Consider the following 144,179-nt stretch of genomic DNA (forward strand, 5'->3'; position numbering starts at 1 on the left):
ATAGCAGTTGATAGGCTACAGCCCCGCTCCGGGCCGGACCCTGCGCTCAGCGGCTCAGACGCACGAGCACGCTTCGCTCGCATTCCAACGCTAAGTGTGGCCGTGTGGAGCCTCCACTTGCCAGGACTGAGAAGGGCGCAGGCACAGAGAGCCCCAGCGAGCTTCCCAAGCCCACGTGGTGGAGCTGGATGCAGATTCCAGAGTCTGGGTCTCCACCATCGCATGATACCAGTGAGGCCTCCGGGGACGGAGCCAAACCTCAGGCTCCGTCGCATCTTGGGAAAAGCAACAGCCGTCAGTGAGCCTCCCGCCTGGGCTGGACGCTGCCCCCACTCCCCGCAGCGCGTCCTCCTCCGCCCACACCACCGCCGCAGTATCACATTGTCACCTCGCCTACCATCGTGCCCGAGTCCCCGGCAGTCCCTCAGCGGGCGAGTTGAGAGCTCCCTTTGAACCCAGGGCTCGGGGCCTCCCACGTCCACGCATCCCCCGCTGCGTCATCGCTCTGTCCCGGAGGAAGGAAAGCTCAGCTGGTATCTCTGCTAAACATGGCTGATCGCGGGGACCTTAGTGACGGGCCACCATGGGCAAGTGACAACCACCCCACCTCAGGGAAAGCCTCCAAGAGGAGGCTTCGGTGTAATTGCAATGACGATTCTTATAATCCTTGTGTCATGAAGATTTTTGAAACAAATATTTTTCCTTCTTTCTTATTTTTTATTTTTTCATTTACTGACATGGAGTAACCTTCTCCTTTTCAGAGGGAGGTGGCTGAGGCCTCCTTAGACAGAACCCCCAGACTGAGCCGCTAGGCGGGCCTCAGGTCTGTGTGCTCCGATCCTGTGCTCTGATGGACAGGACCTAGCAGCGTGGGGGGACAGGCGAGCTCAGGGCCCAGCTGGACGCAGTGGGGAGACCCCGGGGGTGTGGGACCCACAGGGCCCCGCTCCATGTCCCGCAGAGCTCATGACCCTGGGCCAGGCCAGGCCAGGCAGCAAGGAAGAAATCCACCCTCCCAGAAGCCCCCCTGAAGTCAAAACAAGAAGGACATGTGGAAGCAACTCCTATGTCATTCTCTCACGGTCTCAGGGACCGAGCTGCAGTCCCACAGCCCTGCCCGTGACCAGTCCTGTCTTCTAACCGTGGGATGGCCCGTGTTCACCTTTCTGAAATTTCCACTTTTCCTGACTAGAACTTCCTGTTTCTAGCAACAGCTCAAAACCCCTTGAGGGCAGGCGTGACATCTTTTATTATACTTTCTGTGGTGGGTGGGCTTGAGCTGAGAACCCCTTGAGGGTGGGTGTGACATCTTTTACTTTCTGTGGTGGGTGGGCTTGGGCACACACCCCTTCGGAAAAGGATGCTGAAGTCCTAACCCCCAGCACCTGTGACAGCGTCCTCGTTTGGAAATAGGGTCTTTACGGGGCGTCACCAGGGAAGCTAGGATGAGACCTGACAGAGTGGCATGGAACAGGAGAATGTGGGCTCAGAGACGCAGCCCGTGGGGGAATGCCGTGTGCAGAGCAGAGCTGACACCGGAGCCGCTGGGGGAGAGGCCCGGAGCAGGTCCTACCCTTACCCCTCGGGGGGAGCCCAGCCCTGCGCCCCTGTGACCTCACCTCCCACCTCCGGAGCTGCGAGAGAATCAGTGTCCGCTGTTTAAGCCACCCACCCGGTGGAACTTTTTTACTGTGGCCCAAAAAACCCCGTGTGATAGGTCAGGTCCTTTATCTACATTTTATACCTGAGAGATAGGGTAGCCCAGGCTGGGAGGAGGCAGAATGGGACAGGAATCAGCCCAGCAGACCCCAGGCCACAGTGACCTGCAGTGGGGGACCCACCCAGGCTGGGAGGAGGCAGAATGGGACAGGAATCAGCCCAGCGGACCCCAGGCCACAGTGACCTGCAGTGGGGGACCCGCCCAGGCTGGGAGGAGGCAGAATGGGACAGGAATCAGCCCAGCAGACCCCAGGCCACAGTGACCTGCAGTGGGGGACCCGCCCAGGCTGGGAGGAGGCAGAATGGGACAGGAATCAGCCCAGCAGACCCCAGGCCCCAGCGACCTGCAGTGGGGGGCCCGCCCAGGCTGGGAGGAGGCAGAATGGGACAGGAATCAGCCCAGCAGACCCCAGGCCCCAGCGACCTGCAGTGGGGGACCCACCCAGGCTGGGAGGAGGCAGAATGGGACAGGAATCAGCCCAGCAGACCCCAGGCCACAGTGACCTGCAGTGGGGGACCCACCCAGGCTGGGAGGAGGCAGAATGGGACAGGAATCAGCCCAGCAGACCCCAGGCCCCAGCGACCTGCAGTGGGGGACCTGCCCAGGCTGGGAGGCAGCAGAATGGGACAGGAATCAGCCCAGCGGACCCCAGGCCCCAGCGACCTGCAGTGGGGGGCCCGCCCAGGCTGGGAGGAGGCAGAATGGGACAGGAATCAGCCCAGCGGACCCCAGGCCCCAGCGACCTGCAGTGGGGGACCCACGGATTTCCTTCGTGGTTCCCTGGGCAAGGATTTAGTAAAGGCCTTGCAGGCACGGGCCTCCCTCTGCCTGGTCCGGGGAGCTGCGGCCTGGGAAGCTACTGGCCTGAGTAACGAGCTGGTGATTAACCTCGGATAAAACCCTCCCCTTGTGATGTGGTGCCATTGGTCACGGGCCAGACGTGCCTGCGTTCAAATTCCAGCTCCGCTCCTTAGCAGCTACATGGAGCCTTGGGTATGTTGCTTCAGCTCCCTGTGCCTCAGTTTCCTCCCCTGTAAAATGGGGGAGATAAGAGAAAGTGACTCAAAGGAAGCACCGCGTGGCTCAAACCCACAGGCACACTCGGAACCAGGTCCGAGGCCCTGGGAGTGGCGGCTGGACCTGTCATCGGTGACCGAGCGCGCTCTCCGGCTCCGCCGCTCCAAACTCCGCCTGGTGCGCAACTCTAACGATTTTCCCTCTGGGGACGAGCCCCCTTCTTTATAAATCAAGGGGGTTGCATAAATCAAGGGGACTGCATGAGCCAATCACCAAGCCCTCTTCCACTCCAAATTTTCCATTCCTGTGGAGCATTTTGGACTGCCATGCAGACATAGTCCTCCGCCACCACCACCACCCCCCGCACCCCCCATTCCCACCCCACACGCACACACAGGACCACACCTGAGTCACTTCCATCCCTGGAGGAGGGATCGCCAACATGAAGAGTCAAGTCAGGGAGGCCACCGCGGGACAGCTCCTGCCGGCACAAACATCGCCGCTCAGCTTCAAAGCTCTCCTTAGAAACCTCCCAGGCCGGCCGTTCCCCACACCCGGGTAAGCACGTCACACATGCCCAGAAAGATGAGTGGTGACAATTAGGATGTTAGTTCTGTAACGATGCCCCCTTCGACCAGTTCAGTCCCATCCGCCCAGCTCATTAAGGTGAGACACTTGTTAGTGGCTTTGCAGGCAGGGGACGGAAAATAATCCGGAGCAGGTGGGTGGGCGCACGCTGGCCCCCGGGTCTCGGCTCCATCCGCGAGGGTGGCTGCCTCCTATCCTCCCAAAGCAGCCGCGTGGCCCCCGCCCCGCCACCTGCCTCGAGCCAGGTCCTCTGGGCAGGCAGGGCAACTGCTCATCGTCTGCCTAGTTGTTGGACAGGATAATATGCTGGATTTCAAAATAATTAGGCTGACAGTAATGAGGGTTTGATGGTTTCTTGGCAATTAGACGAATGGACACAAACACTGTTTTTAACCTAGGCTGAGGCTAATGACCTCAGGTGGGAATGCGGCTGTGCTGCATTTTGAAAGGAGAGGTAAAAATATATATATATATATATCTTGGGAACCTCAGAGAACAGGAATCACTGGGTGGGCTCCTTCCCACAGACTCATTGCTCTAGATACCCGACCAGATGGTCCCAGGCACCAGTAATGAGACTGAAAGCCAGAGGAGCGAGCGTCTGAGGGGCCAGCTCGCTTTGGGTCGGAGTCCGCTCCGTGCCAGTTAGCGACTCTGACCCGAGGTGAGTCACTTCCCCTGGCAGCACGCCGATCCCTGCCCACAAAGCGGGGACAGCGATGCCTGCGGTGCAGCGAGGGCTGGTGTGCGCTCCGGGCACACAGGAACTGCGCGCTAAAGATGGGGGTGGGGGCTGGGGGGGGAGCTCCACGTGGAAGGGAGAAGGAGCTGGAACATGGGGACGTCGGAAATGAGCAGGGAGTCCTTTCCAACCAGCAGAGTGAAATCGGTATATCTTCAAAGATATAACGTTCAGACAATGGGGGCTGTTTAGAATTCACCTTAAAACAATGGAGAAAAGAAAAAAAAAAAACAGCTGAGTTGAGACTTAGAAGACCAGCGGCACAGTGCCACCGGGCACAGCCTTCTGCCTCGAACACCGTCCCCTCCAGGCGCCTCCAGTCCCCATGCCAGGCAGAGCAGCTCACCTCAGGGACAGCACGGGGGAGCAGAGGCCTGCAAGGCTGGACAGGTGGCTGGGGCCTACCACCGGAAGAAGGAGCAAGGTGACCAGACAGTGTGGGCCAGCAGGTGGGTACCCACCGGGTGTTCTCTTCAACACAGACAGCGGGGTAGACAGGCAGTAGATGGTCCCCGGACCTGGGCCAGTGGGCAGTGTTGGGGAGGGGTTGGTCCACTTGACACTCGTCTTCTGAGCCTTTGGTCTGCTCGGAGCCCAGTGCTCGTGCTTGGGGAACAGAGATACACAACGTCCAGCTCCTGCCAGGCTGCCAGGCACATTGTCACAGTATAAAGTGATAGAGCAAGTTAAGTGAGATTTCCAAGGAGCGTGGGACAGAATGATCAGCTCTGGCCGGACCCAGAGAGCGCCACCTGGGAAGATCCGAGGGGCTCAGAGGGTGAATCCGTGCGCCTGGACCACGCGGCTCCAACACCAGGCTGGCAATCAAAGACAAACACTCCAGTCTACTAGGTGTAGCGTATGGCTGACTCAAGACCATGCATTTCCCCTTAATTCCTAGAGAGAGGGGGGGGAAAAACTCTCTTGGCAACTGCTAGTATGCAGGAAAGCAGTTTTACCTGCTTTGCAAACCCCTATGGACAGGCTGCTCCAACAACCTCCACCAAGTGCTCTTCCTGTCCTCACCTCTCCTTCACTGTCTTTCCACCAGCCTGGAAATTCCTGGGATAGCTGGGTCGGGCGTCACCAGAGCCAGAAGAGAAGGCTGGAGGTGGATCAGCACCACGGACAGAGACACGGGCTCCTCGGGACTCCCTGAGCAAGGCGCATGCGTGCTTTTCTCAACGCCTCGTGGACTTCAGTGAACTGTGTCTTCCGTATCATGCACAAAGGGTATTCACAGCCACTTTCTAGTCTCACAACATTTTGCATCACTATTAGCAAACCAGGTGCCAAATTTTGCTGCAATCTATTCAAGTTTGTAAAACTGCCCTTGGAGACTTTCCAGGTGCCATTTTGATTCAAACTGGAAGAAGTAAACAACTAAGTGGAACGAGTTGATGCCTCTCTCTCTCTCCCCCCCCCCTTTTCTTCCCCTCTTCCCCCCCCCAATCAATGGAAAATTTTATTTAAAATATTTGGCAGAAGCTCCCCAGATGAAAGGGAGTGTGACATGGTCTTTGAATGCTGGGATGGGAGGTAAAGCCCACTAGAACTCTGATCGTGGGGCCGGGGGGAGAAGAAGAGCAGATGTTCATTGACGGCAAGAGTCCTGGGGCTCCCCTAGGCCTCAAGTCCCAGGCTGATGCTGCCTGTCATGCCCCCATTATAGGACAGAAACCCAAAGGACCTTGCTCGGGTCGGCCCTGATGCCTCTCTCCCTGGGAAGCTACCTCTTGCAAAAGAAGACTGGCTGCAGAGAATGTCCAGAGCAAGGAGTTCAAGTTCACTGCTGTAAACTCAGGGTCAGCCCGAGGAAGTGAGACGACGAGGTTGACACAGTGACACACCAAAGCAGCCTCACCTGAGTCGGGCGCCTGGTTCACGAGTTTCTTTCAGGATAAATCAATAGGAAATGTTGGAGTTCAGCAATGAAACCAAGATTTCATTGGAAACCTTGAGTTTCTGGTTGTAAGCAGGGCTTTCTTCCAGAGTCACCATGCCAGAAAGGCTTATTCGATGTTATAGAAGTCCCCAAACATCTACTGTCGCCTGGACACAGCTCGGGATGGGGAGGGGGGGTTCTGAACTGCTTACACGAGCCCTCCCAGGACAGAGGCTTGTGATCTCATGAAGCAGCCGCTGGCTTAGAAGTCAGAGGTCCTGGTCCTCCCATTCCTGGTAACCCACCATCACCCCATGAGCCACCCTGAGGACTCGGGCATTGGGCTCATGACACCTGCATACCCTGCAGGTGGTCAGTGTTAAACCTTGCTGACCCTACACCAATACTGCCCCCTATTTGTGTCTCTCTAGAAAAAGAGGCCCATCACCTTCTCAAGACATTCTTCATGGACCCACTTACCTTTCATTCGGACACATTGCATCACTTCCAGGAAACAGTATACCAATCAGTCTACCAATCAATACACCTGCTATGTACCGGGCTCCGCACTAGACGGGGCTGTATGGTGAACAAGGGAATCCCATATAGTCATCCATCAGACACCTCTAATTCATCATAAGTATGTGGTGACTCATTTGTCACCCACTGGACGGTGGCTTTTCGATGTTCTAATTCCGAGGCAGGGCCCCGCAGCCAACACGTGAGTGGAGACGATCAGGATTTGTTTGAAAGTGCTCTGAAGTATGAGAGGGATACCCCTGTTGTTACCAACAGAAACAGTACGACACGTCCTAGCCATCCTGCCAGACGTGTGGACCCCAGAAGGAACAGAGAGGAAAGATCGAGGACCTACTTGTGTTTCAGTTCATGCCATGGAGGGGGACCTTGATGGTGATGGACATTTATTCTGCAAGACTTCAAAGGGCTGTGGGAGTTGGTGGTCGGAGCACCTCTCAAGGTGGAGGAGGACTCTGGCTTGGAGTCGGGGCTAAGGAGTCAGTCATGACACGGGAAGGACCCATGGGACAGACAAGGGACAAGGCCTGCCTGGGTGCCACCGAGCAGCAGGTCTGTGGGTCCACCACCCCAGATGACAAGGGTTCTCTCAGAACAAGGGACCTACAAGGGAGGGGCCCATGAACCTATAGGTAACCAATTCCTCCACAGGATTCAGAGGCGGATGCAGAGCGGGACCTCCGGCGGGACCCACAGGTTCACAAAGGGACGCAACGTGGGACGATAAGCTGAGGACAGACCAACGCTGAACATCAAGCCGATGGCACAGGGGAGCCACAGCAGGCTTCAGAGTGAAGCAACGGTGTGATCCAGGCAGTGAGCGTGGGGGTCGATGGACTTGGGGAGGGGAGGAGCTAAAGACAACAACTGGGGGACCGTTGCTGTCCGTCGCCCAGGCGTAAGGAAACAGCGGGACCGTGGCAGCCGGGAATGTCATTGAGAAGTGTTCTGCAGAACTCACAGAACCTGGCAAATCGATTGGACGGGGTGGGGGCTGAGGGAGGGATGAGAGATGAGGGGGAGTCAGAGATGACTTACTCAAAACGCCTTTGGCATTTTTAATATAAAATATAAACACACAAGTGTGCCTTAATACTTATCTGATTTGAAGAAATAGCCCCTTATCTCTCGGCTCCCAGAGGTGCACAGTGGCCTGGGACGGTACAAACAATGATGCATTTTAAAGTCTATGAACTTTGCCATCCGCAGTGCAGGCATCAAAAAGTCAATATGAGTAAATTGACAAGCTTGTCAATGAACGAAATTAATTTTCTCATTCTGCTGCATCACTAAACATCATTCCAGAATGTCGTGGTAATAACACTCCCTGTCCATTATCTGGGCCATGTGACAGGGAGAGAGAGAGAGAGCGAGAGAGAGTGAGAGAGAGCACACCATTAAAATATGAAAAAAACGGCTGCATCATAGCACCCACCGCACGGGAGCACACTTGCCCCTGAAGCTGGCATTTGTTCCGGTGGGCATGCAGCCCCCCGACAGCTTCTCTCAGAATTTGTCACATTTGCAGCCGAGGGACCTCTGCCCTCGGAGCATGAGAAAAATGGATTTTTGCACATTTCCTCGTTTTAACCCAAACCCTGGTGGTGTCGAACAGAGCAGATGGTCGGGCCTAGGAGGAGGCCAGAGATCAGAACTGCAGTCTCCCTGTTCAGAACCAGGGAGAAGAAGGCTTACGGAGGAAGCCACACAGCCAAAGCAAGTCTGGGAGCCGCGATGGTCAGTGGGCCTGGCCACGCACGTGGAGGGGATGGAGGGGGTCCCTGGAGCAGCGGTAGACACGGATCTGGGCGGCGGAGGGGGGCGGTGTTGTGGCCACTGTCCCGTAGGAAGAAAACAGATATGTGTGGTCAGTTGAGAACACACGGTCACTGGACAGCTCATCATTGAGCACTGATCACAGATGGGCAACGGCCATCGTAAGCCCTGGGGACACTGCCGAAGACCAAACGCACGGAGCCCTGTCCTCACAGAGCCTGCAGCCCGGTGCGGAGAAGCCCAAGGGACACCGTGAGCAAGTGACCGAGGAAGGCCAGGCTGTGGTCACGGCTCTGAAGGAGAGGAACGGGCGATGCGGGGAGGCAGCTGGCAATGCCCGGCGTGCGGGCGGGCACCCCGGGAGGAGGGACTCCCCTTACCCGGCCTGCTAAGCCACTCTTGTTCAATCAACAAAGAAGGCGGAATGGCCACTGTTTCCAAGGTGTGTCTGGAGTTCCCTTTGCTGACCATGAGCTGGTTGAGGCCGCACACAACCTGGCGGAGTAGGTCCTGCTGTCCACACTGTGCTCAGAGAGGACATGTGACTGTCCAGGTGGGTCCAGGGTCCACACCCTGTCTGCCGCGCCCGCAGCCTCTGTCCCCCGCCCGGCCTCACTCAGCCAATCTTGCTGCGAAGGTCACGTCTGTTCCGGTTGTGCTTTCCTTTCCTTACAAGCTGAACGTCCAGAGTCAACGTGCGCTGTGAGGGTCACGTGACGTGGCGGTCCAGGCTGAGGGCCAAGGCTTCAGCAGACCAGTGGCCTTACTGGGCTTCACTTCCTTTACCTCTAAAATGGGGATAACTCATCCCACCCATTTCCGCTCTTGGGGACAACAGAATGGATGTCAGAATACCCGTGACCTTCACCACAGCATTCTCCTGGGTATGTGTGTGTGTGTGTGTGTGTGTGTGTGTGTGTGTGTGTGTACTTTAAACATCCATGTCCCTATCCTGAAAATGGGCACCTGGAGACTCAGAACGGTGAACTGACCTGTCTGTACTGGAGGCAAAGCTGAAATTCTTTCCAAAGTCAGAGTCCATGTACGACCTCCCTGCAGAGAAATGTCCCCCTCCTCGGCCCGAGCCAGCACCTGACACTTGTGCCAAGGCTGGCAGGAGGGGTCACGAGCCTTTGCCAGGTGCCATGGGGCGTCTGTAGGCACTTGGGCAGGACAAAGAGCAGGGGCTCTGACGTGCAGATGGGCAGACACCGCACCGTCTCCCCGAACGAGGCTCCCCCAGCCTCACACACTGGACAGGAAGTCACCGCTCCCGAGCCGCACCCAGCTGGCCCTCTTTCCTTGTCGCGCGGAGAAAGTGCCTGTGCAGGCGCCTGGCTGAAGTGGGAGGGGTAGCTCCTAGGGACAGTCTGGATGACAAGGATGGGTTTTCGGAGCACACGTCTGGTTGTCTGTGACTGCTAGTGAGTGCACTGTAGGCGGCCTGGTGATGGGTTCTCTGTCTGTGACTGCTTGTGAGCGCGCTGTAGGCGGCCTGGTGATGGGTTCTCTGTCTGTGACTGCTTGTGAGCGCGCTGTAGGCGGCCCGGTGATGGGTTCTCTGTCTGTGACTGCTTGTGAGCGCGCTGTAGGCGGCCTGGTGATGGGTTGTCTGTGACTGCTTGTGAGCGCACTGTAGGCGGCCTGGTGATGGGTTCTTTGTCTGTGACTGCTTGTGAGCGCGCTGTAGGCGGCCTGGTGATGGGTTGTCTGTGACTGCTTGTGAGTGCGCTGTAGGCGGCCCGGTGATGGGTTCTCTGTCTGTGACTGCTTGTGAGCGCGCTGTAGGCGGCCTGGTGATGGGTTCTTTGTGACTGCTTGTGAGCGCGCTGTAGGCGGCCTGGTGATGGGTTCTCTGTCTGTGACTGCTTGTGAGCGCGCTGTAGGCGGCCTGGTGATGGGTTCTTTGTGACTGCTTGTGAGCACGCTGTAGGCGGCCCGGTGATGGGTTCTCTGTCTGTGACTGCTTGTGAGTGCGCTGTAGGCGGCCCGGTGATGGGTTCTTTGTCTGTGACTGCTTGTGAGCGCGCTGTAGACGGCCTGGTGATGGGTTCTTTGTCTGTGACTGCTTGTGAGCGCGCTGTAGACGGCCTGGTGATGGGTTCTCTGTCTGTGACTGCTTGTGAGCGCGCTATAGGTGATGGGGTTCTTTGGGAGTGGGCTGAGGGCAGGCATGTTTGCACCTTGGTCCTTTCCGGCCATGACACTGATTGAAACTTACTGTCCCATTAATGAGGTCTCTCTCCAGAGACTCGGCTGACCCTTCGCCTCTTACAGTCCCTGCCTAATGGACTATTGAATGCCGGAGAGCCCACAGAGCTCTGTCTCAGAAGCCCCCCGTGAAGTAACGTGACGGTCCCCAATTAACCCCAGGTTTAAAAACAGACTGGCAAAGTGACTCTCGGGCCACTCCTGGGAGGAGGGCTAGATTGATATGATGCAATCGCTCTCCGGCCCTGGAAAAGGCAGGCTTGGCCACCATCTGAGCAGCGGACACTGGGCTCCTCGGTGGCCAAAGGTCAATTTCCATTCTCAGGATGCCACTTGTGCCTTCCGAGCCTCTCAGGCCTTGACACAGCCCCAGGGGGCGAGGCGAACAGGACGGGTCTCCAAACAGTTCCCTGGCTGTCTGCAAAATGGGTCCATGATAAGAGCAGAGGCAAGTGAAAGAGCTCACTCCATGCCCAAGGATGCCAAGGGCAGGTGCAAATAAATGAGCGCCTCCCGGCTGGGTTGGGGTATGGATTCTCCCCCAGACCTCCTGTGTTACCATGAATGCCACCACGGAGGTTATTCATACACTTCAATCTAACTCAAATGCAGATCTGCTCACAGCCCTTCCCAGCTCCCTAGCCCTCACTGGCTCCCTATTGCCTTCCACAGAATACCCAAGCTCCCTAGGGGAGAACGCAAAGCCTCCGTCTCACCTCTGGTCTCACCCCTCCCCCACCACGTGCCCCCTCAAGCCTTATCTCAGGAAATACACCCAGCTTCCTGGGGTTCTCACGCACCGACCACGCCCAGGGTTTCTGCTCAGCAACGACCCCCCTCCCCCGGACGTTTCTGGGTTCGCTCCTCTCCACAGCGCAGGTCTCACTGCAGGTTTATCCCCCTAGGAAAGCTCCTCCCACTGAGCCTCTGCTGCCCCAGCCCAGCCCCAGGCTGAGGGGTGAGCTCCCTTCCTTCCTGTTCCCCCAGCTGCTCTGTCAGCCATGAGCACCCCTTTCACTGACAGCGTCTGCCACGGTGTCCCTCCCCAAGTAGAACAAGGTTTCTCAACCTCAACTCTGTTGACACTTTGGGCACTCAACTACTTGTTGTGAGGGGACTTCCTGTGCATTACAGCAACCAACATGTCCCCTCCCATTGCCAGACGTCCCCCAGGGCTAGACTACCAGCTCCTTGAGGCTGCACCCAGCGAGGGTGGAGGCGCACGGGGTCAGAGATGCTCGGGTAAGACCCTCGCCACCCTCTTCATCAGCTGCTTCCCCTCCCGAGTCTGTTCCTCACCTGAGACGTGGGGGTAAAGACGTGTAGCCTGTACAGCTGCTGAGATCACTGCGGCGGTTGGAGTTGGCAGTCGATACACCGCATGGAAAAGGCAGTATGTCGTCAGGGTCACCTAACGGCCACAGAACCCTGCCGTGCACCTGATTCACGTTCATGCATGCCGGCCCATTCGCCTCTCCCCATCGCTATTGCCGCTGTCCTGTGCGTAAGGAAACCGAGGCCCCAGCGTCAGCTGACTCACCCAGGATCTAAGTGTTACCTGTTGGCTCTCAGATGGGAACTTCATCTTCCAGCTCCATGATGGCTGGGGTCTCTTTCCTCTCAAGAACCTGGCAGGCACTGTCCCCTCTCTGGGCCCACCCCTGTCCTACCCTGTCTGGGGACCACTGTCCACCGTCCGGAAGCTTGTGCCCACAGTTCCCGTATTTCTCACTATGATGCCGCCATATGTCCCCACTGAGACATGCACCAGAGGGCTGAGTTAGTGACTGAGTGTCACCACTTTGTCCAGTGCCTGAGACATGGGCACACATTATAAACCGAGTGAGTTACTGAGTGAATGGATGACTAACAAACGTGGTTAAGACCTGATAGGACTGACCTCCGACCGGGAACATGGAGATCAGCAGGCAAGGGAGAGACTCCTTAGCTCCCGAATCGTCTTTTTCTACACAGACGTCTCCACGGCGTTCCTCTTGATAACAAACATGGTGCACCATATAAACTGGGGGCTGTCACATGGAAGCAATACCAGTGCCTTCGGTCTTTAGAAGTGTGGCTCAAGCCCACTGACACACAAAGTCAAGTAGAGGCGAACGCCCAGCCAGCACGCCCCCCCCCCTCCAAACTCCTCTCACAGCCATCAGGTCAGTGGACGTGTAGGAGCTTCGCCCCAAGGCCTGGCCCCTCCAAATTCCTCCACTTCCTCTACCACCGCTGTGTACTCTGAGCACCAAGCCTTGCCTCCGACTCTTCCAGCTTCCTCCAAACACCTGTGCAGTCCCACCTGTGCTTCAGGTCCTCACCTAGAAGTGCTTCCTGGAAAGGCCGTCCTTCCCTCCGTCTCCCCGCCCCTCCCGGGCATCCGCCCCCTTGGTCTGCACGTTCTCAGGGACCCTCACCCGCTCAGTCCTCAGCCCCGTCCCTGCTGCACCCCTAGCACCCCACACAGCACAGGTGCTCAGTCAATACCGGCAGGATGCACGGATGCGCTCTGCAGAGGCGCACAGGATTGGGCTGCAGTGTCCCGATGTCCTTCCAAGGTTCCGCCACCAGCAAGCGAGCCTCTGATGAGGACTCTGCCTCTCTGGCGAGGTCGGCCCCCCATGGGCGGAGAACGCCTCCGCCACGGTTCAAGGATGCTCACCCACGGGCTGTTTGTCCTTCTCCCTGCCCACTAGCAAAGCGGATCCTGGTTCCATAAGAACAGAACCAAGTACCAGGGGGCTCCCTTGCAGGTTAGTCTGCTCTCGTCCTGGCTCCCAGGGCAGGTGTGGCAAGGACCCCTGCTTTGCCGTCCCCCAACCCCAAGAGAGGAAGGCGAGACGGGAAGGGAGAGAAACCAACGCTCACCGGGCATGGCGCTCCCATCACTTTACAAAAGGAATGCAACATTTAAAAAAAAAAAAAAAAAGGAATGCAACATTTACTGGAAAATATTGTACAAAAGAATCTCTTCCCACAGAGAAAAAAATGTAATCATCGCTTGAGGGGGGGAAAATATATAGTTCCTTAAAACCCCAGCCAGACCCTGCATCCAGTCTGTTTAAATGCGTTTTTATTAAGATTTAGGGCACTTAAGGATGGCTTAAAGAATCACCATATAAATAACACTGTTTTCGTAGTAGGAGGGTTTGGAATATTTCTATTGATTCAAGCCAGTAGAAACTCACTCCTCCGCAGCTTAGGAAACTTGAGTACGTTGACATGGCCTCGTTCAATGAATGTCAGGCCGTATGGGTTTCAATCTGGCTTGAAATTTATTTAAACAAATGAAGGCGGTACAAATGTTGGCTCTTTGACCAGCCAGAGCTGAACGAACCAAAAAAAAAAAAAAAAATCCATTTTCTATCCCATTTATAATAAGAACTAATTTGAATGTAATTTATCTAAAGCACCATGTTCCCTAATTCCTACATGCAACCATTACTTAGAGCTTAAGTAATAGTTATATCCATGGATCTTAGTGCCCTTAATTGAAAGCGCGTGTTATTAAAACACAAGACTTAATCCTTCAAAAATAAAAGGCATTATCCTAAAGAGTAATGGAACACTCAGACGCTGAGCTGGAAAAGACCGGAGGTGGGGGGAGAGAAGCTTTAAAAAAAAAAAGAAGAAGAAAGGAAGGAAGAAAAGAAAGCAAGCCTCCCCTTTCCGGCACAGCACCCCTGTCCTTGTACGGGGTCCTAGGAAGTATGTCAGAGTGAAATTAGCCACTCTCGAGCCGTTATTTCAGTTCAGATTACGACCGCCTCTCATCCAAGTGTCAGGTCCGGCATCGGAGTCAAATCCGTCTGCCGAGGAGTGACATGTCAAGGGTGACAGTGACAAATTGTCACTAAGTGAGGAATAACACATGACAGGGCCCCGGTCCGTAATGAGGCAGACGCACGCCAGGCAGCCTGGGGACGCGCGCGGCCGAGGGAGGGATGCTGGGAGCGCTCCTGCCACCGCGAGTTCTCATTAGGGCTCCGCGCCTCCTCGGAAGGGGGCCTCCGTCATTAAAATAAATAAGTAATAAGCAAGCTCTTAAATGAACAACCCACGGACGGACAAAGCCAGAAAAGGTTTTGTTTTTTTGTTGTTCTTTTTAAATATTTTTTAAATAATCCAAATGTGTGTGAATATCTTTCCCACAGGGTGTAAAATAAAATAAGGGAAGTCTGGGTGTACCTTTCCTGATTTGTTGCTTCGTTTTGTCTTTCGACTTCACCTAGTTCAAGGAAGCCCAGACTCCGGAATGAGATGATCCTCCCTCCTGTGGGTTTGCCCAGATATTTCCGTGGGCACTTTGAGAGGTGGTCCGATTGCCCAAGCAGAGGTCACCACACAGACATTTCACAAAAACACCAAAAGCGTGGCTTTAGTATTGGTCTCCAAGGACCCTTTCTTACCTCAAGCAAAATGAAAACTAAAAGAGAGGGGGTGGTGGGGGAGGGAAAGGTGTGGGTGGAGCGCAGAGCGCATTCCTAGCAGCTGTGGCTGATGCAATGCTGTGAGAATACTCCAGCTCCCAGAAGCCTCCTGGGCACACCCAGGAAAGGAGCTCCCGGCTATAAGGAAGTGACTTAGCGCCAACCCCACAGCTCCCTGATCTTTTCAGCCATTGTCTATGAAGGACTCGATGTAACATCCTATTGGCTGAACCCATGTATATACGCTAGCTTACTTCCTGAATAAAGTGGATCTGCGTCACTGAACCTGCGCCGGGTCTTTGCGTCTCCATCGTCCTCACCCCCGGCAGGACTGGCCCACAAAAGGGAGAGAAAGCAAGAGGTTATCCTTATGAAAAATTAACTCAAGAAGCCACCAAAATAGAAAGCATTAGGAAAAGGAGATAGAATCTTGTTTTGTTTTGTTGTCTTTAATTTCCCAGGTGGGATTTCTAGAAGTGTTGTTTGTCCCAATAACTAGATGTGATTCATACTCGAGACATAGGGATACATAACGATGTGCTGGTGGATGGACAGATGGATAGATGGATGTATGGATGTATGTATGTATGGATGGATGGATGGGGACGAACGAGTGGATGATGAACAGATGGATGGACAGATGGATGGACCGATGGATGTAGATGTGTGGATGGATGGATGGATGGATGGATAGATAGATGGGTGGATGTGGATGGATGGATGGATGGATGGATGTTGGATGGATGGATGATAAATTGATGGATGGATGGATGGATGGATGGATGGGTGGATAGATGGATGGGTGGATGTGGATGGATGGATGGATGGATGGATGTTGGATGGATGGATGATAAATTGATGGATGGATGGATGGATGGATGGATGGATGGATGGATGTTGGATGGATGGATGATGTATGGATGGATGGGTGGATGTGGATGGATGGATGGATGGGTGGATGGATGGATGTGTGGATGAATGTGTGAATGGGTGGATGGATATGTGGATGTGGATGGATGGATGGATGGGCACATAGGTAAGACAGAAGGTGGGGAGTCCACAGGCATGGCTAGGGCAGCCCTTTGGAGAAACCACATGTCATGTGGGAACTTGGACTGTCCACCGTGGTAAATGACTGTTGGAGGTGGGAGTGGCACGGACAGGTGTGCATAGTGGGGACATATGCCGGCTTCCCCGTGTGCAGTTGATGAGGATAGAAGGGCGTGGGAAGAAGAGGGACCAAGGAAGGGGCTGTTGCAATCTTCCAGGTATGAATAGTAACGCCCAAGATCAAGTGCTGAAAGAGATCGAGAGAAGTGGACAGACATGTGGGATGTTAGAGAGAAATAATCAACAGGGATTCCTTCACTGGTTGGGTTTATAAAGTAGAGAGAGCAGTCAGGCTGCGGGATGTTAGAGAGAAATAATCAACAGGGATTCCTTCACTGGTTGGGTTTGTAAAGTAGAGAGAGCAGTCAGGCTGAGTCCCAGGTTTCTGGCAGAACGGCTGGAGCCACGGACCGAGACAGCAGCACAGAGAAAAAGCAAGTGTTAGAAGGGAGTGATAAACTGTTCATTTGGTCCATGTGAATCCTTAGCAAGAAATTAGGATTTGGGAGCCCTCAGCACCTTCATGGGAACTGAAGTTTCAAGAATGAAAGAAATGGCTGTAATCAAAGACTGTATTCGGGCGAAATTACAGGGACCTGAGGGGCAACATTAACACATTCCTAAAGTGCACATTTTCCACATAGAAAGCTATATATTTTTTATGTGGGATCGTACTTGAAACACAGTTTGTAATCTGCTTTATTTTTCTCTTAACAAGAATGCCAGGGACGTTTTCCTTTATTCTTTTTCTCTGACCTCAGTTTTAATGGCTGTTTCAACATATGTCCTAAATTACTCACTATATCCCCTGTTGTTGGGCATTTAGATTATTTCTGGGTTTCCATGAATAGATCCACCCACCTGTGATTTTTTTTTCTCTAACAGACCTGACCTCGCCAGGGCTCCCCAGAGGGCCACTGGGGTCAGAGGGAGAGAGCGGAGATGAGCTGCAGCAAGCCCAGCGGGTCAGGGAGAGTGCCTGGTCACAAGAGGTCTGGGCAGGAGGCATGGGGGCCACACCATCTGGGAGGAGAGGGGTGATAGCGGTACGCAGGGTGGCTCTTCCAAGAAGCTCTTTCTACACCCACAGTAAGCTTCACGGAGCCCATCCAGGAATTTCTTGAGAAACCGTTCCTGTCAAAGTCACTCACTAACTTCAAGGTCCCAGATGTCTGGGTCTTGATTCCCGTCATGAACTGGATAGGCCGGTCAAAGTCAACAAGCTCCACGCCTCGTGGCTGGGCACAACGGAGTCCACCTTCACACGTGCAGAACCTCACGGCGTCCGACGTGGGCTGCAGGAGGCCCAGGAACCCAGGCTGCCGGAGGCTCTGCCATCCTGCCGTTTGGCCATCTGGAATGTTCCGCCTCTCCCGTGGCCGAGGTAGTGTCCCGCTGTCCCTGCCCAGAGGTCACACAGACAGACAGCTTCTGCTCTCGGTCCCTGGGCTGGAATTCATTCCATGACCGCCAGGGAAGACAAATGAAGTATCAGGTGAGCTTTACTGCTTCTGCCATGTCTTACCCAGTGGTGACAAAATAAAGTCACTTCCCTTAAATGCCCTCTGTCTCACTGCGAAAGATCAGAAACAACCTGAAGAGCCTTCCGTGGAAAACCAGGTCCATTCATTTTATGCTTATCGGCGGGATCTATTTTAATCAGAAAGAAAGAAAAAGCAGTGACTCATCAACATGAAATAATCTCAAAATACAGCATGAGTACAGAAGGTTGCGTACAGAGCACTGCCATCAGGTAGAGGGGTGCTGGCAGGCCGACTATACGGGCCCCCGGTGTCATCAGCGCCCATGGTGACGTGGCACCGTTAAGAAGAGGGAGCAGGGCTGAGAAAAAGGAGGACAGGAGCTTTCACAGAGACTCTTCCCTACCTTTTGAACGTTGAACCATTGTAAATGCATGAACTATTCAAAAAAAGTCTAGCCTGATCAGGCGGTGGCGCAGTGGATAGAGCGTTGGACTGGGATGCGGAGGACCCAGGTTCAAGACCCCGAGGTCACCAGCTTGAGCGCGGGCTCATCTGGTTTGAGCAAAGCTCACCAGCTTGGACCCAAGGTCGCTGGCTCGAGCAAGGGGTCAGTCGGTCTGCTATAGCCCCACAGTCAAGGCACATATGAGAAAGCAATCTATGAACAACTAAGGTGTCGCAACAAAAAACTAATGATTGATGTTTCTCATCTCTCTCCGTTCCTGTCTGACTGTCCCTATTTATCCCTTTCTCTGACTCTTGCTCTGTCTCTGTAAAAAAAAAAAAAAAAAAGGCTAAATTACTTTGTAAAAGCTTTCATTAAAATTGACTTTGAGACCCCCGCATAGCCAAGCAGGAACCCTCACACACACGTGTGCGCACGCACACACACACCCCGTGAGCACGCCCCAGCACTATGGAGAAGCTCTGGACTGCTATCTCGTGCCTCTGTGGCCCCATGTAATGTCACCATGTCCCAGCTGTGGCGGCCAGCAGCCCTAAGGAGGCCGTTTCCCCTGGCAGACTCTCCCACGTGGTCACTGCTCTCGTGCCCTCTGGCCTCGGGCAGGGGCTGTGCCTTGACTCCCTCTGACACGCTGACTCCAGGAGTCCAGGTGCCTGGGAAGCCTCGGTCGAATCGAGAACTGCATGTCCATCTGCTGCTCGACAAGGAGCCACGAGCCCTGCGGCTCCTACCCGCAAGCCCAGCCCACTTCCCAGACCGTGGGAGCCCCGTGGCTGCAGCCCCTGGGAGCCCAAAGAGCAGGCACTCCTTACTTCCTCTCCAGGGTGGGCTTCTCCACAGAACGGCAGGCGCCAGAGTAGCTGCTCCTACTGGCCTGGCCTCGCCCTCTGGCCCCCGTTGGACAGAAGCCCCGGAACCATCAACAGCTGTGTTTTGGGCACCTGTGCGAACGCACGAGAACTAGTCCAACAGGCTCGCTCCAGCTCGGCAGGCGTGTGGCGAGGAGCAGGCGGGCCGCGTGCGAAGCCTGGGGACTCTCCCGGTAAACTCGCCAAGCTCAGCCCTGGCAGGGGTGAGATGCCACCCTGCAGAGAGGCTTGCGGAGGCTCCGGTCCACCTAATTAATTTCAAGTGTTTGGGGAAATCAGAGAAAATTCGCTGAAGATAAATCTCAGCGCCCCACCCCCATAGGACAACTGTTCCGCGTGTTGTGAATTCACCTCAAAGTCTAGTTCTCACGCAAATGTGTGCCAGGCATCTCCTCTCCCCCATCAGTGGGCTGTGCAGGACCTGCCCTCCGGGCCCAGCCCTGTCCTGGACCAGGGCTCAGACAGGAGAGCCTGCGGCCCCGGGCTGCCATTGCCCCCAGGGCTGTGCCGGACCTGCCCTCCGGGCCCAGCCCTGTCCTGGACCAGGGCTCAGACAGGAGGAGAGCCTGTGGCCCCGGGGCTGCCATTGCCCCCGCTCCCAGCCCTGTCCTGGACCAGGGCTCAGACAGGAGAGCCTGCGGCCCCGGGCTGCCATTGCCCCCCCTCCCAGGGACAAGCGAGCCTGTGGATTTTAGTTGTGTGACTGGCTGCAGGATAAGGCTCCCTGCCCTGGGGCTGAGACCCCATGTGATTGCAGAGGTCCCACTGAGGGGCTTTCCAGGCCAGGAGGAGGTGCTGACAGCATGCTGGGGCGTGGGGGGGGGGGGGGGCAGGGGGGAGACAGAGCAGCGCCTGCGCTGGAGCCCGAGGAGAAGCACCACGGAAACCAGACAGCGAGGCTGGTCAAGGGAATGGAGACAAACGACGACGCACAGACCCCGGGGCCACGCGAGGGGCTGCAGGAGAGGGTGAAGCCGAGCTGTCGGGCAGCGGGCGTTAGGAGGAGGAATGCCAGCGTGCGTCCCAGAGAGTGGAGCTACCCAGCGAGCCCGGGGCAGAGTGAGCCCCGGGGTGAGGACCCAGCGCCGGGGGAGGCGGGGGCCCACGGGGCGGGGGCCGCTGTGGGAGGAACAGACTCCTGCTGCGCCCGGATTTATAACTTCCGGTCAGCACCAAGTGAGAAGAGAGCCTCTGTCCGGGCGGAGGCATTTGCCCCTCGGATAGCCGGGCGCCCCGGGCGCCGGAGAGGATCGGAACACGTGAAAAGGTCTCCAAATCGGTCAGAAAGAGAGGGGGGCTGAGAGGAAGGCTTTGCCGAAGGAGCCCCAGCAGCCCGCACCGCTGCTGGTCCACGGGTGCCGTGGGAACACCTGCCCCAGCCTCCCCCGGCTTCCGGAAGCCACCAGCGTCCCCTGGCTGCCACCTCCCTGCGTCCACTCACACCATCTTCCTTCTGAAGAGGCCCCTGTGTCCAAATGTCCCCTTTCTATGAGATCACCAGTCACGTTGGATTAGGGGCCACCCAAGTGACCTCATTAGGATGAAGACCCCCTCTCCAAGTAAGGTCACGTTCTCAGGTGCGAGAAAACATATCTTAGTGGGGGGTGGGGGTGGGGGGTGGACACCAGTCAACCCCTAACACTGGCACAGTAGCAAAATGGGTTGATCCAGCTTCTCACATCCAACCGACGAGAGAGCATGGATCCTTCCAGACATCAGTCAACCGTACTGCCTTGTGGTCGTGGCGAGCGGCCAAGCGCACGGCCGTCCTGCCTGGGTTTCTATCCCCAGCCTTGTCCTCTCCTCACTCCGTGAACCTGGTCAGTTCTCTGAGGGCCAGTGAGGCTTGGTGCCTTCTTCTGTGAAAGGAGAATAAAAGCGTAGGCCTGTCTCACAGGGCGGCTGACAGCGTTGGGGGGGGGGGGGGGACACCTCTGAGATGCCCAGTCCCCCGCCAGCACCCAGCAGCCCTCGCTCCATATGTGGTGGCTGCTACTCTGTCCCCACCTCCTCGCACATTGTAGGTGTTTTAATTCTTGTGTGGGGACTAAGCGGGACAACCCGAGTATATCTCGATATAAACCGATCCGCTGCCACAATTTTCACAGGCTTAGCAGTGACTGCGAAGCCTCCTCGCTGCCGGGTCACAAATGTGCCCGGTGGGTGGAAGAGCCGCGCCGTGTCCCTCCGCGTTTCATCCGCGGCATCTTCCACGGGAAGAGGCAGTTTCGCGGCGGCACCCACTGGAGAGGCCGGTAGATGTTTTTATACGTACTGACGCCGCAGAGCAATTATGCGTAATTATTCCTTAATGCAAACACATTAGAAACACGTAGGGCACCGCGTTTCCCCGGCCTCCTAAGGAACCTGGCTGAACTGTGTGTTCAAGATATTTTGTGCCACTGAAATTTGGAAGGACAAGAGGTGTCACCCTCCCGACAGCGGTGAAGGGGGTCGCAGGGAGCTCTCCTGTTAGAATACGAAAGCCGGTCTGGGAAGGGCCGGGGAAGAGCCGTTCTGGGAGAATCCAGAGGAACCCAGACCTGCAGTGAAGGGGTCCCCCACGGACCCGTGCCTCTAACACACCACTGCTCCCCTTCCTTCCCAGAGCTACCCCCTCTGAAAGCATCCCACCTGTTCACTTGGCCACCGCCTACCCCCTTCACTAGAAAGGGACAAGCTTTGGTCCCTGAAACCACAGCACTCGAAGGGGGCCAGGCACACAGCAGGCACTCTAGCACCTGCTGAGTAAGCAAGTGCATGAATGAATGACTCACTCCCCGGCTAGAAGGAGCAAGAGGGAAAGGCAGGATCATCAACTGAGCACTCCCTGTGTGGGACAGTCACGTGACAGCGCTGAACCGTCACGAACAACCCTGGGGTTGGTATTTTATCCGCACTGCACAGAGGAGGGCACTGAGGCTCAGACACATTAAGCAGTGGGCCCAAGGTCACACGGGCACAGCGCGGCGGAGATGAGACCGTGGCTCTGGCCACGGCACTGCAGAGCCGTCTTCTGCATCCACCCCGACACCCCGATAGAAGGCGTATTCTGTATGGGCGACTAGGACCTCGCCAATCACCCAACGGAACAGTACCCCCGTGACAGAAAGGGGGCCATCCGACACAAAAGCCATTTTCAGAAATGGAAAGAGGAAATCCAAGTCGCAGGGCAGGCCATTCACGACAGGAGCTCATTTTCCCGACAGCTGACGGAAACTTGAACCGCCGCCTCTCAAACTGAACTTCGACTTGGCCTAATTCCATATCAAATGACAGCAGCGTGCCATCTGTCCGGGGTCTGGCCCGCAGAGGACCTCGAAGGGCAGATCTAATCTCCCCTCGCTTGGCCTTGACATACAAATCCTCTCTGCTCTTACTCAAGAAACAATAACAGCATTTATCCCTCTGGCCCCTCGCAGATGGCCGGACAGTCGCCTCTCCCTGGCTGCCCCTCCATCTGAGAGTCAGAGGAAGGGACGACCACTTTAGAGTGCCGGGAAGCTGATAAAAGCCCTGGCAGACACAGCGGCTTTTAGTTAGGGCGTGACAGATGAAACTCACACACACCTTTGCCCCAGCGCCCGTTAAAGGTATCACAGGGAGAGAAAACGTGGGCTTCCAAGTCAGGCTGGTGTCTGCAGCCTGGCTCCCTCGCGACCACTAGCTGTGTGACTTTGGGCAGGCCACTCTACCTCTCTGTTCAGCTGTCTTAGCTCTAAAAACAGCTTTGCCCCTGTGGAGTTAGGGTGAAGATTTAGTTGTAAGGTAATGCATGTAAATCACCTCCAATCTGACACAGAATGAGCTTCTCACCCACACAGCAGGTGTTGTTAGAAATGAATGACCTAGATGCTCAGAAGATGTCTCTTGAGCCAAAGACATCTTCTAGGAACATGGCTGTAGACTTCTTTTTTCTCTGCTGCACTGACCACTCCCTAGAACTCATGCCAGAAGTCGTTCGTCGTGGGGCTATGAGAGGCCTCGTGGTCCCCTGGTCTGCCCGTGTGACAGGTGGTGACATCAGGGCTCAGGCAAGGGAAAGAGTGGTCCGATTCCTGACCTGAGTGCTGCCTCTGAGATATCCCTGCTCTACACATCCTGCCCCCTTACTGCTGAGCATAACAGAGACCCCCGATAGGTTGTGGCGGCTTACAGTGACCATCACGCTTTTACCTACAGTCAATCGCTAAGGCCACCGCAACAAAGAAGCCCAGGTGGTGGCTTCAGCAGCAGGATTTAATCTTCTCACAGTTCCGAATGGAAGACATCCAAGATCAAAGTGTCAGCAAGGTGGGTTTCCTCAGAAACCTCGGCTTGCCGACGGCAGCCTCCTCTCTCTGTCCTCACGGGGCCTTCCTCTGAGCGCCCACATCCCTGGGGTCCCCCCCCCTTCTTATAAGAACACCAGACAGGTTTGATGAGGGCCACCACCCTTATGACCTCTCTGAACCCTAATGACCTCCTTAAAGGTCCCATCTCCAAACGCAGCCACCTTCTGAGGTACTGGGGGGTTAGGATGTGAACATATGAACTCGGAGGAGGGGACACAATTCAGCAGGTGCTTGTCACTGTGTCTGCAGGTCAGGGGCTGGGAGGGCTTAGCTGGGCAGCTCTGGCTGAGGGTGTCTCATACCGCCGCGGTCAGATGGTGGTGGGAGGGGGGATGGACAGGGCTGAAGCCAGAGGGCTGGCTGGGCACCTCTTTCCCTTTGCACGGTCTCAGGGCTTCCCCGGTGGTCTCGCCACGTGCGCGGTGTGGGCTCGCTCAGGCAGTGGGCTGTTCACAGGGCAGCGCAGGGCTCCCAACCCTGCAGCCTCGCCAGCGAGCGGCGGACACGCAATCAGACAGCGACATCACTCTGCCTCTTCTGTTGGTTCCAAGTCACGAGCAGTACGGGGTTGAATGGAGTCCCCCAAAATCCACATACACGCAGAACCTCACTCAGCATGTCACTTATTTGGAAACAGGGTTTCTACACATGGAAGTCATTCATGTGAAGTCACCCTGGAATAGGGTGGGCCCTTAACCCAATGTGGCTGGTGTCCTTATAAGGAGAGGGGGGTTCAGACACAGGGACACTGAAGAGACCCCCAGGGAAGGGGGCCCTGCGCCAACGGAAGCAGAGACCAGAATGGTGCAGCTACAAGCCGAGGATCGCTGGCAGCCACCGGAAGCTAGGGAGAGGCGAAGGGGCGTCCCCCCTAGACCCTTCACAGGGAGCAGGGCCCTGCTGACACCTTGATTTTGACGTCTGAACCCCAGAACTGCCAGAGACTGCATTCCCGTTGTCTTATGTCACCTGGTGCGTGGCAGTTTGTTATGGCAGCCACAGGACACACAGACACATGTACCTGACCCAAGGGGACGTGGACGAGACCCCACCTCATGGGAAACGGGCAGATCTTAGCAGAGCACATGGGATATTGCAGGGATGCCTTTGACAAAGAAAACCGGCCAGCAATTCTGAGTTGATTCAAAGAGTGACCTTGAGTCACAGGCCTCCAGACCCCCTTGAGCCAATCCAGGCTCTGAGATTGATCCCCCATCCCCAGCCTGGAGAGCCCCCGAAGGATGTCAGATGGTGGCCGGCCGGGGGCAGGATGCAGGCCAGCGCAGTGGGCGGAGAAGCTGGGAGAAATGGCTCTGGACCCACTGCCAGCAGGCCGACCCCCACGAGAGGAACACTGGTTTTTGTTGCTGTTCCACTTATTCATGCACTCACTGGTTGATTTTTGTTATGTGCCCTGACCGGGGATCAAACCCACAACCTTGGCATGTTGGGATGACACTCTAACCAACTGAGCTGCCCAGCTAGGGCATTCCCCGGACGTCTTAACACCAGACCCTCATAATTCAATCCTTTGGGACGCTAAGAGATTCAATAAAAGCAAAGCTCTACCTTGAGCTGCCTTGATCTCAACAAACAGGCTTTACTTCCTCAAAGTGCAAGACGAGACGCGGGGGAAGGGCCAGGCAGGTCGTAGCACGGACGGGCTCCCTCCCAGCGAGGGGAGCGGTCAGCCGGGACGGGCTCCCTCCCAGCGAGGGGAGCGGTCGCTCAGGGACCACTGGCTCCAAGGCCAGCAGAGGCTTCCTTCCTGCTCAGCTGGAGTCCAGAGCGGAGTTCCGACTGGCAGATGTCTCTTCTCCAAGGAGCGATTCAGGGACCCAGGCTCCATCCGTCCTGTGGCGGCGTCACTACATGGCGTCCAGTGTCTCTGTGCTCGACCAGGCAGAAAGGGGGAGAACACAGATGATAGTGGGGGGGTACTGCCTGTCTCCCCTATAGGAATGCAGGCGTCGTGAGGACCCGAGGTGGAGCCTCGTCTGTTCGCTCATGTATCCCCAGTACCCGGAAGTCCTTGGAACGTGGCAGATCTTCAGTAAGTCTTGTTTGGATGAGTACAGTAACAAGCTATTAGGGCAATCAGGGCTGACTCGTGCCCAGCAGGACAAGGAGACCGAATTTTAAAAAATGTTTCTCTAGCCACTAATAGAATCCCTCATCCTTTGTAAGTTGGCTCTTGTCTCCAGGTTTATCCCTCATGGCTGCAAGATGGCTGCCACAGCCCCAAGCGTTTCAGCTTTCTGCAGCAACCAGAGCAAGCAGAAGAAAGGGAGACTCTAGCAAAAAGAGCTTCCTATGCCCCCCTCTCTCAACTTGCTGGAGAAGAAAATCTTCCCTGCAAGTGTTCTTGTGCATCTCACAATCTGACACCAGAGCACCTGACCATCCCAGGCCACAGGGGAACTGGCGGAGGGAGCACCAGGATTTTCGAGCCTCTAGCATGGAATGTGAGCAACGGTGAGAAGTCAGCAGCCAGTAGGGTTTGCCACTCAGCCTGACTGATCACCATCTCAAAAATGGGCACTGCATGGGCCACAGGGTGAAGATGTCCCGGCCACGTTGAGAGAGGTGCCCGGCAAGGCCAGAACGGCCACGAGCTGCACGGTCTCTGGTCTCCGGTTCTCTGGGACAGAGGCAGGATCTGCACCAGGCCTCCTCTAGCCCAGCCCCGCGGTCCCGCTCCCGGGGAAGCCAGCGGGAAGGTCCTGGAACAGCCCGCGAGGAGGGTCAGAGGCCGTCAGAAGAGTTGCAGGGATGGAGATTAAACACTTGGCTGCAAAGGACAATTGCTCCTCTGACCACAGCCCGACGTCTGAGATGCGCCGTGCCTCTCTCCCCAGTCCCCCGCACACTGGCCAAAGCAGAAACCCTGAGGCCGCCCTCGCCGCCCCCCACTGTCCTCTGTCCTCCTGAAGCTGTCTTCCTCCGGTTGCATTGTCCCTCCTCTGGCCATGTGGCGAAAGGTGGTACAATACACACCCACCCTTCCCCGGAACGGACAGCCGCTTTATCTCTATCACAAAGCCCCTTCCGTTCAACCCAACCTGTAACCACGGCCGAAGACCATTTTGCTTTTAGTCGCATTTTGCGGAATGTTATTCATTACTTCTCTCTCTCTTTTATTTCCAGCAGTATGTTTTCTATCAGTGTGTATCTTTTGTAACTTTTCTTTTTTAAGACGAATGAATTTTTCTCTACTGCACTATTGCACGAGGAGATAACATGCACGCTGAACTCCCGAGTGGCTTTGACTTCTTGGGAAAGAAAAGGCGGAAAGGAATTGAATGCACCCTCTCTTCCTGGGGGGGCCTGTCCTGGTGAGAAGGGGGCTCTGCGGGGCCTCAAGGGCAGGGTCAGTCCTGGTCGTCCCAAGCTTTGGAACGCAGTGGGGCTGCGCATGCTCAGGTCCAGGACGGAGAGGAGTCGAGAGACTCGACACGGCCAAGGGGACGGCTACAGTGGCTACAGTATGACACTCGCGTCAGGGCTGGATGCCGACTGCTATTTTCTGAGGATGTCATTGAGAAATGGCACAGAGCCCAGGGAACCCCAGTGCCAGGCTCTGCAAAGTGAGATGACCCCAGGGCAGTGTGAGGATTGCAGCCTCTCCTGGCCATTGTGCTTGGCCATCTCTGAAGGGCGGGGTTCTCTCCATGAGAATCGTGCTTGGTCTTCAGGAGTGGAACACACCCACACACACACACACACACACACACAGCTGCTGCTGCTCTCAGGACCTTACAGTTTGGGAAAAATAAAAGGCAAAAAAAAAAAAAGCCTCATATCCTCAACACTGCCTCCTCCAGGAAGCCTTCTTGATTCGCTCACCCCAGCTGTGTGCCCTGGGAGCCCTTGGCAAGCAGCTTCCTTCACATTAATTACAGTTTGTGGATCTCTGTGCCTCAGCCACACCTGAGTTTCCTTCCTCTGTCCCTGACCGCCCAGAGCCTAACTCCGGCTGGACACTCAGAAAACACGAGCTGAGCTGACCGAGACGCCCCGGGGCTCAGACACAGGTCACCGGGACACTCAGCAGCCCGGGCCTCGGCAGCCTCAGTGGGGTCTCATGTGCACTGTGTGAGGGCTCCCACATGGCGCGGCCCTTGAAGACGTGACTCAGAGGAAGGCCTGGCGCGCTGATGGGCTGGGGCGTGGGGAGTGGCCCCTAGGAGGCTGTCTTGTCATTTCCACGCCATGTCCCGTGGAGAGCCTGTACGTCCCAATGTGCAAGCACTTCCCACGCTCCTATGGGCCTTGTTTTGCTGATCCCGCTAGCACCTATCACACGGCCAGATGCAAGCAGTAGGGAACAGACTCTGCCTCTTGATGGGAGGGAAGGAATCTGTGACTGTTTTTGCAATCGACTGCTGCCCTTACTTGTTCAGAAAGGCCAAGGCCACCTAATGAGAATTCAGAAGGCCTTTGCCAGTGGCTGGATTTGAGGGCACACTGGAAGCCCCCACCCCAGGGTATGAGGAAGGGAAACTGGCCTGTCCCACCCCTTAGTCTAACTTCCCGCTCTCCATGATAAAAGCCACTAGCAATGCTAGAATCTGATTTCTGATTTGGGTCAAATGGCCCTAAAACTTTTGGCAATGGGAACGGAGTGTAGGCCTGGGGCTGTCTCTTTTGGGGGGCGTCAGAGCTCTCTGACTCATCCTTCTGAGGTGGGGTTCTCCCCCCTCAGCCTCCACAATCCGGGCTGTGAAAGTCTGGCCTCACCCAGCATCTTCTCAAACAACAATTTGAAATCAATCACTTCTGCTCCGACGACTCCTCCCCCATGATTACCGAGTGCTCCAGACACGGGGAAACAGACATGTCTCAGCTGAGCCCCCGATCCGTGATTACCATTATTGCATAATTAGGGACATCAGACACAGCGCCGGGCCCCAGCTCCCGAGCTCCGAGGACACTCTGAGTTCAGCTGCGAGAAGACAGGAAACGCAGCTAGCTCATTGAGACTAAAGACGGCTCCGTGTCGCTTTCTAATTCCCCGCAGTTCCTTCTTTTTATTCTGCAGCGGTGTCCATTTGGTAACTGACTTTCAAACGCTACTTGTGACTTACCACACTTCGGGGGGGGGGGGTAGTTCTGGCCAGGTTGCGTCCCATGATGGATCCTGACATGGATTTCATTGGGGGTACCAGCCCTCCAGATGGCGGCGCACCCCCAGCAATGCCCACTGCACGTGGATGCTCAGAAATACAGGCCTGTGAACTACATCCCCACAGTAATCAGAGCACAGAAGTCCCACCTTTTCTTGCTACAAGACCCTGTGAGTTTAGAGCACGCATGATGAATGAGGCAAGTGAGGCTCACTGAGGTTGGCCCAGCCGCTCACAAGGCAACAAGGCATCTCACCGTACCTCTACTCGAGGCCAACAGTGGAAACACTGACACGAGTGAGGTAACACCTGCCTCCAAGATGCCCACAGTGCGGGGGGACAGGGTGGAGCGTGGTGAAAAGCCCACAGGTGTAATGATGCAAGGGGGGATGTCCCAGAAGAGAGACACACAGGAGCAGGATGGGGCAGAGAGGGCAGGGACTCTGTGAGGACTCGGGAGGTGAACGGCAGGCTGAGTCTTGAAGGATGTCCAGAGTGTGCCAAGGGGAGAGCGGGCTAAGGCATCCCAGGAAGAGCATCGGACAGACACTGCTCATTGCAGAGAAAGGGAGAGACCCTCCAAGCCCCATGCACCGAGGCCGTGGCCGAGTGCAGACTGACCTCAGCTCCCTGGCCGTGACTCGGCATCCCTAGCTTTTGTGGTTGTGTGTTATCCAGCCCTTTGGCAGATATGCCCACGTCCGCGCTGGCATGGAACCTTTCATGATATCCCCTGGGGAGGCCACACACTCATTTCTCTGGGCGGCCACCGTGCCAACCTCATTTGGATTCTTATTTTAAAACTGCCGCTGGAGTCCATTTGCAAGCCATATCGTGGTTTTGTTTTTAGAGCAATACATTGTTTTTGATCCCAAGTGCTCTATTCCTTTGCAGCTCTCCATTTTGTTGCTAGAGTTGATTCCAAAAAGTTTGGAACTACCGTATCTCCAAGCATTAAATCAAGGCTCAAAGGTTGATCCTGGTCTCCTCAGTGAGAATGTCAGTCATATGCTCTTGTAGGAAGGTGTACCTCCAGTCCACCCAGGGGAAGGGAGCACCATCTGACAGTCAGCTGCCAGGACTCTGGTGAGGCTACTCTGGGCAGGAGATCTGATGCCCAAAGGCCAAGAATACTAAAGGTCTCTTAAGTGACATTTGTCCTCCATTTGGGGGGATTAAGCTGACCCTGTCCCGATCTCCACCTTAGGGACTTAGCCAACTTATCCGCTCCTATCTAAATGTGCACATTTTCAAGCCAGAGACGTCTAGGGCTCCAAGATTTGGATTGAGGGTCAAGAGATTCTAAAAGGCTCTGCTTATTTAGAGAGACAACCTACTAATTAAGATACAATCCCTATGGAATGTTTATTTCAAAGAGGGCTGATGATGAACTAAAAGCCACACCCCTACGCAGACCAGGCTGGGGAGGGCAGCAAAGCATTGTCCTCTCAAAGCGTGGCCAAAACTCTCTCCATTGGAGCCCGATTCTGAACCCAGACAGATAATGGGAAGGAACCAAGAGCCTGTTTCTAGACCAGTGTGCCAACTGCCAGGTTCTTCTCCTTCTGTCTCCATGTTTGGGGGGAATGGGGGGTGCCTCTGCCCAGGCTGGTGTGTGAGCCCCCAGTCCAGAACCATCATCTGAAGGGGAACACTGTGGTTCTATGATGTCCCTCTAGGCTCTCAGAATTACATTCTGTGAACTATTGAAAACAACACCCCGGGACCGCTCCGGGCATCCGAGAGAAGGGCTGGCATTTCTGGGCTGGGAATTACAGACTGAGGTGCCTCAGTGGAGTCTGCAGTTCCTGCCCCCAAGAGCGGCCAGGGCGGCCAGCGGCCCCGCTCTCCACGAAGCTGGCGAGCAGTGCGACACTGTCACTCACCAAGAAAAGTTCACTTCCCAAAATACCACGCGCTGCAGGTAAGCGGAAGAAAGGTCAAAATGATGTAGGTGTGCGTGGCATAAGCCAGCTCGTACATAAAAATTGCCTAATTACTGGGAAGATATGGAAGAGCATCTATTACTCTGAGCAGCTGACCCTCGGGCCGTGTGGGAGGCAAGCACAGATCGGAGCAGCTTGGAGCCAGCAGAGCGCAGGCTCCGGCGAGAGAGAAAATACAAAAGTTCTTTATGCCCCCACCCCCAGCACATTACTACATATAGAGCGATCTCTGTAAAAATTGCATAAAATGTCATATATAGTTGAGTCTTTTGGGTTCATTTCATACTTAAATAATGTGACTAATCATTGTTTCTTACTCTTTGCCCTTGAATTTTCGTTATGAAGATTCAAAAGGTATAAATTTCACCCATTAGGTCTGGAGGCATACATAGTACGTCATTTGAATGAATTAAATTTTGTTGACTCCTGTCGATTTCAACCGGATTTTGCAACAAGACGTGTGAGCTGCACGTCCTCCACCACCTCCTTGGATTTTACGTGATATCCAAACTCTCGACCTCTCAAGTTCTAAAAAGTGGGAGCCTTTCCATTCAAGTATCAAATCTCTATTGAAGCAATGCAATTCTTCTTTTAAAATGACTTCATTATTCATCGGCCCGTTTTTTGGTTTATTTCTGAATTTCCAGACAAGGACAGAGAACTGATATACCTGAGGGGAAGGAGAGCAAGATCGGAAATTGTGCGTCGCAGAACCTGCCCTCAGCCGTGGACAGAGCAGCTGATGTCCCCGCCCCCCGGCACTCCCGAGCCAATCCAGAGGGGAGGGGCGGGGCGCACCGGCCTCTTCACTTCCGTTGACCACAGGAGCAGTGCCACGGGCCAATCCAGAGGGGAGGGGCGGGGCGCACCGGCTTCTTCACTTCCGTTGACCACAGGAGCAGTGCCGTGGGCCAATCCAGAGGGGGGGGCGGGGCGCACCGGCTTCTTCACTTCCGTTGACCACAGGACCAGTGCCGCGGAGGCTTAGCTCTCAGCCAGCAGAGCTTCATGCCCAGGGGAGCTGCTGAACGTGAAGGTCCCCACAGTCCGCTGGTAATTATAAAACAAGACTGCCTTCTGTGGACCACAAGGAAGTTCAAGTCTCATTACTTAACATTCTTGCCATTAATTAGGTCAGGACCTGACACCAATAAAAAGGTGTCACTGTTATTTTTACCTTCCTATGCACAGGTGTGACAGCCATTTGTGTTGGTTACCCAATATTTCCAGTTCTGCTTCCCAGTGTAGCCTGGGTCATGGAACACAGGGAAGAAGGAAACCTTGTGATTTTTGAGCCAGCGAGGTAGGATTGTTTGTTACTGTAGCAGGACCCAGACCCCCCTGACTGATAAAAGCAGGGCTGGAAGTCTTTGTGGGGTGGCAGGGCCAGGTCACACTGGCCGAGCATGGCACCGAGTTCCTCACAGAGACCGTGGTCTCCATGCACAGTGGCGACAAGGGGACCTCCGGACCCAGATGAGTCCGGGCTCACCGCCAACTGCGGGGCTTTGTCCAAGGCACCTGACCTAAGCGCTAGGTTCCGGGGAAATCCCAGAACCCTGCCCCCGGCTCACTGGGAGGCTTCAATGAGATACCACTAACATCAGGGCAGGGGCCTGGGACATAGCGGCCCTCAGGAACAGCAAGTCCCGTTAGTCATACATTGTTGTTTATTATTACAGGACAGAGGTTCCAGTGTAAGAACCTCCTGACAATGGAGTTCCCAGGGACAAGGGTGTCACAGCCTCGGCCGCGGCTGGCTCCACGGGACTCACACAGCTGTTGGTCCCTCTCGGTCCTGGGCCGGCTCCCTCTAACGTGCGTCTCGTTAGGGTCAGAGCCCCTTCCCCAGTGACCCAGAGACAGCTATTCTCCTTTTACACGACAGATTTTCAAATATCTGTAGAAACCGACCCTCCCGCCTCCCGCCCACGCTCCCTGGACCACTCCTGTCCTCTCCGCCAGACAAAACGGCCCGGCTGTCCCACTGTGTCTGTATGGCGTTCTTTTTTTTTTTTTTTTTAATATTTTTATAAAGATTTCATTTATTCATTATAGAGAGGGGAGAGAGAGAGAGAAGGGGGGAGGAGCAGAAAGCATCAACTCCCATATGTGCCTTGACCAGGCAAGCCCAGGGTTTTGAACCGGCAACCTCAGCATTTACAGGTTGACACTTTATCCACTGCACCACCACAGGTCAGGCTGTATGGCGTTCTTCACCGTTTTCCCCCCTTCCCCCTCCACTGGTCCAGGGCCATGCAAATGGGCACCACGCTGCAGTTTGCTGGGTGCGAAGTCAAGTGGGCCAAGCAAGCGCCCCCCCCCCCCCACTGTCATCGTCCGCCCGCTAACCTCACCCGGGCCCCGGGGACCAACCCAAACCCCCTGCCCTCCACACCGTCTTCTGGTGAGCCTGCTCTCCGACATCCCTGTCTTGCATAAATGACCACTTTCCCCTTAACATAAACGCTGCACAAAGTCACTGCACTTCCCAGGGTTCCTCGTCTCCCAACACGTCATTCGTCCGTCTGGCAAATATTTATCCTACATCAGCCAGGGGCCAGACACTGCTCAGTACCGAGGCAACAAAGACCACAACAGCAAGGGGCCCACCGGCTGCCGTGGGAGACGGGGCTCAGAACCACCGTCCAGACTCTCCTGACTGGACACTACCCCAAGTATGACTTTCTACTGCTAGTGAATTGTTTCATCTGTAAACACGATCAGCAGATTTGTTTTTATATATAAAAGATGATGAAAATGTGGCCAAGACTGAACAGGACAGCCGAGAGTCCTCAGGTCGGCCAGCTACGCCGGCGTCCACCTGACGAAACAACGCCCGTATTTCTGCACTGGCTCGTTCGCCTACCCACTGGCGAGGTAGGTACACAAGGGAGAAAGCAAGGAAGGAGGGACTAAGGAAGGGAAGGACAAAAAGGAAGGAAATCTCTGAAAATGAAGAGACAAGGTGTCGAATGGGTACTAGGCTTTAGGGGTGATCGCTTCGTAAGTTATGTAAATGTCATATACCTGAAACTAGTACACGTCATCTGTAACTGAAAAAAAAATTTTAAGAAGGAAATAATGAAAAGAAAAAGATTTATGTTCGCGCTGTGTTTGTGTTAACTTAATCCAGAACGTGGTATGGCACAGACACCTGAAGATTTGCCCATTCTTGATCTCGGGCACTTTTCACTTTTTTCACAATTACTCTCCAAAACCACCAACGGCATTCCCGCCGCCGCACCCGGCACATCAGAGCCTACCTGAGTGCGCAGGGGCTGCTCCCACGGGCTCCACTGCAGTGTGGGTGGGACGATTCCTGCTTGACCCCGTACTTCTCTGGAACTCCGAGCTCCCCTTAAAAAAGTACGTTCCTTTATTATGAAAACTGAAACGAATTTACAGGTAAAGAGTTCTGCTTGCCATCTGCCAACGTTAACAGGGCCTGGCAGACAGTGGGTGTGCAATCAACTTATTTGTTAAATAAGTGCATTTTTAAAGAGGAGAGGATAAAAGCAGAAGCAGCCCTGGGGGGCTCCCCTGGGCAGCAGAGGAAGCCCTGGGGGGCTCCCCTGAGCAGCAGAGGCAGCCCCGGGGGCTCCCCTGGGCAGCACAGGACCGCGAGTTCCTTGGGGGTGCTGGGAGGGAGCGGGGCTGCCAAGGGGGCTCGTTTGGACCCTCACCTTCTCCCCCCTCTCAGCATAGCCTCACGGCTCCGAACATTTTATCTCCAAACATGCTGAAGGGTAGAAATGAAAGACCCCTCTCAAAAATGGAATGCAAACATATAGAAAAATAGGAGAGTAATCCAACAAGTAACTGCAAAGAGGCTCAGGAACATAAAACAGAGAAACTGGAGGGGAGGAAGCACTCCCAAGGACACAGGAACACAGCCCCCCACACACACCGGTCTGAAAGGGCCGCAGGGTCCAAGCCCACCCTGTGGACGTGGGGAACAGCCTCCTTGGTGGTCACCTGCTTCCGCTCTTCCTGCGCTCTAGTCTGTCCTCCCAGGGTGGCCAGGGTGGGCTTTGAGGGGTCCAGCCGGAGCCTACCACTCCTCTGCACAGCACTGTCCTAGGGCTTTTCATGGCAATCGGAATAAAACGCAGACTCCTCTCGACAGCCCCGTGTGAAATGGCTTCTGCTGAGCCCTCGACGTCACTCCCTGCCATTCCTCCTGCGTCCAGCACTGTCCAGCTACATTCTACCCCTGCACCTCAAACACACCGAGCCTGGCGCCTTCCTGTGGCTCTGTCCCTCGCGGGGACTGTCTCCCCCAGTTGGCTTCTGCCTTGTCACCCCCCAGGCCTCAGCTCTGACACAGCGCCCTCAGCTCTGACACAGCGCCCTCAGCTCTGACACAGCGTCCTCACAGCTCCCGGTCACCCTAAGGAGTGCAACACCCACTGTCCAATGGACAGTCTTCAAATTCACTTTCCTGTTTGGCATTCCGCACGGTCTTTGTCTCTACTCTATAATTACTGTAGTTATTTTATTATTTATCCCCCCCCCCCCCGCCCACCAGATTATAAGCTCCATCATTACAGAGTGAAAACCTTGTCTTATTCACTGCTGAGTCTCCAGGGCTTACCACAGTGTCTGGGACAAAGTAAATGCTCAACGCTTGACACATAATTGAGTTCCCAGTACAAGTGACAAGAAGCCTTGCCAAGGCATGAAATACGGTAACATCAAGGATTCAGAGAAGATTCTAAGAGCTTCAGAAAGAAAGGGGGAGCCTGACCTGTGGTGGCGCAGTGGATAAAGCGTCAACCTGGAATGCTGAGGTTACCGGTTCGAAACCCTGGGCTTGCCTGGTCAAGGCACATATGGGAGTTGATGCTTCCAGCTCCTCCCCCACTTCTCTCTCTCTGTCTCTCCTCTCTCTTTCTCTCTCTCTGTTTCCCCCTCTCCTCTATAAAATGAATTAAAAAAATTAAAAAAAAAAAAAGAAAGAAAGAAAGGGGGACCAGAATGCATGAGACTTCCCCTCAGCAACATTAAATGCTAGAAGACAGTGTGATGTGACACTTAAATCTGAAGGAAAAGCATTTCCAACCTAGGCTTCAATACCTAGCTACAGTATTGATCAGATAGAAAGGCGGTTAGATATCGTTTCAGACATACAAGGATTTAAAAAACTAATAATAACCTCTGTGTATGTTTTTAAGGAAGATGTACGAGTGCAAAGCAAGAGAATTAATAAAGGGGCTACGGAAACCAGGAACAGGAGACACACTACAGCCGAGGGGAAGACAGAAGGCCAGTACTATAGCAAGGCCAGTATTCCCTATGGGAGGGCGGTGCAGGGACCCAGGGACCAACGCATACTCCATGGAGCAAGAAGAAGGGCTCCCAGAGGGAAGCCTCTAATTTAAAAAAGAGATTTGATAGATTTTCTGGTATGACTGACCATATAAAAGGGGGAAAAAAAAGCTGCAATAATCAAAACGCAGTCCTGGCAGAGGGATGAACATATCCATAAACTAAACAGAACAGAAAACCTAGAAATAGACCCACTTACAAATACGTCCAACTAATTTCTGACAAAGGTGCAAAGCACATCAATGGAGAATAGTCTTCAAAACAGGGCTCTTGACCAGCTGGATACCTGAGTGTATAAAAACCAAACCTTGACGTAAAACTCGGACCTTATACAAAAACTAACTCAAATTCAAACTGGATGACAGACTTAAATGTAAAACACAAAACTAAACTATAAAACTTAAAAAAAAATCTTCAGAGAATCTAGGGTTAGACTGAATTCTTAGACTTGGCACATTCCGTCTAAAGCGAAGTCGATACGCTGGACGGGAGTTACAGATTGAATGTTGGGGAACCCTCCCACATCCATAGGTCGAATCCTGCCCCTCAATGTGATGCTATTAGGAAGCGGGGCCTTTGGGCGGTAATTGGAGCTAGATGAAGTCAGCGGTGGCACCCTCATGTGTAAGTCAGGGGAGAGCCTGCTCCCCCTCTCTGTTCTCCGCTATATTAATATATTTATACAAAAGGCGGCAGTTACACCCCAGAAGGGGCTCTCAGCAGAACCCGGCCACGCTGGGCTCTCTCAGACAGACTTCCACCCTCTGGGGAGGCTGGGAAGTAAATTTCTGTTGTTCGAAGCCACCCAGCCTGTGGTATTTGTCACAGCAGCCCAAGTGAAAACAATCGGGACCTTTTAACAAGTCAATCATCTGGGCAAGAGACAGGAAGCATCTTCCCAAGGGAAACCGACCAAGAGGAAGATAGGTGGGTGGGGGTGGGGGGGGGGGTAAAGGGAAACAAACAAAAAATCCCTTAGGTCAGCCCGTGACTCCCAACATCTGAACAACGAAGCTCCCGAAAGAGAAAAGGACTTCAAGTCTGCTCTGTGGCAACTCTGGAACCTAAACGACACCAGAGTAGCGCCTTCAAAACCCCACAGGAAAGGGGCTCCCCGTCTGTAACTCCACAGGAGTCTAACTACCAGGTAAGAGAAAAGGTAGAACATATTTTGACATGTAGGATTCTAAAAATTGACCGCCTACACACCTTTTCCTCAGACAACCAATGCAAGTGCTCCACCAGATAAAAGGAATAAACCAAGAGAGAGAGGAACACACTGACTGGCCCAGGAATCAGGTGGTCGCACACAGGAGAGATGTAGAGACCCCAGGGTGGGGAGAAGCAGGTTGTGCAGGCAGTGGGGGGTGGGGAGGGGAACGGGACTTTGAAAAATCAGTGCCCAAGGACTGGGCTGGGCTGGAGAGCCAGTCACTTGTCCCCAGTGTGGACAGGCAAAGTAACATCTTTGCTACTGATGGACTCATTAAGAGATCCTCAAAGATAACATAAAACTGAGATTAATTTATGAGACAATACATGCCCTCCCATTGTGAACGGCTATACGGAAATCTGGCATTTGAGCCTATAGCTCGGCTAGACTCTTTATTGTAACAGATGAATCAAAGCTTTCACCTTCTCTCGCACACACACAAGTAAATATGCAGGCTGTGGCTTTCCAAACCTGCGCTGGTTGTCATTTCTGTCGAGGGGACGGTGGAAGGAAGGGTGGCTGGGGAAAGGGAAGGCTCTTCGTTGCTTTTTGTATTTTTTTTTTTTTTTTTTTTTTGCCATGGATTCTTAGTTTTTAACAGAGCAAACAAGCAGGATTGTTTTCTACCCAGATTCCTTGGAGGTCCATAATCTTCAATTTAAGACTTCTCACTATTTACCTTCATTCTTACAGATGTTCATATCATGGGCCATGTGCACGTATTACCTATTCAGAAACACGCACACTTCCTAAATCTCAGCGCAAAATGATGCCAGGCTGGGTGACAGTGAACACATGCTGGGTATTCACTTAAAGTCCACAAAGGCCCCTGAAGGGTCACCCAAGGGCCCCTGAAGAACCCCGGCAGGGTGGCTCCTGCCTCACCTCCCTTGAGAGAGGCCACTGAGCCCTGACCTCTTGGGAAAGTGTATGGCCTAATTTTCAAAACCAGTTCTATTTTTAATCAAAGGGCAACGACAGACATTTTAATAGTCTGTTCATTTTATCATACAGGCACTGGATAAAATGGCCTCTCTTGCGCTTGTCCCTCAGCTTCCGGCAGAAACAAAGACCAGGAGGGGCTCTCCAGCTTTTCAGACCCTCTGCTAAGACAAGTGACGCTCTGCACCCTGTCAAGGAGGCCACACTATCACGGATGGCACCTCAGGCATCTTGCCAAAGGCCAGAGAAGCAAATCGGACAAAAGAACGTGAGTGAACATGGGCCACTAACTGCATTTTAGATGGAACTGGAGTTACACGACCGCTGGGGCTTTTCCCTCGTTTGCCCGGTGGCCTTCGGTTGGGAGGACAGACTACCAAAGCCAGTGCTTGGCAGCCCTGAGGGTGTTAGAGAAGGCTGCTGTCAGAGGATGGCGGCACCCACTCACTGCTGTAAAATTCTGAGAGCAAACGACAATTTCTGGTATCTTCTAAATGGGGAAATAGGAGAAAAAAATCACCATTTGAAGATTTAAAAAATCTGCACATTTTTGAACCAAAAAAAAAACCCTATTAATTTTAAAACAGGAATTTGGCAAAACCGGCCAGGTGGAGGTAAGTGTTGGGGCGCACTCAGCCGAGTGGAGGTGACAGGACTGTTTGCCACCAGCCTCTCTCCACATCTTTGTGCCCAGGGTGCTAATGAGTCAGAAATGAAATGTCAACTCAATGTGCCCTGTACCAGTCTAATTTCTTTGGACAGCCTGCTTCACAAATTATAAAAATATTTGAAATGAAGTATCTTTGAAATGGAAACCAGCCCCGCGGTCCCATTCAGAGGGAGGGGACTCGATGCAAGAAGTAAGATCACGGTACACTAATCTGCAAAGGGCAGGCGAATGCTGGGGTTAGCGGTAGCCTTCCAAATTGAAAAAAATAGTAACAATGGGACTATCAATTAGGCACCGAGCGCTATGAGCCTGCGTGCTGGCTCGTCTACAGTTCTTTTTTTAATGTCTGGCAAAATGTTTTACAAACTAAACCCAGCAAGACTACAATTCTACCAGAAGGTGCCTCAGATGGTTTAGCTAATAATTTTGATCAGGCTGAAATGGAGAAAAACATCATTTCAATTATTCACTTTTCAAAACCCGTCAATTTTCAGTCGGAGTATTAAACGCCCCTCTCTCTCACCCCTCCACCCCTGCTACCTTCAAGTAAAACCCAACCCCCAAAGAACCCTCACTAAAGAGGAAAAAGGGGGGGGAGGCAGCGACATTTCTCAATAAAAAATAAAACTTGTCAACATGCATTGCTGGCCACCGGAGGCGAGTCCAGCTTAGTAACATCAACTTCGCGGGAGGCGAGCGAGTTCCTCCGGAGAACGCGGGGGCGGCTGGCGGGCGGCTGGCTGGCCACCGCCGCCGAGGGGGAGGAGCGAGCCGCCGTGTATTGGCTTTTGTCATAATAGCCTTTTAACCAACTTTTGTTAATGGACTGAACGCAATTTAGATATGGAACTTGGCTAAAACGTAGCTTCAATTGGCTATTAAAATTTAAGAGCCAACTAAGATAGCTAATTACAAAAAAAAAAAAAAAAAAAAAAAGCCCCAGTGATCATGCTAAGCAGAATTAGTAACAGCAAATGACAGTCTGTCTAGTCTTATTCCCAAAGGGAAAGAGTCTTAGCCGAGAAACCAGCCAGGCTCCGCGCAGCAAACCTAATTGCATGGCTGGTGTGATGGCGCACAGATCTGGCAGTGCGCGGGGACAAAACGGGGGGCGGTGGCCTGTCACACTACAGTCCCAAAGTGAGGGACCCTCTTTTGCATTCCTGGCTCTGGCAGGTCCCAGAGACTTTGGCTGGTACTCACAGAGGCTGGGGAGGCGGGGCCGGGGAGTGAGGACGAGGACGGAAGGCTCAGAGCCTCAAAAAAAGCACGGTTCAAAAGAAGCAGAGCCCCCGTCCCCTTACACAGGGCTGGAGCTTCTCCTTAGATACTTAGGTGTGAAGAAGAACGGTTGGGACCTGCTAAAAGTTGTGCCGAGAGGGGGGAGATGGCCCGCTTCATTCCCGATGCTCTCCCGACCGCACTGGCTGAGTGCAGGCCAGCCCGGCCCTGCGGGTTTGCCTGTGTGGGTTTGCGGTGCGTGGCGGCCACTCAGAGTCGGAGGTGCTGTAGTCTTTAGCATTCCCTCGTCAAGTGTCTCCCTGCTGTGCCTGTAAATGTCAGTCCAGTTTTTCACGGCTGCGCGCACAGATTAGAAACAGCGGGAGAGCTGGGAGTGTGACTACAATGCCAGTAAGGACACTTGTCTTCATGGCGCTGCTCAAGTGATTCTTGGAATGCAGGACCCCGCTGTTTTCTAATATTTACACACAACTGGAGTCATCAAGAGCAGTAAATGCAGTCTAAAGGCAGCTTGCTTCTTTTGTTAGGGGCTTTTCATTCAAATGGGGTGATCAACAATACCAGGGGGAAAAGAAAAACCCACCATTTAAAAAAGTTTATTTCCCCCCCCCCCCCCCCCCGTTTTGAGCTAAAGACCGACCAGGTATTATTATGACTGTTCGCTTGGCTTGACCCTCCCTTCCGGACATTCCCGTGCACCCCACACAGTTCATGGGGAACGTTAGGGCTTCGGGGTCTCTGACCTCGAATTGTGCCGCTGCGGGCCGTGGTTTCTCTGACCTCCGCAGCACAGACAGGGCCTCGGGAACCATCTGATGCAATTTCAGCCCCCTCTGCTTCCTGACCGCGTGCCTGACATATCAAAGGCTTATGTGGGGTACGCCGTAGCACCTGGAATACAGACAGCTTCTTCCAAAAGCCCGTAGCACCTGGAATACAGACAGCTTCTTCCAAAAGCCTGCTTAGAAATGGAAAAGGGAAAAAACTCCACTGTGGCTGTATGTGAATCTTTAAAAATGTCTAAATGATTTTCCTTTAAATTATAAATGGTAGGGTAAATTACATGTTTTTGTCATAAGCTTTTAAATACCTGTCAAGGCTTTTTGGAGTAGGAACCTGAGGAACGGTCAACCCCTCTGCGGCCGGCTAGCCAGACCGGGAAGCACAGTCCTGCAGGGGATCACCCTCAGGCCTCGGCACCAAAAGGCTCTGTAAGAGCTCACCAGGTACCTGAAGACAAAGCTTTTATTTGGGGTCGGGGGTGGGGGGAGTCCAAAATGTCGGAATATAAAGGTCTTCTTAAGGATCTTGGAAGGTGTACTTCTCTACTTAGAAAAGTTCCAGGAGTGACTCTCCCTTCCGGAGGCACTGTAATACAATCAACCCGGCCCTCCCCGCTGGCACTTCCCTGCCCAAGAACGCCGCCAGTACAGGTCGGCAGGCCCTTCGCCGCGCACTCTGACTGCTAAGCACCAGCTGAGACTGTGCAGAGGCCTCTCCCACGTCTGAGAATTACACAAGGGCCGTTACAAACTTCTGGACTAAGATTTGTGTGCCAAGGTCAGAAAGAATATTGAATACAGCTATCTTTCAGTTTTTAAACTGCAGTCCAGATGTTTAAGGTATTCATTTACATAAATGTGACCCCTTTTGCCGGCTTCTAGAAGATATCAGAAGCAGAAAGACAACCTACAGAAAAATGGGAACAGATCTCAGAGCTCGGTCCGGCCCCTCCCCCCAAACTCAGGACTCACGGCCCCCAAACCCTCGCGAGATCTGCGCTCCAGGCATGAAGACTAGGACAGATCACCTCCATCACACTTCTGACAATTCACGCTTCTAACAAATGCTCAACTTAACTGAGTCAAAAAGTGGAGTTTTTTTCAAGAGCATCTGTAGTGGTTTATAAATAAAACTAATTTGCTCAATGCAGAAATTTCAAGGCAACTTCATGACAAGCCAAAACTACAAAAATTCAGGAATACTGCTCCTAAGTCAGAAAACGCCACCGCCAAAAAAGGAGCTCCCCACTGGATGCACAGTGGCAGCGGTCAACACTGTGCTTGCAGAAGCCCCCGCGCGGCTGGGCAGCTCACCCCGGAGGGTCAGTGGCACACGGCCCGGAACCGCTACACGCAGGGGGCCGGCTTTCGGGGAAGACCCGTACAATACAGGCACTGCGGGTGCCTTGTGCCGCGGACCCTCACAAAGGACAGGGCTGCGGAGCGACCTGTGAGCCTGAAGGGGAAAAACCCCACAAAACTTTATCTATACAACTGTTTTAACTATGAAAAAAGTAAGCATGAAACAAGACTAAAATATAACGTAGCCCCAGGGTAAGAGTGAATTTTGTACTGGCAATGAGATGGTAAGTGAGGTTTTCTGTCATTTTGATTTGCTAATTTGATTTGGGCAGGCTGACCTGTGGTGGCGCAGTGGATCAAGCGTCGACTTGGAACAGAGGCCACACCAGTTCGAACCCCTGGGCTTGCCCAGTCAAGGCACATATGGGAGTTGATGCTCCTCCCTTCTCTCTCTCTCTCTGTCTCCTCTCTCTAAAATGAATTAAAAAAATCTAAAAATTTGATTTGGGCAATAAATAAGAATGAATAAGTTAAATGACAATTAAACCAGCATTGTGTGGGTATAAGAAAGAGAGATCAATAAAGTCGAACACGGTCCAGAAACAGAGCTTAATATGTAACAAAGCAGACATCACAAACCAGGTGCAGTCAGGTGGGGAAGAGAGTTTATTTAACAAATGAACCCGAAGCTATTGGTTAGCTATTTGAAAAAACTCCATTGTGAGTCTTTCCTCATGGCATACACATACCAAAATAAATTTCACAAGGATTAAAAATTTTTAAGTATTAAAACTAAGAAAACCTAGTAAGAGTCCTGATAAATATTTCTGATTTCAGGATGTGAAATCTTTTAAAACAGTGGCAGAATTTACACAGAAGTAGATCCATAGATTAAAGCCATAAAAATCAAACTTCATAACAATAAAAAAAATCAGTAAGAAATAAACCAGGAATAGTTAGCAACAGACGTGACATAGGATTAAGCCTGTTACTATACAAACAGTGCCGACAGACACAGCAAGGCGAGAGCAGGAGCAGTTTACAGATAGTAACCGCTGTGGTTCACTGGCCATTAGAAGAATTTACATGATCAGATTATAAAAATGAGTGATATTCAAGAATGACAAAAATGTAAGTTGAGCACTCTGATTTACTGGGCCAGTACTAAGTAATGAATTTTTCCAAAGCAATTCGATAATATATACACATCTGTAACCTTCTCCTATTCTTCTAGTCTTTGGCCAAGTGGTTTTGAAAACCTAAAGAAGTATCTGTCCATGTGGACAAAGATTTCTGCCCAATTCTATTCACGAAGATTACATACACTGTAACAGTGAAAACAACACTAATGTCCAACATCAGAAAGATGGTCATGAAAGTGTCATAAACCCACAAGAGAAAATATTATGGAAACATAAAAATTATACTTATCAATTATCTGTAATAACAAGGAAAGTTATTTAATGTTAGCTTTAAAAAGCAGACTCCAAAGCTTTATATAAAGTATGATAATTATTTAAAGATAAAAATACCTAAAAGACTAGAAGAAAATGTGTCAAAACATTAATAGTGCTTACAGAGATAGCAGCATGGCTAGTTTACCTTTTGACAGTTTTTCAAATGTTCTGTTTCCTACAGTGACTATTATTCATACATCTTGATAGCCAGAATAATAAAGGACACTAAAAAATAGAATTTAAAGGATAAACAGCATATAATGCTCAACTGTATACACACACACACACACACTAAATGCATATAATTTATTTATATTTCCACCACTAACTTTCTGCTATGCGACTCCGGCCTCTACAGGCACGTTTAACTCAGAAAATCAGAGAAATAACTGGGGTCTATGGCTCGGCTTAGTCACATTTTATTTGTCCTGGGAGGTGGCTCCTGAGAAACACCTAGAACCTATTTTACTTCGGGGCTTAGCCAGTTAAGAGATCTACCGGCAGCTTTCTAAAAAACGCAGAGCGCACGGGGCCCACTGGGTGACGGGAGGAGGGGCACAGGAGTCGTCCCCAGCAGACCAGGTGGCAGAAGGGGTGAGGCACCTGGCAGATATGGAAGGTGAGCTGTGATGGGTGACCAGAGGGGCAAACTTGCTGGATACGGGGGCTGGAAAGAGGGTAAATACAGCACAGGATGGCAGAGTAAATGTAGAACTGAAAAAAGACAAAAAATAAATAAAACCCCAAACTCTGGAGGACAGGAAAATGATCCAACCATTTTTAAAAAACCAGGGGGTAGGACCCAGAGCAGCTGCAGCCCCAAACCGGCTACTCCGGCGACCGCTCTCCGTTCCGGCAGCCCTGCCAACAGAGTGGCATCGAGAAAATGCCAGCACTTGTTAAAGACAATATGTGAGGGAATAGCTGTTTTCTTAATATTTAACCAACAGGTTTTGCTATGTTTTTGTGTTTTGGAAAATAAAAAAGGCTAAGGCATCTACACAAAAACAAACCACACACATTTTATCCTATTTTAAGCGTCAATGTGTTCGAAACAGAACTTGAGAGTTGACTCAGGTGTTACAAATAAACTTGGGACTGTAACACTGATGAGCACTAAACTGCAACCTTCCTACAGAAAGCAGAAGTCTCTGTGCCAAGCTGAGTTCTCTGCTCGGTGAAGTCACACAGGCCTGGGCCTTCGGGGGTCATTTAAAAGACTAACCGGTTAAGGGAAGCCTGCAGGTGTGCTCAGTACTGGTCAGTGTCTGACCACCACAGGGACAAAAGCTTCAGGGGACAACTGAGTGTCCACATCCGACAGCAAGTTATCGCCTTGGTGTTGGTCCAAAGTTGCTCAAACTCAGTTCAACCTGGATAATTTTTGATGTCTACACCCCACTCCTGTACTATTACTTAATATTTTCTTCAGATCAATTCATTTTAGAAACTGAAATACCTTCATTAGGCTTGTCCTATATTCTGAACACATATTAAAAGAAATGCTTAAACATTTAAATAAAAGTGTGTCTCTACAGCTCTAAAAACACTGCACATGATACAAGTGGTCAGGTGTGGCGCCAGGTAGAGAATCCAGTCTGACCCCAGGTTCTGCAACAAACCTAATCCTGAAATTGTTCACAAATGTTTAAATGCCAAGCATTTGTTCCCAGGGCAACTATAAAAAGTCCACACCTTAAAATATATAATAACCAAAACTCTCAAGTGCTTGGTTTACGGCATAAATATAAGTTCTGTCCGTTTTTAGAATAAAACAAAATACAAATTTTTCTTACCATCAATAAACTTTATTAAATAATATATTTCCACACCAATCCTATCTTCCGAATATGGTCCAAAATGGTTTGCTGAGCTGAATTAAGCCTTTGCGATCTCCGATGTTGTCAGAAAAGGATCTTGCTCCAACATGGTCTTAACAACATCGTCATCGATCAAAGATGGTCGCCCAAAACGTGGCTTATCAGAAAAGTCGAAATCGCCCGTTTCGAATTTTTCGAACCATCTTCTGCATGTCCTATCAGAAACTGTACCCTCACCAAACACTTTCAATAAATTTCTACATGCTTCTGTAGCACTTCTTCCTTGTTGAAATTCGTATACAATACAGTGGCGTAACTGAACTTTATCAGTAGCCATGAGTACACTATCGCTTCACACATAAGACTAACGTGAATCAACTTTGTTTTAATTAATTTGCTACGTCAGTATGTATACATTAAGTGATAAAAATAGAGAGGCACACATGCACCAAATAAACATGTGCTTACGTGTCAAAACTTATTGTGATAGAAACAGACAGAACTTTCCGGTAGACCTTATCTTACATGCTATTAAAAAAAATTAAATTTGTAAGAAAAATAATATGTGAGTGAACAATAAGATGTCAAGATGGGAGGGAGGGAGGGAGATAGACATATTTCACAGGATTTCCTTAAGGAAAGCCAGTGCATAAAGCCTGTGACCGGGCCACCACTTGTAACTGTCCTGTCTCACCACAGCCTGCACGCTCACATGCTGACGTCACCTAACTTGCAAGCAGGTGTCCTCAATCTCTGACAGGTGCACTTATTAGCCCCCTTTTCTTCTGCACCCTTTCCCGTCTCTGCACCTCCCATTTCACGCAGCTGGTGCTTAAGAAATGCTTGGGGAGCTGAACAAACCAAACAAATGGCCACAACAAATTATGTATTTGTATCAAGCAAAAAGATCCCTTTATTTTAAGTTTCATACTTCCCTAAAAGGAAGGATCTGGTCAAACATTTTACATGCTCTGGGAAGTACACAACTGAAAAGTGCCCGTCACAGTCACGTCCCACGGCGTGGGACGGCTTACAGAACATGTATAGCCTTAAGATTTTGAAATGTTGTAAGTTAGCCTTTAAACAATTGTATAAAGTATTTATTTTAATAAAAAAATTTATTTTTCAAAGACATAGGTGTTTCTCTGTTACCCCCCACCCACAAGACTCACATGAAAACACTTAAAGTAGAAAACAAAGAAAAAGTCAAATAACAGGAAGAAAAGAGAAACTGGTTCACAGCGTATGATTTACTTCTGGACTCTCTTTCTCTTTTTTGAACCTTGAAGAGAAAATAAAGAAATTTAAAACATTAATCATTCATTTACAAAGGCAAAAGAATAGAAATATAAGTGTTTCCATAGTTATTAACATTTTAAAATTTATTAACCATGATGAGTTGTAATAAAATTCACACAAAAAGGTATAACTGGTTAATACCCCAAAGATCTTAGAAAATTATGTCAATTTTTTAATATATCAAAACATATACTAGCAAAGTCTACCTTCTAAGTTCCATCAGAACTCCTCCACTGGTAAAACACACCCAATTTACATAGTCCCTGAAACATTTCTCCCCAAAACTTTTATTGTATAATTTAAAGCATTAAATTTAATGTAGACTAGAGCGATAAGGTAAGTATTCATTTCCTTGGAGAACTGATGAGGTTACACATATTATGAAAAGCAAGAAATTGTATTCCAAATGTGTTGTTGCTTTTAAAAACCTGTCACCTAGAGTCTTTAGGCAGGAAGGCACTGGACTATCCACAACAGTGTTTTCCACCAGTAATTACGTAGCTCCTGACCGAGGGGCCTTCTAGAGGAGCACCCCACAGGACATGGTCTTAGTAACTCACGACAGCTCCTACCCAGCTGCTCCTGGGCTGGAATAAAACCATGATTCTCTACCGGGGCCGGGGAGAGCTGCGCCCTCAGGAAGCCCCCGACCCCCACCCCACCTCCCACTAGAGCGAGCGCAGAGGCAGAAGGCCATGTTTAAGGAAAGAGCACGCCAGTGTGAGGGCAGCGCATGCTCGTGATCAGTCAATGAGTGCACCCACAGACATCAATACCTCCTCTCTGATGCACAAAGCAGTCTCTGAATCAAGGACAAGACATCTGCCACACAGCTCTAACCATAAATGGTGTCTAAAGCTTTCCTGATCACAGATTAATTTAGTCACCTGACTAGAAGATCAGTTTAAAAATTAGTGGTCTTTTATTTTTCCAAGTTCTGGTTTCTATTCAACTGCCATACACTAAATCAGCAATTTTCAGCCGGTGTGCCGCAAGAATGTTTAAAACGCACTACCTATTTGGTCAGGAGCACTGCCCCTCTTCTCCTTAGATTATCAAATGAAAAAAATGACAATAGCCTTCCGTGTAAATGAATTCAAATTATACCTATTTTTTTCAGATCTGCAAAACATAGTTTTTGGTGAATTTTAGTAATCAGTTTGTATATGCCATGAGATGAAAAGGGCAGAAAATCGCTGTACTAAATTAAAGCAAATTTCACAGATGAGTATCTTTTTTTTTTCTGTCAACTGCATAGCCTATAAATACGGTGGTTTAAACCTGAGTTTTTTCTTCAACATCTGTGATATAGCTTTCTTTTAAAAGTATCCCACGGTAGATTTTTAGGGTTTTATTTCAAGAATTTTGAAATTAAGTTGCCATAGAAAACCAAGAAGGTTCTGATCTGCTGAGATTGGCAAAATGGGGCAGGGCAAGATCAAGGTCAGTTCAGTGCGACAGCCCATCTCCTCCCTTCAGTAAATTTTCCACCTAGAGTCCACACTCAAGAGACTCGAGTTAACAACGATTGCAGCTACTTTCAAGTAGTATTGTCTCACTAACGTCCTAATTTGACATTTCACTCTTAAATTAAATACCACTGCTGCTCATCCTTTCAACTAGATTTAAAGTTCAATGCCATCACCACCTGGAATTGATTCCATAACCAGTATTATGCAACTAAGACACCTCTCTGCATGTATCAATTCAATATTTTCCTAATAATCCATTTTGATTGCTGCAGAAAAAAAATCTATTCCTCTTCCCATCTCTTTAAAGTATTTACTCATTTTAATACTATGCTACTACTGGTAAAAAGTCCCAATCACAAAACCAATGTATGTACAATTTAATATTTGAAAAATAAAATATACGAGTTTGGGGATCCTCTCCTCTGAGTTTATAATGCAGGAGGGAAAAAACAAGTGGGAAGTGTCTACGTAAGGTGCCCTCAACAATCTCTCTCTCTTGAGTAGAGCACAGATAATCAAGAGGTGAATATAAATCAAGCTTTCCTCAAAGAATCCTCAAGAAAGCCCTAAAATCCAAGGAACTTCGAAAATCAAGATAAGAACCGCCAGGACCGCTGCCGTGCACTGCGCAGTCTCCGAGCAGCGGGCGAACTACAGTCGCCATACAGATCATGACTACAGCAACTGACTCTTGGTCCAATTCTGGGATATTGGCATAGTTCTGAAATGCCAGAATACAGATTTTTTAAGGCTTGTCATTTTGAGGGGGAAAGAAATTACTTGCAGCAAATAACCAAATTTTCTCAATTGGTAAAAATTATGCCTTGCATAAAAATAAAAGGATTAGAGGCCTCTGTTCTTCTGAAAACCAAACCATCACCCCCTCTCTTTCTCTGAGGAAACCCACACAATACACATTTTGAAAGCTTTCAGAATGCATTCTTACACAATAGACCCCCAACTCGTCGAAATGAGTTTAGGTGTATCAAGAAAATTATACATGTTTTTAAAACGGTCTAAATAGATATTAAAGGAAAGCTGCTCCCATTTTGCTAGGCACAGCATTCTGAAAGATCACATGGTGAGAAAAGTCTCTTACCATATTGTAAACCATAAATTGTGTTTGGAAATAAAATTGTTAATGAAGAAACTGACATTTCTAAAGCTTCTGTTAGAGGTAACCATTCTTCAAACACGTTTATGACAAAACCTTAAAGCTCTGAAACACAGAATTCACCGAAATAGATTGTATTTTTTTTAATTCAAATGTAATAATGTGCCTTCTTTAAGTTACTTTAAAACTGACGACCACAAACACATCCATTTTCCTGACCCCTTGGCATTTTTTTCTCCTAGAAGTAATACTATTTTACCATCTCAGGTGACGTTTCTCTCAGTTTTCAATATTTAGATAGTAAAATACCTTAACTAGCATTATACTTTAGGGAACTACTGAATCACAATGTTAAAATAGACTGCATTTATGTAAAGCAATTCAGAATGTATTTTTTTTTTTAATTCAGTGAAAGGAGAGGAGGCAGAGACAGACAGTAGCCTGCACCCTGACCAGGATCCACCCAGCAAACCCACTAGGGGGAGATGCTCTGCTCATCTGGGGCATTGCTCTGTTGCTCAGCAACCAAGCTCTTCTCAGCGCCTGAGACAGAGGCCATGGAGTCATCCTCATTGCTTGGGGCAACTACTTCTAATAGAGCCATGGCTGCAGTAGGAGGAGAGAGAGAGAGAGAGAGAGAGAGAGAGAGAGAAGCAAGAGGGGATAGAGAAGCAGATGGGCACTCTGTGTGCCCTGACCTGGAATCAAACCCAGATATTCACAAGGCGGGCCAATGCTCTACCACTGAGCCAACCAGCCAGGGCCGCAATTCAGAGTTTATGTGAATAAGGGAGAATCTGTTTATTCTTTATCTTCCTTTTATATATATATAAAAAATCTGGACTGCTCTCCTTAAATTAGCAATGGGATCTACTGTTTTCATTAGTAAATAAAACAGAAACACTAATATAGTTTCTCACAATAAAAACTATCAGTATGAGGACCTGCAATTATATTTGTAGGTATAAAAACATTTTTCATAATTATAGACAAATTTGAAATCATTTATGCATCAAAACAAATTCCTCAGATGCCCAGAAAGCCAAGCTCATAACAACGGTCTCCATGCATTCAGGAGCAGCCGGAGTCTTCATGAACCACTGTGAGTTCAGTTTGATCTTAAATGGAGGTCAGCCTTACTAGAACAATGCAGGGCCTGTCCTCAACAAACACTGCCAGTTTCAGGACTTAAGGGGGTTTTTAACGTGAGACTATGACTCTATCTTCATTTTGCTCCCCTCATTGTCACAGCTGCTACTGCTAGCCTCTGGCTGAGATGCCTCGATGTACTACTGCTCAGCACTGCTCACTTCCCAATGACAAAGTGAGCCAGATGGGCAGAGAGGGCCAGACAGTAGGCAGTGGAAGACGCAACAGAACAGCGACAGGGACTACGTCAGAAGCTGGGGCCTCCAGAGTGAACCTACATGCATGCTCTGCAGAGAGCCCAAGTGTTCTCTTGGGTAGACTCAGAGAAACAAGGATGTTCTTCTATCGGTAATACAGTGTGTCCGGAAAGTCATGGTGCACTTTTGACCGGTCACAGGAAAGCAACAAAAGACGATAGAAATGTGAAATCTGCACCAAATAAAAGGAAAACTCTCTCAGTTTCATACCTATTCAGTGCAGTTCGATGTGGACTCACGCACAGATTTTTTAGGGCTCCTTAGGTAGCTATCCCGTATAGCCTCTACAGACTCGTCACTCACTGATGGCCTACCAGAATGGGGTTTCTCCACCAAACTGTCAGTTTCCTTCAACTGCTTATCCCACTGAGTAATGTTATTCCTATGTGGTGGCGCTTTGTTATAAACGCGCTGATATTCACATTGCACTTTGGTCACGGATTCGAATTTAGCGAGCCACAGAACACACTGAACTTTCCTCTGTACCGTCCACATCTCGACTGGCATGCCGTGGGCTGCTCTGCTGTATACACGGTGTTACGTCATCATCTGTGCATGCGCACATGCTGCCACATCATCCTACAGAAACTGGGAGGGTTTTCCTTTTATTTGGTACAGATTTCACATTTCTATCGTCTTTTGTTGCTTTCCTGTGACTAGTCAAAAGTGTACCATGACTTTACGGACACACCGTATATAACGAAAAAAATGTTGATATAATCAGAGTGAAGAGGATTCTCTTTGAAAGTCGCATTCCTGCCTGCTGCCAGCGGGCACTGGGGCCACTGTCACAGGGGAGGTCCAGCTCACCACTGACCGGTCTCAGTAGGGCACTCATGCTTTCGTGAAATCCTTTATGTAAAATAGGCCTTTCCCAGTAGAAACCAAAAGTCAAGGACTAAAAATCAAATAAACAAAAGGAAGACAGGAGAGAAACAACACTGTAGCCAGCACCGAATCTCTCTTCATAGATCATCTCTTAGATCCCCGGGATCTGCCTACACCACAGGGCTGGCCATGTGTCAACCAGGCCGAAGTCCCACCCACCGGGCCCAGTGCAGAGGCTGCTGCTTTCGTTAAGGGAGCTCTGATTCTGGGCTATCCACACCGGAAGTGCCATCAGCACCAGTGTGCAAGCACCCACTGACTTTAGACCTTGGCCTTCTGCTTCAAGAGCTTTGAAAATGATGGTTTGATGCTTTAACTCCTTGCATCCCAACTTGCTGAGAGAAACAAGGGCCGGCGTTCTGGGGTCAAGACCGCAGGACAGGCGAGTGGGCTGGCCAATGGTGGGAAGCTATGAACCGAGGGCCCGGCCAACGCTTGCCCACGCTCCCCAGCCACGTGGGCGGGTACAGGAAGGCGGGCCTAGAGTCGGGGTCCTGTCTACATCTAACCCCTTCTCTGTGGCTCTGCCATGTCAACGCCCAGGGCACTGGGCTCTACGTCTGCAAAACGAGAGAGGCTCCCGGTCCCAATTTCATGACTTCTGTGAACAGTAAATAACACAACGTGTGTGCAGAAGGCACTGTCATACTCACGGTACAAAAACAAGGTCTTCTCCTATGATATTTTATTATAAAATCTAAACGAGATGACTTCAATGGTTAACCCCTTACTTGAAAGGAGATGAGTTTACACATGGAAGGTAACAGGCAAGACCGTTCAACTTACGGGTGTGCATGCCTCCTTCTGTCTGCGCATCTGAGCACTCCATGTCTTCCACACTGGACGCCCCGCTCTTCTCAGCTTCCCTCTTTCGCTTCTTCTGTACAAAAGTTTAGAGAGAGAGCAAGAGATGGGGTTCGATGGTCAGACGAGTAAATACACAAACTTACTGCAATCAGTATACATGTGTGACCCTATTCAGGTATGCCAAAGAGAGGCCACCACGTGCTCCCTTTATGTGGAAAGGTGTCGTGCGCACGACACCTTTCCCTGCGCGCGACACCTTTCCCTGCACACGACCCCTTTCCCTACGCGCGCACCTTTTCCTGCGCGCGACACCTTTCCACATAATGGGAGCACGTGGCGGCCTCTCTTTGGCACATCCGAATGCCCAGCCTCACTACTCTTGCACTTTGGGGACACAGTTAAAATAAGGGTGACCTGAACATAAGCACCGTGATACTGCAACAGTCCATCCAGTCACCCAGACATCTGCTAAGTGACTGACGGGTGGTGGAAACACCGGACAACAGGATGATTCAGTGCCAGGAAGGGTGACGAGAGACTCCATCCCGCTACTCAGAGCGGTGCGCAACTTAAAACTTACTGTTTGTTTCTGAAACTTCCCATTTAATATTTTCAGACCACGGCTGAGTGCAGGTAACTGACACTGAGGAAAGAGAAATGTGGAGCGGGGGGGGGGGGGGGGGGGGGGGGGGGACCACTGTACACAACTTCAGGGCAGCGGGCACCTGAGGAAGGGAGGCTGGGAGACAATGGGATGAAGAGAACTTCAGGGATTCAGCTGGTCTCAGCAGTGGATGTGGCTGTACCTCTTCATGCCACTCGGTCCTGAAAGCCACGTGCTAGCTTCCAGGACTGAGCATGGGAAACTGGCCAGGAAAGCCTGGTGCTTTACGCACTCTGGTATTACCGCTGAGGACAATGGCACTCCTCCTCCCATTTTACAGTGTGTGTCTGTGGGCTGCGGGTGCATTTTCTTTTGGCCTATTTTTGTTAAAAGTTTAAGAGGGCCATAAACCTTACAGTAAAGGAAGGGTCTTAAAAGCACACAGCTCTCCCCAGATCTCAGAGACAGGTGGGAGTTTCTGCCAGCCTCTCCGCCTTCCCTATTTTCTATTTACTCTTCCAGATGCGTGTCACTTAGGAGTTCATGCAGTATTCTGTCGCCATCCATTCTTCCCAACTGTTCAGCTTCCTTTTATTATTTTCCATCATGACACATTTTCTAGCTACTTCATACCTGTGTGAAGTTTTTAAATCACTTAACTGCTCTATACATAGGTATTAACTATAGAAGGACCTTAGCAATAATTTAAAACTTCGCGTTTTCCATGTAACTTTATCCTATGTAGTCTCTCAAATTTAAATGTGTTAAAATGCAAATTATAACTCAATTTCTCTAGGTTGCCTAAAATAAGTCTGTTATCATTTAGAAAATCATCTGATACTTGGCAAATTTCACAGCTTCACAATGCGTCAGAGCGTCCTCATTTGTACTCTCTAACAATCAACATGAGGTTCAACCTCATCTGAGAACCCCCTCGCTCCAGGACAGCCCCGTTCTTCCCGACAGCAGCGTGGGTTCTGTTCCAAAGACATGCTCAGAGAGCCCGCTCCCCTCAAGCCACAGTACCTTCAATCCCCCGTGGTCAGAACTGAGGCTACCTATTACTACAACCAAGCCAACTGTTTCAAAATATTCTTAAGGTGGGCAGAAAGACTGAAACTCAGAGACACCCACCCTGTTTCTACAGAAAAGTTCCACAAATACAGAAGTAAGGACTTGACTAAAGCTTAGGGAGCTTGAAAAGCTTCACTTTGCAGATCTGTACGTGGAGACAGCCCTTCTCAGAAATAGCCGTGAGAGTGGATGCAACTTCACGTAACTGATGAGAGGAGGGGAGGGAAGCGCCTTCCATCTTCCTTCTCCAAAGTGTTGCTTCGTGATTACCATCTCAACCCTGCTGGGCTGAACAGATTGGTTCGATAATTACACACACTAACGGCAGTGGGCAGGTAACCCTCAGCTGGCACAGGGCAGCTCCCCCGTGAGAACCTCCATATGCAAACCGCACTGGCGGCGTGCATTAGGCACACCCTTCCCGCCCGCCGGCGCGCAGGCCTGATTAACGCCGGCCAGGACTCCAAGGTTAGCGTGTCAGCAGATCTGTGATGCATTAGGCAGGAATAAACACAGACACTTTTGTTTGTTCGGACCGAAATTAAGGAGGAATATTTCAATACTGCATTGCTGTCTGGATGGGAGAAAATGCATTTTACAGTTTTTAGGAGGGCAGACTTCTGAATGCTCATTATAAAGGGAGCCATCCAATACATCCTACCCACGAACCCAATGCATTCATCTTGTTTTCAAGCTTAGCCAATAAAAAGCTTGCTTCATCTCCTGCAGGTAAATGACATGGGGATGAAAACCAGACAGTATTCACCCAGCCAAAGAAACACCGTGTTTGTGTTTGAAGTAGTGTACCTTAGGGCAAGCACTGAATTTCGCCCACACGTCAGCTGGGGATCTCCTGCCCAGCTTTCCCGATAATGTATGTTGTCTGCATAGAAAGAACCAATGGTCTACAGACTATGACCAATTTTTTTAAAACAAGCCAAAAAACTTCCCATTTAACAGTATCTAAGTACAAACTGCCAGTTATAAAAACAGCCACAAGGATGAAAAGTACAGCACCAGGAATACAGTCAATAACATTGCAATAACTCTGTATGGTGTCAGACAGCCACAGGAGTTCCCGGGCAAACACTGCATAAGGTATATAAATGTCCAGCAACTGGGACACGCCCCTGAAACATAATGCTGTATGTCAACTGTGATCAAAAAGTAATTTTTTTTTTTTTTAAAAGGAAGGGAATCCTGACCCATGCACAACACGGATGGACCTCAAGGACATTATGTTGAGGGAAATAAGCCCAACAGCATGTGAGTCCACTTATCTGAGGCCCCAGAGCAGCCAGGCTCAGAGACAGAAGGCTGAATGGGCCGCCAGGAGCGGGGTGGGGATGGGGGTGTAGAACAGGCACAGAGCTCTGCTCTGCAAGATGAAAAGCGTCTGGAGACGATGGCGGTGACGGTGCACAACGTGACGGGACTGGAAATACCACTGACTGTGTACTTCAAAATGGCGAAGACGAAAAATTTTGTTATGTGCATTTTACCACCAAAAAAAAATTTTTTTTTAAAGTCTCTGCTATTCATCTGATAAGGCAATGAGTAAAATTCCTAACAATCTGCTGCCAGCTTGTCTCCTGATTTTCTCCAAATGCTCTGCTTTGTTATCTGTCAGCACCCTGGGCGTCGGTGGGGCCACACTTGTCCCGTGGGCTGTGGGGGCTGTGGGGAAAGGGTCCAGGACCGCGCCCCTGGTGCCGGGTCAGAGGGTGCTCCGGTCCCGTATGTAAACGGCGTGGTATCTGCATGGAACCTGTCTTCAGACACAGGCTACGCAGGGTGTGTCCGCACATCTCTGCATTCACGTGGATTCAGCGTAGTGCTCGGCATGTGGCAAATTCAAGTTTTGCTTTTTAGAACTTCCTGGGGGGTTTTTCCCCAAGCACTTTCAATCTCAGTTTGGTTACATCCACAGGTGCAACGCCTGCAGATACAAAGAGCTGGCTATATTTTGGTTCTCTTCGGTTGTCAAGAAAACAGCTTGACAACGTGCCTGTGCTGGTCCCTGATTCCATCATATTGCATACCAGGCACAGGTGCCTTGCCTAGCATTTCTAAACAACACCAAAATATTGTATGACACACAAAAATAACTCAAAACTTTAGAGTTTTCTTTTAATTCAGAACAGCTAACTATCTTCAAAAAATTAGCTTTCTTTCAAAGGGCATTAGTGTACATGTTACACATTGTATTTTTGAAGCGTTTAGATATGATAGGCTAAAATTTACTTAATTAGCAGCTTCTCATTTCCAATTTAGAAATAGGAGGAGAAATCAGCTAGATGCATTTGGACTGACAATTTACTAATAGTCTAAACACTGATTGGAGAGGAGTTAACAACTTAAAGCTGTTTTAATGGAAAAGATTCAAATCCAGAGGCAAAAATCCAAAGGCCAATTCTTTGCTTCCCAAGTCAAATTTGAAAAGCTCACATCTAGATGCTTCCATCAGCCCCTGAGAAAACCCAGATGGCTAGAGCAAAGGCTGGCTACTCACAGGCTCTTGTTGGGCTTTTCCCCTTGATACAAAAGTCATAAATGTTTACCATAAAAATGTAGAATATACAGCCTAAAGCTGGTAAATGTTTGCTACTACACCTGTGTCAAAGAACAAGGAACTCTGCACTAACCAGCTAACTTACTCACTGATGACCGTTGCCTCGAGTCACCATGCAGAGTATGTACTTCATAAATTACTATTACATTCCTGAACAGTAACCAAAAATAGGATTTTTTGTTCAACAGTAACTTAAAAACAACAACACTAGGACATTCTTCCATGGAGGTAAACCAACCACAGGTGTTACACCACAATATTTACAAAAACAGTGGGTTTTAGTTAAAATTCATTATAGAGACAGAAAAAAACAAGGTGGAGACAGAAGGAAGCTAAGAGTCTGCTCAGGGATTCTCCACTGGTGATGGTGACAAGACCAGAGCTCTCTGTCAGCATTAGAATCCCCGGGCTGAGCTACGTGGCCTCCTGATGTGACTTGTCACTTGAAGCAGCAGCTTCTCGTGGTGCTTGCTTGCACTCCGCTGTACCCTTTCCTACAGAGTCACAGCCCACGTCCGCGTGGTGTGCGCGGCCCACTTCCAGGGTCCTCTCAGTCCTCTCCCCCAGGGTGCCCCGGAGGGCAAGGACATGGTCCCACTGAGCACTTCCTCCACAATGTCACTGCCTTTGTCCGCAGAGGGAGGGGCCACCACGTGTCTACTGAGTAGCCACTGCGCCTGCCATTGCTACAGGCGTCTCTCTGAAGCTGAAGAATAGCTGCTAACAAAAAGATTAAGGAGGACGTAATTTTAACTTTCATAAAAACATGAAACACACACAAGTTATATCAAAAACTATACTGATGCAAGAAATCATTTCAGAGTTCCCAAATGACCCTCCTTAAATAAGTATCCCACATAATTCCACATACACAGGGTCCCATTCTATGAAGTTTCAAACTCTACGCATCACAGGCACGACCTCATCGGCACTTGATTTCATTTGTCTTGTTATTTTTGTTTAATTTTTCTGTCATAACTGAGTTATCCACTCTGGAGGTGGGAAGAGGACGTCAAACTCAAGTGATTTTGCTAACTATTAACAAGTCTGGGGAAAGGGTTCAGCAAAAGAAAATGCTTAAATACACGTCTAACAATGTCTTGAATATCTTGTTCTCCAGTAGTTCAAGCTATCTCACTCTTGTAATACCATGAAGAATGAAGAATTTACTGTCATTTGAAAATGCAGCAAAAATTACTGCTAATTCGTGAGTGTGCCAAAAAATACCGATGCGTGTATAAGCTGTCAGAATACACACACACACTTCATCTGGTTGGCAGTGAGAATTGATTGTTTGCACATGGGCAACACTTTTTTTAGCAAAAGCAATGTGTCTACTTGCTTATCTGGGCAAGTGTGTTTGTGTCCCTCCTGAGGCTGGGCCTCGGGACCGACAGCCGCTGCGGAGCCCCAGTGCCGCTCGCTTCCAGACAAGGCAGTCAGTGCTGAGCAGAGCCTGGCACAAGCTGAGCTCGGGTCACGTGCTCTCCAGGGGCAGCCCGTGCGCGAGAGCTGACGCTCATCGCTTTCCTGTAGTAACGGAAACCAGTCTGGAAAGAGCCCCCAACATTTCTGAAACCAATGCATCCAATTTCCAACTTGTTGGCAACAGTGGCCTTTCACAGCTCTAATATCATTCATATCACAAGGACCGTGACACTTCAAACCTGATCAAACCTTCAGTCACTTAACAACTGAAAGAAGTTTCCACAGATTCAGTAAACTGAAGGCTAGAGCAGTATGTCACTGTATTCTGTTCTAAGTTGGAATTAATGACACCTCTTCACTCAGTACCATTAATGTTAAAAACTTTTAGCAGTTAAGGTGTTTTAAGGGCAGTTTATGAAGAGAAGCAAATGGGTGCCTAGTTATGCTTTCATTGTCTTTCTTTATGCCTCATATGACAAGAAGATTTCTAAGTGCCTTGAGCACCACTGAGAAAGAAAGCTACCGTATTTTTCGCTCCATAAGACGCACCTGACCATAAGACACATCTAGGGTTTTAAGGAGGAAAATAAGAAAAAAAATATTCTGAACCAAATGGTCTGTTAAAATATTTAATAAAATGCCATATCTTTCACTCCGTAAGATGCACGGGCATTTTCCTCTCCATTTTTGGGGGAAAAAAAGTATGTCTTAAGGAGCAAAAAATAAGGTATGTAAATGCATAACAAATTCATGGCTGCGTGGTCCTGGACAAGTCACCTACCCTCTTGAATTTTTAGTTTCATCATTTGTAAGCAGATGTATCTCACATCAAGGCTGTCAAGTATACAAAAAATAATTTAAAGCACTTACAGAATACAAAGCACTACATAAATGTTTAATGACAGCCTAAAATTTAACAGTCGATATCCTATTACTATTGAGACCCCTGGAGAATTCTGAAAATAAAGCATAAGACTCATAAGCTGGAACCCTGCAAACTGAAAAGGCCAGTATTTATATAAAGATAAATATTTCAGTGAAAACTAAACTCCACGTATATGCTGGGGAGGAATTCAAGGATCCCAAGCCATACATGAATCAGTTTCTTACAAAACAAATCAGGCTTGAGTTCTATTAAACACAGGCTAGCTGACCTCCCCCAAGTAAGGCTATGTCCACGTGACACCTACTTCCCAGACTCTCAGGCACAGGATGGCAGACGAAACTTCCAGCACTCCCAGGCCTGTGCTTCCTGCCCTCTACTTGTAATACTGCAGCCTATATCAGTGGTCCCCAACCCCCGGGCCGCGGACCGATACTGGTCCGTGGACCATTTGGTACCAGTCTGCAGAGACATAAATAACTTACATTATTTCCACTTTATATTTAAGTCTGAACTATGTTTTATTTTTAAAAAATGACCAGATTCCCTGTTACATCCATCTAAGACTCACTCTTGATGCTTGTCTCAGTCACGTGATACATTTATTCATCCCACCATAAAGGCTGGTCCGTGAAAATATTTTCTGACATTAAACTGGTCCGTGGCCCAAAAAAGATTGGGGACCACTGGCCTATATCACTCAACAGCTCCAGGAAAAACGTTAACTTCAAATTCACTAATTTGGTTTATATGATATATTTTAATTATGAATAAGGTATAGAACTGCATTTTGGAGTCTTTATTTCACAGTAACTACCATCTTTGTTGCAAAATCAACTTCTACCAATTCCCAGTCATTTCCTATTCAAAGCAAGCCAGCCTTCATTCCCATCTGCCTAATATACCCTATTTCATAAACTGAACTTTTAAGTTTCTAAGAGCATAGCTCAAAAAGTGTTAACAGATCCAGACGAAAAGTTCTGTGTTATTTTCTTGACATCAAGAAACCAGAAAGACTTGAGAAAAAGTCAGAGAAACAACATGAACAAGAATCATGCATTAATATTTACTGATCTCATTATGTGTCCAGCACTATTCTAAGCACTTTATATATTTCATTTAACCCACGCAACAATTTTACAAGCAAGACAGATAACATTACTTCCACAAAAAGGGAGTTTTTAAAAAATTCATATCTTATTTAAAAAAATCAACTTCAACAATCTAAATTTATACAATTAAAACAAACAGCTTCTATTACTCTGTGATACTAAAAAAGTTACACATATTTTCACCAAATTTAGAGGGTATATTTGGAGTAATCTTACTTAAACTACAGGCGACAGGATACAAATGAAACAGTGCATGAGGCCTTCTCAGTCCTGAAGAGCTGGGAAGCCAGCTCCATCAGAGCGGCGGCGGCCACCCAGCTGCACTGAAGGCTTTGCTCTTGTTCAACTCTGCTCTGGGCTGAGTGCCCGCGGGGACTTACCCAACAACAGTTAGTGATTTTTCAGAGGACCTCTAGGGAAGCCAACTAGCGTTAACAGAACTTTAAAAAAACAAAACCTTTAGACATGGAAAGAACGGCTATGTACTCCATTCATTAGGAGCAACAGTCTCTACTGTCTGAAAATGGACAAATAAAATATAATCTGCAGTGCCACCCCCAGACCTACTCAATGACTCTCTAGGGTCCACACCTAAGACAGTCTAAGGCAGTGGTCCCCAACCCCCAGACCGGTCCGTGGGCCATTTGGTACCGGTTCGCAGAGAAAGAATAAGTAACTTACATTATTTCCGTTTTACTTATATTTAAGTCTGAACGATGTTTTATTTTTAAAAAATGACCAGACTCCCTCTGTTACATCCATCTAAGACTCACTCTTGATGCTTGTCTCGGTCACGTGATACATTTAATCGTCCCACCCTAAAGGCCGGTCCGTGAAAATATTTTCTGACATTAAACTGATCCGTGGCCCATAAAAGGTTGGGGACCACTGGTCTAAGGGACAGTCCGTTTTTTGTTGGCTTGAGCAAGCAATGTAATCAAAACCCCACTGTAAACAGCTAACAGCAGTATTCATGTCCTTAGAACTTGCTGAGGTCGTTCCAGTAAATTACGCTGTTCTTGCCCCAGACGGGATAGGAAGGAATTCTTTAAGGATGACACTATACCTTATTGATCTTCATAGCCCGGAGACCCAGCTTGGACCATGTACTTAAATCAGAGTTATACACAATTGTTGAATGTTGATTTAAGAGTGCACTCTAAATCCAGTAACTGTTGAAACTCTATTGCCAGATTCTAACGAAAGTGTTTAGTTTAATCAACAATGAAAATCTCTGGCTGTGCTTTCTAAGGGCAGATTGATCCTTAGACTCTTTCTTCTTCAGCTTTCTGTCATCCCAAAATACTGAGCTTTAAATAAAACTCTTAGGCATTGAGACTAAAAACTCTTCCAAGAGAGAAAATTCATATTTCACTCTAGTTTCCAAATACACTGTATCTCAATCCAGCATGGTTATAAAAAAATGCATAGAAACCTTGCTTCATTCCATTGGTGCTCAAACCTTACAGGTTTTCCCATAATGTATATGCGAGGAACATAAAGAGAAACATATACTGAATAGATTACACCTGCTCCCTTTCCAAAAGAGATTTGAGTCTGATACATACAAAGAACACATAGTTTTTTCTTATTTTTTCCCTAAGCTTACTGTGGTAAACACTTTATGATATATTTAAGTCAAAGAGATTATGCTGTGTTATGCTGTACACCTTAAACTCATACAGTTCTGGACGTCAACTATATAGCAATGAAACCGGAAACACTAAAGATAGAAAATAAGGCGTGTGCAAAGATTTGTTATCAATGTAAATGCTGTCAGACAAAATCAGCTCTTGAGCTGGAGGAAGCACTGTATAATGAAGAGTCAAGACACTTCAAGTTCCAAAGCTTGACTTTGTTTTGCATAAATCACATTATAATCTCTAAAGTCCTTTGCAAACCTAAAAATGAATTTTTGAGAAATAAATAGGTTCAAAAACAAAACTGGTTTAAATATGGACTATCTGAATAATAAATCTTAAAAAAACTTTAAAAATCATGACAAAGAAAACAGAGGAGTGAGCAAATATGCTAATTTTAAGGATTACTACTATAGTTTCTATAATCATAGAATCGTACTTAATGCTGAGCTTCCTGGTAACCAAAGCAATTTAAAATAAATAAATAAAAGATATCCTGTTTATGTAAACTTTGCTAAAAAAGAAACAGAATACTAATCTCTCAACAGAGAAAGATTTTCCTTGTCGAGAGCCCCCTCTGCTTTTATGTGTCTTAAACATGCGGTATTTACAATTAAATTGGAAAAATTGTTCTAGGGTTTAAACAACAAGAAAAAAAGAAGATAATTTTAAAATATTGGTCTGGCCCAACTCTTTCACTTTTACAAAAAAAAAAACAACAACAACAACAAAAGGCCAACAAATCTACTAACTCGCCTCCAGCTAGAGAGGCTTCATGATCTTACCTCACCCTTTCGTTCATTTCTCTTCCCTACTAAGAACAGTCCTGTGTTAGCCACGAAGACAAAGAAAGTCAAATAAAGCAGTAAACTCATAAAGGAAGCCTCCAAATATTTCCCCTTGGTATTCCCAGTCCCCTCCAAATGAAGCCGTACAGAAACAGGGGTGATCAACAGGAAATTTCCAGCCTTCTGAACTGCTCCCGGGCACAGAGAATCAATCGTAAGGGCACAGATGTTAGCTCCGCAGCAGGCTGACCCACTCAGCTGGAGGGCCGGCCAACCCGCAGAAACCACATTCCCTCCAGCGCACCGGTCCAAACGGCGGTTTGTAAAGGAAGGGGGAACGGCACTGGGCAAGTTCCTGCTGCAGCAGACCGTTACTTCTCAGTCAGCAGAATTTCAGAGAACACCACCCTACGAGTGGGCTGGAAATGTCAGGTAAGGCAGTCTGCTCTGAGCGCCAAGCCGCCCGCTGCCCGCCGCCCGCCGCTCCACACACGCTGCCGCCGCGGACACTGCCTCCCTGAGACACTCAGGCTACCACCTCACTCCCTCGTTTCAACGCTGACCGTAGCTTTTAGCACACTATTGACCACGAAATTGAGCAGATACAATTAACACAAAACTTACAGAAAAAACAATGTATGCAAATATTAATTAAATGAGTGTAATTTCCAATTCTGTGATGAAATTACAGATCTACTATTTGCCAAAAAGTCAAATTCATGATCCAATTTCAAAATTCCAATCTCCTCCTTTGTAAGTCAGAATGATTAAAATATTTTAATTTGCCTGACCTGTGGTGGCACAGTGGATAAAGCGTCGACCTGGAAATGCTGAGGTCGCCGGTTCGAAACCCTGGGCTTGCCTGGTCAAGGCACATATGGGAGTTGATGCTTCCAGCTCCTCCCCCCTGTCTCTCTCTTCTCTCTCTCTCTCTCTCTCTCTCTCCCTCTCTCTCTCCTCTCTAAAATGAATAAATAAAATAAAAAAATAAAAAAATAAAAATTTAAAAAAAAAAAAATTTTAATTTGCTACTACTTACTGTAAAGAGAAAACTTGTTTTTAACCCTTTCCTCCTAGTTTGGAATATGAAATTTCCAAAGGAAACTCCTACAGCTTAGAGTTAACAACAGTAACACTGGTCAATCATGTAAACATCATTCTTCCAGAAGTAGTTTGCCCTGTCAATATAAAAGCACCTAACACATTTTATTCATTATAGATTAGAAAGAAAATCAATGTCAATAATTATTAGAAATAACCAATAATAATCCAAAAAGTTAACGCATACCTGTAAAATCTCAAGAGTAAGGTGCTACCAAGAGTTATTTATTGGTCACACAATACTTCTACCATAAAGTTCATTTACTTCTTAACATTTCTCTCTAAACAATCAATTGCCTTATATGCATACACAGCACTTTACATAATGACATTTCAGTAAAGGCAAAATCATGTCCCAACGGTAAAAACACCAACAAATAAGAAAACTTTCAAATGGTAATTTTTCAATACCAATTTTCAGGTAATAAATACGTGGACCACACCGACAAACAAGAAAAAACTGAGACCCGGTCAACCCCAGGGGCTAACTTGGAAGAAGAGATGCACAAACTATGAATGAGTGCCTCATCAGAACCCTCTGCCAGACAGGACTGTCCCAAGTTAGAATATTAAAAAAATAACTTGCTACTGTACATGATATGTTTATAAATATTTTCCTACAACCTTCTATATATTTTTCTGTATCATAAAGAGCTTGCCTTTAGATAATGGTGATATTTAATTGCCAAGCAATCTGTTATTTTCCTCACTGAGCTACTGATTCACCCTACTAAAATGAAAAGCAGTACTTGTTGCAGAGGCTAACTCAAGAACAAGACTCACCTTGGGTGCAGCCTTCGCCTTCAAACCGCCATTCTCCACGACGCTGAGCTCCAGTCTGCCGTCGTCCTTGCTTCCGATGGACCTCAGTCCTTGTAAAAGAATCTCGTGTAGATTTTGATACAGAGGTTTCTCTGCATACTCCAGTAACTTCACTGTCTCCATGTATTTAGCAATTTCATCTAAAAGAATAGCATACTTACTTTGTAATTTTTAAATCATAAATATAACGTATTTATCCCTCCTAAGAAAACAATCTATGGTTATAGCTAAATTAGAACTAAAATGTATAGCTCGTTAAATGATGTTTTTTCGATCATATTTTCAATGAAAAGTTTGGTTTTGAACTCAGGCACTGTCAGATAATAGTCAAAATAAAAAATGTTTTGAGATACAATGTAAAAAAAACCACATTTTTGCAATTGTGAGTCAATAAGAAGACATACTTAAAATTTAAACATGCATAAAAATAACTGCTTCATTTTTAAAGCTATCAAAACTACTTAAGGACCTAGAACATAGATTATGAAAATGTGCTTACGTACAAAGAACATCATAGCCACTGTTTTTTTCCCTTGGCTTCTTTGTGTAAATGAGATATAAAACATACCGAAAACAGGCTGAAGAAAGAAGTACGGTCTGGTTTTCCCGTGAAGAGAAAGACCTCCTCCTGAATGATCAAAGGCTCCTGTACGGTGAGGCAGAACCACACCCACAGGAAGAAGCCGTACCAGGCAAGGCCAGCACTTCTCAGCACCGGGTTCTGAGGACCGAAGCGACACACAGGTCGCTAAGAGTAGATAAGTGTTCTCACCCTAAAACAAGCTAACTGTGTGAGGTAACAGATGTGTGCATTATCTTGATTTTCATAGTCATTCTACAATGTATATGTATATCAAAACATCATGCGATACACTTTAATATATACATTTATGTTGTCAATGACTCCTCAATAAATTAAAAAATAAAAACATGCAGAACACCCAGGCAACAACACGAACAAACTTCACAAACACAACTCCGAGTGAAAGACGGACACTCAAACGGAACTAGACTGGCAATTCCATAAGGGCAGGATTTTATGTCTTATTCATGCTATAATTTCATTTCCATGTAGTTTGGAAACCAGTCTGGCATTGGAAGCTGGGTAGTGATTCATTAGGCTAGAGGGACAGGCTGGGACCAAGGGCGAGTTTCTTGACACCTATAACGTTCCATTTCTTGATGTAGCTGGTAGGTCGCAACTTGAAATAGCATGAGATCCGGGTGGACCTCCATCAGAGAGAGACAAGTAGGTGAAGCCTTGAAAAGACCTCTAACTACATCCAAACTGACCACGTCACGCCACCTCCATGCCACCTCGGGCTTGGGCTGGGTTGTGACAGGAGCCTCCCAACCTGCTCCTGCCCGTACCTGTCCCCGCTCCCTGGGCAGTCCCCCCCTCCAAACAGAGCTGGGCAGATGGCCCTTAAAGACAGACAGTTCAGGTCGCTTTTCCGCTCCGAGCTTCACACTCTCGCTCCAAGGCAAGCCAAAGCCCCTGCGATGGCCTCAAAGGACGCCCTGCTCAGAGACGCGGGCGTTCTGCCCTTCCGCCTGGACCGCTCTTCCCAGGCCCCCGCGGGCGCACCCTCTCTCCTCCCCCACCGGCCCCGGGGCCCCCACCTCAGCAAGGCGCGCTGCCCACCCAGTGCCCAGCTCCAGCCCTCCTCCCTGCCTCACTCCTTAATCCCACCCCTGTTCTTGTTCCCTAGTGCTAACCACATACGGCACTGTAAAATTCACTCATTTGTTTACTATCTACCCCTTCCAACTATTGCATTAGCGTCAGAAAAACAGAAATCTTTACTTTCTGTTCACTAGTGTATCTCTAGTGCCTAGAATGATCCCTGGCACATAATGAAACATCAATAAGAAAACAGCTGAACGAATGAATGAAATCTGGCCCCCTTCCTGAAAGCAATGAATAATTGAATGAAACCCAAGCATTCCTGCAGCCTCCTTCGGAAAGGGGAAGTGCTCTTCTGATGAGAGCAGGCCCCAGCACAACTCCACCTCAACTCGTACATCAAGAGACATTCCACAGACACCTTTTCTCTCGGAAAACAAAATCTCTACGAATATGTAAAAAGTCTTTTCCTACCTGGCTTATTTTTCTCAGGAAAACATTTGTCCATCAAACCTGCAATATTGTCTCTGTACCTGTTAAAAATTAAAGAATAAGTCATTCTTTGAAGCTTGATGCCACAGAAAGTTACTGATACTGAATAATAGTAAACGGCACATTAAGCAAGCACTGTGCTACAGCCTAAATATGCTTGTAGACATTCTTCTAAAATCACCTGAACAGGCCTGGCCGGTTGGCTTGGTGGTAGAGCGTCGGCCTGGCGTGCAGAAGTCCCGGGTTCGATTCCTGGCCAGGGCACACAGGAGAAGCGCCCATCTGCTTCTCCACCCCTCCCCCTCTCCTTCCACTCTGTCTCTCTCTTCCCCTCCCGCAGCCGAGGCTCCATTGGAGCAAAGATGGCCCGGGCGCTAGAGTGGCTCTGGTCGCAACAGAGCGTCGCCCCCTGGTGGGCGTGCCGGGTGGATCCTGGTCGGGCACATGCGGGAATCTGTCTGACTGTCTCTCCCCGTTTCCGGCTTCAGAAAAATACAGAAAAATAAAATAAAATAAAATAAAATCACCTGAACAAAAGACAAAAAAATCTTACTATTTAACAGGTCCTTTGCTACTTCTCCATTAGGATCAGTTTAAGCTACAGCCCCAGTTACGACGTTCTGACTGGAGAACATTTGCCCTCTCTAGAGCTGGCCCAAGGTAACCCAGAAGTGCCCTTTACCTAATTTTGGAATCGCGGACATAGCTGGGGTCCCTCAGGTTGTCCTCCCACGGCAGGTGGCCGCTGAGCCACTGGATCATGCAGTAGCCCAGGATTTCCAAGTCCCCGCGTCTCGATGGGGCTACGGGCACGGGAGCAGATTAGGCACGCGGAAATAACTTCAAGCACGCACAGAGCGAGAGGGAGCGGTCTGCTCTGCAGTCCTGTTTCTCACCAGCAAACTTTGGCTACATTTAGTAAAAGTATTGAATACTGGGTAGTATCAAAAAAATAGTTTACCTATAACTAACAATTTATTTGAAAACCCAAACAGGCAAAATCTAGAGTTTTAAACTGAGACCACTAATCTGGGAAATAAAATATAAAACAATGACACACTTAATATTGCCCTTGGAAAACCTGAAGGTCTTAAAAATGCTGTGAGCTATTAAGAGGGCTGGAGACCTGGGGGTCTCAGACCTCCGTGTCCCCGTGTCCCCCTCCCCCCCCTCCAGTGTTGGGCACAGAAGAAAGAAACGGCTGCTGAATGGACTAACCTGACAGGTTTACCGATTACAAAGGTGTGGCTGCATGAGAAACTCAAACTGTTACCGGGAGAGACAACAACTTCCCAACTAAGGTAAATGGAACCGGAAAGAAGTCCTCACTGCGGCTCTCTGAGCCACCTTCACTGCCAAACCTGCCTGTCTCTGCAGCCTGGGAGGACACGGGAGGACACGGGAGAACTCACCCGCCCCTCGTCCCCGCCCCGCCCCGCCCCGCCCCTTTGCTCTTCCCCGCTGGGTTACTTGTGCAGAACTCAGAACCGCCAGGCTGTGTAGCTCTTGTTCTACCGCCGCTGACATACCCACGCCATTGTGCGCGTCGATGCTGGTGAACTCAAGAGTGCCATCGTGACATCTTTTGGGGTCTTCCTTGTATTCTTTATGAATTCCTTCTGGGCAGTACCGATACGCAAGGCCATAATCTACCAGGTACACCTACAAATTCCCAAGCACCCAGACAAATGAAAGCCGGAATGGTTGCATAGTCTTATAAAAGCTAAAAACAAAATACTGTCACTTAAGCACTACAGCAGCCCAAACAAGTTAGATTCTATATGCAAACGAAAGCAAAGACTCATTCTGACTTTATTTAAAGGAAAACGTTAGATGGCCATGTAGCTATTGTCCAGAGAGTATTACCTGACTTTGTATTCTTTTTGGATTAATATGTGTTACACTTGGAATTAATCTTGTCTCCTCTATTTGACAAGGATTGTACCTCACACTTCTTACAGTCTGAAAGACTGAGCCCAGCGTAAAAGCAGCAGGACCTGTCGCGATACACATGCCCCACGAGACACCTGCACCATGCGCCTGCCACCCTGACTTAGAGGGCACGGGACACATCAGTTGTCTTCTATTCCTCTGCCTCTTCCCTTGTAAAATCTCAAACATCAATTCACTTCATAACAGTATTTCAGATTATAAACATCTCAAGAACTTTTGGATGAGGCCCTTATCTACATTAAAATATTATATATTAAAGTCAAGTCTTCAAAATTAAACCTCAATTTTAATGAGATACACACACACATCTGTGGGCATGCGCGTGTGAGCTGATCAGCACAGCAATCTAATAACTTTGTCTTTCTTCTACACCGCAGCCTCGTGTTACACTTCCAGTTCTGGGAACTGTCTCCCAAACGTATGCAGTTGGTCACAAGAGAGAAGTGTAGTAAAATTAGAGGGATGAGTCGAGCACATACATCTAATACGAGAAAAATAATCCCACCCAAAGCACATGCCCAAAGACTAACAGAGCTGCAAACATATTTCCATAGAAACAAAAGGCAGCAGGTTTTAGTCAGCTGTAGACTGAAACGGGTGGTGCTGTTATTTATTATGTCCAGTCTATTTCAACTCACAGAAACCGTATCACTCAGCTTCTTAGCGATGTTTTATTTTTAATCCAAAGCAAGGAGGCTGGAAATGCTGTGACTGCCCTAAGGCTTCTCCATGAGCAAGCTTTAGTTGAGAACCTTCTCCTGTACCTGCACACAGACCCCCTTTGGCCACCACAGCGGCGATGGAGGCGGGAAGCCAACACGTGAGGGCAGAAAGAGAAGAGGAGACAGAGGGCAAAGGGGAATCTAAGGCCGAAGTTAGAGAAGGCGTTGAGGAAAAGATAAGTGTGGACTACTGACAAAAACACACTTAGAATGTTTAAATCATCTTTTCTCAGACAAGATGGAGTAAGAAGAGAGAACACTCAGAATGGAGTCAGTGCAGCGGCTCAACAATGAAATGTCACCTAAACCTCACCACAATCACAATCAGTCACAATTCAATTGTCTAGATCCCTCTACTGCAAGTAAAGTAGCTCAAATAAAGGTAAAATAACATTAGCTTTTTTCCTCTCCTTAAAAAGTAAAAATTACAAAGGGAATGTAATAAACTAAAAGAAAATGCAAATCTGAATTCCAAACACTAAGGGCATACAAATTTCGACAGCTAAGATATTTCTGTAAACCAACTGATTTGAATAATCAACATGTTAAAGACCAAATTTCCCAAGAAACAGAACACTTACACTTGATGGATTTCTTGAACAAAGGAAACAGAAAACTGACAAAGCAGACAGGCAGACATAATTCATTGGTACACTATGTAATTTTAAGCTCCCACCCCCAAATCGCTGTTTGAAATTCACTCTGTATCACAAGCACTTCTTCTGAATATTATTTAGGGCAAACTAGCCAACTTGATAAAGTGCCAACAAATTGCATCAAAAATGTAGAATGTTAACTAGAGAAAAGTGTCAAGAAGAAATATTATTATTACCATATCTACTTCAAAAAGTAAAACTTCTGCATGGGTTCAGAAGTTCAAAGCAAGTCTATTTGTTTTGAGACAGCAGGTTTTAAATAGTAGAAATTAAAGCCAGAAGCTCACCTGGTCAGGATTCTTGCAGCTCAGGAGAAGGTTGGAGGCCTTGATGTCCCCGTGGACGTACTCGTGCTCATGGATGTACTCCAGGATGTCCAGCTAGGAGAGCAGCAGAGGGAGTTAGTGCAGTACCAGCGCCAGCCAGCAGAGGACCGAGCCTCAACGCAAGAGCTTCCCTGGCTGAAACGCAACAAACACAGAGCTCACGCACAATTCTTAAGCTCAGCTGCAAGACAGTTTTCCGAGAAAACCTTTTGGCATTTGCTTCATATATCTTCTGAAGATCACTCCCAAAACGATCCATTACCATAAACCTGTAACTGAAGACAAATAAAGTCAATAAACAAAATAGAATTCTGAAAAACTACCTTTGAATAATCTCCTTGTCAAAGTAGTTTTTCAAGGCAATGTTTAGGACAGGAGTCCCCAAACTAAGGCCAGTGGGCCGCATGCGGCCCCCTGAGGCCATTTATCCAGCCCCGTCGCACTTCCGGAAGGGGCACCTCTTTCATTGGTGGTCAGTGAGAGGAGCATAGTTCCCATTGAAATACTGGTCAGTTTGTTGATTTAAATTTACTTGTTCTTTATTTTAAATATTGTATTTGTTCCCATTTTGTTTCTTTACTTTAAAATAAGATATGTACAGTGAGCATAGGGATTTGTTCATAGTTTTTTTTATAGTCTGGCCCTCCAACGGTCTGAGGGACAGTGAACTGGTCCCCTGTGTAAAAAGTTTGGGGACCCCTGGTTTTGGAAGAAAGAAGAAGGAAAAGAAAGACAAACACTTGAAACAGTTCCTTCTAAGGAGAATTCTCAAGAGCTCAAGTGCTTTCCTGCACCTTCACCCTGAGGCCTCCTCTTGGTCTCAGCTAGAGACAATAGTCATTGTCAGATATGCCCATGGAGAAGCCAACAGATTGATGCACAGTGAACACAAAGCAGTCAGAGCCGAATGACATCACTGCTCTTTCTCATAGTTAATGCATGTCTCTGGGTATCAGCTTCCTTCCTCTGACCACTGCTCTGTTTGTAAGGCACATTTTAGCAGTACTGCTACCATTCTGCTAAAATCAAGACTGTCAAGAGATGCTGTAACAATAGTGGAATGGAAAATATTGCTAAAAAGGTGCCAAAGGACTGTATATTAAATACTCAGCAGACAAGATTTGGGGAAGACAAAATATTCTGAGAAAAGGTGAAGACCCAGGGTTTTGCCACAAACCAGCTGTCACCTTAGTCAAGCCACATTACTTCTTGGGCCCCAGATTCCACAGGGTTCAATCGAGAAAGCAGGGCTCGTGCTTTCACGGTCCTTCTGGCACTCACACTCCAAGACGCAACAACCACGTGATACTTTCAGTGTGATCAGGTTGCAAAAGTACAGTTCACCTTTGCTCTGAGGGTCACTTTTGCCTTTATTAAGATTTCCAGAGTCTGACTTCCTTAAATTACTCAGTAAGTCAATAAACACCAAGACCACACTAAAAATGTACCAAGACCTCTTCCCATGAGGACGAGATGAACAAGCCCCATAATAACACAGCAGCGTTCACTGAAGCCTTGGTGTGAGCAGGGACTACTCTAAGCGCTCGGTTGCACACGGGTACCCACCGCACGTCACCCACGAGGCAGGTGCTATCAGCCTCATTTGACAGCATAAGAAAACTGAGGGAATAGTTTGTCCTCCAGTAAGTAGTGGGGCCGTGCTTTCGACCACCACGCTAAACATAGGGAAACAAACGTCAGCAGGACACAAAAATCCCACATACGTGTTGTCGGCTTCTAAGATAAACAGACGGCATGACGAGTTCAACGGGGAAGGAAGAGCTAACATCAAATGACAACAAGCCAAATAACAAGTTCAGAATTCTACCCATTTTTGAACTGGAAGAGAATTAGAGATCATCTCACGTGAACATCTTTAATAAATAACTAATGTCTTTGGAGGTAAAACGATTTGCCCGATGTCACGCAGTCAGTGGCAAATGTATCCACTCATGGAAGTTTTCAGTACGGTGACCTCTAAGACAATAAAGAGGGAACAATAATTTTAACAACCTGACTTCCTTTGTACAACAGGTTTTCAAAGGTGGAGGAATGAGACTAAGGACAGATCATGTGTTTGTTTTTCTACAAATAAGTGATATGTGTATAATTAAGATAAAATAATGAGTAACAAAAACACAACCTCTATTGACAGTCTGAAAGAGAGCTGAACCACAATGCCTAATTCAACCTGAGAATATTCACACATCACATTAAACAGTTCTCTGTTTATAGCCATACATCACTCCACACTAACTCTATGAACAACCCCTTAATCACCTCACTATTTCTAAATTATCCACATCAACTGAAGCACGATTCTGTACACTGCATAGAAATTAGCACCATACTCTTCTGGGAAGACATTTCCACCACTGGGCAGTACAGTGGAAGTTAGTTACAAGTAACTCTCTAAAGAAAAACCATCAATGTGTACTCTCCTGGAAACTTGATAAAACAAGGCAAATAACGAGAAAATAGAAATCAGCGCAATTTAATAATGACTTCAGATAACTTTTTTTATGATCCTGATATTGTTCTAAGCACTATACACCTATTAATTCAAATCAATTATAGGGAATAAGAATTTCTGGCAAAATAAATAAATAATAAGGATTCCTATATCTTTACTTTTATAAAAGCGAAAATGATAGTTCTTAAGAGTGTCAACCTAAAAAGTAAATCACTACCATAGAGGTAATGATGCTCCATTGTAGGGGACACTTCCAGCAACCTCATGTCACAGAAAGAGCAGGCTAAGAGGGAAGGTGGCCGCGATAAAGGTGCACTAAGAAGTGGCCCGAGGGTCTGGTCCCCGAGTCCCTGCATTCCACAGCGCCTCCAGTCCACGAGGGGCAGAGCTCTCCTGCAGCGTCCTGTCGGCTACCTGAGTCACCTTCCATCCCCACTATGGCCCCAGGCCCTGATCACGTCACAGGGCCACACTCACACTCCACAGTGTGACGGGTCACTGCTTTACCAGAAAATATGTGGTAAAACTATGGAAGGTAAAATAGGCTATGACGACGTAGGCAACTTTAACAAAAGGCACCATGCCCAAAGCAAAACCAGGGGAAGAGGAAGGCAAGTTCAGGGGGAATGATGATGCAACTAATGGTTACTGAGCACATACTACTTCCTCTTCACAGTGACTCCTTAACGAAAGGGCCACTGCCCCGTGTTACAGATGAGGGAATGAGAAACTGAAAGGAACGAGCCCGGCACAACACGGATGGAACCAAGTGTAATCCAGTTCAGGGGTGGGTAGGTTTGGATGTGACACACTGTTTGTTGTGAAAAAGAATTCTGGAAGGAGGGCAAACGTTGTTATTCTGAAATGCTCTCACCCCAGCCACTTCCCTCCCAGTCAGCTCTGTGAAGCGTGGTCTTGACAGTGTGCTGAGTGCTAGCAAAAGTCTCTGCTTTCGCGCAATAACCGCAGGGGGGTCTTGCTGCCCACATCCCCTCCAGAGGCTCCAAAGCACCATGTACACTATGCAAAGCAATTCTCAAACACTCCTTCTTTCACCAGCTTGTCACTGTCCCTTGTTTAAGAGCTTCTGCCTACTACACATAGGTTCTAGCTATGTGTGCTCGCTCCTCTGTGTCTTATCTGCCACCGTCTCTGTCTCCTTCTCTCCCACAAGTGTGCCCTGTTCCTTGTTAAAGAAAGATGGCGATCAGCCACACAGCGGGCCAGAGCCCACTTGAGCCCTCATGCATGGTCCTGTCCCATTAGAAGCCATCCCTCCTGCTCAGCGCTTTGCTAGACCAGTAGTTCTTAGCCCTGACGGGATAAAAGGCACATCTGAGAGTGAGAGCTGACACACACCTTCCATGGAGACTAAGAGCTTCACCTTTAACCCCCTAAGTGTGTAGCTGGTCCCTCCTTCCCCAGACGAGAACACTGAAGTCAGAAAGGAGTATCTTACCCACTCACATACATTTTAAGGAGCCAAACAGACTTAAAACCAGTCAGTCTAGCTCTAGAATCCTTGCTCTTAACTTGCGAATAAAACCTCAATCTATACTATTTCTCCAGGAATTTTCTTAAAAATACAGAATCTTGTCTCAGCAAAACCATATGTAACAAAATGTTGTCTATCATTTCAAGGAGTCTCACCTTCCCTAAGAGATGCACGGACTCCAGAATCAGAGCTTCCAAACAAACGACAGCGGCCGCCCACCCTTCTACGAGCTCTCCGCTCCATCTCTCCCTCCAGCGCACCCACAGGCGCATGCGCAGGCACAGGCGAGCCGTCCTCTTCCACGCGGCCAGGGCTCGACCACGCTGACCCACCGGCGCGCCGGCCCGTGCCACCACTGCTTTACGAAGGAGCGCTGAGGGCGCTCCGGCCAAGGACACACGACAGGAAATCTGTCCCCTGCGGCAGGGCTTCCCTGCCAGGAAAGGGAATCTCACAACAAGCAGTACCATTCTGGGCGGTGGGGGACTGTCCGCGTAGGAAGCCTGGAAATGGCTCGCGTAGGAAGCACACCCCGAGACCCCACGGCACGGACTTAACAGAGCACAAAGCTGGGATGAGAAGAGCAGCAGGGCCGGTAAAGGCAGCGGGCCCGATAACGCCCCGAAAGCCGGGCCAGTCTCCTTCCCCGGCAGGGGAAGCATCCCACCCTTCCTAACTAAATGCCCCCGCCCACCGCGGCCCCAGCCCTCCTCCAGGAGATGCCGTCCCGTCCCGTGTGGACAGAGCACCACCAAGCTAGCGGAGGCTCTCTCCAGCTCAGCTCTGCCAGTCAGTCTCTCCGTTCTCAGAGCTAAGACCCAGAAGTCACGGTCCCACACTGTGCCACTCCACTGTCCTGCTTCATGCATGTCACACAGCAGTGTTTTCTCTCCAGCCAGGGGCTGAAACCTCATAAAAGGCAAAATGCTACAGTGGGCAGGTATATGCCAACATGAAATACCAAATGAAAGGGCTGCCTTTTACACCAAGGACATGGAGTTTTTGTTTGCTTGCTTGTTTTTAAAGAAAAAAATACCACAAGGCGCATTTGGGTTTGTTCCTACTTGTCACCTGGGTTCCAGGCAGCTGCTACCGTGTGAACCCGTCCTGCAGACAGAGGCGCCCGCTCCCACGAGGCACCGCCATCTGCTGTAGGAAAAGCCGAGGGGCCAGGGCATCCTGGACCTGTGCACACACACACCCGACACCCAGAGGGCCGCCCAGCCGCACGGGGGCGCTCGGCCGAGTCTCACTAACCAACTAGACAGGGAACGCTCAAAACGGGGAAGCAAGAAACGAAACGTACACATTTTTACCTTTTTCCGTTTTTATCATGTAGACCAGACCCCCAATACTTAGGAACACCCAGGTACTTCAGTTTACGGGTACGAATCCATTTCTGAACTAAAAATTAAAACAGAGGCTTGTGATTTCAATTGCTGGTCATCGTCTTTTAAATCACTAACAGTAAAATGTACTTACATCCATAATAAGATTTCACTTTGATTTAGTCATTTAAAAAAGGAAGTAAAACAGTACTTTATAATCAATAAATAAAAAGTAATTCAAAGCATTTTTATTAGCCCACAATATTTTGTTACCCTGCCCTAAACATTGTCTTTACAATGAAAAATCTGCAAAAACACTCTTTAAAAAAAAAATCAAACCACAGTACTGTGGTTGCTATTAATATCCCTAATTATGTAAATATTTGGTTGCTTCCACAGAAAGGCTGTTTTTACCACAATCAAAAAGTTTTTTACCTCATTCTGAAAGTCCTCACCCAGGAGGGCTTCCCTAGCCTGCCAGGCCTGTACCACCCCACCGGGAGACCCCTGTGGCCCTGGGGTGGGGCAGCCGTGGGCAGCCGTGGGCAGCGGTGGGGAGGCGGGGGGGAGGGGGGGGGACTGGGGGTCCAGAGTGGCCGGAAGAGGCCCCGCTCTTCACCTCGGGAGACCCCTGTGGCCCTGGGGTGGGGCAGCCGTGGGCAGCGGTGGGGAGGCGGGGGGGGGGGGGGGCCTGGGGGTCCAGAGTGGCCGGAAGAGGCCCCGCTCTTCACCTCGGGAGACCCCTGTGGCCCTGGGGTGGGGCAGCCGTGGGCAGCGGTGGGGAGGCGGGGACTGGGGGTCCAGAGTGGCCGGAAGAGGCCCCGCTCTTCACCTCGGGAGACCCCTGTGGCCCTGGGGTGGGGCAGCCGTGGGCAGCGGTGGGGAGGCGGGGGGGGGGGGGGACTGGGGGTCCAGAGTGGCCAGAAGAGGCCCTGCTCTTCACCTCGGGAGACCCCTGTGGCCCTGGGGTGGGCAGCGGTGGGGAGGCGGGGGGGGGGGGGGGACTGGGGGTCCAGAGTGGCCAGAAGAGGCCCCGCTCTTCACCTCGGGAGACCCCTGTGGCCCTGGGGTGGGGCAGCCGTGGGCAGCAGTGGGGAGGCGGGGACTGGGGGTCCAGAGTGGCCAGAAGAGGCCCTGCTCTTCACCTCGGGAGACCCCTGTGGCCCTGGGGTGGGGCAGCCGTGGGCAGCAGTGGGGAGGCGGGGGCCTGGGGGTCCAGAGTGGCCAGAAGAGGCCCTGCTCTTCACCTCGGGAGACCCCTGTGGCCCTGGGGTGGGGCAGCCGTGGGCAGCGGTGGGGAGGCGGGGGCTGGGGGTCCAGAGTGGCCAGAAGAGGCCCCGCTCTTCACCTCGATAGTGTGCTCCACTTTACCAGTGATGATACCCCAAACCCCACCCAGGTTACATTCTCCAGAACTTAAAAAATAATTCAAAAAGATTTGGAGATCCTTGAGCCATACTCATGGATGAGGGTGATTTTTCTATTTTTAACATCTCCTATTATATATCCTTACTAACAGTAGTCTATATATCAATACAGGTAAAATCTTCTAACAAGCTCATGATGAAATCCGAGTTCTCTCACACAATTCTCATTTAACTAGAACGTGTTTATCAAGTAAAAGATAATCATGACGTAAGACCCGACGCTCTAGCGCCGGCTGACACAGAACAAGTGGCAGCAGAGACGCGCACTGACACACGCGGACTGCGGTTCTTACTCTGCTCGGGCTTGGCGGCTCGCTGGTAGAACTTCAGTTCAGTGAAAAGAGGTCCGTTGTCGCTGGGTTCCTTGAAACACAGGAGTCAGTTAGTACCAGCAGTGGTGACAACGACTGAGTTATTTTCAGAGAACCTTCAAAAATAACTAACAAATCCATTTCTCTTACCAAACAATGTAGTTTTGATGCTTAAGTTTATAACTATGTGTAAGAAAAAGTCAAACTCTTTAGAAATGTTTCAGATATTCTCAAAATATCCATAAATCTTATATTTCTCTCCAGTTCCAATTCTGTAAGTGATAAATTATACAAAATTAGAAGTGTGGTTCAGCCTTAGCAAAAGTTAAGAAAAATCTTAAACTTATTTTACCTTCATTAGGCTTTTTTTTTTTTTAAGCAAAGATGAGGGACAAGGTTAACTGTTTCACCAAGGGACTACAAGATATTTCTAAGATTTACTAAAACATCAATACTTATTTTAACCAATTAGTGTCAAATCCTACTCTTGTTGTGTTTCTGATGACAATTACACAGTCTGAAACGGCTGGCAAAGCCGACCTTACCACGAAGAATATTCTGGAACTCCAGAGCAAGCAAGCACGGGCCACGGGCCTGCAGCCTCTCCTTTCTGACAGCGACTCCCACATGTCAAACTGAGGGGCCCTACCACTCACCTCCCATATGGTAAGTTAAAATCAAGAGGAAGAAGGGGCGCAGTGACAACTGTTGCCCACCAGTGTCACTGGACTACATCCATTTCACATTCTATGGGGCATTAGTAGTTAAATTTACAGAGGTATTTACTAACAAAAAGGTATTTTATAAACAAAATATATCAGGCCCGTTGGGAGTTTTGTCTTGTTAAGTAACTATGGAAGGGTGGGAAATAGCTTATAATTTTGTGAACTTTTTAAATAATAAATTGACTGATTAAAATTGGTTGGTTTTTTTTTATCTTTCCATTGATTTGGGGGGGGGGGGGGAGAGGGAGAAGAACGAAGCATGGACTCCTTGTTCCACTTTGTCCTTCCAGCTAGTATCTAGCTGCACAGTCATCATCGCTTCTCGTACATGCCGACTGGGGATCGAACTCGCGACCTCGGTGTGCCGAGACGTCGCTCTAGCCATCGAGGCACCTGGCCAGGGCCAGACAGTGTTTGTTTAATGTTTGATATCCTGTGCTGGTATTATCCTGTTTATTGAGAATCTAAGAAAAATTTTGAAAAGGAGTAAAAATTTCAAATGAGGAAGCTAAGATTTCCAAACTAGTTTCAGAATTGCTTTTTGTTTAGGAAGTCTGGGGTAAAGTTACTTGGACAGACTTTCTATGTAGCTTAGCTAGTTCAAGGGTCAGCAGAGCAGTAGAAGTGATAAATGAGGCCCATTACCTTAACTGAGAGAATATTTGTGAAAATACATAGTTTTCAGCTACTATTCTGCAAATACTTAAAATAGGGGGTTTTTTTCATTCAAGATACCCTGTCACAGATGTTAATTTTACTCCTTGAGGTTTAAACAAAGTCACTTTATACACACAGTTCTAATAATATCTCAGAATTCTTGTAATTAGAAATGCAGGAATCTGAAATGCTTTGAGGAAAAGTAATAAGCGATCTGAGTCAGGCAGGGCCTAGGTTAAGAGACAGCATGTGACAGTAAATAGGTAACATACATGACACTGATCAGAACCCAAAAACTAGCTTGCCTCCTGAGTTCTACCTTTCCAGGTATGCCTCTTCCGCCCGCCATGGAAGAGAACAGTACATAAGATCTTGCATGTCATCACCTCTTAAGTAGCAGAATCTAACAACACGTGAGGGTGTGAGTGCCAATCCCCTACTCTGCAGACTCCGCTCGTCAAGTGTCACAGGAACCTGTGGCCCCTTTCCTAGCAGCACAGGAAGCTGGACAGACATGTGCATGTTTGGAGCTCACGGCTGAGAACAGGCCTTCGGCGAGAGGAAGAGACTTAGTGTAAGAAATGAAAAGCCCTGGCCAGATAGCTCGGTTGATTAGAGAGCACTGTCTCAATATGCAAAGGTTGCAGGTTCAACCCCCGGTGGGGGCACATACAGGAACAGATTGGTATTTCTGCCTCTCTCTCGCCCTTAATCTCTCTCTAAAATCAGTAATTAAATTTTAAAAATAAAATAAAATATAAAAGACTTTAAGAAACAAAAAAATTGAAATTTAAGAGGAGGAATTTTGGTAAAGCTACTGTCCAAATGCTAACTTTTAGAATAGTTCATTACTATAACTCAGATTTGAAAGGGGTTTTCCTAAGACAAATCCTGGATTACCCATCAGTATAAAATTCTGATTTATTCCATTTCAACCCATGCTATATCAACTTTAATTTTCAGGTTTTCCTTCAGGCAGTAATTTATTAAACTTGTAATAATGAGAATCAACCTATATAAATCAGGGTATTATGATGAAAGCCTCCTACAAGGAGGGGTCTCAGCGCACGCATACTTTTCTAATCCGGTAAGATTCCATTGTAACAAAATAAAGAAGCACCTCGTTGGCATTGCACTCGAGCCAAAGCCAGCTATTTCTGCTGAAGAAACTACCTTAACTCATAACTAAAATTTTATTAACATATCTCAAATCTAAAATACTTTGCCAACTCTGTAATAGCCAAGATTTAGAAAAGAAATTGGGACTGACATTTTAACTAGAATATCACTAAACGTTTCTTTAAGACTTTTAAGTGTCAAAATGAAGATGACAACAGCAAAAAAATTAAAATGTGATATATTTCAATGGCACCATCTAAAAGCAACTGGCTGCCATTTAAAAATGAAGCTGTATAAAGTTTCTCCCTTCTACCAAAAATTTATGATCTATGAATTAAAAATTTGGGTCACTTCTTATAACATCAGTGAGGGGACTGAAACATCAGTCTGCAAACTTCTTCCCATGGAACCTGGAAGCCAGGCTTCTATCAGTTCATGCTGGGAAGGGCCCAGGACACAGAGAACTGTTCGGCTCCAAGATGCAAAAGCCCGCCCTCCACCTCCAGCTCTCTGTCAGCTCACTGACGCAACAGCAGAGGGGGAATGTATAATACTCATTAGTACAGTCTGTTAAAAAGAAGTCACAAAAGAGAATGTTTTTCTCCTTGCATTATCCAACTTCTTATTAATTCACCATTTCTCTGGGCACATTTACTTTCCTAAAATAAAATACAGATGGTGGTTCTTGGTTATCTAGAGTCAGAGATACAAATTTACCATCTCTGGTGACCGTCATAAATAAATAGGGATTAAGTCCATACGGATTAAGACTCTAACAAAACCAGACACTCATTTGGTAGAAGGGAGAATATATCTAGCATTTACCTAAACATCTACCTTGAACATGAATGTCTTAACCTCATTTCAAAGCCAACTGTAAAAAATCTGTGGGTTAACTATTTGGAGCTCTTTCATGAGCAGATAGGCATGTTAGCAGAAACCAAATTTCTTGGACAAGTCTCCCACATGAAGGTAGAAGCCCTAGAGAAGCACAGGGTACCTGCATGCCCCTATGAATTAAAGGGCCCCAAACCAGATGAACGTGAGCATGCGTGCATGGCTCCACCAGACATAATTAAGGAGCTCTGCGCGCCAGACTCGGCCGGCGGTGCCCAAACTCGATGCACAGAGCACCCTCTGGGGGCTGCCCTCACCAGGCCGTGCACCGAGACCCTGATCACACTGCACAGGCGGAGCGGAGAGCCATTGCTCAATATGCTGCTACATGATTAAATCTAATGTCACATTAAAAAGCAATTTGCCTTTGATTATTTCTTAATATTTGCTGAGATTCTTTTTTCTCTAAAGATAAAATACACTCTAAAGTTATAAGAGAAAATATTCATTTTTGAAAATCTGAAAATATTTTGGTTTATTTTCTTCATGTACATAGCTATTCTGTAAAACATCCTCTGTACTAGTTTTGTGTCTTGCCTTTTATTTAATAATCATCATGAAATTTCCCCAAAGAGTAGTATAGTATTTATTCTTTGAAAACATGATTACTAATAGCCCTTAATATTTTATATGGCAAATGTTCATAAGAAGTTCAGATTTTAATACTGAAAAAATCTGATACTCATTTTATATGTTTCTACTTGATGAACCATTTCAACTTAACTGTCCTAATGCGCAGAGGACAGAATGAGGGTGGCAGCCATGGGCAGAGCTGCGGTGGGATGCCCAGCGAAGGCCAGCTGAGCACGGGCTGCTCTGGAGGCAGGGGCCGGCTGGAGGGGAGGCAGGGACCGGCTGGAGGGGAGGCAGGGACCCGCTGGAGGGGAGGCAGGGGCCGGCTGGAGGGGAGGCAGGGGCCGGCTGGAGGGGAGGCAGGGACCCGCTGGAGGGGAGGCAGGGACCCGCTGGAGGGGAGGCAGGGGCCGGCTGGAGGGGAGGCAGGGGCCGGCTGGAGGGGAGGCAGGGACCCGCTGGAGGGGAGGCAGGGACCCGCTGGAGGGGAGGCAGGGGCCGGCTGGAGGGGAGGCAGGGGCCGGCTGGAGGGGAGGCAGGGACCCGCTGGAGGGGAGGCAGGGACCGGCTGGAGGGGAGGCAGGGGCTGGCTGGAGGGGAGGCAGGGAGTGCTCAAAGGTGCTAGAAATCAGGGCTAGAAAGTTTCAAAAGAACAAAGTAGGCATTTGAGGGCAGCCTAACGAAAACAAAGTTCTTAACATGAGACAACTTAAACCTAGTTAGGGACATAAAATAAACAAATTAAAAACTTTAAAAAAAATAGGTATGAGCCTGACCTGTGGTGGCGCAGTGGATAAAGCGTCGACCTGGAAATGCTGAGGTCGCCGGTTCAAAACCCTGGGCTTGCCTGGTCAAGGCACATATGGGAGTTGATGCTTCCAGCTCCTCCCCCCCCTTCTCTCTCTCTGTCTCTCTTTCTCTCTCTCTCTCCCTCTCCTCTCTAAAATGAATAAATAAAAATTTTAAAAAAAAAATAGGTATGAGAAGGATATTAGCACATGAGATGGAAAGAGAGCTCAGAGAAGGCAGCTCTCAGGGAAGGAACAGCGAACAGCACTACTAAACTCTGCCCGTGACAGAGAAGAGAAAGTCAATAATATTACTTTGTGTACGACATTCTCCCAGGATCACAGATAAACTACAACACGGAAACCGTTAATGAAATATTAAATGCAAAAGAGAAATCAACTGAGTATTTATCACTGTCCTAATAACACGGAGGAGTGATGCAGGCGAAAGGAAACAGAACTAAGGAAGGGGACAGGAGAGGCAGAGCACTGCACAGGGTCTGAGAGGGAGAAGAGGAAGGAAGGCGATCTGCTACCTTAAGCAGTTAGGAAGGACTTGTTACTACTACACTGCTTTCCTAACTCTGTAAGTAAAAAAGGTAGTAAAAGTCAAGTTACATTGAATCACAACAATAGAATTACCCATAATACAGAAGACTATCTTAATTCTAGAATAAATCCCAGTTTAAAGAAGCTCAGGTTATAGAGAAGGAGACAGGGCCCCACACCAGCCCGCCCCCAGGCGTTGGCCGGCACGCTTCCCTTCCCAGACCTGGAGAGGATCAGGCTAACCAGCTCAAAGCAGTCACAAGTAACCTAGTTTTTGAGCTTCAAGATTATGAAAACTCATATGAGGACTTACTTTCTTCTCACAATGGAAACATTTTTAAGATCCTAAGAAGAAACTAATCTTATCCATAGATTTTAATAGTTTAATTAGTTGTATCAATGACAAATGCAGATAATATTCTGCAGTTCCATGCAAATGACCCAATTTAACAGTAAGAACTTCCATTGTTCTGATACAGTAGCAAACTGATTGTTTCAAAAGGCTTATTATTCCACACATGAGAAAGAAGAAAAATCAAAGGAAAAAGGCATGAGGAAAAGTGACTCTGGGGGAAAACATACCAGTGACACACTTTAAAGTTGTCAACTTCATTTCCACTTACAATCAGGACAAGGTAACGGGGACCCAATGAGCCCTCCCACTGTGAACAAATACAAAAATTGGACAGATACAGGAAATTACTATTTCAGACATTAGGCAAAGCAGGCCGTACAGAACAGCTGGTTACCTGTACCAGCTAGAAAACAAAGTGAGCCCACAGAGCCCAGCCTTCTTCACAGAGGAAGCGGGAGTAAAAAGGCAGAGATGGGGGACGAAGACAGAGCAGGAAGAAAATGGGGAGCCCAAACAGTGCCCCACAACCCTGCACCCAAGCCAGTCGAGGAGATTAAAATTTTAATTTAGAAAAATCAAAATAAAATTAAAGACCAGTAACCCTCATGAACAAAGGCATAAAAATCCTTAGCAAACTATTAGCAAGTCAATTCCAGCACTATGTAAAAAGCACAATACACCATAACTAAATGGAGTTTATGCTACGAATACCAAGTTAGTTCAACACTCAAATATCAATCATGTAATTCTCACATTAACAGAATAAAGGAGGAAAGTCTTATGACCCATCTCAAAAGATGCAGAAAAAGTATAAAAGATAATACGCCAAACTACAGACTAGACAAAATACTACTTCCACCTTTTCACACTTGAGGACCTGTGACCTAGCCGGCCAGAACAGAAACACAGAATGAATACAGTTTTATCTCACTGTGCAGAACAGGGCAACAGGGTACAAGCTGGTGCTTGAGTTCCGCACTCCACACGTACAATGCACTGACTACGTAAGTTTGTCCGAATGCTTTGTCTACTGCGCATGACTCCTAAATGCTCTGCACAGTGCAAAAGTTTGTCTGAATGAGGCTGCAAGTTCCAAAGATGTCTAAGACAACTTCAATGGTATTTTCATCGACGATGTAAGCTGATAAGTGGCAATCACCCTGAGTGTAAGCGAGTTCAACTAAGATCACTGGGTCTACGATCTTCATACAACATCAAGGTGGTTAACATTCATGGGCCAGCACAAAATCTCTGGTGGACCAGCACCAGGACCAACGGTTGAAAAACATCAATTTACAACATGTATGTATATCTTAAAAAGGACTTATATCCAGAACACCTCCCTTACTGCTCAATTTTAAGAAGCAAAACAGCCTTGTTATTTAAAGATAAGAAGGGGCTGGGTAGAGGCTATCAGAAGGCTGAGGAGAGGCTCTACGAGGAAAATGAATGGCTGACACGCACAGTGAAAATGTGCTCAACATCAGTCATCAAGTAAACATAAACTAAAAGTACGAGACACAGCAACATTTCCAATACCCTGACTAACGAACAAACCAACCAATCGGCAGACTCCACGTGCTGAAGGGGACGTGGGTGCCCAGAACTCACACGCATTACTGTGGATATGTACCGTGACACACCCACTCTGCAATTCTTATAAAATTAACTATATACCTTCCCTATAAACCAGTAACTACTTCTAGATATTTACCCAAAAGAAATAAAAACCTTTATCCATAAAAATTCTTGGACAAGAATGTTTACAGAAGCAATATTTATTCATAAGAGACAAACATGAAAACAACCACATTGTCTATCAACAGAAACAGGAAGCAAACTGGAATGTCTCCAAGACAGATCACCACTGAGCAGTCAGACTGAACAAGCAACTGATACTCCAGCCACACTGATGAGCCTTTAAAACACTGTGCTGAGCAGAAGCAGTCAGACAGAAACGTCCACGCTGCAGAATAAATACCACTTATACAGTGCTCTCCACAGGAGCCGCTCATCCACAGCGGGAAAAGCTCAAGACGAGTGGGGTTCAACCAGAGAAAGACACAAGGAATCTTTTGGGGGTAAGGGAAGTATTCTATATTTTAATAGGGTGGGAATTACAGTTATATGTACTTGTCAAAAGTATTCAAATTGTTTACTTAATATCTATGTATTTCCTTAGAAAAAAACAAACTATGCCTGAAATTTAAAATGTTAAAAACAATCACTAAAGCAATTCAGATCCAAAAAAGTTAACTCCTAGGAATCAAATATGGTCCTTTTTTAAAAAAGAGTAAAATAAAACAAAACAAAACAAACAAAAAACACATGTGGTAATTCTAAATAATTCCAGAGTTCTGTAGCCTTTAGGAAAAAAAGGAGGCGTGGAGGACTTATGTGGTAATTTGTTTAAATAGCAGATCCTGTATCTCCTCTATGTAACAAAAATGTGTCTTAGACATGAATGAAAGAACTTTGAGAGAGGTGAATTACAAATGTTAATAAGCAAAAAAATGCATAATATACCGATAACAAAAAATAGTAATAATAGTGAAAATGTCTTCTAGTGCACAGTATGTAAACTGACCTGGCTATGCAAATACACTTGCGGTAGACGGAATGCTGACAACCCCTGCTCCTTACAAACTAATCTCAACGTCAGTAAGCTAACAGAGTTCAAAGCGATCACACTTCAATAATTTAATTTACTAATGAAAGGAGAAGGGAAGAAAATTGGAAATACACAGAACTAACTGACCAAGTAGTTCAGAAGCAAGTGCAAGATAAAATACAACAAAGTATCATGACGGCAGTCCAGTTCCATAAAAATACACATAAGAGGCATCTCACCTACTGCAAATACAACTACTATCAAAGGCCTGCTCTGAGTCCTTTAACTCCACACCTGCAGACCTCTACGCTCTCATTCATTTCCCCCAAAATTCTAGTGCCATTCTAATTCAAACAACTGAAGAGAGACTTTTTGAACTCAAATTATTTAAAACTATAAAGCTACTTTTGTCTCATTAAATATTTATGAAACATTATTAAAAATGTAATACCTTATGGTTTAATTAATTCTGGTTATCAAAAAGGATGTTTTACCAAATAAATACAGTACCACACTAAAGCAACATTAAAAGAAAAAAATTTTTCCTTACCACTTTTACAACAAAGGATGCATCGCTGCCCACCGATTTTGAAGAATTCTTATCAGCTGTTTGAAAAAAGACATGTAATATCAGAACAAGAAGTAGCATCATTATAAATAGCCTGTTATTAACCCTTTATTAACACTTAAGTCTGTATATCCATAGCCCCTTGATAGAATAAATTTCAGTTCCCAAATATGTTTCAGAATATCATTACAATATATTTCATCAATTTTAAGACTTTTTTTTTCATGTGTTAACATGTCTAAAACTGGAATGTATCTACAGTGACTGGTATCTTTAACATGATCACCAATTAAGTATGAAAAACTCTAAGTCAAACCTTCAATTCAAATGTATGTGTGATCTTTGGTAAGCTAACGTACGCTGTGAATTCCCAAAAGAACGATAACTGATGCAATTTCTTAAACTTAGGAAGCTAGAGAGTCCTTCTAAGTAGCAGTGAGGAAAGAGGAGGCTAGAGTTCCAAACACCCCCACTCTGGGGGGAAACTCGTCCAGACCCAGGATGTGGCACTGGACTGCCTGCCAGCCTGAGTAATCCCAGTGTGGCCGTCACGGCGTGGCATGCAAACAGAGAGGACATCGCCCCAGAACACGGAGGCAGGAACAGAAGACTGCCCGGACTCATTCAATATTTTTACAAGTACCCACTACTGCATGCGAGTTTCAAAGGCACTGATTTATCAGTGACCAAGAAAACATAATCCCTATTCTAATGAAACTAACATTTCAGTGGCAGGACACAATTAAAATCTGAACAATGTATTCTGGTGGTTAAGTGCTATAGGGAAAAATTAAGCAGAAAAGGAAGGCAGACAGTGTTGCAAGACAGTAAGAGAAACCTCACCGACATGTCCCTGGAGCAGTGGTCTGAAGGCAGAGAGGGAATGGGCCATGAAGATCATTCCAGGCCCAGCAGCTCCGTGTCCTGACGCGGGAGCCTCGGACATGTCTCAGGAAAGGTTCTAACAGGCCAAAGTAGCTGGAGAAGAGTAAGTGAGTGGGAAGCAACAGGCTGGACCAGAGAGCAGAACGGAACTCACAATGAGCTGGAGGGTGACAGACAGCTGTCACTCTGAGAGGAGAAGGAGAGCCACTGGAACGTTCTGCAGAGGGCTGGCGAGGTCAGACTGCCTTTTAGAGATTCTTCGGGCTGCGGAACGGAGGATGGAGCAGAGGGCAGCAGGGACATCCATCCGCACTCTGCGTGACATGGGCGCGGCCCGACCCACAGTGGCAGCAGTCAAGGTGGTGAGAAATGGTCTGAGTGGGGACGTACTTTCAAAGAGCCAGCAGGATTTGCTAGTGAGCTGGACGTGGAGGTCAAGGTGGGGAAAGAGGCCAGGAAGGCTTGAGGTTTTCGGCCTGAGCAACTAGAAAGACGAAGCTGCTACTTCTGAATATGGAGCAAACCACAGGAGGGCCTGGGGCTTTGGGGTGTCTAACATTCGAGATGCTGGTTATTAGCCAAGTTCAGATGAAAATAGGCAGTGGACGCACAGGGTGAGGCAAAAGCAGGTTTACAGTTATTGGTATGGAAATATAATGCAATTAATAAATAATAATACAAGGAATGATTCACTTAAAGCCCAGGAAACTGGAAGAGATCCCCTAGGAAATGAGGGCGGCCAGAAAAGAAGACAGTCCGGGACTGCGCCCGAGGCCTTCTCACATTAGAGGTGGAGAGAGGAGAAGGGACAGGCAAAGGAGCCAAGAAACCACCAACCAGCTGGGAAGCGGCTAGAATACCTCAGTCTAAAGAAAAACACCCAAGAAATAGGCTAGTGGGCAGAAGGAAGAGTCAGGGAACGTCACTGAGATACTAAATTAGTAATAAAGCACGGTCAGATATTTTTAAATAAGCATGTAGTGTATAAAATATTAAAATAAGGGTAGTATACTCATAATACTGTACAATGCATAGGAGGAGAGGGGAAAGCAGCTCAGGAATTCATTTCAACAATGTGTGCTGCAAAATATGCCAGGCACTAGGAACACCGAGAGAAGAGCTGCCCCTTGTCATGAAGCACATGTTGAGGCCCTGGCTGGTTGGCTCAGTGGTAGAGCGTCGGCCTGGCGTGTGGAAGTCCCGGGTTCGATTCCTGGTCAGGGCACACAGGAGAAGCACCCATCTGCTTATCCACTCTTCCCCCTCTCCTTTCGCTCTCTCTCTCTCTTCCCCTCCCGCAGCCAAGGCTCCATTGGAGCAAAGTTGCCCAGGTGCTGAGGACGGCTCCATGGCCTCCACCTCAGGCATTAGAATGGCTCTGGATGCAACGGAGCAATGCCCCAGATGGGCAGAGCATCGCCCCCTGGTGGGCGTGCCGGGTGGATCCCGGTTGAGCGCATGTGGGAATCTGTCTGACTGCCTCCGCACTTCTAACTTCAGAAAAGTAAAAAAAATAAGATAAAAAAGAAGCGCAGGTTTGTTCTGGAAGGAGGAAAAGTCATTCCGGTGCAGCGTGGGAAGGAAGGATTAGCACTATGGGAACCGTGAACAAATAGTGCCTGCCCTAAACTCAGCTTTGGAAAACTGAAGCAAAAGAAGCATCACAGAGATCAAGAGGCAGCACGAGAGACAAAGCGAGGTCGTGAGCAGATACAAGGGAAGATACAGCTACACCGGAGCCAGACTACAGGAAGGGTCTTGTATGCCATGCTCAAAACTGTGGCACTGTACCCCAAGGGCACCGGGGACACCTTAAAGATGTTTAAATGGAGGTCATATGATCTGATAAGCAGATTAGGTCACTCAAGCCATGATGTTGAACAACGGGACGCAAGAGAACAAGACTGAGCGGAGAAGATCCCTGCGGCAGGGAGGGTGCAGAGCGGACATGGAAACGGCCCACACTGAAGGCAGGGCAGCAACGGTGGGCGGGCATGAACGGACCCGAGGAGTCACTCAGCGACACTGACAGGCTAGGAGAGGCACCAGGGCTGCTACTGAAGGAACACCTGGAGGCCGTCAGTGTCTGCCTTGAGGGTGTCACTCACTCAGATAACCCCGCCTGACCACGAGAGGATCAGGACAGTGTAAGCTGTGGACATGCCTGGAGGACACAGCGTAGACATCCCTGGGGGCCCCTGGCCACGGGCCTGTGCTGTGGAGATCAAGTCCTAGGCTATCGACAGAAGTTCTGAGAAGAGGACTGGCAAGATCTGCCTCAGACTTGCACACCGACGGTAAAGAGACCCCCAGAGAAGCCGTGAGTCTGGATGAGGTCACTCAGAAAGAGCAGACAGCATGAAAAGTGAGCCCAAGAGAACACACACAGCGCAGCCATGGGGACGGCCAGGCAGGTCCAGAGGCAGGAGGGAAAACGGGAGCTGAAGGAATGACGTCATGAAGACAATGGATGCGACAGTCATGAGTGTGATACAAACAGTATCAAATGCTGCAGAAAATAGTCAAAGAAAATTCAAAAGAATGTGTTTAGTTCATGAGCAGAAACTGATGATCTTGAGTTGCTGAGAATTGAAGGCAGTGTTAAAGCAAACCCCTTCTCCAGACTGACCAACCCAGTTTTACAGAAGTGAAGTTTTATCACAGAACTCTTTCAAACCATTAAATATTAAAAACACTTACCCTCAGATAACACTTTCTGATGATAAATACAAATATCAATAAAATAGGTAGCACACATGCAAAAAGCAAGTTCCAAATTTGCCATTGGTTACAAAAGCAAAGTAACTAATGCAAAATTAAGGACCTGTTTGTTTAAACACAAGTTCCCCTTCCCCCTATGGGATACCCCAATCCACATTCTACAAAGGGACAACCATCTCTAAATTACAAGGTCAAAAAGAATACACTTGGCTAATAAAAAGCTACGAACCTTTCAGTTTGTGAGGATTTTCACCGTAAGTCAGAGACAGCCTAGTTCACTGAAATGGGTTTGGTGCTGAACAAAACCACAGAACCGACACCTATTTCCCATGACCCAGAAGAAGCGTACTTATGAAAACAGTAAAGCTGTGGTTTGTAAGCTATGCTTCATGAACACACCTCCAGAGAGCAGCTAACCAGCTGCAGCCCTCTGGTCCTGAGGAAGGCTGAGGAAGAGCAGCTGCTCGCTATTTATGTTGGGGGTCTCAAACGGGAGCGTGCATGGGCCCACTACACTACAGCTTCTGATCGTCAGATCTGGGGCGGGACTGGAGAATGTGCAGTTCAAACGGGTTCCCACATGTCTACACTCAGTATCAGTATTCTTTTTTCTTCTTTTTTTTTTTTGTATTTTTCTGAAGTTGGAAACAGGGAGGCAGTCAGACAGTCTCCCACACGCGCCCAACCAGGATACACCCGGCATGCCCACCAGGGGGTGATGCTCTGCCCATCTGGGGCATTGCCCTGTTGCAACCAGGGCCTAAGGCAGAGGCCATGGAGCCATCCTCAGCGCCCAGGCCAACCCTGCTCCAATGGAGCCTTGGCTGCAGGAGGGGAAGAGAGACAGAGAGGAAGGAGAGGGGGAGGGGTGGAGAAGCAGATGGGCGCTTCTCCTGTGTGCCCTGGCCGGGAATCGAACCCAGGACTCCGGCACGCCAGGCTGATGCTCTACCACTGAGCCAACTGGCCAGGGCTAGTATCAGTATTCTGAGAAAGATACTGCTTCATGGAGAAAAGGGGTTCCACTATTGAAAACAAACTTTTATAAACCTCCAAGCAGAAATTCAATAAGTAGACGAATTGAGATTGGAGGCAGAATAAGAACACAGAAAATTTAGAAATATGAAAAGCAAACATGAAATGCGTTATATCACTTGTAATGTTCTTGGTGAAGGGGACAGCTTTAGAAGTAATCAGGTAGTTAACATACGGAATCTCAGGTTCCACAATAGGTCCCCCAAAATGTCAAGGTTACTATGCTAATAGTACATTAAATCAGGCCTAATATGCAGTTTCGAAAGCATTGTCCTAATTCTATGATGATGACTATTAGGGTTATATAGGAATAAAAAAAAAAATCTACAACAGTTAAGATCTAAAAATTGCCAAATTAAACCAAAACAGAGGGGTAAATCCTAATTAGGTAGAAGTGAGGAAAAAATTCTACATAGAATTCTTTGGGTCTCAAAAAATACTAAGCTCATATGGAATACCTTAAAAATCTACAGGCACTGGGCTCATGAATGACAATATTATAGGCATTTCATCCTCTTTTTCTACTGTGACTAAAACGTCTTCTTTCCCACTCCAGTGTCAGAGATGCACTTCCGCCTGATCGTATAAGGTTAGGTTGATGGTGTGTAGATTATTAGGAACACCCCGGAAAAGCTCATTAAATGAGAAACTATTTGATACAAAAGCATATACACTTCTGCTTGACAATCCACTGGAAGCAGTCATGTACTTACCAAGATATATGCAACCAAAGCCGCCCTGGCCAATGGGTGGGCCTAGTTTCCAATCCTTTTTTGCCAGGTCGGTGATGATCTCCCCAGCTGCAAACTGTTCTGCCAGCCGTCTCTTCGCAGGGCCCTGCCTTCCAGCCTGAGCTGCTTTAACACGGGGCATCGTCACTAAAGTATAAAACAAGGCGACACTCAGAATTCCAATCCTAGAAGTGCTTAAAACACTTTTCACTAGAACTTCTGTGCGATACGGATGCTGTTTAAATCCAACTCTAAAACTAAGGACATCTGTTCTAACGCATAATCCTATTTAATTATCTCTTAATTTTTGTAGGGGGGAAAACAATAAATAAAATAAAACCTATGCAATTACTTTCAAGAAAATACTCAGTTTTAAGGTCCAAGATCTTAATATCATCTATGACTGAAAATGCTATTTAGCCACAAAAATATTGGTCTATCAAGGCGAGGGGGAAAGGTGCACCCAATTAGAATGCACACTGGGGCCGGGCCAGGTCCCTCAGTGGCTAAAGCATCATCCCAGCACACCAAGGTCATGGGGTCATCCCAGGCAGGATACATATATGTGAAGCAATTAGATAGTGCACAACTAAATGGAACAACTAAGTGTAACGAGTTGATGCTTCCCTCTCTCAAATTAGTGGGAAAATTTTTTTAAAAAAAGAATGCACACTTTATCATAACGCAGTAAGTTTATAAAAGTCAATACCGATGTGATAAAAGTATAGTATAGACCGAAACACAAGACAACTAACATGAGGGAAAGGAGACAATTTTTCTGAACTTAAAAAAAAAATGTGTTGCCTGACCTGTGGTGGCGCAGTGGATAAAGCGTTGACCTGGAATGCTGAGGTTGCCGGTTCAAAACCCTGGGCTTGCCCGATCAAGGCACATATGGGAGTTGAAGCTTCCTGCTCCTCCCCACTTCTCTCTCTCTCTCTCTCTCTCTCTCTCTCTATCTCTCTCTCTCTCTCCTCTAAAATGAATAAATAAATAAAAATTTAAAAAAAAATGTGAAGATCAAAATGAAAGGTCATACCACATACATAAGAAAAATTGACCCAGAATGACCAACACTAAGGCATAACTTAATAAAATTACTGAACTTAATAGTAAAATATTTTAATATTCTTTAAGTACCCCAGCCCCCCCCCAAAAAAAGGTATAAAATGAGACTGTCATCACTTTGACAGCAACACTTTTATGCCAGAAAAAAAAGTAACGTATTTAAGACTCGAGGATCATGAACATAAACAGAAGATATTATACTCAGTTAAATCTCAAGTATAAAGACGTCAAAGTGTGCTCAACTTGGAAAAAGGGAGTGAGAATCTACTAGAAAACAAGCCTCAGATACCCAAAATGACTAAGGGAAGAGCTGACAGTGAGCAGTAAATAGATATTTAGTTGCAGAACCCCAGTCTCAGCAAAGGCAATAAAGGAAAGACTGAAATATACATAATGGGTCTATGTTCTGACTGACAGTGCAGATATAGTGCAACCAGGCAACCTAAGAGAACACATGCAAAGAAGTAATTATACAATAATCACGTTGTGATAATACTTAATACTTCGTTTTGTTAACTAAGGCTACTGTTTGCACAAATGTGAAATAATGCAGATGAGTTAATTATGTGATATTTTAATTGTATCATCCCCTTGCATCGTTAAAAATCAGGATTCAAATATGGAAGAAAGAATACAGATGAAAGACAGAAGTTAAAAATGCTGTATATTTGGAAATATTTTTAATTAAGAAGGTATTTTTACAAAACACACACACACCCCTCTCTTTGTATTGCCTAAACCCATTACAAAAAAGCTTAAAAACAATGACCAACCCAGCAGCGATAAGCATGCCTAGTAAACAAATTGTATTCTTGAAATATCATTTCTTGTTAAAACAAACCAGGTTGAAGAAATGACTGATTACAGGTCTAGAGCTGCAAATGCACAAGATAGACTTGAAATACCTGTAGTTTCTAGATGTCAAGACAGCTATCAAAAATTACTTAGAGTTATGTCAAATATGTCTAAGGAACCAGCTTGAAGGATGTTCCCCCTGACCAAAGATGAGCCAATTTGTGTCAACAAAGGTAACAACCACAATGGGTTAAAATATATAAAATGGGTAAATCTAATAGCTTATAACAATAAGACATTGTAAGTAGTTACCTCTAGAGGATAACAGAAAACCACACACTTTTGAAAACTGGTAAATAAAGGGCAAGAATCAAGCATATACCCCTCCTTGCTAATATAAATTATACCACGGGGTAACCGATAAAAGGTGAAGAGAAATGTCTCCATATATAAAAACTTCAGCTAATACATGACTAAGAATACCATTTCTCAGCCCTGGCCGGTTGGCTCAGCGGTAGAGCATTGGCCTAGCATGCAGAGGACCCGGGTTCGATTCCCGGCCAGGGCACACAGGAGAAGCGCCCATTTGCTTCTCCACCCCTCCGCCGCACTTTCCTCTCTGTCTCTCTCTTCCCCTCCTGCAGCCAAGGCTCCATTGGAGCAAAGATGGCCCGGGCGCTGGGGATGGCTCTGTGGCCTCTGCCTCAGGCGCTAGAGTGGCTCTGGTAGCAACATGGCGACGCCCAGGATGGGCAGAGCATCGCCCCCTGGTGGGCAGAGCGTCGCCCCTGGTGGGCGTGCCGGGTGGATCCCGGTCGGGCGCATGCGGGAGTCTGTCTGACTCTCTCCCTGTTTCCAGCTTCAGAAAAATGAAAAAAAAAAAAAAGAATACCATTTCTCCCTCCTAATGAATAAATCCAGACACTGAGCCTTGACGGCTACTAACACCAAAATGTAAGCAACATCCAGGCATTGCCCACTTTCTGATAAAAGAACACACTGCTACCCATGGAGCAAACTTGCCAAAACTTAAATAAAAAAATAAATAGCCCCTGAATCTGATCAAGCTTATCAATTCTCAGGCTCTAAGAAGAATAAAGAACACATTAAACTGTAACACAGGAAAGCAATCCGCATGACCCTGACTGTGGGAACCCTACAGTACAGGAAGCCCATCTCTTCAATAAAGGAAAGAGAGAGGGGTGGAACTTTACTTAAAAATGACACACATAAAACAAAACTAAATCAGGCAAATCTAAACTATAGGGTTTAGGGATATACATTTGAGTGATAAAACTATAAAGGATACCACAAAATATAGAAGTTACACTGGAAAAGTATAAGAAAGTTGTAATTGGGATGGAGCCCACGCTGGCAAAGTTCTATTTCTTGATGCTGGCAAAGTTCTATTTCTTGATGCTGGCAAAGTTCTATTTCTTGAGGCCCTGGCCGGTTGGCTCAGCGGTAGAGCGTCAGCCTGGCGTGCGGGGGACCCGGGTTCGATTCCCGGCCAGGGCACATAGGAGAAGCGCCCATTTGCTTCTCCACCCCCCCCCCTTCCTCTCTGTCTCTCTCTTCCCCTCCCGCAGCCAAGGCTCCATTGGAGCAAAGATGGCCCGGGCGCTGGGGATGGCTCCTTGGCCTCTGCCCCAGGCGCTAGAGTGGCTCTGGTCTCGGCAGAGCGACGCCCCGGAGGGGCAGAGCATCGCCCCCTGGTGGGCAGAGCGTCGCCCCTGGTGGGCGTGCCGGGTGGATCCCGGTCGGGCGCATGCGGGAGTCTGTCTGACTGTCTCTCCCCATTTCCAGCTTCAAAAAAATACAAGAAAAAAAAAAAGAAATTAAAAAAAAAAAAGTTCTATTTCTTCAAGTACCTTATACAGTGGTACCTTGAGATACGAACAGACCAACATACAAGTTTTTTAAGATACGAGCTGCAACTCGGTCCGTATTTTTGTTCAAGATCTGAGCAAAGGTTACAGAACAAATTAAATTCGTATCTCAAGGTACCACAGTAAGTCTATTTGCTTAATAAGGTTTTCTGTATTGGTAAATAGTTTATTGTTTTAAATATTAAAATATTACTGTTCTTGGCCCTGGCAGTGGCTCAGTGGACAGAAAATCACCCAGAGTATGGACATCCCAGGTTCAATTCCTGGTCAGGGCACACAAGAGAAGCGACCATCTGCTTCTTTCCCCTATCTCTCCACCTATTCTCCCTATTTCCCTCCCATAGCCAATGGCTTGATTGGCTCAAGTACTGGCCCCAAGCACTGAGGATAGCTCTGTTGATCCGAGCAGTCAGCCTCAGGTGCTAAAAATAGTTTGATACTCGTGCATTGGCCCTAAATGGAGTTGCCAGGTAGATCCCGGTTGGGATGCATGCAGAACTCTGTGTGTCTCCTCTTACCTAAAAACAAGTTACTATTTCTATAATTAACAATCACCACGTGATCAAAACTAGAAATCGTTTCATATTCTATGAGCTTGTCCAATCACACAAACCATCAAAAAGGAAGATTCCAAGATACGAGTAGTGATTTGATTTTTTTTTTTTTTTTTTTTTTGTATTTTTCTGAAGCTGGAAACGGGGATAGACAGTCAGACAGACTCCCGCATGCGCCCGACCGGGATCCACCCGGCACACCCACCAGGGGGCGACGCTCTACCCACCAGGGGGCGATGCTCTGCCCCTCCGGGGCGTCGCTCTGTCGCGACCAGAGCCACTCTAGCGCCTCGGGCAGAGGCCAAGGAGCCATCCCCAGCGCCCGGGCCATCTTTGCTCCAAAGGAGCCTCGCTGCAGGAGGAGAAGAGAGAGACAGAGAGGAAGGAGGGGGAGGGGGAGAGAAGCAGATGGGCACTTCTCCTGTGTGCCCTGGCCGGGAATCGAACCCGGGACTTCTGCACGCCAGGCCGACGCTCTACCACTGAGCCAACCGGCCAGGGCCACGAGTCGTGATTTGGAAAGCTACCGCAAGTTGCCGCGTTGACACACGGGTCCAGTATCGGCAGTTTGATATACGAGTTAACTGATTTACAAGCTCAGTTACTGAACGAATTAAATTCGTATCTCAAGGTACCACTGTAGTCTTCCCAATTTGTCTGTTACTATTTTTTATATTGAACTTTTGGTTTTTACACTATCTTTAGATCTCACCCAGTCAAATTACCTTTTTCAAGTGTCTCCGTGTTTTCTTTTAGTTGTTCTTTGGTTTCATAATTTGCTGGTACATTTTTTACCTATTTATACTTATAACGGTATAAGATATAAGACAGGAAAACCTTCACACTTCAGTCCACGCCACATGCATGTGAAGAAGTCACTGAAACATACTCTGTTGCTCTAATAGAAAGAGGCCACTGCAACACCAAACATTTCCTTAAAATGTCCCTAAATGAGACATCCTTCCTCCTGGGGCTTTCACGGAAGAGGCTGCAGAAGCCTCCCAGCCCTGGCACTCTTAAGGCTCAGGCCACAGCCACACAGTGCCCACGGGCTGGCTTCTGCTGGGTGCAGAGGGGACGATGGCAGTAGATTAATAAACACTTTGTCCAAATAACAAACCTTTCAAAATATTGAGAGACATAAAGACCAAAGCAAATGCAGCTACTGCAGCTGGTAGACCACTTACTTATACAGGGCAATTAACATGACAACCAGTCCTAAAAAATCAAAAAGTCATACCTAATAACAGTTATGATTCTCAGAGTGTGCTGCTGGATTCTATCTGCTATTATTTTACTTGGGAACAAAACTGATATTCCTAAGTAACACTGGTCTGCAGTATTTCTACTATATTTACCTGTTTTGATATCAATATGATGCTCACTTCATAAACACTTCAGAAGTTTTGCTTCTTTGACCACAATACAGAGTGTAAACAGCACTTAAATAAGAAGCTCCCATCTGCTTCTCCAACCCCCCTCTCCTTCCTCTCTGTCTCTCTCTTCCCCTCCCGCAGCCAAGGCTCCATTGGAGCAAAGTTGGCCCGGGCGCTGAGGATGGCTCTGTGCCTCTGCCTCAGGCGCTAGAATGGCTCTGGATGCAACAGAGCAACGTCCCAGATGAGCAGAGCATCGCCCCCTAGTGGGCATGCCAGGGGGATCCTGGTGGGGCACATGCGGGAGTCTGTCTGACTGCCTCCCCATTTCCAACTTCAGAAAAATACAAATAAAAAAAAAAAATGACCTTGTCCTGAAAGTTTCTGAACCCTGGACAGGGAAGCCTGACACACAGCAGGGCTGGAGAGGGTGTGACCGAGTCGAGTTCCCAGACGCTGCACTGTGTCAGCCGCCGTGACATCAGACTGGCAGTGGTCGCTCACTTACCCAACAGTCCCTCTGCTGTGCCTCTAGCTAGGAGAAAGGAAACGTGTCCCCGAGTCATGTACACCAATGATAATAGCAGCTTTATTCAAAGCAGCCACACACACCAGAAACTCACGTGTCCATCAACCGAAAAATATATGTAATAAAATGGATGAACCCCTGAACCTCCTGAACACTATGTTTAGAAAAAGAAGTCGGACACAAGACAACATACTGTATGATTCCACTTACGTGAAGTGTAACAACAGACCACACTAACCCACAACGACAGAAGTCAAGCAGGGACAGCACGTGGGGAGGAAGTGACTCAAGTGGGTAGAGGGAGGTTAATGCTCTGTGTCCCAATCTCGGTGATATTTAAACCGTGTGGACACTTCATAAAAATTAATCAAGTTATGAGTTATTTCATTCTGGGTTTTTTTTAATTTATGTAATATTAACATTAATGTGCACAGATCAGAAGTGTTGAAACAGTCAGGGTCCCGTCAGGAGATAAAAAATTCACACGTAACTTAAAAACAGAAAAATTTAATATAAAAATTATTCATTTATCAAAGGTGGTGAATGACTAAAAGGGGTAAAGAGAACTCTGAGCAAACGCAGACAGCAGTTCCTACCGACAGGCCTCAGGGAGAGCACACAGAAAGGGACTGTTCATGGGACAGGCTGCGAGTGGCAGGGTTCTCGGGAGCACCAGCGGGCTGGAGCCGGTCCACGGGGACCTGTTCGCTGGGGTCCTGCGGGGGCCGGAAGCAGCCCACTAGCACACTAAAGAACGTCACACCACGGAGAGTGAGCCAGGCTGGCAGCCACACCTTAAAGAGGGAGGGAGGAAACCCAGCCTACTGCCACACGAGAGAAGCCCCTTCCCCACTGTGTCTTGCAGGGTCCCTCCCTCTCCCTCTAGTGACAAAATCAACATTGTGCCTAAAGGAAAAAATGTTTACAGGCTCTAACTCAGGTCATCACACCAGCAGAGGAAGGTGAATCTGCAGCTGAGGCACTAGCTGGTTCTCTGCACAAGGCTGTAAGATTAAAGCTGCATCTACACCGAGCGACCGCCACCCGATCAGGACCCTGGAACACGGTCAGCACAGCACAGAGCTGCGGAGCCCCTTTCCTGCCAGCACCGTTCCCTCCTCCTGTCCCAGCGCACTGGGGGGGCGGCACCTCAGGGCGTGCCCTCACTCCAGCACTCCAGAGGGCACCAAGCTGCCGGCTCCTGTCCCAGCGCACTGGGGGGGGGGGGGAACCCTCAGGGCGTGCCCTCACTCCAGAGGGCACCAAGCTGCCGGCTCCTGTCCCAGCGCACTGGGGGGGGGGGACCCTCAGGGCGTGCCCTCACTCCAGAGGGCACCAAGCTGCCGGCTCCTGTCCCAGCGCACTGGGGGGGGGGACCCTCAGGGCGTGCCCTCACTCCAGAGGGCACCAAGCTGCCGGCTCCTGTCCCAGCGCACTGGGGGGGGGGGGCCCTCAGGGCGTGCCCTCACTCCAGAGGGCACCAAGCTGCCGGCTCCTGTCCGAGCGCACTGGGGGGGGGGGACCCTCAGGGCGTGCCCTCACTCCAGAGGGCACCAAGCTGCCGGCTCCTGTCCCAGCGCACTGGGGGGGGGGCCCTCAGGGCGTGCCCTCACTCCAGAGGGCACCAAGCTGCCGGCTCCTGTCCCAGCGCACTGGGGGGGGGGGACCCTCAGGGCGTGCCCTCACTCCAGAGGGCACCAAGCTGCCGGCTCCTGTCCGAGCGCACTGGGGGGGGGGGGGACCCTCAGGGCGTGCCCTCACTCCAGAGGGTACCAAGCTGCGGCTCCGGCTGAGGCTGTTCTCAGACCCAGTGTCCCTTTCCACATCCTCCCATGCCCCTCTCTGAGCCACACTGCCTCTGGCAGCCCCTTATTTTCCGGCTCAGGGTCACAAGGCTCCTAGTTTGAGAAAACGGGAAATTTGTGTCTCCCAATCTTGTTCCTTTTCATGTGATCTCTGAAAGGAAGAAAAGTAGAATTATTTAAAACCAGAAGTCCCTGTTCAAAAACTGTGATAACACAACCATAGCATTTGCTTCAGTAAGTTAGTGAATTCTCTAAAGCAGTTAAAATCCCAATTTAAACAACTGCATTAGTACACTATAGGTTTCTTCTAATAATGAACCAATATCTAATTAAGATTTACATTAATGTAGATAATTCCTGTATGTGAGGTTGATTGGCAATGGGAGAAGGTCATGTGAGGAACCAGGCCTGGAACTTTGGCAGAAACCGCCCACACCCATGCACGCCAAAAGAAACTTCCAGGAGTCCTTTGAAAAAGAACAACTGTCAGCCAATGAAATTTCGCCACGTCATATCAACCCGACCACCCTAACGACGACGCTATAAATTGCCCCCAAACAGGGGAGGCAGCGCGACTTCTCTGGCCCATTTTGCAGACCAGAGAACCTCGTCCGGGATGTGCTCTACTAAATAAAGCTTTTGCTATTCCACGCTTGGTAAATACGCCCTTCTTTCTTCCTCGACAGGGAAAATACCTTACACTATACACCAGAGGACACAAACCTTGACCAAATTAAATCTTTGTGTAATTTTTGACCACTCAGAATAAAGAAAATCCACTATTATGATAGCCAATCCAACAGAGATGTTTCAAAGAAAAAGTTTAGCATCACATATAATCCACCACAAAATCCAACTCCTTTTCCCACTGACACTAAGTGAAACGCAGATGCAGGGAAAGCACATCAAAATGCAAATCGGCGCTGCCCTCCTCTGAAATCACTGGCTGCTATCGTCCTTATTCGCATATTCACCAAAATTTAATTGTAAACAGAGTAATTATGGTACTAAAGTTATTAAATACACAAAGCAAGCTTGGAACTATACATATTCAAATAGAATCTCAGTGGCAGATCAACTTTTATATCTGAAACAATACCCTAATTAATAGTCAGCTCTGATAATAAAACGGTCCTGTTTTTCAGATAACATTCCAAAAAAGTTCTGCTATGAATATTAAAATAAAGTTTTGTGAAAAGGTATTTAAATTTCAATAGCTATATTTATCACAATACGGTACTGTATTTAGACAACTGGCATTTTCCAAGTCCTGGATTCAAATTTGGAATAATTTCTTCTTTTTAATCTTCTGTGGAAGAGAGAAAAGAAAAAGCTTGACTGATTCCGCTTACACTTAATGAGCTCTATGAATTCATCACACCCAAACTGGAAAATGGCAGTGCTGTAGAAAGCTGGTCACAGTAGGCGCTAGACATAAATTCTCCCTAAAATAGGCAGACACATTAGCCCCTCTGAGAGGGTCCTATATTTTCACGAAGCGTTCTTTAAGCTCGTAGCTTCTCTGACGCTGCTGAATAGCCTGGTGACTCAAGGCTGCTTAGGCACACTGGACTATTCGCCACTCCGTTAACGTGGCACCAACCTGGTCTACCTCCACTCTTCACAGTAAAAGTTGTTTCTTGCCCCTGCCCCCGCCACGATCTACATTTACTGAAATCTTCCCCACCCAAATGTCTCTCCTCCTCTGTCAGATGTGACCTCCAGTTTCAGCACTGTTCCTACCTCTTACTGCGTTTGACAAATGTTACTGGTAAGTTTATAAGCTCCCAGAAAAGAGAACTGTTTTACAATATACTGCACTTGGCAGGAATTCAAAAAATGTGCAAAATTAAACAGCAAAAGGTTAAGTTTTCTTTTGCCCTGTGAGTACCTGACGTCTAACTTACACTTCATTAACAGCCCACAACTGCAGGGGATGTGTCACTCCTGTTAAAAGCCCAGCACAAAAATCTCTTCCCACTCTCTACACTGACTATGCCAAACCCTGTTCATCCTTCTCAAAACCAGAATGCGCCTTCCTAAGTCACCCTTCTCAGTAGACTTTGCAAAAGGGTAAGCATACTTCCCTTTTGTAACCGCCCTGCTTTGTGTTGCATGCCTCGGTCCCGACCTCAAGACTTCAACTAGTAACTCACCGCTGTCCGACATTCAACTTCTCCCTCAACTAGAGCCTTCTCATCAGCCTTAAATACACTCATGGCTACCCATTTTTTTTAAAAGTGTGTTGTAATGCCCCTCCATGGTCACCCTACCTTTCCTCTCCCTTCCCATGCCCGACGCCGTGACCCTGACTGTGCTGCTGGCACAGGATCTGCCCGAACAGCGCTGGGGCGGGCACGGAGCCCGGTCACACGGCGGGCCTCGCGTGGGCCTGCTCCACGGCACTCATCGGTGCTCACCACTCCTTCCCTGAAACCCCCCTCCTCTGCTGTCACCACACAGCACTGGGGGTGTCCGGTGTCCGGCCCACTGTCTAGCGCTGGCACTCAGACACCTGGGGCGGTGCAATGAGGAAGGCCGCTCTCCCCAGGTGGGAGCTCCAATCCCTGATGACCAGCTTCACAGCAATAAGCGAAGGTTAGCTGTGAACTGACGGAGAGAAGGCGCGGTTGTGCATCCATTCACGCCCGCAGCAAATACCTGCCCATAACCCACCACGTACCGACCACTGTTCTAGGCACCTGCTATACTCAAGGAACAAAACAAAGGTCTTGCCGTTGACACTGAGATTCTAGCAGAAAGAGACGTAATAAAAATAAACATAATGGATATATGATCTAGTATGTTGGAAAATGCAGGTGCTATGTTCAAACATTAAGAAAGTAAAGCAGGACAAGGGGTATAGAAGACAGAGTGCACAGGGCAGCTTGCAGTATTAACGGGGGGGGGGGGGGGCTCATGGTTGGCCTCATGGAGAAGGTAAGACGTGACTCAAGACTGGAAGGAGGTGGGGAAGCCACCCGGGCGAGTATCTAGGGCAGATCTTCTCAGCAGAGGGATAAGGAGCGCAAAGCCTACGGCGGGAGCATGCCAGGCAACAGAAGAGTAAGGGTGCCAGTCTGGAGTGAGCAGGCAGAGGAGGAAGGGGAGGAGGAGGGGGAGGAGGAGGGGGAGGAGGAGAGCTAGCAGAGGACAACTGGTCACGTGAGCCCTGAAGGCCACATGACTTTGCAAAAGGGTAAACATATTCAAACTTCTTTTGGAAGGTACTATACTTGCATTTTAATTCACAATATTTCAATCAAAATTAAACTCACACTCTAAACATTTGAGTCAAGGACAATTTTCTCACTTGACCAATTTCTCACCAAAGTTTTTACATTTTTTTATAGTTCTTGCTAACATGTATGATTCCATTCTCAAAATCCATTCCATCTATAGACGGAACTATATAAATTTATACAAATCCCAAATGTCAAATGCCTTTCTCACTAAAGTCACCTCGAAGTAGGAAAGGGTTTGTAATGGATGAAATTCCATTCCAGAAAGTAGACAGGAGTAAGCCCTATTCCACTGTAACTTACATATATGTTTAATTTGGTAGCGCTCTACTAGAGTGAGTGGTTTACAACTTTTTAACAGAAACATAGAAACTTTCACCATGCTATACCCCTTTTTAATTTAAACTAAAAAATAATACTGACTCCCATGGAATTCTACATATGACAATGTGGACTGCCTGCTTCATTAATTCATTTGCTCAGCAAATATTTCCTGAGCACATACTCTATGCCAGACTGTTCTAGAAAATGCGAACAGAGCAGTGAACAATCAGACAAGAAACCCTGCCCTCACTGACCTTGTATCTTTATTTAAGATAAATTTTAAAAAATTAAAACATGTCCACTGCTAAGGAAAAATAATAGTAAAGTAGGGACACGGAGTTGGGGGAAGTGCAGAATTTAAAAGGTGATCTGGTAAAGCCTCATAAGAAAGTGACATTTAAAGCAAGACCTAAGACTAAAGTGAGGGAATCTAGCCAGGCAGTTGTCTGGAGGAAGAGCATCCTACACGGAGGGAGTGGCAAGTGCAAAGGCCCTGAGGCAGGAACATGCCCAGCTTGTTCTAGAAACAGCAAGGAGGCTGGCAGAGCTGGCAGGGAATTAGCCAGGGCAGAAAACTGGCTCCCAGCAGAGATGTAAAAGGGCACAGCACGGTGACACACCCAACACACAGGCCGCTGCAGACACACCGAGACGGGGGATCATGGGAGGTTCTGAGCAGAGGAGCAGTGGCTCTGACTTACATGTTAAAACACCGCTCTGGTTACTGCATCAAACAGACTGGAAGGGGGCAAGGCAGAAGCAGCTACTACCGGTTACCACAATGGAGTTACTATTGAAATAATGCATCAGTCCTCACTGAATAGTAAGAATGTCAAGTTTTTAAAACAGTACTTTTAGCCCCTAAACAGAGGGTTAGAGAGTAACCTAAGAGGTTTTCTTTAATTTTTTTGGCTTTACATAAACTACCCTACTCCCCAAAAACAAGTCTTCAGTGCCAAGTAGAAATAATTGATATTAGTGACAGATGGTCTAAGTAAGTAACATGCTAATCGTCTCTTATTCTAGATTTCCTCAGCTCTATCTTTATGGCAAGTTAGTTCACCAGGAAATTAAACACTTGAACTCATTTATTCCAAAGGCATTTATAAAACACCTCCAAAATACGTGCTGGAAACTGTGTGAGGGGCTGGAAATACAAACATGAATGAAAAGCAACCTTTGGGCTCAGGACACTGCACTAGCTTCATGCAGAACAGCATCAACAGTTACAATTTAATACTATACCAGCAGCCTCCAACAAGAATCAATACAAAGACTTCCAGGTAAACAATGTTTCTGAATCCATGATAAACCTATTTATTAAAAAGAGTGAGCAGTTGTAGACATCTACAAAACCAAACTCTGTCAGTTTCATGGTGAGAAAAAAGTACCTTGTTTCCAGTGATGTAAGTTTTTAAGATATTGAAGAGCTATGAAACTGTTTCCTCTGTTTCAATCAGAGCCAGAAAGTGCAGCGCAAAAGCATAAACTCTATTACATAACGCACCATCCTGAGGCAGTACTTCTCCATCCTGGCTATCCACCAAAATCACCAGTGGAACTTCAACAATAAAAGCCCTACTCCAAGAGCCGCCGCCTCTGAATGTTTAAGGCTGACAGGGTTGTGATACAGAGATCTGGACGGAGGCGTTCCGGTACATCTGCCTTTCTTCACTGACTCACTCGCTTCCATGTAACAGCTCCGTTACATACCACTCTACTGGCTTACGCCATTGGGATAAAAATCCCCTCTGGTTCATTTAGAAGTTGAGTAAAATGTATAAATAAGTGAATGAATGACACATAAGGAGCCAAAAAAAAATTGTCCTTTTCCCATCCCATTGTATCCCAAGCCAAAACCACACATTTTTACTTCAAACTTATTTGGGATTAAGAAGTAATTACCTATTTTGGTGTGAATGGCTTCCTGCCAAACTACACTGGGTTCAAGTGCAAAATCAAACAAGAGGTAATCGGTCAACAAAGAATTCGTCACCTCTTTTGCTAAATTACATCAGGAACAATTTGAAAGCAATACATCTAAAGATAATTCTCTCACAAATGAGCCAGCTGATCAGAATTTGATTAATGCGTTTGATTAGTGCTAAGAAATCATCTGAAAAATAAAACACTGACTCTTGAGTTTATAGCCACTTGCCAATACAAAGGGTCTTGCCCACAGTTTCCACAGGTGAGAACAGAGCTGTAAGAAAATCCTCAGGAATAAAAATACACTTATTACCAACACCATTTAACATGAAACCTGAGACACAGAAAGGTGATGAACTGTGAGTTCCTGTTAGAGACAGCCGGTCAGAGCCCTTGTGTCACTCAGCGAACATGCATGTGAATAAAAGTATGAAAAGCATTCATGCTATATGGCACCCTTAGTAGCATTAACAAATAAGAGTCAAATGTAACACAACAACTATAAGAATACAGAAGTGAACCTCGAGAAATAATGATCCTATAAATTCATAGGTTTATTCCTGATGAACACTGAGCTAAACTCAAACTCTGATCCAATCTTTGGAGCAATTGTCACCCTAGTCATGGTTTCACACCCACACTGGAAAGAACTAGGTGAGGACTCGCGCTTCTAACTCTGAGAAAGGAAGGATCTTCAGAGAAGAAAAATTTCTTCCTTATCATAATTATTTTTACATGTACAGTATTAGGAAAGTGATTAATGTTCATTATAAAAATGTTTGGCATAGTGAATGGATTTTTTTAAAATACAGTATCAAATAAACCTCCTCAACTGTCACTTCCTTTAAATGATTTCTAAAAGTTCTAAAGGAGTCAACACTAACTGCAGAATTAATTTTTAACTGAGGGGCCAGGTAGGAGAGGGTAAAGGGGGATAGATGGTGATGGAAGGAGACCTGACTTGGGGTGGTGACCACACAATACAGTGTACAGTATACAGTATACAGGTGATGCGTTGTGGAATATTGTGCAACTGAAACCTATATAATGCTTCTGACCAATGCCACCCCAATAACTCAATAAAAAATAACTTTTTAACTGAGAACACACAGTATGGCACGATTTCAAACACAAGCCCAGCATACCACACTGTCACCACATCCCCCCAACACAGAAGGATTCCGTGAAGTCTCTGCCGCTCGCTTCTCATTCTGCGTCCTGACAGAGCAGGCGGCAGGTCCAGCCCTGGAGCCCTCACCGGTTAGGGACCAACCAGGAAGCAGACACTGCAGTCCAGTCACTCACCTCCGCTCCGGTTCCAGGAGCTAGGAACGGCCTGCCCTGCCTGAGCAAAGGCATCACGCCTGAGAGGGCAGGCAAGTCCACAGGGGACATTGGGAAGCAAACCACGCGGTGCCTAAGCCACCGGCCTTGTCACCCTGATCTGACAGACCTCATTATAGTCCACTTTCCCCATTCTCTGTGAACACTGAAACTCTGCGCCCCACCCCCCGGTTCAGGAGACAGCCTACCTGCATCTGGAAGCATTATCTTAGCTAGGTGAGGTCATCCCAGTATCCTTTGACTTGAGTCTGGTAACTAGTAAGTATGTTCAAATCTCAATTGTCTCATAGAATGCCTTCCTATAGTTAATTTTTTTAGTCACTGCATCTGGCTGATGTTCCTGAATCTTTTTAATCAACAAAGGTCATCATCCTCTTTATTTTTTTCCTCCCCCTTGTCATTCATTCTGTAAAATTTCCTACATTTTGAGTTTTGATGACTGTGTTCCTTTATTGTAACTTAACCTGTTCCCCTGCAATATGTTACGGCCGTTCAGATCGTCCTATCTCTGGTGTCAAAGCCCTTCAACCAAAAACTACCAAGAACATACCTGTAAGTTAAACAAGCTGAGATAACACACACCATGGGGACAGTGGGACAATCAGTAATGGAATGTTCTAGAGGATCTATTACAGGGCTCGGGCTTTGGTTGGCTGAGTTGGAGGAGGATTGAGGGAGCAGGGCCCTCTCTGAATTGGATGCTGGGAGAAAGTGGGGTCGTCCTATGTTTGAGTATGGCAAGAGACCTCTCCTAAGGGAGGGGAGACTAGAAGGAAGATGAACCCGTGACTGGTAAGGAGGCAGCAGTCACTCTCTGGCCAAGAGTTTAAGGGTGGCATAGCGCCCCTGGTTTTAGTCACGCCTGTCTCCCTCTATCACACACTCGGAGAAACCGTGTCGGAAGCATGCTGTGGGACGGGTGACATTTAACCAGGGAGCAGCAGTCCACCTGGGAAGGGGGGGGGCGCAGCGCGGCCCCAGAGCTGTTCTTCCCTCCTCCTCGGCACCGGGGCAGCGACTTGCAACCTCTGCACCTCAAGGCACAGGCAAACTAATCACTAAAATTCTGCTGCACAAACACCAAAAGAATATATTTCTTTGCCAACCTGCCAAAAATAAATAAATAAATAAATAGGTATAAATTTAATGCATTCACATCGGACGGCTACTGATATGTTGGCTGTTGTCATTTTTTTAGTGGACAATCTCAGGGACAAGAGGTCTCAGTGCCCCTATGCATCTTTCAAAAGTTCTTGTGGCACACGGGTTGAAAATCGCTGTGCTAGGCAGCACAAGAAGTGGGCCACTGTGTCCTGGCACGGCCCCAACAGTCTCAGGAATTTTCCTTGCTTTCTAGTATGAGATATTCCAGTTTCCTCTTATACTTATGGGACGGTCGCTGAGATACCATTAAGTAAAAAATGCAAGGGGCCTGACCTGTGGTGGCGCATTGGATAAAGCGTCAACCTGGAAATGCTGAGGTCGCCGGTTCAAAACCCTGAGCTTGCCTGGTTAAGTTACATATGGGAGTTGATGCTTCCAGCTCCTCCCTCCTTTTCTCTCTCTCGGTCTCTCTCTTCTCTCTCTCCCTCTCTCTCCCCTCTCTAAAAATGAATAAAAAAAAAATTTTTTTTTTAAATGCAAGGGGGCCCTGGCCAGTTGGCTCAGTGGTAGAGCGTCAGCCTGGCGTGCAGAGGTCCCAGGTTCGATTCCCGGCCAGGGCACACAGGAGAAGCGCCCATCTGCTTCTCCACCCCTCCCCCCCTCCTTCCTCTCTGTCTCTCTCTTCCCCTCCCGCAGCCGAGGCTCCATTGGAGCAAAGATGGCCAGGGCGCTGGAGATGGCTCCTTGGCCTCTGCCCCAGGCGCGAGTGGCTCTGGTTGCGACAGAGTGACGCCCCGGAGGGACAGAGCATCGCCCCCTGGTGGGCAGAGCATCGCCCTTGGTGGGCGTGCCAGGTGGATCCCGGTCGGGCGCATGCGGGAGTCTGTCTGACTGTCTCTCCCCGTTTCCAGCTTCAGAAAAATACAAAAAAAAAAAAAAAAAATGCAAGGGAAGAACTGTGTATAAAACATTTCTATCCATATAAAATAAAGAGACCTATTATATGCATGCTAGCTATGTATAAAACCCCCAACATTTCAATAAGTTAAAAGAGAGCTAACCCAGTTTGATAAAAAAAAAATGGGCAAAGACAACAGGCACCTCACTACACAGGACACCCAAATGGATAACAAATATATGAAAAGGTGCTCAAATCACTCACTGGTCGTCAGGGAAATGCCAATTAAAGCCACACCGAGATCTTCCACACAACCACAGAACGATTTAGAAAATTTCTTTTACTGTTTACCAGGAGTACCACGTGGAGGCAAGGCTGCCGAGGACCTGGGATGTACACTTTGCTGGTAGGAGTAAAAATTAGTACAACCACTTTGGAAACCTGTTTGGCAGTATCCATCTATTAAAGCCGAAGGTACTCATACATTATGCCCACAATTCTACTCTTAAGATAGGTACCCAACTAAAATGAATACATGTGAACCAAAAGATACCAACAAGAATGGTTACAGCAGCATTATTCACAACTGCTAGAAATTAAAAACTATTCAAATGCCCATCTACAGCAAAATGGATAAATACTATGTTGTATATAATCTGTGGTGGTTTTAACAAATGGCCAGAAATTTTCTGACACACCTCCTATAAGGAGGTAAAGTCTATGTTCCCTAACCTTGAATTCAGGCAGGTTTGTGTCTATTTCCACCAAGAGAGTCTAGCGGAACTGATGTTGCGTGACTTCCGAGGAGAAGTCCCTCTCGGGAAGCTTCCTCTGGGAACCCAGCCAAGGCCGCTTGGAGAATCTGCAGCCAGGGCACAGACCCCTTTAAAGCAACAACAGGGCTAGTTGTAAGGCATAACTTATTCCCAAACCAGAAGAGGAAGGACATGCACTGAAGAAACACAACACCAACTAATGCGCCCACACGTGCAATGTCCAGGTTAAGCTTGGTGTCTCGTTACAAGGGCCCAGAATGAGAATGCAGGAGCTCATCTCCAAAACAGTTGTGATTTTATCCACTACCAGAGACTGCACTCACCTGGCATTTCTTAAAAACCTCCTCTCTGTCACAAGGAAGTGCTGCTGCTGGACGCTGACACTAACACGTACATGATGACCACTACGGTCAGCCGTCCCTCTGGAACCTTCCAGCAGTGAGAACTGAACACTATCTACAGTCCACCAGGGACTCAAAAGTGACAAAGAAGCAAAGCAAGTTTCAAGTGGAAGTTTCTGTCTCTGTTGACACTGTGTTTTACATAACCACTGGAAAAATAAAATAGATCCACTTAAAAAAAGATGCAGGCCCTGGCTGTGGACAAAGCGGCATTCCGGCACACCGAGGCTGCAGGTCCGCCCCTAGTCAGGGCCCAGACAAGAAGCAACCAATGAGTGCACAGCTAAATAGAACGAGTAGGTGGAACAAGATGATGTGCCTCTCCCCCACCCCGCCCTCATCAATGAAAACAGGATTTTTGTTAATGTAGGTGCTGACTAATCCCAGATGACCCTGGTGTTCAAGACATCCCAGCCATACATGTGCGTGAAGGAGCAACGGAATGATTCTAGACTCTCACCATCCTAGAGGGACAAGCTGTCCCCACCAAACTCCTGCTCTTACCCCACCCTGTATTTGAAAGAACAGTGGACAGGGATTCAGCTTGTTCTTCATGTCTCCAAAAGACAGGACTGGGTGGGAAAATAAGAAAGCAGACTTCCTCTCAATACAAGAACTTACTAACAGTCGAAATTTTGTAAAAAAAAAAACAAGATAGGCTGTCTCTAGAGCAGCAGTTCCCAACTGGAGATGACCTTGTCCCCCGCCAGCGATGATGCTGAACATCCTAAAATTCAAAGAACCCCCCAGAACAGAGAATAATCGGCCTGAAATGTCACTAGTCTCATGGCTAAAACACTACAGGTAGAGCTCCCTGTCACTGGAAGCATTCCGTTATAGACCAGATAACGTAACAATAACCAGGACATACATGACTTTCAAACCTGATGGGAAACAAATTTTAAAAAGATTATCTGTTTCAGATAACTCTCCAGAGAAAAACAGGGATGTTAAAGTGATGATGATTATGATGATGGTGATGATGATAAACATTTACTGAACACTGACCATGGGCCAGACATTGTATCAAGTGATGAATGGACGTATTTCACACTTAATTCTCACAACTACCCTAATGAAGTAGCACTCTTCCCTGGTTTGAAGGTGAAGTTAGGTTCCCTAGGTCACACAGCAGCAGTCAGTCAGTACCTGAGCTCAGATCCACCTCGCTCCAATTGTACACACCCCGGTCTGGGCCATAAATATGAAATGACTTTCACAGCTTCTGCATTCTAGAGAAAGGAAGCTGCCCACATTCTAGAAATGCGGAACAACGTCTGAATATCTCTGTACTCGCTGCTAACCTGGCTGGCTAGGAGAAAGGGGAAAGGATTATTTGAAGAAGTCCTGTGATGAAGGAGAGAACAATTATCCTGATTGTCCCCAATTGACTACTTCTGTAAGAGCCAAGAAGCTCTTATAGACCCAGGGACTCTCAGTCAGAAACTGAGATTAATGATGACATCCCTTTATCCACAGGCGTGAAAGTCAGGATGGACAGACGTTTGAACAGCCCCGACTGGGAATCCTGCCCTTAACAAATACACTAGACGCAGATACATGGTTTCTTGGCTGCCGACACTCACGCCCATCTGTCAGGATGGCACCGTGCCTGCTCACATGTTGGTCAAACTGTCACTAGGGCATAGGTGCCAAGCAATGATAGTTTTAAATGGGCAGCTTGCATAGCGCTGTAAGAGCTTGCTCTTCTGCGGAAAAATAAATTCTCTGCGCTAATACCGAAGGGCTGCGATTGCATATGAAACAGTCTTGGTCAGTGTCAACACTGCGGTGGAAAAAAAGATCTAGGATGGAAGAAAAGACTACGACTAAGGAAGCGAAATCAGACAGAAAAGGTACTTGGAACGCAAACACGCGGCTGCCCGACATCTTCTCACACTTCCCATCTCCCCTCAGTTCCTGTCGTGCTGATCTCTTCTGCAGTAAAACCCTCTGCTCACAGCCCTTGATTTCTTTTTCACAGCACAATACACTTTTCCATGCTTTCAATTAAAAAGTAGAAATGCACTGATATTTAGTAGTCTGACATGAAATAAGTTCTCTTTATTGAGTGGTTATTTTTTAATGACAGAAGTCTGATCTATAGCCAAAAAAAATCATTTAAATATACAAAAGAGAGCTGAAACCAAATGGGACTGTCATAGATAAATTTTTAAAAAGTATAATTTGTTCGAGGAAAAATATAAAGAAATGCAATGAGTGCTGAGAAAAAAATATTGAGTATTTCCGTCACAATAAATTAGGACTTGAGGCTGTCACCTGTCATACCCCCTACCTATAATTTTCCTACACTGTGTCTGGTTCCCATCCTACCTTTAAAGAACTTTGGATCAACAGTGCAGTATCTAATGCCCTTACTTCCCAGAAATGCTTCCCTAAGACTTAAAACCCCAGTGCTGCCGTTAGAGCCATTTGTCCTCATGCAGTCCTTGGTGGTTCTGAGGAACAGCTGGTCATCATCATTCTCTGTATAGTTCTCCAGAAGCAAGTATCAGGACACACTGATTAACCCCCGTCTCCTCTGCCATAATAAACAAAAGTGTTTCCATTAACTTTTCCTCTTTGGACCAACTTCCAACCCTGTTTTTATCCTTTCAGCTGTCAACTCTTAGGCCCTTATTAGGCCTGATAAGAAATGTCATTCATCCACATCAACAACGAGCCCAAACCGCCCCCCAAAAAGAGAAAAAAACCCAAACTACTCTTTACCCACATGTACAACTTACTAAAAGTAGCATTAGTATGGAGTTTGAAAGTCCAGCAGATTCTCAGCATCCATCACTGAAGACAGCTGCAAAGCCTAAAATCTACCTTTATTCTTCTATGAAATACTAGGAACTTAATATTCTGAAGTGACACCAGTTTCATAGCTTTCTGAAAAACATACATTACACAAGGTGGTAAACCAAGTTAAGGGTCATGAGTATATACTGTTCTTTCAACCAACTTTTATTTCCTTTCCCCCATGGCCCTAAACAACTTGTCTTAAATATCATTTATCCACTATCAATTTCCTCCTGCTCGAGAACCGACAGTACCTTCCTAGCAGCCAACGGAACTGATTATAATCTCTACAGTCTAACCAGCAGTCTTCTACACACATGAACCAACTTCTCTTCCTTTACTTCCCTCTCCCCCCTTCACCTGATGACTCCCCAAACAGCCAGGTCTTCTCACCTTTTGCTCTAGGACCTACCTTTGCTCATGTTAGTCTCTAAATGGTTCCCCACTCCCTATCAAAACTAGACTTACTTTCACCAAGACTCAAGCCATGTCATACCTTCATGAATCTGTATTAACTGTCATACTTAATTGCTCACTCATTTCTGGTCTTCATTCTGGTATGCAGTTTACAGTGTATGCCCAACTGATTGTTTTATAAAGGTAAGTAAAATAATTTTTTACTTTTTGGAGAAAGGGTAAGCTTTCCAACAAGCGATTCTGGAATAGCTCGACATCCACAGGCAAAAGGAAAAGAAAGAACCAAAACCTAACCCCCACATCCTATATAGAAATTAACCCAGAATGACCCTAGACCTACACGTAAGACATAAAACTGTGAAGCACTTAGAAGAAAACAGGAGCATCTTCCTGATCCAGGGCTAGGCAGAGTTCTCAGACATGCATGATATCAAAAACACAATCCCTGTGTCAGTAAGTTAGTCTTCATCAAAAGTAAAAACCCTTACGCTGCAAGACACTGTGAGAAAACAAAAAGAGAAGCCACAAACGGAGAGAACATATTTACAAATCATATATCTGGCAAAGGACTTGTATTCAGGACACATAAAGGACACTCTAAACTTAGTAAGAAAACAAACAATCCAGCTACAAAATGGGCAAAAGCAGTGAATACAAAGTCACTGAACTAAGACATTAATGGCAAAAGCACATGAAAAAACGTTCAACATCATTAGCCATTAGGGAAATAAAAATTAAAGCCATAATGAGATAACACTACATCCCTATTGTAACAGGTAACAAATATATCGCCAACACCCAATGCTGACAAAGATTCGGAGAAACTGGATGTCTCGTGTTGTGATGACAGGACTGTAAGATGGTACAGCTACTCTGGGGAAGTCTGGCAGTTTCTTAATAAGTTAAACACCTACCCTATGTCCCAACAGCTGGACTACTAAGCATTTATCGTAGAAAAATGAAGACATGCCCACATGAAAATCTGTGCGTGCATGTTAGCAGCTTTATTTGTAATAGTCAAAAATTAGAAATAGCTCACATGTCCTTCAAAGGGTGAATGGTTAAGTATAATGTGCAAAAGACATCAATGGACAAGAATAGCACAATTATCAAAACTAGGAAATTGCATTGATACAGCTTTAGTAATTAAACTAATTTGATTTTCAGTTTTTACACTCTTTTTGTTTGTATTGTATCTAGTTCTAAGGCATTTTATCATGTGTAAAAATTCATGTAACCATCACAACAATCAGGATACAGAACTGCTCTATGACCCCGAAGAAATTCCCTCATGCTACCCCTTTATAGTGATGTCCTCACGCCGGCAAAACCTAATCTGTTCTCCATCTCTGTAATTCTGTCATTTCGAGAATGTTGTATACATGGAATCATACAATCATACAACTTTTTGAAATTGGCTTTTTTCACTCAATACAATGCCCTTGAGCTCCATCCAAATTGGTGCATGTGTCATGTGTCAGTGATTTGTTTCTTTTTGTTAGCAGTACTGTTTCATTATGTGGCTATTCCCCATTTTATTTAACCATTCACCCACTGGAGGATGTGTGCAGTTGTTTCTGGTTTCTGGCTACTATAAACAAAGCCCCTGTGAACATCATGCACAGGTCTTAGGGTCAACAAAAGTTTTTACTCCTCTAAGCCCTGGTCGTTTGGCCCAACGTGTGGAAGTCCTATGTTCGACTCCCAGTCGGGGCACACAGGAGAAACGACCATCTGCTTCTCCACCCCTCCCCTCCTCTCTCTCTCTCTCTCTCTCTCATTCTTCTCCTTCTGCAACCATGGCTTAATCAGGCGTCCCCAAACTACGGACCGTGGGGCCGCATGCGGTCCTCTGAGGCCATTTATCCAGCCTCCCGCTGCACTTCTGGAAGGGGCACCTCTTTCAGTGGTGGTCAGTGAGAGGAGCACTGTATGTGGTGGCCCTCCAACGGTCTGTGGGACAGTGAACTGGCCCCTGTGTAAAAAGTTTGGGGAAGCCTTAAATGGTTCAAGCAAATTGACCCAGGTGCTGAGGACAGCTCCATGGCCTGCCTTCTGCGCTAAAATAGCTTGGTTGCCAAGCAATGGAGCACTGGGTGGATCCCTGTGGGAGCACCTGCAGGAGTTTGTGTCTCTGCCTCTAGTTTTTACTGCTCTTCCAAAATGTCCAGGGGAACGACTTCTGGGTAATGTGTGAGGCATATGGTTTAACTTTTTAAGAAACTGCCTATCTAATTTCCCAAGTGGCTATACCATTTTACATTCCTACCAGCAACATGAGGTGTATAATAATTTCAAACTCTCAATTTCCAAAGTATTTCCTGAAAGCCTGAAAAAGCAGAAAGATTAAGCCTGACCTTAGTTTTTAAAAAATAAATTTTTTTAATGTTTTTCCTAACTTCTTTTTTATCCCCTCTAACAAAGAATTATGAGATATAATCTGTATGTTGATGGCTCTGTTGCCATAAAGTAAACTGTAAACTGCAACAAGAGGTGAAGAAAGCCACACTGCCAGAAGAAACAGGAAAGGTTTATGCTTCTAAGTCCTCCCAATACTGTAGGAAGACTAAAAGTTTAACAGCAGTTTCCAACACTCAGCCTTGTGAAATCTGATCACAACGCATTTATACACAGTACCATCAAATAACGACATTTGTTCAGCTGTTACTTGGAAAAACAATTTGAGAAAAGTAACTAACCTGAAATAAAGCTACAGTTATCTTGGATTTCTAATCTTTTTTTTTATTTTAAGCATAATCGACAATTAGATAAGCGTCTCTCGGGGGTTCTTGACAGGAGGAGCTATGTCCACAGCAAACCTATCTGCCCCACTTGCAAACAGCAGCAAGACCTCTCGTGTGTAAAGAGAAAATGCGATAAAGGCACAGGAGGAAACTATAAAGCCCCCAACAGGGTGGGATGGGGTGGCCCTTGTTCCTAATGACTTGCCAGTTCTCTAATTTAGTCCCTTGTGGGACCAACCATCTTGTTCCAGATACTGAGCTCCACAAGACAAATGTGGCCTCTTCCAATAAAGTATGCATTTGCTTAAAAGGTAGATGACAGAACACTCCCAAATCTTAAAGCAATAACCTTGCAATTTAATTATCTAACTTCCATCTATTATATCTTCTCACTTAATGTATATGGCTTTTGATAAACATTTAAGTGCATGTTTAATATTCATCCCAAATATCTGCCAATGTGAGCAGTGTCTAATCTTAACTTCCAAATCCTAGTGTATCGGTTCCGTTCCTATGGGCCAGAGGCTCATGAACAGATAGAAGTTACTGCAAAGAATCAGCAAGAGTCACATACCTACATGAAGACTAAGTAATATGATTGACAATGTATTTTTCCCAGCTGACAAAGTTGATGCGGCCAATAAAATTCTTAGTAAGTTTACTGAAGAGTATTACTAAAAGTAGTTACTCGTCATTAGTATTTACTGGTAAATGCTAAAAATCTAACCCTTTGGGGGGGGAAGGGCACACCTCATCTCTCTCTAGGCTCTCGAGAACTTTCCTTTTAAAGTGTTGCCAACACAGCACTCAGAACGAGAACCTTAGAACATGCTTGCGTTTGAATGCAAACATTTACGACAACATTGGGAGAGATGGAGAAGTAACTGGGAAAGTGCATGAAATTACTTCAAAACCCCAACCTCAGAATGCTAGATACTTGAGTATAATACAGGAGCTGGGGAAGGGGGCACAGCTCACTTTGCATCTTTATGATGTCAAGTACATATTAATGGTAGTTTGGTCAAAAGAGCCAAATATATCCTAGAGTACAAACACATCCTGGCTAGCTATACCACCTACTAAATGCTTTGTAAAGATTCTACCACCTATCTAAATTACTCTTACGCCCTTGTTCAAAATTCTCTATTTGCTAAATTTTAATAATAATGTAGTTTTTCAAACGTGTCCTATACATTTATTGACTTCTTGTGTGCTGGATGTTATATACCTGAGATTAAAAAGAATGACTTCTATTAATTTAAAACAAGGAAAACTGCCTGACCAGGTGGTGGCACAGTAGATAGAGCATCAGACTGGAATGCAAAGGACCCAGGTTCAAAACCCTAAGGTTGCTGGTTTGAGTGAGGGCTCTTCCAGCTTGAGCATGGGGTCGCCAGCTTGAGCATGGGATTATAGACATGACCCCATGGTCGCTGGCTTGAGCCCAAAGGTTGCTGGCTTGAAGCCCAAGGTCACTGGCTTGAACCCAAGATTGCAGGCTTGAGCAAGGTGTCAGTCACTCTGCTGTAGTAGCCCACGGGTCAAGGCACATTGAGAAAGCAATCAATGAACAGCTAAGCTGCCAAAACGAATAACTGATGCTTCTTATCTCTCTCCTTTTCCTGCCTGTCTGTCCCTGTCAGTCCCTCTCTCTGTCTCTGTCACACACACAAAAAAAGAAAACTTACTTCAACTAAACACTGCAGCAGCAAGAAAAGACTGTACCCTAGTAGTTCCTGGCACACAGTAGGCACAGTATATCTAAAGAGTCCACTTCCACTCAGTTTGAAAATTAACCTCAGCAAGCAAGTAAAACATCCTACCGGTCTTTAAAACATTCTCCAGTCCTACTCAGTTATCAATCCATTCTCTGGACCCATTAAAAGCAATTTTCCTGAAAGCCTCACCCATACAAAGAGGCAGAATTGAATGCCCATTAAGTTCACTGCCTGATATATGAAGACATCAGCACTAGCACATTTGTACCAATTCAGGAGTAATCCTTCATTTGATATAAGGTAAAATGTAAAGCTTTGCTTCATTTTCAGTTAAGTTTTATTTTAGTCTCCGAATCAAAATTCTATACATAGTAAATTATCTTAGTAGGGATGGCTTTAAGGAAAAAATATAGTTGTCAAAATAAAAATCTTGTTTTTCCTTTTCTAGACATGTGGGATATTCACTTATTTATTATTTCACATTAGTTCCTTTAAAAAAAATGCTGGCCTATTCAAGAAATTTAATTTTAGGGGCTGTCAACATTTTGAATTCATTACTGTTATTTTTAAAATATACACTTGCATCCTGGAATAAAACTTAGCCTAAGCTTTTCATATAGCCATTTCCTGGGCACTAACTAACTTACTACATGCCAGGTTCTATCCTTGACACATGACTACTCCATTATCTCATTTGTTTAACAAATATCCTCTCATAATCTTTGCAGCACTGAATATAAGCCATTAATCTATAAACTTGATACAATTTGTACTAGATACTAGTATTAAATTGATAGTAATGCTTAACACAAGCTTATTGTTATTAAATGCAAGCTGTTTTACTGTATTAACACAGACTGTGACCAGCAATGCTGAGATGCAGAGACCACCACCTGTGGTAGCTGCCGCAGAGAAAGCTGTTCTTGCCTTAAGTTACAGCCCCTTCTCTAGGTGGCAGATAAACATAACCTTATCTACCCAGACATTTAACTCCTATTACTCCATGCCATTTTGAACAGCACAAGCATAATCTGAATAAAATAATTATATAAAGAAGTCTTGCTTCCCTCCAAAATTGCTTTAAAACTGAAGACTACATTCTCCCCCAAAAGTATCATGCTCAGCATATCTTGAAAAAGTAAGTGTCTTCATTCTGAACTCTGAAAAATAAATACTGCTGCATAATGCCTTTTCACTTGCGAATTTCAGACTCAACAGACGGGCAATTCCAGTTTTTTGTTTCTTTTTTTAAGGGGGAGAAAGGAAAATAAAGACGCTCTTCAACAGTTCCCGAAAAGCACCGCCCTCCCAATAGCAAAACTATTTCCAAGCTGTTCCCACAAAGGGAGATGGGGAGGGAAAGGAAGAGTCCATACAGAGAAAGATAAAAATGGTTGGCTTGATAGAGAAATTAAAAGAAGAGTGGGTTCAACAGAAACCTCCCCAACCCCACCCCCCCATCAGCGACTCGGGTGCTGTTCGTCGAAATTAACTAATCAGCTAAGAGTTTTGAAACCAGGGCCAAAACCTATTTTGATGGTAGGAAACCTATCTGCTGCCCTTGAATACAGCTGCGTCAGTACGGGGTGGCACCCCGCCCGCGAGTGGGGAGAGATCAGAAGAGGACCTGTCAGTGGGTCACGAAACCCCTTCCTTGTAAAACTCCCACGGGGCTCCACCCCACTGACATCAGACCCCCAAGCGCAAGCTCCCTCACCCGGACCCGGACAGGTAAGCCCAGGGGCGGTCCCGGACGCTGTGCCCGACGGGACAGGCTCCTTCGCCCCCTCTCAGGGCTCAAGTCAAACGTCACCTCCTCTGAAATGCCCTCTCCCACCCCCATCACCCGGGCCCACCATCGCCGGTCCTCACTGCAAAGAACTTTCTCAGCATGTGCAAATGACCGTACTTGCTTCTCCTCCGTGTTGACCCTCCGGAACGCCAGCTCCGTGACAGCAGAGGGGGCTCATCGGTCCAGCCCGGCACAGACCCCATCTCTCAGGCCGGGCTCCGAGCGCGCACCACGCCGTCCCGAACGTGCAGCTAAGCCTGGAGGCCAGCCTGGGCGGGGCCGGCCCGGCCGGTGCGGGCAGCCCCGGGCCGCCGCGGGGCCTACGGGACACCGAGCTGGAGGGGATGCCCGCACTGCGCACAGCACCCCGGGGCCGCCCCAGCCCGCGGCAGCCCCCTGCGTGGCCCCCGTCGGCGCCCGCAGCCCCCCTACCTGAAACCGCACAGCTGTCGCCGTCTTCCCAGTACGAACTTCCCGCCGCTTTCGCCGACTCGCAATTCCGTGGTGGCGCTGACCCCGTCACACTCGGCAGTATGGGGCCTTCCCATTGGCTCGGCGGCGAACGAGAGAGGCGGGGCGAGTGGGAACGTCGCGGAGCGGGGCGGAGCCTGTGCCAGCCCCTCTGCCGCATTTGAAATGCCGGGAACTGGGAGCCCGCGCTCCCACTGCATGCTGGGAAGTGGAGTCTTTCACAGTCGCAGTAGGATTCCCCCGCCTTCTACCCCCGTGGGCTTCTGGGAAATGTGGTCTACAGGCTCCAAGTCAGTCCTGCTCAGAGGCTGTACCCCTCGGTGCATAGCAACCGAAGTAATTATTGCCAGTGTTCGCAGTGGCTTGATTTATTAAATAAGTGTTGACAGCAGGTTGGATGTAAAAGTTCCCACTGGCTGTCTCCTCTGCCTGTGTGAACTTGCGTTTCCCACCTCTGGTGCACCTGCACCGCACTGGAATGCTTGCGCCCCAGCAGCTGCTTCAGTGCACGAGGGCCTGGCTCCGGAATTAAATAGCCCAGCCACTAGTTCAAATCCTAGCTCTCCTACTTTATAGCTTTGTGACCTAAATTACTTAATCCCTAGGAGTCTAAGTTTCCTGTTTCTGCCAGGACTGAATACATCTATAGACAGCGCTTTGTACATAGTAAGTAACCAATAGTAGAGAGGATTATGTTATTCCGCCCCACTCCCATTGCCAAGTATCTAAAGCAGGGGTAAACCTTTTTATACCTACTTCCCACTTTTGTATCTTCTCTGTTAGTAGTAAAATTTTCTAACCGCCCACCGGTTCCACAGTAATGGTGATTTATAAAGTAGAGAAGTAACTTGATAAAATTTATAAAGCAGAGTTACAGCAAGTTAAGGCATATAATAATAATTACTTACCAAGTACTTTATGTCGGATTTTCCCTAAGTTTGGCAGAATAAATCTTTATAAAACAACTTACTATAGTTAAATCTATCTTTTTATTTATATCAATACTTTGGTTGCTCTGCTACCGCCCACCCTGAAAGCTGGAACACCCACTAGTGGGCGGTAGGGACCAGGTTGACTACCACTGCTCTAAAGCCTGCCTGTCTTTCAAAGCCTCTTTCAATATCCTCCTAACCTTCGCTAGTATTTTATCCGTGATTTTCTTAGGCCACAGTTTGCTTTGTACTTACAATCAGTTGTCTAAGCCTCCATCACCCATAAGACTGGAAGCGTATTGTGGACTGGGACACTATTCTAGGTCAAAATCACCAAAGCCATAGAGATTTGCAATAAAGCTTATGAAACATAAGCTTCAGAGCCTCACTGGAACAGGTCCTTTCTAAAGCCCTGGGAAGAGCCTTAACAATGGGGTTACATCATTGTGTGATTTTGGTTTTGGTTTTTGTATTTGCCATGTAAAATATTTTTGTATGACTTTCCTAAAGAAGGCCTCCAAACCTGTGTGAACTTTAGTCCCCACGAAACCTAAATCTGTCAGTTGGATAGTGCAGCATTGTGCATGATGACTGACCTTTGCCCCTTCCAGATCCCATCACCTGCTCCCGCCTGCCCTCCAGCCCAGGAGGCTGAGCTGGAAAAACCACCACTTGAAGGCTCCTATGACCCCTGGCTTCTTTTGAAGTTGGCCAATGGGGAACACTCCCCAGAGGACTGGACAGAAAGACAAAGGTTGCTGAGGGTAGGTGTTCCCTGGGATCCTCGTTGGTAAGATCACCTTCAGTTGGCTGTGTCCCTTAGCTGAAGGTGACTGCTCCATGGCTCTCCCTTCAGCACACAGTGACATCTCCCCTCCCCCTTCATGCCTTAGATCTTCAGATGAAAAATCACCGGCTGCTGTTGCAACTCAAGTTCCTGTTCCTTTCCTGTGGTTTCCACCCCCACATCTCCTTTGCTAGTTGGCTCATTGCAAATAAACCTTCCTCAAATTATCCTCTTTCAAATGTGTCGTCTGCTTCCTGTTGAAATCCTGATGGAAACCTGCACACAAGGTGAGCACTTGATGAACATTTGTCAGCAAAGAGAGCTCAAAGATTCACACCTCTTATGTGTGTGGGATTCTCCAGCAAGACTCAGTGGACAGAATCCATTGAAAGAAAGCATCTTACACACATGTACACAGCACACCTACAGACACATGCTAAGAAGCCTTGGAACTTATCTGTCATGTTGCGGCCATGTTCCCTTAAACTCACCATACAAGTGCTGAAAACTGTCCCTGCTTCCACACTGGGTTGACAATGGGCTGGCCTTAAAACACAATTAAATCAGCAACACTACATGACATATTCCAAGGTAAGAATGGAATGGATCTGTCCTGGGGCTCATGGCTGCCTCGCCCTCAGCTGGGTGGCTTACTGTTAAACGCTGCTTCGGTGCAGCTATGTTCCAGGGCAGTTGCCAACTCCTCCAGTACCACCCACACGTGCTGAAATGTCTTACCAGCGCGGAGTGTGGCAGGACACCAGGGCCAGCCACCGTCACAGAGACGGCATGTCTGAAGTGCTGTATGTAGGTGAGGATCTGAACAAAGGAGATCTTCAGTGAATTTTGATGAGTTGACAGCTTGGTATCAAGATCAGTGTCGTGCAGAAGGTTGACCTCTGAGGACTTGCTGTGGCTGGACTTCAGAAGTTAAGAATTGAACTGGGAGGACAGGTTTGTGAATATAGTCCTGCCATGTATGTAAATTATCTCTATAGTCCAAACAAATGTTTACTGAGTACCTATTGTGAGTCAGGGATTGGGCTCACCACTGTGGACTCCGGGATCATCTCATGTTTAAGGAGGTCCTACCATGCGTTAGGTACTGTGCTTTTTTTTACATAGAATAGCTCAATTCTTAAAGAGAAAGAAAAACTTTAAAGAGATAAAGGCTCCCTGAATACGCTTCTAAATATTGTTTTTACTGCCCCTTTATGCATAACTTCAATACATGAGGAGACTTCTTATAAAAAAGCAATTCCAGTCTGTGATAGAGATTTGTAAAGTACTGTCATAGTCAGGTAATGGGTTTCCTGGCTGACAGATCATCGTGGATAAAACTGGGTGACCCATCAGTGGGTTTAACCCAAGAAACAAAAGTTTCCAACCACCTAGCAAGGGCAGACCAGCTAAAAATCTATACATGGGATCTGTATTGATCGGTCCTTTTTTCTTTCCAGAAGCCCCTCCACCCCTGGAAACCCTACCACAAAGGCATAGAAAGGTCACGATAGTACAGGGAGGTTTGGGAAAGGGTGAGGAGGTTGGTATAGGCTGGACTATAGCAGAAACTCAGTCTGAAGTTCAAACAAACATGAGCGTCGCTAGCAAACAACAAAGCCCTGGCAGGCTGTGCAGTGGACGCGGGCTCCACCCATGAGTCATTCTACAAGTCCTTGGCCTTATTGCTTTCATCTGTAGAATGGGAACAATCATCCTGACCCAACCCGCTCTCTGTCTCCCCAGGCTATTGGGAGGTAGATGAGGTAATATATGAGAAGAGCTTTGATCTACCTGGAAGGCTGCTAGGGTGTCATTACTCAGAGTCATCAACCTAACAACAACCCTAGGAAATGTTACCTCCTGGGAGGAAGGGAAAGGGAGAGGGACGAGAAGCAGAATGCATTCAGGGGTCTTCTGAGGACCCTGCCCCTGGTTCTGCTCCTCCATCCCCTTGTGATGCCTCATTACATCCCAGGCACCCAGAGCCCTTACTTCCATTCCAGGAAGGACTTTTGAGCACTTACTATATGCCAGTCACAGTGTCCTTAACAGATTTATAATCCAGTGGGAGACCAAGACGTGCCAATCCTACGGCTGTGTGTTTTGTGAGCACTTATGTGTTGGAAAAAAAACCATCTCGTGTAACCTGGGGACCTCGGTGTCCAGAAGAGGAGACAGAGCCCCAGAGAAATGATCTGATTTGCTCAAGTTCACACTGCAGTGACCGATAGAATGTCTGACTCTCTGTCACCCTGATGTCAATCGCAGTTGCTGATGTTGGAAAAAGTAATGAGACAAGAGCTAGCTGTAGGCACAGACTCTGTGGCAGGAGGATGCAGGAAAAAGAGCAAGCTGTTCTGCCGGGCTTCACAGACAAAGTAACACCGACCAACAACTCTGCTGCACTAATCTAGAGGCTCCAACAGCTGCAGCAGTAGGTCCTTTTAGATTTCATGACATAATAGTTGATGATTATCGATTATTCTGAGGTCAGGGATTTAAAGTTTCAGAAAAGTGTTCCTTGCTTCTCCTTTTCTTCATCCTGATGATGATATCAATGAGGATGATGGTGGTGATGATGATGGTGATGATGGTGATGATGATGATGGCAACTTCTATTTTTTTTAAGTTTTATTAAGCATTTTCCAGGAACTGTGCTAAGAGTTTACAAACAACATTTCAAGAAACCTTCACAATAATATGATATTTGAAGGTTGCTATTCTCTCCTCCCCACTGCAGAGATAAGGAAACTTAAAGCTCAGAGAAGGTAAGTATCTAGCTCGAGGTCACACAGCTAGTAAGAGATACAGTTTGGGTTATAAGCCAATGGTTCAGCTGACTCAGAAGAACAAACGCTTAGCCATTCTCCATGCAGTGCACACTGTTCGTTCACCATTTCATGTTGAGCTGGTTTTCGAGATGCCATCCTTAGAAATTTTAATGTGTGCCCCTCCAAGAATGAATTGTTGCACAGTGCACCAGCGGATCGCTGGGAGCCCAAGGTGGTGGCAGCTGTCTGGGGATGGGCTGCTTTCTGCCACTTGTCAGGAGGATCGGCAGGTATGGTCTCCTGACACTCAGCACGGGTTTCTGCCCCTGCTACTCTCCCTTCCTACTGCAGGGGCTGCAAAGCTAAAACTTGCATGTCCAGGCACCCTAGTGCTTAAGGCTCTGGATGCAAATTAGGTTCCATCAGTTAGACTCCTCCAGGAAGCTCTGAAGGGCAGAAGAGGTGTCCTTACAGTCACAGAGCTGTGGGACATCTCTGCAGCAGTGCTCTAGTGCCACATGTCTCACTTCATGAGCGTCAGAAAGCAGTTGTGCTGGTGGCAGTAGCCGCTTCCTGATCCCGGGGTGCAGGCACAGTTGGGAGTTTGTCTAGTAAAGAATTTAACCCTGCTCCAAAAAAAAGGCTCTGGCCTTTGTCCTCAGCTTCTGGGAGATGATCACTAAGACCTTGGAACCTCCTGCCTGAAAGGATTATCTTTGTTTGCTGAGGAGCCTGGGGGCACCGATATGATTTAGGGCAGGGGGCTGGTCGTGCCGGACGGACCGATGCCACTTGTGGTGGGTGCCTTGCGTCATGCTGTGTCAGTCAACCTGCGGAGGACTAGAGCCTGAGATCAGCCCACTGCCAATCAACAGACCCTTGTGATGAAGCCCTAACAAAAACTCAGGACACTGAGGCTTCGGTGCCTGGTGGGCAACACACCATGCACGCTGTCCCACGTTAATACTCGAAGAGTGAGGTTGTTGTAACCCCACGGGGAAGAGGACAAATAAAGCTCCCCATCTGGAACCCATCAGGCTTCTGCTCTTGGCCAGTTCCAGCCTGTCTTCTTTCCCCGCAATAAGCCATACCCACGAGTATAACAGCTTCCGGTGAATTCTGTGAGTCCGTCTCACGAACATTGAAACTAAGGGTGTTTTGCAGTTGGTGTCAGAGTAAGGGTGGTGGACTGTGTTCCCTCTGTCTGTACGGGTAACTGGAACTATGACAGTCTTCTGAAAGGCTCCAGCTCAAAGGCAGCCTTTCTCCCCCTCTTCACTGTGGCAGAGCTGGAGGATTCCCTGGCAAGGCAGGGGTGTGAGCTCCAGCGGGTGGGTTCCTGCCAGCCCAGCCCGGCCGCAGCTTGTAAGTCCTCCACTCTCTGTGTTAAATCCCTTTGCACTTGGAACACCTAGACTGGTCACTGTGCCCCGTGGTCAACTACTACAGAAGAGGAGCTGTCCCTGATAAATGACATCTCTCATCAATTCTAGCACACAAGCTTTTCACCTTGTAATGTCTCTAAAATTCAGATGTGTCTTGCAATCAGTGCCTGGTGATAATTATCAGCGATTTTATTTCTTCCTTATCAGTAACACATAAAACACTGGGGCATCTCACCCCGATGGGCTCCTGGATCTGATGAAATTCTGGGATGCCTGGCGTTTGTTTCGTTAGAACTTCACTCCAGCTCACCCCTCTTCTTCTGCCTTCCGCGCCCCAGGACGCATACTGGGTCTGACTCCCAAACTCCCGAGCGACAGACCCTTTCCTCCTTCCTCCCACTCCACACGTTGTTGAAAGCGAAAACGAACGTTCTCAGGGAGAAGAGACAAACGAAGTGGTGATGTAAGCAGTGCTTGGGTTTTATGGGTGAGACAGGACCTTCGCCTGGAGCCTCCTGCCGCCACTGACCTGCTGTGCGACTTTGTAGAAATGGGTAGCCTCGCTGAGCCTCCTCGTCATGTGCACGTGTTTGGTAGCGTTTGGGATTAAATGAGACAGCATGTGCAAAGTTTGGGGCCCCTAGCAGGCTCTCGGGAAGGTGGTTTCCTCCTGCTGCTGCCCGTCCCTCTCCCGTTCTCCTCCCTCTGAGCACCACGAGGTCCCCTCTCGTGTCAGTCCGTCTCCTGGAGCCAAGCTGCGGGCAGCTGTCATCATTCATTGTCAGAGCTCTGCCGCAGACTCGGGTCACATATACGTACATGTTCACACGCAGCTGCCAAGTTGCAAATGAGGAAAGGAAGGCAGGCTCTTCCAAAAACAAAAGCAAATTGTTGCTTTTATTTTTGCCACCATCCAGCTCCTGTTGTGTTTTGATTTCAGGGCTGCTCCAAGATTCTGGGACAAAAGGCACTATATATAAGCATTATTATGAGACTCAAAGGGGTTCTGAGCAAAACAAAATCCTTTTATCGCAAGAGAATTGGAGAGACTTGTTGCCAAATATAGTCACTGCGTGGAAAATGCATTTCCCCCTTTTTTTCTTCACGCATCATCACCATCACCACCACCTGGCTTTAACTAAACCCGTAGCCTATCAATCTATAGGAAAATACTTTTAAATAATAACCATCGACATATTTTAGCAGTTCTCACATGCCAGGCATGGTCCTAAGCACTTTATATTGAGCATCACAGCCAGTCTTCCCAGCAATTCAGCAAGGTACACACTATTATTAACCCATGTTACAGGTGAGGAAATCGAGTCTTGGAGAACGTTGGCAACTTGCCCAAAGTCATAAGCTAATAAGCGGGGGAGCCAGGATTTGAACTCGGCTGTCCTATGCCAGTGCTATGCTCTGCCTTGACGTTAAAAAAATATATGGGATTTAGGCCCTGGCTGGTTGGCTCAGTGGTGGAGCGTCAGCCTGGCGTGCAGCAGTCCCGGGTTCGATTCCTACCCAGGGCACACAGGAAAAGCGCCCATCTGCTTCTCCACCCCTCCCCCTCTCCTTCCTCTCTGTCTCTCTCTTCCCCTCCCGCAGTCAAGGCTCCACGGGAGCAAATTTGGAACGGGCGCTGAGGATGGCTCTGTGGCTTCTGCCTCAGGCACTAGAATGGCTCTGGTTGCAGCAGAGCAAAGCCCCAGATGGGCAGAGCATCGCCCCCTGGTGGGCGTGCCAGGTGGATCCCGGTCGGGTGCATGTAGGAGTCTGTCTGACTGCCTCCCTGTTTCCAGCTTCAGAAAAATACAAAAAAAAAAAAAAAAAATTATATATATATATATGGGATTTAAACAACGAATAATAGCACACTGCCCCCAATCTTCAGAAACCTGGGATCTGATGGTTGAGACCAGAGCCGAGCTCAGGAGTAGTGAGACAGGGTCTGAGAAGATGGAGTGCAGGGATCTCTATTTTGTCAGTAAGCCCGCATACCCCTCTGCTTCCCCCACCAGTTTCTCTGTGGCCGGCGGCTTCTCCCCAGTCCGGGCCACAAGGATGTGCTTCCGGCTCCCTGCCTCCGAGGAGGGAGGCCACAAGGACGTGACCCCGGGAACAAAGATGGCACATCTCAGTGTGCAAATTGTAAAGTGCGCTTTGGAAACTCACAGCAGAAGCAATATATTTCAGGGAAGATTTGTGAGTCAAAAGCCTGGGCTTTTGAGAATCGAAAGTCAAGATCTTGAAGGCAAAGGGCCAAGCCCCGCAGAAGTGTCAGCAGACTGCCCTCCCGGCCAAGACGGGGCGGGGGAAGGCGAGAAGAAAGAGGGAGGCGAAAGGGTGAGTGGGCCAAGGCATCTCTGACAAAAGCCCCGTGTGTACCCTGCCCCCGCCCCAGCCCAAGGCCAATCCCGGACAGTGGCCCTGACAGAACCCCACGTGGGACACGTCTGATGCGACAGACTTGGGGTCTCACCCCTTCTCCCAGGCTCTGGGCTGCTTGCTCTGCTCCCATGTGTGATGGGCGGAACCGTGCTCCCACAAGTTCAAAGTTGGTATGTTGAAGTCCTGACCCCAGGGCCTCGGAATGTGACTGTACTGCCGACAAGTCATTACGGAGGGGATTAGGCTGAAATGAAGCTATTTGGGTGGACCTTAATCCACTCCGGTGTCCTCACAAGAAGAAACGAGGACACGGATGCCCATGGAGGGAGGACCGTGTGAAGACACAGGCCGAAGGCCTCAGGAGAAACCAGACTTGCCAACTCCATGGCCTTGGACTCTCAGAGAAAATGAATTTCTGCTGTTGGAGTCGCCCAGCCTGTGGCATTTAGTTATGGCAGCCCAGCAAGCAAATATACATGGCGGCCACACCTGGAGCCACAGAGCCATGTGGTTCTCGTGTAAGCCAACCCCTACACCTCCGAGTGTCCCCGTGCCCGCTGCCTGAGAGCCTTGGGGTTTTCTCCACCCGTCCATCCTGCGCACCAGCTCTTTGCTGCCACCTGGCCAGGAGCCCCCCTCTGTCACTCAGTCCAGGGGGCACCTCTTATGAGGCCAGACGTCTGATGCAACTGTACCTCAAAGTGGTACCTAGATGGACAGAATTCCTAGAAAATAGCAAAGGGACAGGCAGGCAGACATGTTGCCCTTCTGGCAGAGGAGGTCTCAGGAGGGTGCTGACTCATGTAATCCTCATTCCCACCCCTGAAACGCAGGTGTGACTATGGTCACCCAACAGTGAGAAACGGGACCTTTCACCGGGACAGAATGGGGCTTCACACCCGGCCGGTCTGACTCCAAAGCCGTGACAACTCCACACTGCCTATTAAAACCAGAGGGGTGGCCTGACCAGGCGGTGGCACAGTGGATAGAGCGTTGGACTGGGATGCGAAGGACCCAGGTTCGAGACCCCGGGGTTGCTAGCTTGAGCGTGGGCTCATCTGGCTTGAGCAAAAAGCTCACCAGCTTGGACCCAAGGCCACTGGCTCAAGCAAGGGGTTACTCGGTCTGCTGAAGGCCCGCGGTCATGGCACATGTGAGAAAGCAATCAATGAGCAACTAAGGTATCTCAACAAAAAACTGATGATTGATGCTTCTCATCTCTCTCCGTTCCTGTCTGTCCCTATCTATCCCTCTATCTGACTCTCTCTGTCCCTGTAAAAAAATAAAATAAAAATAAATAAATAAATAAAACCAGAGGAGTGGACATTTTTTCCCCTCTTTTTCTACATAGATGTCTTTGTCTAACACCTTGAGAGAGAATGAATAATCAGCAGGTTGGTAAATTATGTTCAATTCAAGCAAACGAGCCAAACAGGTGTGGCTTGATGGCAGACCATTAGTGACCATTAATAAAAATGATTCACCGGGACATGTGAGCTTCTCAGGATTTGCCTTTCACACTGGGGAGCTGGGTTTAGCCAATATTTTCATAAGCTAACACCTGCGATAGTGGCGTGAAGCATGATTTAACTGGTGTTACATTTATCTTTGGGAATCAAAATATAAACCAAAGGCTAATGTGTGGACCTGATCATTCTTTCTCCTGACTGCCATTGGTCTTAGAGATCAGGCCCCAGGTGCTTTAACATCTGTCAAGCAACTTTAAAAGGATCTAGGACACATTGCACAGTCCTTCGATGCATCCACTATTTTATCTTGAAGTTTCTTCGCTTACTGTTGAACAGTGGTATACTGAGCACCTACTTTGTCCCAGGCCTGGTGCTGGGTTCTCAGGATGGGATGAGCCAGACAAGAATGCGGTGTCTCGGAGGCCACGCTCGACTGGGGCAGACAGACACAAAGCGACCTTTATAGGATGGGGATTGTTGCATAATGGGAAGGGATTGCATCTCCACCCTCAAGTTCCCATTGGATAATTCCTTTCCACACCCCAGGGGAGTATTAGAAATTAACATCAGCCTTTCTCCCACTCACTCCTCTCAAATAAGAAGTACCGTGTCTGATTGGAAGGCTGGGAGAAGGAACTCAGAATGGGGCCAAGTGCCTTTCTCTCCCCACCCCCATCTGACTGCCTGCTCCTGCTCCCACGGGTGGGAACACCAGGATCAGGAACAGCCTGCCTTCCCGACACACCTCTGGGACCCCAGCCACTCTGCTGAGGCTCACGTCACATCTGGCTGTATACTACTCGCTCAGGGGAGTCAAGTTTCCATCTGGGACCAAAGTCTAAGGAGCCCCTTGGGCCGTAGGTCAAGCTGGCTTTATCGATGATAAAGTTGACATTCAGATATTCATCTGTTTGATTCTATGTCTGTATTTCAATTTACTTCAAAAATCAAAGGGAAGGAGACAAAGGTGTTCATTGCTTGGGTTCCTAAGCCCCAACAGTTGTGACAGAGGAGGAAATAAAAGAGAAAAAAATTAAAAAAGAAGAGAGAGGCCTAACCCAGCAGGCCAGCGGGCTGGTGGGTAAGGCGGGGCCCTGAGTGGAGTACTGAAGGGCAAGTGCAGGTGACTCCAGCAGACAGGACGGGGGCGCATCCCCGGCAGGGGGCAAGGCACATGCGCAGACCTGGGGCCCGAAAGCAGTTTCTGAGAAACCGCAAAAGGCCACCATCTCGTGGACAACAGCCCCTCTAGCAGCGGCCCCTCGTCCGCACCCTCACCTCCGTCTATATCTTTGCTTCTTCCTCTCCTCCTCGGCCCTCTCCTCAACCTCTCCAAGGGGCCACCTGCCTTCTTCGTACCACCAAAAGCCTGCTTGCTCTGGTCCCCAGTGAGCCTGTGTTACCGGTGACAATGACCCCTGTTCTAATCCTGCCAGCCTCTCTGACCCCGGTGCCCATTCTCTTCCCCTCAAAGCGTGTCCCCTCTCGGCCCCTGGGACCGCCCTACCCTCGCTTCCGTCTCTTTGCTGAAAGCTCGGCTGCAGGACCTTCCACCCGGCGTCTCCTCTGCAGTTCCCACCTCTGAGTCTTCGAGGCCCTGTTCTCCATCCTCACGCTCAAATCTGCAGATTTTAGAGGGCGGAGGTGAAAACTTGGGACTCATCAGCATGCAGTGGGCTCGTTAGAAACGAGAACGGATTATCCGTGAGAACAGTGAAAAGAAGTCAGAGCGTTCCGGTCGTGATGGCGGCAGAGCTTCCATCATACGAAACTGCCCCCCGACCAGAGCCACACTCCAGGGGAGCCATGTCCATCTGACTCTCCAGCGAGGACACTCCCCGCATGGCTGTTCGAACTCGAGAACACTGCAATCTTATTCGCCTGAGGAGCAGAAGGATGGGATGTGAACAGCCAGAGCCATTGGAATTTGGGGAGGAGGGGGTCCCAGAGAGAAGGGAGTGACAGGGGCAGCCCTGAGCCCTCCTTCTAACCACCCCTGACACCGTGGCTGATTAGTGGATTGTGTTCTCCTGAGCAAGACTTCGGGCGGCCCCAGACCAAAACCACTGGAAGGCCGGCAGGGGCAGGCGAAGACGACCGCCGCTGCCCACCGTGGGGGAGGCTGGGTGGGAGCTTGCGCCCTACCAACTTAGCGGAGCTCAATCCACATCTCGGGCTGACCACTGAAACCCAAAGAGAGGACCAAGACTAAAAGGAAAGGCTATGTCCAAGAACCAGGGAACCAGGACACAGAGGCCCGACAGTGTCAGCAGCTGGTCTCAGGTGCACAGCTAACAATGCGTGTCAGGGCTGGGACTCAACCACTGCATTCAAGCGCCTCTCTCAGGACCCTGCCTTTTTCCTTTGAAAGCACTCACCACTAAATTCAACCAAATTCAACATCCGACCTCGTTGCCCATGCAGCTGTTGGTCTCCCGCGCTAGACTGAAGGTCTGTAAGAGCAGAGACCTTGCACAGTGCTGAGCGCAGCGTCCAACGAGTTACTTGCTGAAGGAAGTAATGAACGGTGGGAGGGCTGGCTCACCAAAGCCTACATGTGTACAATGTATTAATATATATTTTTATTAGTAACGACCTATGATTAAAAATGTGTTCCTGCATCCCACCCCCTCACACACGACACACACACCTTATGATCCGGAGTGAGCTACATCACCCATCATTGCTCTGGCTTATGTGTACGTGTCGGTTACTGACTCTTCTTAAGCACGATCAGGAATTTCTACGTGCAATATGAATGACTCAGTGTTGTGATTAATCAGCTCAGTAGGAAAAATTTCCATGGGTAATCAGACTTGAACATAAAGATAGGGCTCGTGCTGAGAAGGAATGGAGGGGAGGGGGAAGCAGGGGAGAGTAAGACAGAGATAAGACTTCTTCATAGTCGGAAAGGCAGTTTGAGTCAACGCCACAGGCCCCACAAAGTTTCTGTTTTATCATCAATTTAGGTTGGCAGCTGTCTTAGTTTCCCATGGCTGCCACAACGAATTACCGCAAACTCGGTGACTTAAAACAACAGAAGTTTCTGCTTTCACAGTTCTCAAGGCCAGAAGTCCAAAATCAAAGTGTCAGCAGGGTCCCACTCCCTCCAGAGGCTCTAGGGGAGGCTCCTTCCTGCCTCTTCCAGCTTCCGGGAGCCCCAGGCTTCTGGCTGCATCACTCCGATCTCTGCCTCCGTCTTCGCAGGGCTCTTCCTGTGTGCGTCGAATCTTCCCCTTTTCTTGTTCAAGAACACCAATTATCGGCCCACCCTACATCCAGAGTGATCTCATCTCCAAATCTTTAGCTTGATTACATCTGCCAAGAGACTATTTCCAAATAAGGTCGTAGTCACAAGAACAGGGTTTAGGACTTGGGCATATCTTTTTGGAGACACAAGAGAACCCACCACAGCAGCCTTGGCCGACGAGGCTGCCCTAATTCCTTTTAATGGGATTAAAAGATAAGGCTGTGCTGACACTTTCTATCCATCCCCAGGTATTGTCGGGCATGTCTCTTGCTGCTACAGGTCCTCTCCAGATTGGAGCCTGCTCTGGCCCGAGCACAGCCACCCTGCAAGGTCCCTGCTCTCCAGAGAAGGAAACAGAGGTCTGAAAAGGTCACACACATGGAGGAGTCCAGCTTTGAATCCAGGTGTGTCGTCTCTGAAACCAGGGATATGACCATCCCTCACTGCCTGACACATTCCCATTGTAAAGCCAGCAGGGAGGGCCGGGGCCACCATCACAGCCGCCCGGCCCATGCAGGTTCGCATTGGATTCGGACAGTCGGTAAAGAAACAGCGGAGCCAAAAACTGATGGGCCATAGCCTTTAATCCTACCTTGCACCCGGCGGGCAAGTAAAAATACACACTGGGCTCCAAAACCCAGTCACACTCAGTGCTCACAAAGCCACTGACTTATCCAAGTTTCCTAGAATCAAAGGTTTCTAGCTCACCAGCCTTCTTCTCCTCAGTTCCCCATCTCCTCCCTTACCCCAGATACAAACTCTACACAAACTGGCATCTCACTCAGCACTCCGCCATCTTGGCTGCTTCTCCTGGCCTCCTCCACGTGGCCTCCTTTAGCTGCTGGCTCTACTCTCTCCGCTCTCTCATGCTAACCTCAGGAACCAAGAGCCAAGTCCCGTTCTGCCCCCATTTTATAGTGTAGCTTCACAACCTTTAATCCAATATACAAAATAGGGTAGTCTCTAATACAAAGTCACTTCTCTGAGGCATGATTGGATTGTACCGCCCTACAGCAAAAAGGGTAGGAAAGGTTTAATCCCAAAACCAAGCCCCAGGTTACAACGATCTCCAACACACATTAATATCACCTGGGCGATGGCCTCTTTAACAAAGTGAGCATAATACATTTTATCTGCCCAACACCCATCATTAGAGAGCCCACATTGTACTCTTTGAACTCACTTGTGTTAAAAGACAAACACTTGCTGTGGTCTCCAAGCCTTCATGGATACCCAGGTCGTGGAAGAGTGTATTAGATTGCCTTCTAGAACACAAGAGATCCCAGGGGTATGCATGCAGGAAGGAAGGAAATGAAGAGGGCTTTGATACAAGGGCAGATTTACAGACTGAGAAACTGATGCCCGGAGAGGTTAAATGACTTGACCAAGCGAATCCGTAGCATATAGTCTGAAAGCTGCATAAGGAAGCTGGGAAGGCTTCAGCCAACGTGAAACACCCCGAGCTGGCTGCGCCAAGGGCTGTTGTCGGTGGAAAGCAAGGTGACAAAGCAAAGCCCTCTTCAGACACTTCAGACACTGCCAAGAGCCTGCCTTGGGTGGGTGCGGCCCAGGAGGCCTCCCTGGCTGCACAGTTCCGAGGGGAGGGTCAAGGAGCCTGACTCCGAGGGAAAGAGACTGCTCTGGCAGCAGGCCCGCTAGGAAAGATTCAAGTGACCTTGAGCAAGTCACTTCTCCCCTCTGAACCTCAGCCTCCTGCAACTTTTGAAGCAAAACCGGTTGGACTTCATAACCTCCGAAGTGCCCCGAGCACCAAGCATTTTATCATGCTTAAGCTTCTACAGTTTGGACGAGCCTCAGGGCCAGCGCGAGCTGGTTCCAACCCCCAGCGGACGTCTCCTGTTTCCTGGGCCTGCATCCTTTCCCCCTTCCGGCCTCAGCAACTCCTCCTTACCCTTCCACGGGAACCATCCTCTAGAACTTTCCACTCTAAGCTGGAATGGGCTCTCCCCCACTCCCGCCTCTGCTGTAGAGTGAGCACCTGACCCAGGTCTGTCTGGCCAATCGGTGTAGTCTGTACACTGAACATAGTGATTGGTTAAGGGGTAGACGTGCCATCCAACTGAGCCAATGAGATTCAGTCCAGGGGCTTTTGTTGAAAATACTGGGAGAAGGAAGTTCTGCTTCCGCGGGCATTGCCCAGCAGTGAGCACAGAACCTGGACTGAAGGGAGGGGACCCCGAAGGGGGAGCCCGACTGACCACGCGGCCGAGCCTGGTCACACGGCCGGAGCAGCTGGATGCACCTGTACCTGAACCTAGAGCACTTCCGAAATGTTTAGTTACACGAGACATTACAGTCCTTTTATTTATTTATATATATATATATATATATATATATATATATATATATATATATTATTATTATTATTTCTTCTCTTTTACTTAAGCCACTTCCAGTTCTCACTTGCAACTGAAAGTTTCCTGATTGGTTCAAAAAACCTCATCTTAAGGATGAGGAAATGGAAACCGAGAGTAGGAAAATAGCTTTTTCATATAATCTGAGAGCAGAAAGCACCTCAGAACCCATCAAGTTCAATTCCCACTGTTTAAAGATAAAGAAACTGGTGTCCGGAATGAGATGGAACTTATTATGTGTAGACAACACACACACACACACACACACACACACACACACACACACACCACAGTATCAGTCGCTTTATTACAATGCTGAGAAGCTCTATTTATCATCAAACATTTCATACATCCTATTACACGTGAGAGATTTATTATCTAGCCCGTTGCCGTGAAATGCTTTTCCCCATAATGGAATTTTACTCTGGGAGTGTATTTTGGTATTAAAAGGTTCCACTTTATAATGGCGATGGTTCAATCTGTGATCTAAAAGGCACTTAAATGCTTTGAACAAGAGGCATAAAAAGCTTTTATTGCAAAAGCCTCGCTGGCTCTACCAATTTGGCCATTGATCCTTCCCCCCAGAAGGCGGCCCTGCAAGCAGCCCGGGCAGCACAGCAAACCCCACGGCGAGGCCAGACCCCCCGCTCGTAAGACACACTTCGCCGGGCTCACTGCCCATGTGCCCCTTCATGGACATCGGAGCCATTCTGGATGGACGGCAAGGCACGTCGCTCAGGAAAGACAGCCAGGCTGTCCAGGAATGGAGTGTCGTCCTCGCCCACCTCATCACTGGTCTGTGTGTTTCCGGGGTTGGGTCCCTTCATCTATAATATACGTCCCATAAGACCAGCTTCCTGTGCACTTGTGAGGAGCCAATTCTTTACAACTGATATATCTGGGTGCTCAGTGAAAGAAGGTTCCCTGTCCCTGGTCCGAGTCATTCTTGAATTACAGAAGGACTCGGGCCCCACAGAGGGAAGTGGTGTAGTGGCTAGAACCCCACACTCAGAACTCAAAGACCGCCGACTCTCAGGTTTATCCTAGGCAAGCCATTCACTCCTCTGAGCCCCATCTTCCTCATTGTAAAGGGCATTTGAACATGCCACAGAGTTGTCATGGTCACTCGTGTGGTGTATGGACCAATAAGGCTGCCTCCACCTCAATTCCATGTGACCTTCCAGCTCAGTGACTTGCTATGGAGAAGAGGATATGATTGGTCCCTCTTGGCCATTGACCCACCCTTTGCCAACAGTTGAGGACCAGGGCCACGTGGTCCACCATCTGCCTGCCTAGTCAACGGGGGCTAACAGCAGGACTAGGCCCTGACAATGGTGGTGGGAAGAACAACAGTGAGAAGTAAAATAAAAAATTGCATTTCCCACTGGCCCTAAATGAGTTCCAGAATGAAATAAGTTTGGGAAACATGGCATCCCTACTTTCTGTGAGGAGATTCTCCGTGCCCACCCGCATCTGTTACTCCCATAGTCAAAGGGGACAAATTTAATTTTGTTTAATCTTGGGCTTCCCAAACATATTCCACCACAGAATATCTTTCCCCCAAGCAACATCCACCAGTCCATCAAACTAACGGAAGGAAGGCAGAGCGAACATGGGGGCGAGGGAAGGCTCCAAGATCCCGGAAGCCGAGATGGAACTTTTCAGCAATTTCTAAGCTCTGGAATTCCTGCCGATACTTTATGTGCTTCCGTTCAGGAATTCCAGTATGAAACCATTTCTCAGCGACATTCACCGCCTGTTCTCATTGCATTCATTCATGCATGCCTCCCCCTTTCACAAAATTCGCCCCCCTGCCCGTGGCCTCTCCTTGGCAAAGACAACATCCTTAAAACTATGACTCCTGGCTGCAAGGATCTGGCTGAACGAAAGGGAAGCAGCTACGTGAAGGGACAATTACCATGGAGGATGACAGAGCCACAGGAAACAGCCGGGGAGGCAGGGATGCTGCAAAGGTGATGCACACAGACCCCAGAGGAAGACAAGGAGGTTTCGGAACTTCTAAGGAACTTAACTAGGATGGGGACTGGGGCACAAGGGGAGAGGAAGAGAAAGGTAAGTAGAGGCCAGGCCATGAAGAATCTGCTGAATCGTGCATTCCAAGAAGCTTAGGTATTCTTCGGGGGCAGTTAAAGAAGTGTGTGTTTGTAAGTGGGGTGGGTGTGTGCACACGCACACACATGGCTATGTTGGGGGGAAGGGGGTGGACATGGTTGGATCTGTGGTTAAGAACAGTAGTTCCAGGGCCCCGTGGAGAAGGGCTGGGGTAAGAGCTCACAGGCAGGATGAGCTTTAAAGGTTAAAGATGTGGCACATTCTGTCAAACTTCTGATCCGAAGGTACAGTTTTTTTCCCTTCCTCTTGAATCAGGACTTGCCTGAGAAGTTTGCTTGGCCAACAAACAGCATGTGGGAGAAAGGACACCGTGTGCGTTCTAAATCTAGGTAATCAGAGCCCCGGAGTTTCCACCTAACCTTGGAATACGCACTCCTAGAGGCTATGCTGTGCACCTTCCCTCGGAGCACCGTGCTGTAAGGAAGCCCAAGACAGCCACGTGGAGAGGTGTGTATCGAGAGCAAAATGCCCAGCCCCAGCCCGGCCATCAGGCATGTGACTGCAAATGCCCTCTAGGACAATCTGGTCCTAGCAAGCACACGTGGAGAAGAATCAAGGAGCGGGGCCAGCAGCCAGGTTCAAGGCCCCGGCAATGCAGCCATAGTTGAGCTGAGGCCCAGCCATTGTGAAGCAGAGACTGGCTGTCTTGCGTTCCTGTCCCAGTATCTAACCCACAAAATTGTACATATAATTAAACGGCTGTTGTCTTACGTCAGTAAGTGTTGGGGTGGTTTAATACACAGTAAGGCATACACAGAACACTGGACAATCTCAAAGCATCAAATCTACTTAAAACTATCCTGTAAAAAGGTAGGAAGCAGTGTATGTGCACACACAAGCACGCACACGCGCGCAAGCACGCACTCACACACACTTCTCAAGCACAACTCCTATTTTATCGTTCATTCTCACCCTGTCTTCTGCCCCAGCATGTGTCATGTCGTAGCCACAATCCCTACAACATAGGAACCATGGCCCGTTTGAGAAAGGACACGGCATGAATACGGGGAACATCATTAGTAGGTGGGTTTCATTAATTAATGAGAACTTCACACAATCCGAGGGGAGCCAAGCAATATCACCACGTCAGCCGGTGTTTCGTTCCCCCTGCAGTCATCTCTGCAAAGATTCCCTATGTTCCTGGGTCAAATCCAAGACCGCAACTGTCAAGCCAGCAAACACTGCCCTTCAAGGAAGACCTCGTGGCGGTGGTGGTGGTGGTGGTGGGGGTGGATTTCAAGCCATTTGTCTCCTCCCAAGGCTCAAAGTCCACCTAGAAGAGCCAAGGGCAGAGCTCAGCCTTACCTCAGTCTTTGGGGTGGAGGGGCGGGGCTGACAGATTGCTGCGTGCGGGGAGGCCATTCTGCAGGAGAGAGAAAAACAGTCCCGGAGGCCCCGGAGGGAACACGCTGGCCAGGCCACTGCTGGAGGCCCAGGTCCTGCTCTGGGGGCTGGAGACCCGCTCGCAGGCCCTGGCTGTGAGCCTAGGAGTCTCTGTAACACGCCAGCTGTTTCTCTGGCTCAGGGGTATTGTGAGGCCACAGTGAGGTAGGCAACTTGCAAGCTCTTTGTTCAGTCTGAGGGAAGGAACGTTGAGACCAGCCTAAAGGGTTGTTATGAGTTGAGTTTGTGTGTCCCCAAAATTCACGTTAAAGTCCTAACTCTCTGAATAGCTAGAAAGGTGGTCTTCTTAGTTAATAAGGTCATTGTAGGTGTTATTTGTTAAGTGAGGTCATAGTAGATGGGGTAGGCCCTAACCAGTGTGCCTGGAGTCCTTATATAAAGGGGACGTTTTGGTACAAACCTGCACCCAGGGAACACCACGTGAAGAGTGGCGTTGAGCTGCTACAAGCCAGGAAACTGTCAGCGGCCGGGAGACAGGCTTGGAACAGATCCTCCAGAGCCTCCAGAGAGAGCCCAGCCCTGTAGACGCCCTGCCCTTAGACTTCCCACCTCCAGAACCGTCAGACAATCAGTGTCTGCTGTTATAGACCACTTGGTTAGCAGTACTTTGCAATGGCTGCTCTAGAAAAAGACAAGGGATCATTCTCTAACAAACACACATTCACTGAGCTCCATCTATGTTCTTGGGCCTCCTGCGCAGCTGAGTAAGACACGGTCCTTCCTTGCACTCAGGGGTGTTCCCGAGAGCAAACCGCATCCAAAGCAGTGTGCTAAGGTCAAAATAAGGGCGGCACCGGGGTGCAGAGAAGAGGCTCCTAGACCAGCCCAGGGGATCAGGGAAGGCTTCTGAGAAAAAGTGACACCTGTATTTGGATGACTTTCAGGGCTGGGAAGGACAAGCTCCTCATGAGCTAAATGCCACTGTTACATTTCACCGGAAAGCTCTGGCGCTCGACACACACTCTTCTAAAGACAAAACCCCACATGGCAGTGTGGGGCCAAGACAAGAATCGTTTCTCCACACAGGGGTGGGTGCTAGTTAGCAGAAGAGCAGCTGGGGTGTCAGAGAAGGTCAGCGAGGCCTGCCTGGGACTTCCCAATTGCCTATGAATGCCAAGGGGCAGACAAGGGGTGTCATTTCTTTTTTTTTTTTGAATTTTTGTTTTGTTTTGTTTTTTGTTTTTTGTATTTTTCTGAAGCTAGAAACGGGGAGAGACAGTCAGACAGACTCCCGCATGCATCCGACCGAGATCCACCCGGCACGCCCACCAGGGGGCGACGCTCTGCCCACCACGGGGCGAAGCTCTGCCCCTCCGGGGCGTTGCTCTGCTGGGACCAGAGCCACTCTAGCACCTGGGGCAGAGGCCAAGGAGCCATCCCCAGCGCCCAGGCCATCTTTGCTCCAATGGAGCCTCGGCTGCGGGAGGGGAAGAGAGAGACAGAGAGGAAGGAGAGGGGGAGGGGTGGAGAAGCAGATGGGCGCTTCTCCTGTGTACCCTGGCCGGGAATCGAACCCGGGACTTCTGCACGCCAGGCTGACGCTCTACCACTGAGCCAACCAGCCAGGGCCGGGGTGTCATTTCTTGGACTCTAAACCCAGCAGGGTCCAGATCAGAGCCTGGTGCCTGGTAGGTTCTCTGAAAATGTTCACTCAATTGAAATAAGAGCAAAACCAAACCCTAGCCCAGCCCATTCCTGGGGTCACGGAGACAGATGTGACCACCTACCTGCTCCTTCACACCCAGCCGCGGACCTACCCATCAAGTCCACCCATCTGTGGCCTATGTGATGGGTCAGAGGTGGTGGGGGGTGGGGTTGCATTATGCAAAATGGCAGCCAACTGGGCATGTGACTTTGAGTCAGTAAGTCCCTTCAGGATTTTGAAATGAGGAGATAGAGAAAAGAGAAGATGGAAGCGAGACTGATGGACCCCGAGAGAGCCTGAGGCAGAGTAAGACCAAGAGAGAGAGGCATGGAGAGAATTGGAACAGTCTTTGTCCTTGGTTCCAGCCCCTTCCTGAGGCTGGCACGGCTCACCTGGGGGGGACAGGAGGCGAGGGTTCCTTTCACTTCTGCCTCCAATCCCATTGGCTCTTCTGAGGGAGAATACTAAGGATGCCTACCGCCAGGTGCCTGGTGGGCTATTTTACAACGACACAATGAAAAACAAGAGAAATCTTGGCAAACTTTAAAGAAAATAGAGTTAATTGCCACTGACATTCTTCCTTTAGTTGCACAAGCAAGCCCTGGGCTTAATCACGCGCATTATTGTAATCAGCCCGCCAATCACATTTTGAAATATTTCATTTTTGACATAATTACAGTAGAATACCCACAACCCATCAATAATATGGATAAGGCAAGATTGATATTGTGTTTCCAAATGGGACCTGACAAAGTCATCAGAGCTTTTGTTCCTGGGTGGGTGGCATCTCCCTCTTACATTGTGACTGGGTTCAGCGCGACTGTCTCGCGTGTCACTCAGCAGAGGCTGAGCAACCCCGCTCGTCGGAACTGTAACTGGGAATTTTCAATTCTCGGAGCCGCGTCTCCGTTATTCTCCCCGAGTAACGAACTCAAAGTGCACGCCCTCACCCAGGGCCTTTGTGCGCAGGCGCTATTGTGAAACGGCCGCTGATGGCGAACTGCCCCTTTCTGCTCGTTTTCCTCATTTTCCCCAGCAGCTCCTTGCCGTCCACCCGCGAACTCGTGTCTCCCGCTCTCGGAAGGAGAACGCGTGCGTGAGAAACTATCAAATCTGGACTTCTGACTTTTCCAGGTCGTGGGGCCACGACCACCCCTCTCCATCACCCACACCTTTTTGCCTTTTCATTTCGAGATAGAGCTTGGCCTTTATTCCCAACAGTGAATACCAGAGGCCCCAGAAACACCCTCAGAAAGACTGGTTAAAGAATGATTGATTGTTTATTTATTTTTTTGCATACAGAATCCTGCTCTTTCAGGAGAACCTCCTTTATCCACTGAGCTGAAGCGCTGAGGTTGGGAGAGAAAGAAGCGAGCTCAGAGCATGTCCTTCCTCAAACCTTGTTTCTAGAAGCCTCCCTCCGCGGAGGACATAATGTTGGGTGTGTCTGGCTAACAGAAGTGGGCATGACATAGCTCAAAAGCAAGTGGCCAGGGGTCTAGGATCAACGCTCAGGTGAGTCAGCAGGGTGACCCTGACGTGACTATACCTCAGAGGGCATGGAACGGCATTGACTGATGTCTGAGGACACTCCCCAAGCAGGGGAGAGGGGAGGGGCTTCAGAGGGCATGGAACGGCATTGACTCATGTCTGAGGACACTCCCCAAGCAGGGGAGAGGGGAGGGGCTTCACTGACAGAGGAAACAGAAGCCTGAAGACAGAAATGTTTACGAAAGGTATGTTCAGGAAACCAAAAATAACAGGGTAGGGGTGAGGGTGCCTGGGAGGGAGGGGTGTGGGGCAGGAGAAGCAGGGTCAGACCGCGGGTCCAGCAAGGTGACCCAGGCAGAATGGTGGCAGACTTTGCAATCCCTGCTTAAGTGAAAGTTGTGGTGAGTAGAACAGCCATTCTCTAGAAATCACCTTAAGAAAATATTCAAAGAATCCCCATGATGTTCTTACATTAATCGTGCTGCCGGCTCGGGCTTAGACGCAGCTTTGCTGAATATATTTTTTAAAGTTTCATTATGCCACTGTACATCAAAATAGGCCAATATAAATTATAATACGGTCATGCCAATAGGACTTGCAAACACAATATTTTAAGTTTATATTACATTCCAAGACCCATAAAAATTATTCCGAATGGCTGTTTGCTTTTTGAAGCCAAATGAAAAGGTATTTGCAATTTGATTATTAACAAATCAAATCACTGATATGATATTGGATTCGGTACATCTCAAACTGACTGAGAGCGAAAAATCCTCAGTGGTCAATTATGTAGCATGGCTGGTTTATAGTTTCCTGTGTGTCATTAAGAATAAGCACTACAGCCAACTCCAATTTTATTTTGATTTATTTTAACCATTTCTCTGCTCTGAGAATTTCTCTCTAGGCCTCTACCAGGCTTTGGAGGTTTTCTCTGACTGAGGCTGGTATGGCTTTAACAAGGTGAATAGTTGACTTACGTGAACAGAGCAATGGGCCAGGTGGGTGGATGGGTGAATGGATGGATGGATGGATGGATAATGTATGGATGGGTGGGTGGATCGATGGGTGCATGGGCACATACCACTTTAATGCACACCAGATTTTAAGAATTAGATAGCCAAGAACTGAATTGCTTTAGCAATAGACAGAGTGTTGGCTTTCTGACTTCTAGCATCAAGACCTTTCTCATAGCCTTTTCTTTCTGCCCCGAGTCCTTGACTAATGCAAAAGTTCCTTTCTTTAGTTATGTCAGGGCGTTTTGAGAGAAATGGCTAGAAAGAAAACAATGTATATGTATGTCCTCAAGTAAAATGGGCCGTCCTAGGTGGCCTCCCCCCTGTGCCGTGTCTCTGATCCCTCTGCCCGTTCAAGGGAAAACCTCCCCCTTCCAGCAACCCTCCATGGCTTCAAGCTGAGACCTGGACTCAGGGAACCCTTCGGGGACACAAACTCTGCCACAGGTGCAGGAATGCACGGCCCCAGAAAGGTGTGATAAAGGTCTCCTGCAGGTCGGGTGTGTGGGGACACTCCCTTCTGCCTGCTGACCTGGAAGCCTCCTGTTCCGTGTTCTGTTCCTCACTGTGGACAGGATTGGGGCTGGGGGAGCCACAGCCGGCCGGACTTTGTTCAGCTTTTAAGCTGTCGGCGTGTTGACAGTCACTTCTTTTAGAGAGATCCTGTCGACAGCTTTCCCAGGCTCCCCGCTGTGACCTTCTCCAAACAGAGCCTCATGATCAATTGGGCAGGACAAGCATTATTTCCTAAAGAATTTTCTAAAAATAAGAGGAAGCAAAATTTTCAGAAAGTTAAGTTTCTTACACCACACCACGGGACAGACATCTATTCGTGCCTGTCCCGAGTCCATTTTCACTTCTTTGGTACACAGCCCCCTTAAATATCCTTTTGGGAAGTGTCACCCCCCCCACCCCCGCTCAAGCCATTGTTTGGCCAGGGCAAAGCTCACCCTCCCATGTCACCAACCCCGGCTCCTAGAGGTTGAGAGCGTTCCCTCCCCGCCCTCTCCTGCAGCCACACGAGGAAAGGTTCAAGGAAGAGCACGTGACGAGGCCAATGAGATTGTACTTTCAGGAGATTCGTTCTAATGCCGAGAAAGAGCAGGTCCACTGGGACCGCCGGAAGCAGGGGTGACCCAAGTCTGGAAGTGCGGGGGACTATCAGCGGAGAGAGGTGGTTCAGGAAAGAAGGCAGCACAGAGAAGAACACATGAGACAGAGAGAAAAACGGGACCCGGCCATGTTTATATGAGCCCCGGAATCCAGCCCTGCCTGAAGCTAGGCCTCCCCGGGCCTTTGCCTTCTCCGTGTCATCTGGTTATTGATCGCAGCATCACAGACCATCTCAAAAGGTAGTGGCTTCAAGCAGTTATCTTCATGGGCTCGGAGAGGTGGTTCTCACAGGGGTCTTGCGTGTTGTTGTATTCAGATGTCTCCCAAGCTTAAGGTGCAAGATGCTATCTTCACCAACCTGTCTATGGGCGAGGTTGGTGCAGCCGAAACAGCGTGGGGCTGGCCAGGCATCTGTCTCCAAGCAGCGTCTCCATGTGGTTAGCCTGGACTTCCTCCTAGTATGGAGGGCTCATCCCACAGAGTCTGGCTTTCCTTAGAGCCAGTGTTCCAAGAGCAGAAGAGGAAGGCTGCAACCCCTCTGCCTCCAGAGCCGGGCAGCGTCACTTCTGCCACTTACCTTGCCTACAAGGGAGCTTTGGGGTCAACCCAGATTCAATGGGAGGAGCCTATATAAGGCATGACTACCAAGAGGCGCGATTCATTAGGAAGCCATTTTTAGAGACTAGCTACCTCCATATGCCAATATGTTCCCTTTGATGTCCTTGGAGATAGGTTTTCATCGCTTGCAACCAAAAGCAAGTTTGAGCAGAGCCTGGACTAGGATGCGGGTCTGCTTTGACCTCTTCCCTCTTGGAACCCTACCTGTCACGCCCACATCAGATATGCATCTTGGTGAGCCCTTCCCCTACTAACCATTTCCGCTCCCCAGTCTCTCCTCCCTAACCGGAGCCATTGCTTCCTTCTTGGTTCCTCTGCAGTGTTGAAAATCAGCTAGCAGAACTGGGCAGACCTGAGACCTCAGTGAGGTTCAACACCCTGCTTTAG

General features: G+C 48.0%; 1 protein-coding gene across 2 annotated transcripts; it reads right to left on the minus strand.

Moving 5' to 3' along the window:
* Positions 1-45,896: 45,896 nt before the first annotated feature.
* LOC136376546 (serine/threonine-protein kinase VRK1) lies at positions 45,897-119,064 on the minus strand. 2 transcript variants are annotated; one of them, XM_066342673.1, is made up of 13 exons: positions 118,980-119,064; positions 91,020-91,184; positions 85,648-85,703; positions 76,806-76,875; positions 75,074-75,161; positions 69,956-70,064; positions 69,751-69,843; positions 67,662-67,794; positions 66,815-66,935; positions 66,115-66,173; positions 63,975-64,153; positions 51,969-52,059; positions 45,897-46,285 (listed from the first exon to the last, which is right to left on the minus strand). In XM_066342673.1, the coding sequence occupies exons 2-13, from the start codon at positions 91,177-91,179 to the stop codon at positions 46,254-46,256; spliced, it is 1,191 nt and encodes a 396-aa protein (XP_066198770.1). In that variant the 5' UTR covers positions 91,180-91,184; positions 118,980-119,064; the 3' UTR covers positions 45,897-46,253. The 2 variants fall into 2 exon arrangements, with proteins under 2 accessions (XP_066198770.1, XP_066198769.1); XM_066342672.1 differs by having other exon boundaries at positions 51,969-52,062.
* Between the last annotated feature and the right edge of the window lie 25,115 nt (positions 119,065-144,179).

Source organism: Saccopteryx leptura, chromosome 6 (genome assembly GCF_036850995.1).
Source record: "Saccopteryx leptura isolate mSacLep1 chromosome 6, mSacLep1_pri_phased_curated, whole genome shotgun sequence".
NCBI lineage: Eukaryota > Metazoa > Chordata > Mammalia > Chiroptera > Emballonuridae > Saccopteryx > Saccopteryx leptura.

Coding starts and splice junctions, on each gene's coding strand:
- LOC136376546 (XM_066342672.1), bottom strand. CDS start 91,179: ATGCCCCGTGTTAAAGCAGCTCAGGCTGGAAGGCAGGGCCCTGCGAAG. Junction 66,936..67,661: donor CGACGCGCACAATGGCGTGG/GTATGTCAGCGG, acceptor CCGTGCCCGTAG/CCCCATCGAGACGCGGGGAC. Junction 66,174..66,814: donor GTCCGCGATTCCAAAATTAG/GTAAAGGGCACT, acceptor AATTTTTAACAG/GTACAGAGACAATATTGCAG.